General features: G+C 43.0%; 1 protein-coding gene across 1 annotated transcript; it reads right to left on the minus strand.

Moving 5' to 3' along the window:
* Positions 1–55,118: 55,118 nt before the first annotated feature.
* LOC124798931 (cadherin EGF LAG seven-pass G-type receptor 3-like) lies at positions 55,119–114,391 on the minus strand. Its single transcript, XM_047262464.1, has 6 exons — positions 114,047–114,391; positions 94,202–94,211; positions 93,692–93,864; positions 91,228–91,410; positions 76,617–76,727; positions 55,119–55,466 (listed from the first exon to the last, which is right to left on the minus strand). Exons 1-6 carry the CDS (start codon positions 114,389–114,391, stop codon positions 55,119–55,121), a joined length of 1,170 nt encoding a protein of 389 aa, XP_047118420.1.
* Positions 114,392–144,179: the final 29,788 nt, after the last annotated feature.

The raw sequence follows: 144,179 nt of genomic DNA on the forward strand, positions 1-144,179 counted from the left end.
AGGTTTGGTCAGCGCAGATCAGTTCTTTTAGACAATGGTAGTAATCAGTGGAAGGAATTTCTTCAAGAAAAGGAGATTAATGAAAGATCATCCTGAAGCGAACTGTGCAGTAAGAGTATTTAGCGAATTAAACTGTTTCATCAGAACTTACTATCACCATAAAAACAATGCATGGTACCAGTATGTAGATCAGTTCAAAGAAATAAAGCATGATTTACTTCACACATGCGCAAACTGCACACCAAGAGAAATAATGGGAGACTAACCACAAAGAAATGAGTGGTGTTCACCAATTCCTAAATGACTATGTACTGAACCAACATGGGAGGACAAAATTAGGCAAGCAGTAATTATGCATAGACAAGAGAATGCATCATAATCATTATTTTGGCAGCAAGGCATTACATGTGGCACGTAGGTGACAAAGTACTTAAATGCTGCTGGCACCCTAGGTCATTATTGCTAAGTAAATATCATAACAAGCAGTACCTGGTGTGCTCTGGACCATTTATTCTAGCCAGAATACCTAACTCTGCAATCTGTTTATTAATAAATCCAGCACCTTTCAAGATTATGGAATTACAAACTCAGCAGGCTAATAATGAGTGCAGTGGACAGTGTGTGTACCTATACCACTGCATATATTTCACAAAATAGTGTAAAAACCAATTTAATTTTTTTAGTTTAGTATACATTCTTTTGTCAGGATGTACATACCTGTGTGTGTGTGTGTGTGTTTGCACGCTTGTTGTAAGGATATTTTCTTCTATGTGATTCAGTGACTTGCATGACAAAAATTGCAGTTACAGTTTAGTGCAAATAGATGTAGGATCTTAATTCTTGTCACTATGCTCCTTGATGATATTTCACATATGGTTCAGTATAGGTTGATAGATAAATAGATAACGTTTTCGAGAATTTCATTACTTTTCTTTTAAGAGGTCATGTTATGAAACGAGCATACACCAATCACTCTAGTTCCAAATGTCAAGAAATTATTCGTATAACAATATGTATGTGTTCTGACAGATGTAATCCAGATATCTGCAGAAATTACGACGTATTTATGAGAGGAAAAAATGAGTGCTTAATAATTTATTCACCATCCATATTCAATGTACACATATTTTCATTCACCTGTAATGTAGCATGATTGAGTCCACTGAATAGTCTTTTATTAAACAGATATGCACATTTCATAACAGGCAATTTAATAAGTTTTTCGTTTGTTTCTTGTTTGTTCACTTTGTTTTAAGTAAGGTAAGTTGTTAGTTGCGAATTCAATTTCTTCACTTGTGATATCTGGTGGAAAATTGTATGTAAAATGAACATATTGTAAAGTGAGGTTAGAGTAATTTTGAACTGATACAATCTATTGCAACACCAAGGATTGGTGTGCAAGCTAGAAAATAATAGCCAGTACTTACCCCTTTCGAATTCCATACAGTGAAACTCTGGCTGTGTGAAGTCTATGTCAGTGCAGTTATCCAAAATGAGCACTTTATGTGAGGTCTCACACATGTTTCACTTGGATAAATAACAGTTCATCATGTGAAATGATGGAAAACACTAACAGTTCGTGTACTCACATATTGACAAGATTTGAATTCAGCTCACTGAAAGCGCTGTGTTGACAAGCGAATATTGTGGGAACTAATAACGTTGTTTGTAGGAAATAGATGGTGCTGTCATTGTGGCCACAATGTACCATCAATTTATGAATGCTATGAACTGAAAAACAAATACTGTGAACTTTGACTATGTCTTGTGTGACAGATGCATGCTGAAGTTACTTAAGTGTAGATGCCTTTAGTGAACAGCATATTACTTCTCTGAATATTGTGTATTTAAATTGTACTCATTAGAATATATGTACATAAGAGAACTATGTTGCTAACATTTTATTTTATACCTATCGTCCCACATATGTAATTGAGACATTTATATGGTTTTCCTGGGCTAATAATGAATTTCCTTTCAGGAAGATCAGTATATTTAATAAATCTAATCCTCATAGTATAGTTTTATTTATCTATGTAGTGTGTTGCTCAAACATTGCCTTCCAACACTCAGTTGATTAACTTTGATGCTGTTGTCTTGATACGCTTCCTGGCTTGTCTTCCCAGTTCTTTGCCAAAATACCAAAGTAATAAGACGATAAACGACATCCCAGATTGGATCATCCTGTTCACAGATTTGCCATGGGTAAATGGCAAGATGTGATCCAAACCAGTGTAAGTAGGAGGCCACTAATGAAAAAACAGCGACATTGAAATGAAATGTCAAGTGACAATCAAACAAAGTTCGGTGGTAAAATTTATACTTGGGTCTCTGAAAGGTGCAGTGGTAGTCCAGCCCATATATGACAATATTGATAAGGATTTTACCATTTCACTGAAGCTCATTATACATTCCACACACACTTGCACCAACATTGTTTACATATTGTGCAAAGTCATAGACCTGCCAGTAGAACAACTTATGTAATATGAAGACAGTCATTCAGTGTCGATGTTTTTACTGTTCATTTTATTTTCTCCTTTGTCCTTGGAATAATTAGGTAGATTCAATGCAGTAAACACATAGATATTCGTTTTCGATTCTCCTCCTTACCGCTGTAATTCAATCAAGACGGCAAGACTTATTTTGAGATTTAAGTTATGGTAACCAAAGTGACTGCATAAATAACCTTTTGTTGATTCCTGTCGCCATTAGGGGCAATGTATTTCCACATAAATTTATGTAATTTTTGCTTGATTAATTTATCTGCCTTATAATAACTGTAGTCCTTCTTAAAGGTGACGTTAAACTGTTGGTGCGAAACTGTCTCCCATTGCTTGTTTTATACCATTCGATTTCATCTCTCTTCAATTGATGGCATTCCTGTCACGATGTGCTAGCGAGCAGCACTCAAGTTTGGGCGTTCCCATAATCATACACTTTTAATACGTATGTTAATGGTTGGACTGCTGACTCAGAGTCATGCACTATTCAACTAAGATGAATGATTTTGGAGAAATCTAAGTTAATTCATAATCCGTTTTTACTAATTTGTAGCGCACATTAGATCAGCCTTTAGTCATAATGAAACTCTATGTTAAAGCTTCCATAATAGCAAAAAATCTTATTGTGGATCCTACAAATGACTTATAATGTTGTGAAAAAGGTATATTAGAGGTATTGTATATTGTTATCCTCATATATCTGTAGAATTATGCTTAGTGTCAGACCTGTAGCTCGATCGATTCAATTAAACTGAAATTCAAACTTAACATAAATAGTGATAATTTATATAATCTGCTATATTTTATTGGATGGCACCTCCTACAAAACCTGATTTATAATAAATATACATAAAAGCAAAATTAAATAGGTTTGCTAAACGTCCAAACTCAAGGGTCAGTGGCAAGGCATAGGACTGATATCCAGTATTTTATGGGACACTGATTCAAGTAGTTTAACAATGGCATTTGTTTAAATATGTGACTTCATGGAATGCACTTGGTTGTTGTAATGTAACTGTCTGTTAACCAGCACCTGACTATAATCAAGAAGACCGAAACTGTCTGTGCTACAATGGAATAAAAGAATGTTATGCGTATAGTCCATGCTATTTGTTTAGAATGTCTTTCAATAAACTTACAAAGGCTGTTAGCGATTGCTTTTGAAACTCTTAGTGTGTTGTTCTAGTGCTAAGCTCCTTTCTTCCACTGACAGAATGCTCATTAAAGATAAGTTTTCTTACCTCTATTACCATCTGTAAATCTTAACTATTTTGTTATAAATAAGTACATTGACCAGAAAACATAATATCTGGTTAGTATGAAACTAGCGATCTGGTTTTCATAGTGAAACTAAACTGGCTACTTCTCAGGAAATGGTGCAAGAACAGAGTATTATGACCATAGTTCACTCAGATTATCTCACATCATCGACCATTATTAACTTTACTTTCACATAATGTGTAAAGCGAAATTCAGTAACAGGAATGTTTCCATCGTGGTGAAAATTAGATAGCTTCATCAGGAAATTCATTTTCGTAAACTTTCTGTCCTTTGGCTTGAAATTAGTTGCTATGAAAAAATTAAAATTTTAGTGCAGAACTTCCAGCACACAATTACGTCATTTGTGCTTCTACAAACTGAATAGTTTACAAGTCTGAAAAAGTACCATGCAGCATGTTGAATCGGCTCTGATCCTCACCCCTCACCCCCCCCCCCCTCCCCAAGTGTAAATCCCAAAATAACGTTGTACGTCAGATCCAGGTCCAGATATAAATCATAGACGTTACCGATGAGTGTAGCGTGTTTCACGTTAGATATGGTAGGACCTGTATTCAGGCTGTGCCAAGCGAAGCGACATTTTCGACCAGACTGGTTAATGAGGTACTGAGCGTGCATTACAATTCTTTCTGTGTCGCTTAGATTTTGAATAGTATACTAACAATGAATATGTTCCGTGTAATAAGTTTTGCAGAGATGTCACTCCATGGTGCAAATCTTGATTTATCTATGTACTTAAAACACTGCATTTTGCTTATGCATGCGGTATGGGCGTTGCATAAATACAGGAAAAATGGAGCAATTCACTTTTCAGAATGTTCCACAGAAATTTGCAGAGACTTGAGGAAATTTTTAAAGAATAAAAACTATTTCTTGAATTAGTGACTTTTTAATACACTGTTAGCATTGAAACGGTTTCGGAACTGCTGCCTCTCTGTAATTCAGTAGATCTGGCTGTGATTCACAGGAATAAAAAACTCCAGACTGTTAGACGTAGTTCAGATAAGAAAAGTGCAATTTTAACTTGACAGTATGAAAACTTACACAGCTGCTGATTGTACGATACTATAATATTTGCATGTAGTACAGGCAACTAGTTCAACTGCATACACAATCCACCAGAGAAGCTTTCTTGTCAATAATGCTCTTCAGTATTATATAATATCAATACATTTTGTGAATATACCATCAACGCTTATCGACTATTTGACTATAGATTCATCCATCACATATACGAAACTGACGAGGTAAAACGCGATAGTCACCAAAGTTGCGAGAGAAATAAAAGTAAAAGAAGATCTGTACTATCTTTTCGATCCAGTGACTTCTTTGTTGGACTGTGTTAGACGGAGGGCGACCTGTAACGAAAATGGGGGAAGAAGACTGAGGAGCTCTGTTAGATACCTTAGGCTTGAAGTGGGATAACATAGTCAAGGATGGAGAGCAATTGTAAGGATTAGGAGAGATGTGAGGGTAATGTGGAAGAGATGAGTGAGTGGACATCAAGCAACAGCCCATTTCATTCTCCATTTGAGTTTTGCTGTAGGAATAGAGTAGTTTTTAATTGGTAAATGTTCACATGTGCACACACTTATTCACACACACACACACACACACACTGGGTGTTTCAAAGTCTTTGCATAAAACGTCTGAGGTGATAGACCAAAATATCTGCTTATGCTTCCTGGCGACACTAGGCATCCTTTTTTATTGGTTAGGCCCCTGCGAGGTGGCGAGGTACAACTACTCTGCGGTGTGTGTACGCCTTGAGTGTTGTCTGTTTCCAGTCATGTGCTCTCTACGAAATGGAGTAGACCCACCAAAATTAAAGTTGCTGTTTTGGTTCTAAATATCTTTCCCCACTTAAAGATACTCATTCTTAAGATTTCTTTGTTGTAAAACATCATTCTGCTAATTTATTGCGGCAATTAACATGCAGGACACCTGGTTAGTAGATTCTGCATCATGAAGTTTCATTGTCCCATGGCTATCAAATACTGAACCAGTGTCGCGAGGAAGCATCAACGGACGTATTATCTCTAACAAAAATTGTTCCCCAAGACGTGATCTGTCACTCCTACATTTGAGTTTGCAAGAGAAGGTAAAAGGAATAAGTAGAGTGGATGAGTGGTACGTAAGCAAACACATTTATATCTCTTTTTCGACTTTCAAGGAGGGAGATCACAATTTTGCTTCTTTTCGTTTAAGAGAACAATATTTATTACAATTTCAGCAGCAAAAAAGATAGAGTTTGCTATATTATAATAATGAAAACTGGCTCAGACAGAAATATATATGTATATATAGTTTCATTATTTTCCCAAACAGTAGTAGACGAATACAGTAATGCCTGAGTCTTAAGAAAACGAACATTTCTATAACAGATTCAATATTGTTCGTCTAGTAGTACTCTATTTCACAGTATATACATACACTGCTATACGAAATTAAGAAATCACTTTACTTGCTAACGTAGCAGAATAAATCTCCAGAAATACGTATCTCCAAAAGGTTGTTCATAATTTTTGGAACGTATTTTAGTTTTCCAAAAAAACTAAGTACAGTATATTCTTTAAACATCTGCTGCTAAGCATTAAAATGCAGACAACGAGAAATTTCTTATTTGGGAGAATGTAGCAATTTCGACAAGGCTTTCCGGATTTGTAAGGCCCACAGCTCAGCGCTGTATGCCATAGAAAGAAGTTGAAACGAAACCATGCATACTAAAAGGAACAGGTACTTTGTAAACCGCAGACGACGCCGATCTCTGCTGATGCGTGGCACTGTGCAGAGAACACGGCGAGGTCACAGAATGTAGTTTACTGCGTTTTATAAACAAGTTTTTTTTTTTTAGTTACGTGCATTAAAACTCTCTACAGGTCAGACTCGCTTCTTCTGACTTTCGATAAGCCGTGTGCAGGGGGTATCGAAACAACATCGACACTGCTTAGTGTGGTACGGAATACAGCACACTGATCAGATCTTATATGAGTAAAGTCCATCTCGGAACTGGATGACGTATGTGTTGTGTAGCGCAGGGGTTTAACAGAGGTGACGTCCAATGCTTTTTAGCTATTGTTTGGTTGCCTAATTAGTAATGTTGTCCGTATGCGAATGTAAACTGAAGCCACAAAGGAATACTTACGTTACGGGCTGGACTAATTGACGATAAGCGAACGAGCAGGTTCAGTGGTCAATGTCTTTACAAGATAACACTATTATTCTTTTGTAATAAGTACTTTCTTGACAGGTTCTTATATGGCCCTACCATAATTCTTCAAGTGTTTTTGATATAACGTAACGTAGTTTCAGTTCTCTTTGATGCCAGTTTGCGTTGCTACCTGTCCAAATCGATGAGGTTGATGGAGGGAGCTCTTTGACTTACTAGTATTCCATGTGCAGTAGTAAGAAGAACCTTTGTTGTGTCTGTAGCTTCAGGGCAGCATCTGATCACACGAATCCACACAGCGATCGAAATATTGAGCAGACAGTCCTTTTATGACTTTATCCCTAAACTTTAAAATCAAGTTGAAGATAAAAAAATTTGGTCCGTTTGCTGTTCACGTAGCTATTTTCGATCAAATATGGAATGCGTAGCCTTCACAGTACCTGAACCTCTCTCAGTTTTCGACGTTCCACTACATCCAAACCACGCCTTTTCCAAAAGGGGGTTTCTTCATGAAAAATTCCAGTTTGTTGGCACGTAAAACTTGCTAAGTGTTGTGAGGAATGACAGGATCCACTCTCCATGTAGAAAATTATGTAGTTATCAACCAACGGCACTGGATGTCATCCACTAGAAAGTGACTGAAAGATTTGTGTAACGACTTCGCCATGAAGTAGCCAAATTCTGGAAAAATAAAATTGAATCTACGCACTTTGTTATTTCTACACATTAAAAGTTTTTCGTTTCTGCTTTTTATTCAGATTTCGAACCAATAGCTGCAAAATCTGTCTCAGTATTGCGCTCAAAAATCAACAGCTGTTGATTATCCTACTCATACTAAAATACAACTGTTCTTAAAAATGAAATTTGTTGTTTGGTTGTACACGAACTATTCTTTTTGATACGAGCGTGTGATACTATATCCCTCACATTCGTTTCCCGAATCAGGTTTCGGGCCTCAACCACACACCTGCTGTAATATTATCCTGGACAAATGAAACGAATCCCAGAAACTGGCTCCTGACTGTAAACAGAATTCAGGGGTGGGTACAAGGAATTAGTCTACGAGAACCCATGGCTTTATATAGGCATTTCTTGTTGGATCACAGTAAGACTGTTAAAAGTCACAGTTTATTACCTTATCCGTCAGGACGCATTTTAAAAACTTGTGTGTTCATCCTCAAGCAGTGACGTTTTTTCATTCTTACAAGTGAATGTCATCAGTGTTTCATTTTGCTTGTCTACATTAGAGAATCCCTGTTACTACTGATACATTCGCACCAGCAAGCGTCTTTGTAAATAGCGATTAAACGAACAGAAAAACACCAAATGAAAGCGACGTCTTCGTCATATGTCAAGTAAACAGTGACGATAAAGTAAATCATTGATGGTGTGAAAATTAGGTGTTTCCATAATGTGTGAGGATAGTAACTGCTCATAAAATGAACAAGCAGTAAGAAACTAGCTGTCCTTCACAGGTACAAGGATTAGTAGACATCGAAATCTATCCATATGTATTCAAAGTGAATGTTTCTTTTAATAGAACCAAATTTTTCTTTCATTTTTACACATATAAGAAAATGAGGTATTACAGTAAAGTTTGTGTTCCTAAGCTATTACCTCACATGCAGCGTGTTTCGAAAGATATTTTACACTTTTATTATGTTAGAGGTTCGGACATAGACGAGCCATTTCTGGCATATGTGACTCACAAACTCGTAACACATTCTTAGGATGTCCCAAGCGATATCAAGAGTGCATCCCAATGACGACTGTTTCAGAAGAGTGCACAATGCCACCAATGTGCAGTATCGGATGAAGTCACTCCCACGCACATTTGACACAGCCGTGTCATGCAGACAGGCGATGTCAATGTGAAACATCGTACTGCCCAACAACGAGCGAAGCCAGTACAGAGCGCATACCAGTGTCGGTTCCATCACAGAAAAACTTTAGGAAAGTTTAGAATCGTCTAACAACTTCTGAACGTATGCTACGAATCACAACAATAATCACATGGGAACAATATTAGAAAATTCTGTTTGAATCCAAGGAATTATTAATGGAAATATAAAGTAACTGCAATTCGAACTGCACATTCAAGAAAAGAAGGTGAAGAAAAAGAAACATATTAACAAATCAAGAACGGAATATTAGCAAACAAGATCATTAAAAATGCTGTTCTTATGAATGATCCTTGCGGCTTTCATGTGGAATAGGAAACAGACAACACATGCACACACACCTCGGGTAAAATTCAGTATAAAATCTGCTAATGCTGATAATGCGCCAGTAAAGAGGTTACTATCGATTTATTTTACCTACGGCGCATTAACAGTTAGTAAAACCAGGGGTCCTCGTGCTATGCCAATAGTAAAACATTTCTACAAGGAAATAAGTCCCTTTTTAACCAATTAGCAAAGCTTTTATTATCTAACATCCTCGTTTATCAGAGCTATAAACACGATGAGCAATGGGGAAACAAGCCATGGATATGACGGGATCCTGTTTGTTATATAAAACGCAGTAAACTACCTTACTTTAATCAACACGTTAAGAGTGTGCACTGTGGATCTGAACAAATTCATTTGAGCTCAGATATAAATGACGGATCAGACCACATGTCTCATGTATTGGTATCTTACCATGTAACTTTAATTAGACTATTACAAGTGTGCTAGTTCCCTGAAGCCAAAGTACTAGTCGTAAAACTCAGATATCCACAGCTACCACTTTCCTACACGAGGGCTCAAACTACAGGCGGAAGAAAACAAATCTGCGATTGTCACGGTACATACGCGGTGAAGCTGCGAGTACAGGAAGACTGGAAAAGGTACAAAGAGTGCTCCCAGTGAGCAGCGGGATTCTATCCCAGGACACGTGAGTGGGTTTCTGCCACCACACCGGCAGAATAAAGACAAGTACTTTCTGGTCTGCGAATTTATTACTGTCACAACGGCAACCAACATTCTCTGTCAAACCCGTGTAATGGTACGCTATTGTTCGGAATAGTCCTACACTGTACGTAAATCTTCGGTACAAACGTCTTTTTTATTCAGATGAGTCGTCTCGTGGTGCAAAATGTTGCCATTTACTATTGCTTTTACATCTACAAAGCATCTATTTTCGACGGCACAACTTTTCTCTCTATCTACGGAAGGACACTTCAGCAGGTCTAAATATCCTAAACACGTCTATTTCCCATTCACTTCGCAGCATTCCCTGCACAGTAATCATTCATTAAAATGTCGTAATTTCCATTCAGCTTATTTCTCAATAGTGACGAAGCACTCCAATGTTAATTTGAAATATTCGTCTTACCTTCCTAAGAGATTCCGTGTCAGTTTGCGTAACGGATAGTACGGCGAAACGGTTAGCCTCATTATATGACGTGCTTTAGAGTCTTACTCATTATAGTGTCACCGACGTATATTAAAACAGTAACAGTGTCGCAGCGGAATCTGTGCCCAACCACCGTCATCCTCGTACTGCACATTTCAGGAATGAATTATTATTTTGCTACATAAAACTGTTAGTTAAAACGTTGTAGGCATTTATCGGTTTTGGGCATTCACATTGTGGTCGCAGGGAGGATACAATTTCAGCTTTGTACTAGTTTAAACATCTCCTTGTAACTACGTTGAAGAGAATTAACGAAATCTGGTTAGAAATTCGAGGCTGGCTCCTAGCTTTTTGTTTCTGATGAGTTATAGAAAGAAGCATTATCACGTAATTCATCTTTGTATTCCATTATTTCTTTGTCCATTGTTTATCTCCTCTCATTTTACCGGACAAAGTCACAACACTCTAGCACCACCTCGATTATTACGATTACAGCAGGCGAATACATCAAGCAATTTTCAGTTGTCCTTGGACAAAGCGTAGAGACCGTAGACAACAGAAAACCGATGCGGTTCATGGTAGCTCGTCGACCACCGCAGGAAGTTTTGTACTGTTTCAAATTTCTATGCATTCCTCAATAAAGAGCAAAGTCTTAGCAGCAGTGAACGGGTTGTGGTGACTTTTTTCCCCACAACTGTGAACCAAACGTTGTCTGTTACTCTATATACTGGTCTTCTTAAATGGAAACATATGGTTTTAAATCGGGTATCGTCACTGTGTTCTCTTTCATCACTTGAGCGATGTCACTAGCGCGAAGCGGTTCATGTGGCCGAGCATCCATGACAATACAGAGGAGTGACACATGTTCGTCTCAGTGACCGTGTTGTACTGATGGCATAAACCTGACTTCCAAATCCTTTTCGAAACGTGCAAAAGGACTGGAGAGCTCCTTCTCAAAACCGCACGGACTAAAGTACTTGGCGACGAGTGTATCTGAAATGAGCAGCGTACCAGTAGCTCTACGAGATGGCACCGATCTAAATTTCAGGTGAAGTTCTTATTGTTATTCTAACAAAAAATAATTTCCCAGACTTTAAAGAGACGTACGTGTCGTGCAATGACAAAATTATAATCTACAGAGTGTCACGCTAAAGGAAAGGGAAGCACCGAAGAGTAATTACTCGGAAGTGCAAATGCCGCTTGATTACGGTATTGTCTAGAGACACGGATATTTACCATTCCAAACGTTCTTTTACAACATTCCATTTATTTTTACAGTTCTACACACATGCGTAGATACACACGGTTTAAATCACCGTAAGGTTTCTGTCGTGTCGATGGAGTGAACAGTCTCTGGAATACTTGAACGCTGAAAAGATACATACGAAGTATTGTTGCTATTTGGTAATCATTTATCGGCTTGCAGAACCAGACCTCCTACAAATATGTGTATCGAAGAAAAGTTCGTAGTACAGAAATATTTTTGGAGACTAATATGCCTCATGTATTAGACAGCAAATCAGAAGAATCAGTAACATTATTTGTATCTAGACTGCGAATAAAACACAGCTTTCTATTGATAAATAAGGTAACAGATACGTGATCAGTACATGAACTTCAATGTTCCACATCTCCCACGCGCTTCGTTTATTTTCCCTTCATCCTGTAATGGGTAAGGATTTTTCCACCTCTGTCAGTCACTCAAACGCTTATGTTACCTACGTTTTGAATGTGAAATCCAAGATTTTGTCAGCGAATCTGGAGTCCAGCATCGCAACATCAAAAGAATATTTATCTTCCAGTAGTGATAATCATTGAAGCAAGCATCGGAAGATAAGCATAGGTAGCAAAAGATTTGCGACAAAAATCACATGAGGAGCTCTCGAATATTTAGAAGGGAATTCAACAAGAGTGAATTCATTGTTGCTTTGAGGATTGGTAACATGTCTAAACTAATTTGCAAATACGAGTTAAAATATTGTTATCTAGGCAGAAAGTCTATTCAGTTTTCACTTGTTCTCGTGGGTGACGTCGAGACACGCTAAATTATAACTCTTTTTTGTTTCTTTTGACTGATAAAAGCGCCGTCTTTTAAAATGTATGTGGTCAGATAGTCTTGGTTCGATAAACCTCAGATGCAATACCTACATTCAGAGTTGAAGTCAGCAGCACAAAACTCTGAATATGTTTCCGCATATGGTGATGAATGTTGTTGATTCGTTGCTGGTGCGGAAATAACGTAGGATTCTGGTCCAGAAAATGGGATACCACCGAACGTCTTTGGTTCTACAAGGAGAGATGGAATACCAAACGAAGAGGAACTCCAATTACTCAACGTCTACAGCCAAATTCATGAAGTCATGATATATCGCCAGAAATAGAAACTGAAGCAGTTACGCACTACTTCCGAAACAAGTAGTCTCGGTGCCTAAGCAGAACTGGCAGGTGGATAAACAGAAGGAAGGACATCTGAAGTTCTCAACATGGACTGATATTTGTAGTAGATAACGATGATTAATCTTGAACAATAGGTTCATTTTACAAACAGGATTTTTTGCGTTTTTTTTAAATTCCTGACCGGCATTTTGATTTTGTGAATTACCGTAGCATTCTGACAGAATGTATACACCTGTTGTATAGCTTAGAAGCATCTTTGGCAGCACATGTATCAGTAACGTCCCAGTATTGTCTTTAAAAAGTCATTTTTCAGGACAACAACAATCTTAGGAAATGAGTGGGACAAGGTAGAGGAGCGTGGGGAATGACTATTAGATGCTTCGTGGATTAAAATGTATCGCTCATTTTCACTCTACCAGTGGTTTTTCAACGAATTTTATTCTGTAATATTATTACATTCGTAATATTTCTCTTGGCAGCACCGAACAAGCTCGAACTGCAGAAAAAGGAACAAAAGACAGCACCAGAGTGAATCATGATTCCACAATACATCGTTCAGTCGGCAGCTGCCTGTTAATTGCTGTGAAGCTACCTAACAGATAAAAGCCGTGTCTCGCGTCCTCGACAGGTACATTGTTTTAATCATCAGGTAGTTTCATGACTAAGTGATATGAATAGCTCATGCCATTTGATCAAATGGAGTTCTCATTTAATGGTTCGCTAAGTCACCCTTAGCAAAGAAAATGACAAAGTAGCAGTTAGAGACTTTCGAACACGAACATGACATCACATTCGCTGACTCCCACTGGACTTAAAAAAGGGCCTATCTTGACCAAGACCAACAAGACTCCCCAGAAATGAAACGGAGACTTTGAAGAACACGGAAGTCGGTACCCTGAGGCATTTGTTCCCTAAAGATGGCTCTAACTTGATTACAAAGGATCCAATTTGCTGGATGATGCAGTGTAGTAGACGTCTGTTACGTACTGATTTTTGCAGCCTTTAGACTATAGTCAATTAATTCTTGCAGTCATCGCTGCCACTATGCCAGGTGCACAAGGTCGTGCAGCTTTTTTTTCCATTCTGTGATTTTGCAATGAGATCATAAGTTCTTTTCAATTGTAGTTTTCTGGATGAAGATATCAGTTTCCACTCAAATTCATCATAACAATGAATCTGCTCTGTGAATAGTGTGCTGTGGAAGGGTAATAAATAATCGATGAATAATGGATGAAAGTAAAACAAAACGACGAAACCGTCTTCAGCCGCCTGAGTCATTAGGAGACAATTCTTTATTAACATCACGGATTAAATAAGAAAAGAAATTCTACCGCTTTCAAGTTGTAATTTGAACTATGCTGATTTTGTATAAGCAAAGATTGCCTTATGTGAAGAAAAAAAGCTGGAAAATTATGTGAATGAATCAAAAATAGTTTCATTTCTCCCTCCGTTAAATTTAGTTTCAACAGTAACTGATTTGCACGCGAGGTAAAACAGTAGAAAGAGTGTAATCAAGTTTTTTGTCTGTTAACTTGTTTTTATATATAATCGTTACGAAGTGTCGTTGCTTATCCTGTCTCTTGACCTGTGATTTCTACAAACAGTGATCTGGTCATGGCTTACATATCCGAAAATGGAATACTGCTGTAGGAAATATAATCATCATGTTGTTCTTAACACCAGCGAAAAATTCAGCTAGCCTTGTATGTGACTTCATTGACGGCTGTTGTTTTCAGATCATCCAAAAAAAAAAAAATGGTTCAAATGGCTCTGAGCAATAGGGGACTTAACATCAATGGTTATCAGTCCCTAGAACTTAGAACTACTTAAACCTAACTAACCTAAGGACAGCACACAACACCCGGCCATCACGAGGCAGAGAAAATCCCTGACCCCGCCAGGAATCGAACCCGGGAACCCGGGCGCGGGAAGCGAGAGCGCTACCGCACGACCACGAGCTGCGGGCTCAGAACATCCCTCTTGTATTCTTGCAGAAAGACCAATTTCTACCTACATCTATCTCATCGCCTAACTAAAATGATGAAACTAATAAATGTAAATGAACTGAGAAATTCGCCTCGGAATTTGTCTAACTGTCGTATTCTTTCGTTAAGTGGTCAAAAGATAGAACTGAAGCCAATAATTACTGAAATCTCTATGCATAAGAGCTTTGTCATAGTATCACAAAGCGGGTGAGTAAACTGAATCGAGAGATGACAGCGTAAGGCATAGTAGGTGACAAAGCCCTTTTTAAAATGATTTAAATACAGCTCATTTTTATTGTCTTTATGGTTATCTCTCTTGTAGCCCTCACGGTCTGATATTGAAACGTTTGGGATGTTTATCACTTTGGAAAATAAACACCCTGTAGTGTGATGTCAATGGCAGTGAGGTGGTCGCGAAATAGTAGCATTCTACACCTACACGCCGAGCAAAGAGGAACACAGTTGCAATTTACTGTCTCTTGACTTCCTATCCTAAATACAAAACGATCTTAGAAACAATAGGTCTCCAACAATTAGCTTTTTTGTGCGCTGACGAATTGTGAGTTGATGTGAATTCTTTAGATCTGCGTTTCAGCACAAGTGGAAGTTGTTTTCTGGCAGTACCAACATTAAGACAAAACAAAGTTACACTTGCGAAGATTGAGTTATTTTGTTGCTTTACGTACGGTATCTGGAAATAAGTTACAAAAATCCTTAGGTCTAATGTTGAATAAAGTAAAGAGAATTTATGATTTAGTGGTTTTGCTGATAGATATTTTGTTTTATCTGATTAATATCGCGTAGATCTCGCGACGAAATGTTGACATTGAAGAATTTTTAAATGAGTATAACAGATTCCGCATGGAGAAATGGCCTCAATTACTACTACTGAAAAGTGCAGACTCAACTGCCGGACCGAGAATAGGCACAGTATTGGTTTACGTTGCACGGATACTTCATGTGCGTCATTATTTGGCAGGTGTTTCACATACCCTGTGAAATGGACTATAGCGCATCGCCCATCGTTATTATACATGAAAGCTCGCACTTACACACGCTGCGCAGATTGGTGTACTAGTTCCTCATAATTGAACTTACGTTCATTTAAAAAATTTCCGGAGAGCTTTCGTCTTGCATGCATAACCGAACCCACAGCTTCGTTTTTTGATCTCCAACAATGCCAACAATCTGCATATTTCATTTTGATATATACCAAAGAAGAAAGATAGCAGTATGCCTAGTTAGTAAACGACACCTAAAGGGCGTCGCCCTACTTCCAGTCAAGCACAGCCACTTCTACAATAAACATTGTGCCTGGTTCACTCCAGTAAAGTTTGTTAGAATTTGAACTTGGTCAGTTGAATCGTCGGTACACCGATCTGCGAAGTCGCGCAGCGATGCGCGGTCGTCAGCGGTCTGCCGCCCGGTTGGCCGGCGGCTTCGGGGGCGGGCAGCGCCTGCCTCTACGCGCTGATGGTGCTGATGCAGTCGAGACTCATCTCGAGCAGCTCGCCCCTGCGCTGCGCGATGCTGGGCCTCTGGGCGGAGGAGGTGGCGCCGGCGCTGGGCCCCGCCGGCCACGCCCCCGGAGGCGGCAGCTCTGCCCCCAGCAGCGGCTGGCAGTCCAGGGACTCCCGGCTCAGCTGCAGCCCGGCTGCCGGCGCCTCGGGGGCGGAAATGACGGTGGCGGGGGCAGTCACGGCCGCTGGCGGGTCTTCACACGGCGTCATCACCGCCGACACACTCATGAACATGTACCAGTTCTGCAACACGGGACACCACCCCAGCCCTAAGACACAAACTTCGCAGGCAGCCAGCAGTCTGAAACTTATACGTAGGGACAAGAGTGAATAAATAAGTGCCAAACGCCAAAATATGCATACCGTTTTAAATCAAGCGCCCGCGTGATTCTAGAATGTGAAAGAGAACGTTTTGTGGTAGACGACGATATTCAATAACAGGGGACACTTTGTCCTGACGTTTTAGAGCACTTTTATTTATGTTTTTTTAGGCCTCGCATTCCCAGGGGGCGGAAGCGTACTTTGTGCCGACCTTCCGAAAATATTGTAAGCAGTTACTTTATGTTTTAAAATATTGAAAAAATATATTGTTTAAACTCGATTTTCTACCAGATTCCAGAAATGTTTTGCCGGACGGTGTGGCCGATCGGTTCTAGGCGCTCAGTCCAGAACGGCGCGACCGCTACGGTCGCAGGTTCGAATCCTGCCTCGAGCATGGATGTGTGTGCTAGCCTTAGGTTAGTTAGGTTTAAGTAGTTCTAAGTTCTAGGGGACTGATGACCTCAGATGTTAAGTCCCATAGTGCTCAGAGCCATCTGAACCATTTTTTTCTGCTGCGTGACAAAGATTGTAACCCCCTGCTGCACATCCTCGTTTGAAAGGAATTGTAGACAGTTCAAAGCCTTTTTTATAACCCGGTGATGTGACAATCGCATGGCAGGAGGGGGGGGGGGGGGGATATCAGGACTATAGGGCAGGTGCTCTCATGACTCCCACTTCGGTTGGCGTAACTTCTGCGTTATCACATTCCTTACATGGGGACGAAAAGGGCTCTGAGCACTATGGGACTTAACATCTGAGGTCATCAGTCCCCTAGAACTTAGAACTACTTAAACGTAACTAACCTAAGGACATCACACACATCCATGCCCGAGGTAGGATTCGAACCTGCGACCATAGCGGTCACGCGGTTCCAGACTGAAGTCGCCGACTCACCTCAGAAGTGGTTGCGCGCAGCCGGCAACGAAACGCCAGGAAGGAGAAGAAGTTTTATATATGGACCACGGCAATTCAGCCCGGAAGTTTTAATTAATGAAGACGCCGGCCGAGAAAGCTTACATGCTATGATGGGACATACTTCAGTTTATGGAATTTACAGGAACTGAAATACACGCAGCGCTTGCTTTGCAGAAGATCCGCTGTGACAATAAAACTTTGACTTACATTCCCAAAGCTGCAGCCCTCCATGTCCGCGCTAATCAGGAACAATCCCAAGGCGAAAAAAAAACTACTGTACATTTTGTGTCTTTTCCGAAGAACGTGACCACTGGGCCCAAGAAGATACTAAAATTCACAGAAAAAAAACAGACACTAAAAAGTATTAACCGGTGTTTTCTATGCCTATACAGAGATTACGGGAAGAAGGATAGAGCATTTTGTACTAACAGTAAAAAACCACATCACAAGTCGATTGTATGTCGAAGACAGGACGTGTAAGAAAACAGCATAGAGCAACGTCACTTCGTAAAACACGCAACTCCACGCAGCTTAACCTTCTTGCAAATTGCTCACGTGTGCATCGTTGGACCAACAGGACTAAGTAAACTCATTCGATGTGTGCTAGACAACAGAAGAAGATCTGACGTTGCCTGCCATAGATCAACGACAACTTAGTGTTTGAACCACACTAGCTCTTCACAGGGGTGTACTCTTGTCAATTTCGAAACGAGCGGAATGTGGAGTAATTCTATAACTAACATCAACGCTTATGAAAGTAACCACTTCTTAACGCCTCAGCTCAGAGTTCCGCAAGATATTAAGAACTTGACACATGTGTGCACACTGCAGTTTGATGATACACAGGCAGGTTCCCAAGAATATATGTCCATCAAGCTTTTAAATGATAGTGATCATTACTGTAAGATTACCAACGATCAATTACCGATTCGTATTTCTAATTCCAATGTTCTGTTTCCCACAGTATTCGGTTGCGTCCTCAGTGGCTTCAGATCTGTCACCTCTGCGACTTTAGCTGTTGTTAACTTTGTATTTCATACTCAAATCCCCACAGAGGACCAATTGAAACGATTCTGGGATCTAGATGCTACTGGCATAACCACACATGATGCGGTAAAGAATGCCCTCCTTTAAGAATTTTAGGCATCTTACCTTGTGCAGGATCATCGAAGAGTCGTTCGTTTCCTAAGAAACAAAATATTATTTTATATTCTACTAACCTACTGAACGCAGAAAGTAGGTTTCCATGTCTACATAAAAGACGTCTCAGCAACGATTCCTTAAAGGACCTTACCGCGTCTTATGTTGGAGTACATTACAAAGAACCATGTAGGGCTCGCTCCTGAAGACCCCAAGTAACACCATATTTCACCTTCCACATCATGCAGCTAGGAAGGAGAAACTTGGTAAAATAAAATGGAGGATCGTTTTTGACGAGTTTTCTTACGAGATGAACGCAAGTTCTCTTAACAACTCTTTAAAGACGGGAACAAATCTTCTGTCAGAAACACTTGCCGTTCTGATACGATTCCGAATACAACCCGTGGCTGTTATTAGCGATATTGCGCAAGTATTTCTGCAACTTATCTTGCACGAAGACAACAGAAACTTAACAAGATTTCTATGCCACAAAGTTTTTCAAGATAGTCATGCGAACTACCATACGATGAACGAAGTAACGACTTACCGTTTCACTAGATTTCCATTCTGCCTAGCGTGCAGTCCATTACAGCTTTCGGCAACGCTGAAAGAACACGCATTTAGACATGAGACCGCATTTCACGTCACCGTACACATAACAGCCAACAATCTTTTCATGGATGACTTCGCGCTTAGTGCAGATGACGACAATAACGCTATAGCTATGTATTACGAAACAACGGACCTTATGAAAACATTGAACTTTCAGTTAGCGAAATGGGCCACTACTTCAGATCATTTACAGGACATATGGAGTACCGAAGGACGAGAGATTACTACAGCTACACAAGTTTTTACATTCCGTCTTCCTTCCGGAAGGTCGTGACGCATATTTGGAGTAGCAGATTGCTAACATTCTTCTAGGTGGCAGGTAGACTGCAGTTTGCAGATCTCACCAGTGAGGAACGACACCCATCACTTCTAGATGATTCACATCGCTTCAAGAGACTCCTCATATTTCAAAAACATATTGATCCTCATCATCTTGGTCCGATTTGTGTTATCCAAACTTCTTCAAGAATTGTGGATGCTTAAAGGTTGTCAAACCATTAAAAGTGTCCTGTATACATGTTTGCTACACAACATCATGAAGACTTCAAGAGGACAACAAATTGAAGCTCTCCCATCCACAGACAGAATGAGATCATCTACGCCTTTTACTGTCACCGGCATAGACTTTGCTAGGCCTTGTTAAGTCAGGACAGGTATGACCATGGAAAAGGCCCATGTAACTCTCTTCACTTGCGCAACAGCACATGCAATACATTTATAGCTCTGCTCCAGTATGGGTATCAACACATCTGTGACGGCATTACAGAGATTTGCCGGTGGGGGTGGACTGCAGCATACCTTCTACACTGACAATGCAAGGACCTTTCACGTCACTAACAGAGAACTATAGGAACTATGGAACCCACTAACCACCTCAGAGACCCAAATCTTACACGCCAAAAACGGAATCGCTTGGAAGTTCATTGCACCACGGGCGTCTTGGTGAGGAAGATGGTGGGAGAGGAAGGTGGGCACCATCAAACGATGCTTACGGAAAGGGTTATGACGATCAAGTCTAACTGCAGAGCGACTATACACCATCTTGGTCAGCATCGAAGCTGCAATAAACTCAAGGCCAATCTCTCCAGATGAAGTAGAACCTCTGACAACATCACGCTTTCTCGATGTTGAAGGCCTTTTAAATGTGCCCACTGGACCACTGGACTTACCGACACACACTCTGAGCAAAGAATTTAAACTACACCAAAAACTAGTACACGACTTACGGAGAAGATGGACCAAGGAGTATCTCTTGGTGCTTAGGAGCTTCCACGAAGTTGCAGGCATATGTGCAAGATGTATTGACTTCCAACCAGGTGATCTTGCTTTGATTCAAAAGGATGGATGATCAAGACACATGTGAAGGCAAGGGAAAGTAGAAAGATGTGTACAGAGAAGAAACAGTAACGTAAGGACGACACTATTGATTACTACAGTAGGACAGCAGATAGCACTTCCGATTCAGCTGGTCACCCCCCTGGAAGTTTAGCAGTGTGGGGAGGATGTTACAAAGTGAAGTCGTCCGGACATTTATTTATATCTCTGATTAGTAATGCTCTTCGTAAGACATAAGATGTTTTAAATTCTTATTATATGTGTGTTCTGTGACTGTTAAATATATTGTATTTCAAATCGCTGCTTACTACTGTGGTTCACGACAAATTGCAACTTTCTCGTAGTAGTGACAACATTGATTTTCGCCTTGTTCACATACATATTGAGCAGGACTTCCTGAATGAAGCTGAGAGTCACTTTTTAGCATTGCTGGTGAAAGTATTACATCCAGAGCTCAGGGAGATATGAAGATGTGGCGGGAATAAATAATATCTTACACTGCCATGTGTATGTGATGTAAACAATAGCCCTACGCGAAGATCGTAGCCTGTGCAGATCGAAATATCAGAGGAGAGGAACAACCGGGCTGCGGCACAGCGGCAAAGAGTCCCCGGCAGTAAAGTTTTACGACTTAGAGGGGTGGCCAGAATCTGAAGACGACCAGCTGACTGTGAAGAGCGCTGCAGTATTCCTTTTGTTCAATAAACTTGTATTGCGACTGTGGAACCATTGTAGTACTGGATCTGACACGATACTGCAATAAAAAAGAACGAAATCTGATAGCCAAGAAACTACCATGATTTGAATAAGAAAGATATTTTAGTGATGACTTGTATTTGGCAAGATCAGAAGAATAATAGGAGTAATTAGTCCAATACAGCATCGTTATGTAAAGAAACCACACGATATGGCTACGACAACAATTATTGTTTTATTCATTACCTTAATATCATTGAAGATGCTTTTAATTAATTTCATTTAATGTTTAATTCGAGTCATTAAATTTTATTTCTAACTGTACGGATTTTTTTTACTTAACTCACAGTTCACCTACAATCAAGCTGCTCCCTTTTGGACGAGCGACGCTCAGGACAGCAGTCCGAGGGTCATACGGTATTACTATTAGCAGGAAGAACGAAACAGTCCCGCATATCATGTGGATGGGATATGTGGGACGAACACTGCGCGAAATATCAGTACGTCTGGTCACAGCCTGACCTCAGGTCGCGAAGATACTGAGATTTAAAAGCGTCACTAAGGCAAGGGTATACCGCGGGTATCTACAGACAGGGAAAACCATCGCGGCTTGGCGGTGTTCGCCACAGTGGCTCTGAGCAACACCAAGTGGCCACAACATAGTGTGCAGCAAGCAGTTTCACTTGCACATTTATTGCAAGCAGTTTCACATGACACTCACCCACTGTAAAGTTTCCTACAAAAACCCAATTTCATTATACAATCTGAATGAAATAATTTTGGGTACTACGTCGCGTCGTTATGAAAACACTAAAATGTGTTTCATTATGATGCGACCTAATATCAAAAATTATGAAGAAAGAAAAAAATTGCAACATCAAAATAATGGAGAGTAATGAAATTTAAGTAAGACGTTTGTCTAGGCAAGATACATAAGTGATTAACATTGCAGGATCACAAGTGAATGCAAGCATGAGATAAGCCATTGCAAATATGATTTAACAGCCAGAATGTTGAATGCAAGCATGCAAAAGTGCTTGCACTGTGTTGTGCAGGTGCCGGATGTCGCTCTGTAGGATGAAGTTCTATGCCTGTTGCACTTGGTCGGTCAATACAAGGACGGTTAATGCTGGTTCAGGATGACGCTGGAGCTGTCGTCCAGCGATGTCCCATATATGCACAATTGGAGACAGATCTGATTATCGAGCAGCCCAGGGCAAAATGTTGTTCAGTAGATCATGTTAGGCTACAGCAGCGGTATGTGGGTGAGCGTTATCCTGTTGGAAAACGCCCATTCGAAGGTCGTTTATTCAAAAATGGTTCAAATGGCTCTAAGCATTAGGGGACTTAACATCTGAGGACATCAGTCCCCTAGACTTAGAACTACTTAAACCTAACTAACCTAAGGACATCACACACATCCATGCCCGAGGCTAGATGCGAACCTGCGACCGTAGCAGCAGCGCGGTTCCGGAGTGAAGCGCCTAGAACCGTTCGGCGAAGGTCGTTTATGAATGGTAGCGAACAGGTCAAATCACCAGACTGACGAACAAGTTTGTAGCGAGGGTGGGTGGGGAAACTACTATCGTGTTCTTGCTGCCATACGTAATCGGACCCCAGATCATGACTCCAGATGCGAGGTGTTGTTTATCTAGCACGTAGACAGGTTGGTTGAAGGACCTTAACTAGCCTCCTTCTAATCAACATACAACCATCACTGGCACCGAAGCAGAAGCATCTCCCATCAAAATACACAACAGACCTCCTCCCTGCCCTGTCTCGCTAGACACCACTGAAATCGCAAATGGCGGTGGTTTGGGGTCAGTGGAAAGCACGCTATAGGGCATCTGGCTCGGAGCTGGCCTTTAAGTAAACAATTTCAAGCAGTTCGTTGTCTCACTGTGGTGCCAAACGCTGCTCAAATGGCTGCTGTAGATGCAGTACGACGTCCCAGAGCCATACACCTAACACGATGGTCGTCCCTCTCAGTACTGCCACGTGCCTGTCGGGAGCCCAGGCTTCTTGCGACCACACATTCTCGTGGCCACCGCTATCAGCAGTCATGTACAGTGGATACATTCCTGCCAAGTCTTTCTGCAATATCTTAGAAGGAATATCCTTATCCTCGTAGCCCTGTTACACGACCTCATTTGAACTCACAAGGAATACCTTGCGTTCGAGGCCGCAAAAGGCTAATAGTGTTTATGGTATTCGACGCCCCCACAATAATGACTGCCCACGGCAACAGGATCAGGCTCGTGTTGGAGGCATCCAATGGTGAGCACTTTATGAAACTACGGAGCACATTTGATATACTTAATCGACAAGTAACCCACAACAGTGTTAGTGATGTTGATACAAAACAGAGCAATAGCAACCATAAAGAAAGCAAACATCGCATCATATCTACAACAGTTGCCGTAGTTGGCATTTCGTCAGAAAGGAACCCAAGGTATTTCGTAGAGTGAGGAAGAATTGGCAGGTGTAATATTAGCGTTTCTGTAAGATAGGCCAGTGAAATGTGTGGTGTCGTATGTGCGCTCGACTGTGCGGACGATGCACATGAGGAGTACAATAATGATGATACGTGCCTAACAAGCGAAAGTTATATTTAAACAGGTGTCGATCCATGTAGTTCATCATCATTGTCGGATAGGGAGGCACAAATACCGTGTTCAGCGAAACGGAGTAAAGGATAATTGTTGTCCAAGGAGCGGGTACTAAACATAATTACGTACGTGGAAGATCATTCGCAGCATAGTAAAAAGGCAATTACGAACAGATTTTGAATAATTTCGGAGCAGTATGACCGTGTAGTGCATAAGAAAAACTACGGGTATTCAAGAGAGGACAAGGTGTGCTTGTTACAAAAACTTATGTTTGTGCGCTTCAAGGATGCTCGGTACAGTTTACAACATGAACATGATAGTGATCTATTTCATTAGGCATATCAATGGCTTAACGCATTCATATACAATTATGCCGACTATCAGTCTGGATGGTAATTTGCCGGAAAGATATTTACTTTGCTGCGAGAAGTTGGAGGTGCTCTTCCCCCTATGATTCTTTCTCGTGTGCGTGATCTTGCAAGGACAGTTGAGAATATTTACGTCACGGCAAACAAGAATGAGAAAATGGGCGTAAGAGAACTATAATTAGGATGTGAACCCTGTTTTTGAACAATATCTGGTCGAAATAACTGTTTTATGCTTGATTCCTGGGATGAGTATAAAAATTATACTCCTTCAGAGCAAGCCATCCGTCCTGAAAAGTGTGTGACATTGCAATTTATACCACCTGGAACCACTGGACAATTTCAGCCTCTGGGTTTATTTTTCCGTGCCTATTGAACCTATTATCACCCTATCTCCAGCAACGCGTTAAAGCATAGACTGTTTCACAATATGCTCCATGATAAACTGTTTCGCATTCGGTTGCACGCCATCACATTCAGTCAGTTCGCATCACTCCGTTATATGCATTCTTTTAGAGTGGATACCTAGCTGGACGTCCTCCACGGTTTGTAACTGTCTTGTTGGTGTGAACCTTTGTGATCTCTATAGCGCGCCATTTGTCATTTAATGTTCGTGTTAGAAGTTACTAGTTTGTTTTGAACACCTCTTGAATGTCAACGATGTCCATTTTATGAAGTGGAATACATACATTCTGTAGAAAGTTGATTTCTATACCTCCCGGACACTGATTTTCTGTCGCCCCCTCATACACATGGTGAGTCAGTAGCAGCTAACATTTTTCCTGTCATAACTGTTAACACAACAACTTCAGATGAGAATTACTAAACACTGAAGTTACTACCTCGCATTCAAGGGTTTCCTTGTCAGTGAATTGTTGATAATGGCATCTTTGTCGCCTTTTAAGGCATTATTGACTATCATCACCTCACTACGTACAATCACAAAGGTAACTAACGATAGCGACATTACAGCGTGTATTTAAAGCAAATCTGATTTCCATCGTCACAGTTTAATAGTGCCACTCCTAAGCGTCTGGCGCGAAATTTGAAAAGACGTCATGTTTCATATGTAGAAACCCGCATTCCAACTTCGTTTATGTCGTACAACCCCTTCTTGGTTATGCGATTTTTTTCCGTCACTGTACTTTAGCCACTTTCATTATTTAGGTAGTTTTCTATATAATCGGAACATTTATTATCTCCGTAGCCTATGATTTTAGGTTGTAAGAAACTTGATAGTAAATGCATGTCATCTGAAACCGGTCGTCACAAGTCAGTTAACTGGAATGTGCAAGTGAGACTGTAATCTACTACATATGAAGTCATCGTCTGAGCCAAATACTGTGGTACAGATATGTAAATCCAGCACGTCAGTTCAACACTCGTCAGCTCCCGAAGTAGGTCAAAATTTTTTGAGGACCTCCAAACGACAACGAAGCTGTTTGTATGACTCACCAGCACTTTAATGACGTTAAGCAAAATTTGTGCGTCTAAGGACGAAAATTAGGGAAACCATTCGTCAAAACATGGAACTGATTAGTGAAACAAGGGTTAAGGGACTGGGAAATATTTTAAAAACACGCTGGATACCTAAGAGTAAAAGAAAAATTGCAAGGTAAATGATGATTAGAAGAGTTAAAACTGGTTGTTTAAGACGTTAGACGTTGTGGATGTGTAGAGACGAAAAGAATAATACAGAATACGACGGAATCTATCGAAATACAAGTAAATTTAAAGGAAAAGAGGATTACAGCTCGTAGTTTGACTGGAAGATGAGTGTCGGCCTTTTGACAGTTCACCTCTCATTTCGCCTGTATTCACTCTATTGTTAAACGGCTGAAGGTACTAGTAAGACTGTGTAGGAAGAAGGGGTAAATGCATGGAATAAATTAATTAAGTGGTGACACTAGAGGCTTAACTGGGTTAACGAGTGCCCTGGGGAAACTTTGTGTAGGCGCTTTCCCCTCACCCCGCCTCTTCCTGTCCGAAACGCCATCCGATTTTCTTTATAATTCTCATCGTTTATTTGCCTAATAACTCCTCTCCTGCAATGAAAACGACTCTGTAATGCAAAAGGGTTCAGTAATTTCTTTTTATGATACGGTATAAAACATGGAACAACATAGACTCAAAACTCACAATAACTGCAACAGTGATACTATTAAATTTTCAGTTTTCCATTGCCAGTCAATACAGAGTGGTTACAAATAGAAAAATAGACGTAAAAAATACTTGTTACATTGTTTCGTTGGTCTTCTGGGCAGTAGAGGAATGATTTCTTTTAGTCGCCGAAACAAGAAGCATGCTTCTCCGTGTTAGGGAGAGGTGATCTTATGAAACTGAACATAGTTAAATACGAATATGCTCATGATTTCCTTTGACACATCTCCACCTCTTTCCCATTTTGCCGCCCTCCAATCATATCATTTTAACTCGTTTTATTAAGTCTGTTTCTTGTCTGTTTGTCTGTTCAGTACAAATTTTGCAGTTGATTTTAAACTAACATTCTGATGAGCTAAAGACTTGAAATTTTAAAATAGCTCAGAACCGTGTGACAGTGCAATGTTAACTCGCTTTCTTGTTGGCCTGTACGGAAGGGGAGGGGGTTGAGGTGATAAAGTCGATAACACCTGACATCTCAGCTGTCCTGCAGGACTAGCATGTTCTGCAGGTTGTATGTAAGAGGATGGGCACAGCTGAGCAGAAAGGGGTAAGAGGACATGGACAGAGAGCTGGGAGAAGGAGATGGGTTCAGTACATGTGATGTACACATATGCAGGCAAGGCTGTAGTTATTATATAAATAATTACTTTAAAAATGTAGTCACATCAAATTGTCTAAATTACATTGAGAAATTTCAGACACGCAAGACTAAAAATGAGAAAATTATTTATGTAAATATAAATTTTTAATATAAAACATTTTTTAAATGGGAGTAATAATTGTAATATAATTTCTTGTAGCTCCATGCACGTTCCAAGCCCCATACAAATATACCTGAAAAATTTTGGTTGCGAATTTTTAGTAGCTATTGCAATACTTGTAAGATTTGTAACGAAAAACGCCAGGCACATAAAATATTCAGTAGTTAGTAGGTGAACTATCCAGGCATCTATTAAGTAGTGCATGTGCCTTACGTTTTTGGCTATAAATTTAAAAAGTGTTATCATAATTATTGAAGTTCTCAAGCAGAAAGTTTCAGGACTCCCTATACGGAGTTAAGAATCTGTATAGGGCAAGGAGAAATTATTTTGTACTTTTTAGTCCAATTTAACAACGTGTTATATTAAAAATTTATTTTTCTTTAAATAATTGGTTCTTCTTTCCTTTTTCCCTTTTCCCTTCCACTTCTGTTTTGCCCTTCCTCATTTTTATCATTTTCCACATATCAGGTTTAGTTACTAAATGAATAAAATGATTAACTATTCCCCCAAGGAAACGGCAGCCAAGGTATGGACCATGGCTGCCACGTCCAATTTACACAACTGGCCGACACAGACTCATACTGGGATTTTCTATAAACGAGTGACTTTTGTTTTATATAAATTAGTATATGCTTCAATTATTACTGAAAGATGTAGAAAAGTGTAACTAATGGCATGGAATTTACTTCTGTTGTAACACAATATCGTATAACAGTAACTTACGATAAGAATATAAATTATGGTAAGTAAATTTTGGTGGAAGGCGAATGTACCACACAAACTCCAATAACGAAGGGTGTGCCTAAAAGATGCGTAATAGGACCTTTAATGTTATTAGTATAAGTAAACTTATCAGATAGAAACAGCACCACTATAATATCATTCGCTGATGATGCTGTGGTGAACTAGTTGCTACTGATGTCAGAAGTCCGTACGAAATGGCGGAAATGCTCTGGTGTCCGAAATGTAAGGGCGAAAGAAACTTCCACATGATGTTTCGCTGAGTTGCAATAATGACTGTGTGGACGATGTGGCCTATTCTACACCTTACATCTGCTGATTATATTTATATGTTTTGACGATGCCATTATCGCCTTATCACTTTAGGGCATGATGTAGAAAAGATATGAGGATGGTCATTACGGACTGGTTCAAAAATGGTTCAAATGGCTCTGAGCACTATGGGACTTAACATCTGTGGTCATCAGTCCCCTAGAACTTAGAACTACTTAAACCTAACTAACCTAAGGACAGCACACACATCCATGCCCGAGGCAGGATTCGAACCTGCGACCGTAGCAGTCGCGCGGTTCCGCACTGCGCGCCTAGAACCGCGAGACCACCACGGCCGGCATTACGGACTGAAATCGGTCATTGTCAATAGAATTGATATTGTGATCAAAGACTGGAATAAAAAACATCCTTATGGTTTAGCAACACGGACAGAATGGCAGATTGACTGAAAGTGTCTTTGAGCTCCGAAAGCTTCATTACTTAAAATGCCGAGCACGTCCCTTTGACGCATTGGCTCTTTGTGTATGAGTTCGTTTGTCCTCGGTTATCGGTCTTGTCAGTGTTCCGGTCCTCACTGTGATAATTCAGTAATTATCCTGTGTCGTCGAACCTACCTTTGAATCTGCAGTATGTAGTGTTACCTCACAGTACCTTGTTACGTAGCATGGCAAAGTTTGCGTTTCTTCCCACCTCGCTCTGAGGCTGTTTGCAACCGCTCGCCTCTGGCCCTGCTGTGTTTTACATTGGCATTACGCCTTATTGACATTCCAATTGCCCCAAAGCTAATCTTCTCTGTTCTGAATTCACCTTGCAGAACTTCAAAAAATTTGAACAATAAAATTATTCTGCTGCTCAGCAGCACTATCACAGTAACACTGAGCGGCGAGTGTACCGTATTCAAAGGTTTGACGGTCAGTAGACCGATACAACATCATGCCCCCAACACCATAACACCTGGACCACCGAAATGATCGTGTTCGCCGCGCGGGATTAGCCGAGCGGTCTGGGGCGCTGCAGTCATGGACTGTGCGGCTGGTCCCGGCGGAGGTTCGAGACCTCCCTCGGGTATGGGTGTGTGTGTTTGTCCTTAGGATAATTTAGGTTAAGCAGTGTGTAAGCTTAGGGACTGATCACCTTAGCAGTTAAATCCCATAATATTTCACAAATTTTTGATCGCGTTCAACAATGCTGGAAACACCATCATATAGCGAGAGATAGAAACGTTGACGAATATGGTCGTTTCGATGGTTTATGGTGGGGGAGACAATGTTGCATGGGCGTACTAACCTCCATATCTTTGAACACGGCACGCTAACAAGTCAACGTTATTGTGACACTGTGCTCCTTCACCGTGTTCGTCTTTTCATGTGTGCATTGAACTCTGCGTTCATTTTTATGGCTGACAGTGTGTGACAACATCAAACAGCTCAGGTGGAGGCTCCTGAGAGGAGACGGTGGTCGGAGAATGGACTTAACTTCCCGTTTCCCTGACTTAAATCCCTCAGAGCACGTGTGAAATACGTTTGAGAGAGGTGTTGTAGCATGTCCACATGTACGAATGTCTATCAAGCAGTTGCAAATACGGCGGTAGAGGAATGGAACGCCCTTCGGCAAGATCTCCTTACCAACCTTGGCCAGCATTCACTGCCGTACTTGGTGACCACACTATCTATTAAGAACCATGTTCCGCCTCTTTTAAGTTCCAGGTGACTATCACGAGTCACGAATACGTCAGTGTATTTACAGCGTTTGAATAAAAGTGTCGTTTCTGTTCGTCTCATTATGCATTTCTTCCAGTTAACTTCTTTTCTTTACTGTAGCAGTTATTTTTACGTATAGTCCAAATTTCACCGAGCTGTGTTTAAAGTGACACGTCATGCGAAATTTACTTTAATCCTTTAGTTTTGCACCCCACTCTCAGCGATCGCGACTGTAAATAACAGATTAGGCCGCATGCAACACATAGACACTCATTTCTCCCTCGTTTAGTACGCTAAATTAACAGGAGAGGAAAAACGATATTTTTGGTATAAACTGTACACTGGCTTGCGGAGTATATGTGTAGGTATAGATGTAGATGTAGAACAATGTAAGGAAAGAGAAACGAGGAGAAACAATAAAATAATTTTGTGGGTCGCAAACGTTTTTTTAGCATTCTAAACACGTGACAAAAGCCTTTGCAAACATCAGCATGTATCTATACGCGAAAAGCAACCTTTAAATCTGCATTTAAGATTCTTGAATCGGCTTCCCTGCTGAGAAAGTGGTTAAAAAGCTCTGAAATTTCGCTTCCGCACTAACAGACGTTCCATGAACCTGGGAAGTGTGTGTACTGGTAGGAAACAGCTCTCAGCTTTAGAGAAAGTCGCGAGGCACGGCGTGGCTGGTGAAACGCAGGGTGCGCTCTGCGGAGGCGGCGGGCTGGCTGCCAGGCAGGCAGACGTAATTACCGACGAGTAATTAAGCGCGCGCTCCGCCTTTGTGCTCCGGAATTTGCTTTGCCCTGCCCCGCCACTAGTATTTGACGATAAGTCGGATGGAATGGATTCGGTGCGAGATGAGGGCTGAGAGCAAAGCTGCCGCTAGTGGTATCGGGTGAAGCCACTCCGCGATTCCTTCGAGGCGCAGCTGGGAGGAGATACAAACAGCAAGCATACTTACACAGTAACGTTTCGGAAAAATGAGAGAATAAATGCAGCGAGTGAAATCATGCTCTCAGAATCCGTACAGTAACGTAACAGTATCGTAAGTGCTGAAGATTGCAGAGGGGTACAGTGTACACTCTTCAACATAAATCCTGGCCGGAATTAACTGTCGCAGATAGATGAGTCGTTAATTTAATGTACCAATAAAACTGGCCCCCCTCAGAATCCTACGTCCAGCGAGATGTATGACCTGGCAAGACTATAGAATGCAAAAGTTTCTGGAAGAAGCGTAGCCTTCCTCACGAGCTGATACAGTACTCTATTTGCTCTTAGTCTAATGGCTAAACATCGCACAATGTAAACACAAAGAACAGAATGAGTCCACTGCTTCATTTATTTTTTAAAACATATTCCGTGTGTCTGCTATATGTTTCCTCCTACTGGAACTACAAAGATAATTTGCTTCACTTTCTAAACATCCAGAAAAAATGTCTGCTGAATAGCTCATGCTTATGCTCAACAGTTTCCTGGTCATACAGCCAGATGGCATCTACCTAGATGATTGCGACATGGCAACCCTTGCACACGGTTCTGCTCTCGAACTGACTACGCTAAAATTGCTTACTATTGTTGCTTAAATTTGTACATAAGAAACTTTGGTACACGAATCATGAAGCATACTGTTTGCCTCCCCATTAAATTGTTCGCATCAAGCAAAATATGTGCGCCTAGGATCTACGCCTGTGCTTATACACTCCTGGAAATGGAAAAAAGAACACATTGACACCGGTGTGTCAGACCCACCATACTTGCTCCGGACACTGCGAGAGGGGTGTACAAGCAATGATCACACGCACGGCACAGCGGACACACCAGGAACCGCGGTGTTGGCCGTCGAATGGCGCTAGCTGCGTAGCATTTGTGCACCGCCGCCGTCAGTGTCAGCCAGTTTGCCGTGGCATACGGAGCTCCATCGCAGTCTTTAACACTGGTAGCATGCCGCGACAGCGTGGACGTGAACCGTATGTGCAGTTGACGGACTTTGAGCGAGGGCGTATAGTGGGCATGCGGGAGGCCGGGTGGACGTACCGCCGAATTGCTCAACACGTGGGGCGTGAGGTCTCCACAGTACATCGATGTTGTCGCCAGTGGTCGGCGGAAGGTGCACGTGCCCGTCGACCTGGGACCGGACCGCAGCGACGCACGGATGCACGCCAAGACCGTAGGATCCTACGCAGTGCCGTAGGGGACCGCACCGCCACTTCCCAGCAAATTAGGGACACTGTTGCTCCTGGGGTATCGGCGAGGACCATTCGCAACCGTCTCCATGAAGCTGGGCTACGGTCCCGCACACCGTTAGGCCGTCTTCCGCTCACGCCCCAACATCGTGCAGCCCGCCTCCAGTGGTGTCGCGACAGGCGTGAATGGAGGGACGAATGGAGACGTGTCGTCTTCAGCGATGAGAGTCGCTTCTGCCTTGGTGCCAATGATGGTCGTATGCGTGTTTGGCGCCGTGCAGGTGAGCGCCACAATCATGACTGCATACGACCGAGGCACACAGGGCCAACACCCGGCATCATGGTGTGGGGAGCGATCTCCTACACTGGCCGTACACCACTGGTGATCGTCGAGGGGACACTGAATAGTGCACGGTACATCCAAACCGTCATCGAACCCATCGTTCTACCATTCCTAGACCGGCAAGGGAACTTGCTGTTCCAGCAGGACAATGCACGTCCGCATGTATCCCGTGCCACCCAACGTGCTCTAGAAGGTGTAAGTCAACTACCCTGGCCAGCAAGATCTCCGGATCTGTCCCCCATTGAGCATGTTTGGGACTGGATGAAGCGTCGTCTCACGCGGTCTGCACGTCCAGCACGAACGCTGGTCCAACTGAGGCGCCAGGTGGAAATGGCATGGCAAGCCGTTCCACAGGACTACATCCAGCATCTCTACGATCGTCTCCATGGGAGAATAGCAGCCTGCATTGCTGCGAAAGGTGGATATACACTGTACTAGTGCCGACATTGTGCATGCTCTGTTGCCTGTGTCTATGTGCCTGTGGTTCTGTCAGTGTGATCATGTGATGTATCTGACCCCAGGAATGTGTTAATAAAGTTTCCCCTTCCTGGGACAATGAATTCACGGTGTTCTTATTTCAATTTCCAGGAGTGTATTACTATGAGTGTATTTATCAACTGTAAACTTTTAAATTCTAGTATTTGTATCGCAGTTACGTATTAGATTTTGCACACCTTAATCTTATGAATGCTGTTTCTGCTTTATAAAATAAAGTCGCAAGTAGAAAAAGGTGACATTGTTCGCTTTGCGTTTAGTAGAAGGGTTAACGCAGAGGAACTGGCTCAGAACATCTATATCGTGTGTGGGACGAGTATTATTGCAAAATTCACGAGAGAATTTTCTTGTTCAAGAAAAATCGTTCTCGCGTAAACTATTTTCTACATTCAGGAAATCTCGATTATTGACATGAGTGCTGAAATGCGACAGCAAAGGTTCAGAAGTCAGTTTTAGGAGTACTGCATGCCGTAATTCAAAGCAAAAAAAATGAAAGTGGTGACTGTTACTTCATTTCTGCTTGAACACCGTCAGTTCTCTCATTGAACATTTCTGTCCAGTACTGTGACAATGCTAACTTCTTAAGAAGAAATTAACGGCTGAGCGTAATAAAAGAAATCTCCTCGAGCAAAGAGCAGTGTGAAAATATAATATTTCGCATCTGGTGGCACAAAAAGGATGTTGTGCGTTTCTAACTGCTCCGTAGAGCAGTGACTATCGAAGATGGCGTTTGTTGCCAACTCGAAAGACACGTTTTGGTCGCAGTGTAAGAAAAACGACCAAAAAGATCTCTTCAGGTGTTGCTACTGCACGATAACACCCGTCTGCGTTCTGCTGATTTTAAAAAAAAATTTAAAAAAAAAAAATAAAAAAAATAAAAAAAAGCTATCCAAAAGTGTTTCTATCCTTCACATACATATTATTGTTAACTTGCGCCCTCAAATTTTTACCCTTACCATTCCTTATTGAACAGTCCTTTTTCTGATGAAAATGCAATTCAAATCTGGCTTGACGATGTCTTTAACTCCGAACCAGTAGGTTTTATTTCTCCGTGAACTTTTCTAACAGCATAATACTATTTTGCGATTTTGTGCACTTTATCCCGATTGTAGCTCCTGTGTGAACCACTACCTACACCTCACACGATGCGCTTCTTAGCGAAATCTTAAAACAACTGACAAAAGTTGATATTTCGGATACCATCCATGTTTTATAATATTAGTCAAAAGCCAAAGCTGTCATTCGAGTCTTAATAGCGCATTATAAAACTTTTACACAAGATCTTTCATGATACAAATATACGGGGTGAAAATTATTGAACTATATGAAAATATACGCAAATTAGTTACAAACTACGGCGTGCACACACTTTATGCAACATGTAAACGTCACTAAAGATATTCAGATTTAGGCTAAGATATGTTCGATATGCCTGCCATAATTGGCGATGATGTGGCGCAGACGGATAGCGAAATTCTGCATGACCCACCGAACTGTAGGAATATCAATGCTGTCGATGATCTCCTGAATGACTGTTTTCAGCTCAGCAATGGTTTTGGGGTTATTGCTGCAGACCTTGTCTTCAATATAGCCTCACAAAAACGACTCACATGTGCTCAGATCCGGAGAATATGGCGGCCATTCGAGGGCCAGGCCAGTGACCTCTGGGTACCCCAAAGCCAGAATGCGGTCCCCGAAGTGCTCCTCCACGACATCGAACACTCTCCTGCTTCGATGGGGTCGAACTCCATCTTTCAAGAACCACATCTTCTCGAAATTAGGGCCGCTTTGGATAATGGGGATGAAATCATCTTCCAAAACCTTCACGTACTGTGCCATCAAGGAATAACGCACAGATTATTCCGTGACTGGACATTGCACACTACAGAGTCCCCCGATTAGGGCGAAAAGACTTCTCGATCGCGAAATGCGTACTATCAGTCCCACAAATCCGCTCAGTACCGTGACATTTTCACGCGCAAATGGCCGACAACAACAAGGCACGTGCTTTTGCGGATACTAATTCTCATCATGCCACGCGGCCAACCGTGCAGTTTGAACGTCCTAAAGGAAACCGTTCAGAAGTTATGACGATTTTATTTCATATGGTTCTATAACTGTCACCCAGTATATTCATTACAGAATTATACAGATAAACATATAGTAATGTCAGCCCATAAATCGAATTTGGTTGTATGTATTTCCAATGTTTCTAAAGTATTTTACATATCTAGATAGCGTTATCAAGTAGAGTCGGTGTATTCTGTAGGTGCGCTGAATGAGGCTTGTCCTCAAGTCAGCACAGCATCTGGTGGAGAAAGCAGCTGGTGGAAGTTCTATAGAGATACGTTGAGAGCCTTTGAAAAAGGTGATACGGCTGATGGAATAGTTGAGATTTGACAATATCTCGGAAAACATATTGTAATTTGGTGACAGTCGTCTTACTTCCAGATCTGGAGCTGAATTATCCTACTAAGTTAACTAGATATTTTCTTATAATTTTGATGAAATATTCTGAGCTATTCTTATGTATTAAGTGACAGTGAGGTGGAAAATTTAATTTTTTGGCTGAAAGAAGGTTTTTGTAACAATAAATTACAATTTCTTTCAACTTTTATTTTGTGAGAAATCTGTCTCTTTCTCCGTTAGCCAATACTACAGCTATTAGTTGTGTGTTACTGCAGTTATGTTATTTTAAGAGTAAATCTGCCTTAGCCACTACTTCAGCAACTAGTCGTATGCTATTGCACTGCAGCCATAAATTCACATCACATTTGACATGTATATTTCAAGTCAGCTGTTTCTTCCCCCTCTAATGTACCTCGAAATGAGCACAATGACAGGCGTTACGGAGTCCTAAGAAATCCTTGATTTCGTTCTGGAGGGCTGTGTAGCCTAAAAAAGCAGCTTTTCATAATCATGAGATGACTGACGGAATTTTCCAAATGTTATTAATAGTACATCCGCATCTATATGTTTACTCTGCAATTCACAATCAAGTGTTTGGCAAAGGGGTCATCGAACCACCTTGAAGCTATTTCTCTACCATTCCACTCTCGATCAGCGCGTGGGGAAAATGAACATAGAAACTCTGATTTCACTCACATCATTACGACGATCATTTGTTCATACGTGGTTGGCGTCAGTAAAAATTTCGCCTTCAGAGGAGAAAGTTGGTGATTTAACTTTAGTGAAAAGATCTTGCCGCAACGAAAAAGGCATTTCTTTTAATTTTTGCCACCTCAACTCACTTACCATATATGTGATACACTCTCCCCTATTTCGCGGGTTATAAAATACGAGGTGCCCTTGTTTGAGCTTCTTCGATGTCTTCCACCAGTCGTGTCTGGTAAGGATCCCATACTACACAACAATAGTCTAGCAGGGGACGGACAAGCATTGTGTAGGCAGTCAATTTAGTAGACCTCTTGCATCTTTCAACTGTTCGGCCGTAATTGCTAGGTATTTAGTTGAATTGGCAACCTTTAGATTTGTGTGATTTATCGTATAACCGAAAATTAACGGATTTCCCTTAATCCTCGTGTGGATCACTTCACATTTTCCTTATTTTGCATCAACTCCGCTTTTCGCACCATAAAAACACCGTGTCTAAGTCGTTTTGCAATTGGTTTTCATCTTCTGATGACTCATCTGCAAACAAACTGATAGGGCTGCTCATATTTTGCCCAAAATTATGTAGAACAATAACAGAGGTCCTATAACACTTCGATAGGGAACATCAGATATCATTCTTAATAGCCATCTTACTTCCAGGTCTGGAGCTTAAATATCCTACTTAGCTCTTTAGATATTTGCTTATAATTTTGATGAAATATTCTGTACAACTCTTACTTATTAAGTGACAGTGAGTTAGGAAATTATTATTATTATTATTATTATTATTGCCACCACTTTTTAAGTGGTGGAGGTGGAAGAACGGAAACGTGGGATATTCATCTCTCACAATATTCGTAGTTACCATAAGTACTCATCTTCAGAGCAACAGCAAATATCCAGTCAGAAAAGGTACTGTAGGTAGTGTCGTTATTTAGGAGACATTCACAGTGACTGTGACAGTGTGAGGAGCAGGTGGGAGTGAACGAAGGTGTGATAAACCGTATCTCCTGTTTATTGCTTCCACAACGTGACAGTTTGCTGCAAAAGAAATTTTGTCCAGGGAGACTGAATGATAGTTATGGTTAAGAATGACTCATTCTAGACATTACTATCAGCGTTTTGTGTTCCTTGTTCCATGTTATGATGACAACTGCGTCTACTTTTATTTTGGCAGAAAATGGAATCGAAGTAGTACTGCACACATTAACTGGTTTCATTTTCTTCGCGGCATTTTGAGCCCACTATTTTGGCAATTTGAAATGTTTCCCTGCACAGTAGAACTTCTTTATTTAGGAATTTATGTTCTATTTTTACTAAAACTCTCTTTGGATGCTAGTTTGCACTTTGTTGTCTTTTCTTTTGTATTCCCCTGTTTTAGGGATAGAACCGACGAGATAATTCTTAAGAAAAATGTTTTATAAGTCTCTAATGGTCAAATGGCCTACTCACAATCTTTATAGACTAACTACTAGAGATAATCCAAGAAACTAAAACGTATCTGGTGAACGAGCTTTTCCGTTTTCAGTATGGTTAAGACAAAAAAATAATTATAATTGTGATAGTTATTGGATTATAATATTTAATTTGCAGTCATTGCAGCTGAGTATTTCTATCAACTACGCTCTAGTTCATAAACCTAGTTATAGAAATGGAAATAAAACTCAATGCTTATATATTTGGTTTTCCCTCCCTCGACAGCAGTGTCTTTGGGACACAATCTATACTCACATCTAAGCCTACTCAAGAAATGCGTCAGGTGTGTTGGCAGTATAAACGAAACTTGGTAACAAGGCATAATATGTTTTTCAAGTCTGTAAAATGGCTTGCTTCCTTGATGGAACTGAATTATACTGCTAAATCCGCCTGATATTTTCTTGTCACTTCCATTGCAAAACCCGAGTGATATTAGTTTAACGTGTGACTTCGAGTTAACAGCTATGGTCATCAGACTAAGAATATCATTTCACACAGGAACTACAACTAATCTCATCTTTTACATTGTGAGTTATGACGTCCAGCCACGAATAGGGACAATAAGAGAGAGTTGTCTAAATCTGAGGCTATGTGATCGCGCTTTATGAAGGCTGCGTTGGCTCTCAATTCCAACCTCGACGAAAGCCTACTATTTAGCTGTTTTGTGACAGCTCGAAAATCAATAAGAAAATATTTAAAAACTCCACCAGCCAAATCTTTACTTTAAGTACCCCGTTGTCTAAGGGTGGAAAACGTAACGAAACCATGTATTTGAAAACGTACCGATACCATATATTTGAAAAATGTTTTTTAACACAATTTCATTTATTAAATTGTGGCACTGAATAATTTATTAATTTGGTTTCCATAAACAACTACTCCAACGACCACATTTTCATACCACATGAGTATGACTCAGGGCAGGACCTAAACCGTTTTCTAGTCCAAAGTATGTAATAGCTTGCTGCTTCATGCCAGTTTAGGCCCAGTTTATGTTTTATTAAAATAGACTTTCATTGCAAGGCGAACATTGTAAGTTGTAATTTCTCTATGTTAGTACAGTGCATATATCAACAGCTCTTTTCTGTTAGTTTGTGGAACACAAAAGTAAACATAAGACAGGAATTAAACATTGCCAATAGATTCTGTCACATTATCTAAAACTGTTTGACAATGCTCAGGTGGTTTACCGATTCTACGCCAGTAAAAACCTTGCGGTTCGGAGTCATCATTAAGCCATGTTTGAACTGCATTTTCGTCCAGAAATGTATCTTCTTGACGGCTGTTCGATAAGGGATGGGAAGGCTAAGCGCTTGGAGACACAAGGTCAGAATATAAATGCATGAGCGACGAAATTCCAAAAAAAAGCCCTGGATAGGGTTTTTTGTGAAATCTGACCCAGTTTTGTTGGTCGTTTTTCTTAAACTGCCACCGAAATGTGGCACACCTGCTGCTTAGAAAAAGCCAGCTGCGATAGACACTGCTCTCTGGAGCAGTTCATAATGTACAACACTTTTTGAACCTCCAGATGCGAAATATTACCTGTTCACACTGCCCCTTATTCGGAGATATGTCATTTGTTGGAATTCATCCATTAATTTTTTCTTAATAAGTTAACATTAGGGCAATATAACTCGTCACCAGCAATAATACTGAATAGCAATCTTCAGTGAGCTAAATGACGACGTTCAAGCATAAATCAAGTAATGTTATGTTAACCTGGGACCTAGAAACGACGGAGAGGCTCCGTCCCCGCCGCAGCTCCAGTGGTCCGCAACCTCACGACGACTACCGCAGTCCACTTCACCCCTCCGTCGCCCCACACCGAATCCAGGGTTATTGTGCGGTTCAGCCCCCGGTGGACCCCCCAGGGAACGTCTCACACCAGACGGGTGTAACCCCTACGTTTGCGTGGTTGAGTAATGGTGGTGTACGCGTACGTGGAGAACTTGTTTGCGCAGCAATCGCCGACATAGTGTAGCTGAGGCGGAATAAGGGGAACCAGCGTGCATTTTCCGAGGCAGATGGAAAACCGCCTAAACCCCCCCCCCCCCCCCCCCCCCCACAGACTGACCGGCTCATCGGACTTCGACACAAATCCGCCGGGTGGATTCGTGCCGGGGACCGTCGCTCCTTCCCACCCGGAAAGCTGTGCGTTAGACCGCACGGCCAACCGGGCGGGCTAACAAAGTTATAGTCATCCATTTGATATGTCTTGCTTCGAATCCAGGGTGCAGTAGTCCTACAACAGACTTCTGAACCTTCCCATTCAATTCTAATGTACAACAAAGGTTAAGGTGGCCACAGTTCATCACAAATGTCAATAATCGAGACACTTGCGTACGGAAAATAATCGGTGCCAGAATGATCTTTCCTGAAACAAGAAAATTCTTTTCTGACGTAATTTTTCCAATAACTTTCGTCCCACACACGTACAAATGTTCTGCGCTACCTTTGCCTTCAGCCCTCAATTAAACTCAAAGTTTACAATATATTACAAATGTTAAATCTTTTTCCACTTGCGACTCTATTTTAGAACGCTCAAGTATGAGAAATCCAATACATAACTCCAAGACAAATACTATAACTTCAAATAAAAAAAGACAACTGTGAAATAAACTCATAACAGCTAACGCACTTTGTGTTACTGCACAATATTTAGGCCTACTTGTTTTATTGATTTCACACAGAAAATCAGACTACAACAATAACCAATTTATCCTTGGCAGTGCAAGAGCAAAACCGTGCCCGAGGGACACCGCGACGCTAGCAACTGTTTGTCTTTGCTTAGCTGCCATCTCTGGAATCAGTTGTGTACTTGAAGATGGGCTTATAACTCGAAACCTATATCACATAAGAACAACAAAGCTTTGTGAAACGAGGTAAAAAGGTGTTTCGTTTCGTTAATATAAAGAGGGGTCATACCATCGAATCAAGTGTCCAGAGGCCATTTAGGAAAGTATTTGGAGTGTACCCTTACATAGAAGCAATACGGAAACAAGAAGACAATAGAAGCTTTTGAAATGTGGTGTTACAGAATAATGCTGAATATTAGATGGACATGTCGGATAACCAATTATAAAAGTATCGGAGAGACAAGAGCATAATGCAGAACTTGAGTAAAAGAAGAAGAGATAATTTGAAAGGCTTCAAGGAACAGTTAAGTTCATAACCGGAAGAAGTTTGTAGAAATTGTAAACGGAGACTAAGGCTTTAATATAGGAATAAGATTCAGAAGTCTACAGAATGCAGTGGTTAGAAACGTATGAAAGGACTCGCTCAATGCATCAAACCAGTCATCAGACCGATCACTACAACAGCAGTAACATAACGACAGACGGTGTAAGGTCCCAAAATTGAATACTGTGAGATAAAAGATTTAAGTTTGCAAATGGCTTAGTGTTTTATGGCTTTAAGCAACTCACACCTTACAGCAACAAGTTAAACTCGTATAAACTATTGAAAATCCCTACTTCAAGTCACGGTGCATGCTTTAGAAGATAATGCACTAATATAAGTTCAAATCATTTAGCTAGCTCCAGTACTTGCACACATTATTTATCATCAACTTCATCGTCATCATAAGCTACTTCTGTCATTAACTGATGTGGCGTCTCCAAGTACTGAACTCAGGGATATCTGCACCTCCTTCTGTGAGAAACGGTGTCGGTGATATTTACCCACTTGATTTCAACAATCTTCCTCAGGTTTTTTGTCCCGTGGGCCTGGTCGTCTCTCTCGTGGTCTGTCTTCGTCTCTTTAGCTCCATTTCAGTACCATACTGCCTTTGTACATCGGTCATCATTTCTTCTGGGAATATGGCTGACCCGCTAACGTTTCATAGTTTCTGTTCTCTTCTGGATACACTTGACGTCGGTAATTGATCTGATGTCTCCTAACCTTTTTGTGTTTGCTTTTAAATCTCGACATAGACCGTTCCATGCCCCGCGGTACAGTTCCAAGTTTCCGCCCTGTATATGCATGAAGTGTCCTGGTCTCACAAAAACTGGGAGGATACACTGATCAAAAACAGGTTTTTCACTGCCATATTCCACACGAATTAGGTTAATCTCTTCCAAATGGTTGTTAGAGTATTTTGATGCGTCGAACGATTTCCAGTCTTACGTCTCCTGTCATATTTACAAGCTGCCCAAGACAGATCTATTCTCTGACAGTGTCGAGCTGTATGTTCTTGAGTTTTACGTTTCCTACTGCGCTCCATTTACTAGACATATTTTAAAGGAAAATGTTTATGTTGAGTCCCACTGCGTGATACACCGAGGCGAGATCCGACAGCAAAGTCTGCAGTTCTGCAAATCATGTACCAATACTACAATGTCATCTGCACATCGCAGGTTATTGAGCCTGTTCTCTTTAATTCTAATTCCTTCCCTATGCAGTTGATGCGCAGTCAGTAGACGAAGTAAAGATTTTTGAAAAGTGCTCTGAAGTTTCCTCGCCAGTAAACTTCAGAAGACAAAGAGAGAACTCATCACAACTATGAATAGTATCAACTTTCGAGTAATCAGTAGCATATTTGGATTCCGAAAGCAGTATAACCGGAACATTGGTGCGAAGAGAGGTCAGTTAATGTTGTAGTTAGCTTTTGTTTTGCACGCAGACGACCATAAAAATTACCGGTGAAATTTGGAAAACTCATTTTCATTGGTAAGTCGCTCTATTGTTGTAGTCTACTTCCGGCCGATCATTAGCCGTCTCTTAGCTTATAAATCTTGTTTTGTTGTCTTAAAGGGATGTTAAAATAGTCTCATTGATTTTCATTTCTTTTCGTAATATTTTACATAATTCGGAATACTCTATCATATAAGGATGATATCCAGTTTTGTCTTTAATTTTAAGTTTAAGTAAATTTCTAGTTTTAACACGAAATTTTTCTAAATTGATATTTAGTCATACTTGAACCTCCAACTTCCTGTGCACTTGTCAGTGGTTTCTCCCAGATCTTCTTCCACTGTATTCTGAGGACTTGCTAGAAGTTTTCTTTGTTTTGCCTGTCGCAGTCTTTACAACCCGCAGGAAGGCAGGCAAGCGAGCTACCCATGACATCCTACTGCCGGAACTTGAATGTTGCAGGCACTGTACAGCGCCAGACCCCTGTCGGCTGCAGTGGCGAACTGAATGGCCCAACGCTGAGCTGCCTTGGTCATCTACGTCATCGAAGGTGGAGTCCTGTCGCAACAAAGCTGAATAGGGCAACAATAAATACTAGTCATTCAAACTATAATAGTACCATGTCTTCGACTACTGTCGCCACCGAGACGAATTCGATGCCACCCTTCGGTCCCATGTGTGCCCATCAGCTTTGACTACGTGTAGCTGCACGATCCAGTAGCTGACGGTCTACAAGCCAGTGCTAGACCTGATGGCAGAGCTTCTCAAGCCAGTGTCACTAAGAAAGTACCACCTCGACGGGCTAACTGCTTCTCCATCACTACTCTCCACTATGATGCATCTTGATAAATCTCCACTCACACAATTCAGCACCACCTCCTCAAAGCGCGAACAACTCTTATGGAGAGAACTTTGGCCAGTTCAATGTGATTTGAATAAGCCAGTTTCTCCTAAGTCTGACAACCAAACAACTGCTTCCAGTTAGCCTGAAGCCTGTTGCGAAACTTTTTCCAGTATATTTGTTCTCCTTTCTGTATATTACATTCTGCTGCAGCAAACATTAAAGGCATATCTGCAAGTCCATGTTATGAATAATGCTCCATTTTCTACGAACAGGTCACAGATACATCACAAACTTTTTTTTTCACCAACTTCGATGCAGAAACAATGGTAGTTTACAAATAAGTGCGCCTTAAGCATTGCTCATTCAAAGTACATTAATACTGAAAATATTCATCTTCGACCATTGGTTCCTGATCTCAAAATATTCCCTTTAAGGTAGTGAGACTTCTGTGTGATTTTGAGCCTAATGTTTTGAGACAAACTGAATACAACGGTATCCCACAAGTATCTGGCTAATCTATTGGTAGTGGTATTATTCTATCTGAGTGGGTTGTAACAATATGCAACGTGATCCGAGACTTCATAATACTTGTTCCAAACTAAGCTAACCTCCTTATTTGAACATCTCTATCCAGCAGCAGGATTTGAGTTCTGAGTCAACTCGCCTATGTTGGTAGCTGCTGAAATCTAAACGTAAGTATCATTTTATAAAAATTCTGTCCTCATATTCATATATGTTTTGGTCATTGCATTTAATGAGCCTGCACGAACTGACTAAACAACAGTCATGACACCAGCTTCTTGCATCCGTCAATTCTGTGTGGTGCAGACTACAGCTTTATGGTTTGGTGTTGCCTCTGTTTATCCACACACTTTCACCTTTTTAATTTTTGATACTTTCAAAACGTTGCTTGTAATGTTCTCAGTCGATTCGTCCGATAAAAACGACAATTTCTACTCCATCAAAAAAGCTCTGAAATGGAATTATTCTTGACGTATAAGCGACATCGCGGTGACCACGATGGCAACTTGAACTAATAATGGTAAAAAACAAATGTACATTTGAGGAGTCAGTTACGAATAGGTCAATGCCGTTGAGTCACAAATCGCAATGGAGCCACATCTCTAAATCACGTGTTCAGGACATTCTCCAGAATGTTTTGAACAAGAGAAAAGTGTGTGCTAATTTCGTCCCACACCCTGACATGCGAATAAAAATAACGAAGCACGGACGCCTGGCACGACTTGACTGAAAAACAAAACGCAGATAATTCTTTTCTGGGAAAAAATCATCATGGGTGACGAGACTTCGTGTCATCAACATGAACCCACAAAAAATAACAAACTGCAGAAATTCACTTGAAGGGTCAACGCTTTGGCGACATGTGTGACTTTCAACCATTCTGAGAGACGAGTTGAACAGCTTCCAAAAAAAGGAACTTTTCTGAGAGTTTCACGTGGTTGTAGGATCGTTCTGCGCCTTGGACTCAAGTGCGTGTGTGTGTGTGTGTGTGTGTGTGTGTGTGTGTGGAGTGGGAGGGGGTTATGTAGAACGCTTGAAACATTAAAACATCCATATTAACTTTTCTGTATTTTTTTATTCACTCAGCACCAAGCTCTTTACGGGATATTCTGGATTGCTCGTCACCTTCCATGGCCACCATGTTGGCATTACCTCGTATAAACGATACGCAGATTGTACCAAAACATCATATGTTTGACTCGAGAAGCTTAAAAGGAGTTATTATGGCGTGAAATCCTCAAACAACACATTTCGAAAACGATGTTGACAAGCGACGTTGTAGTGGCTGATTGTTCTCGAATGAAAAACCATAAAGTCAAGTTTTGTGATCGAGTTTTTGTATTAATATCTGCAAGAAACGCTTCACTCACCGGTTCCAGTAGCAGAATAGGTCAATTATATTGCCTACTATATAAGCCTCTCTACTCGCCTCGTACGTTTAGTGTGACTGCAATAGGTGGTATTGTTTACCGCCGAACGTGCATGATATCTATCAGTCGTAAATTCACGAACATCGTGTGAGACTAGTGCACTTTCCTAGCCGGTGAGAAATCGTCCATTAGCGACGAGCTGTTGTGTTTGTGGCTGAAATTGCACTTGAGCAGTGAGCAGCAGCTGAGCTATGACATGGGATTGCCAGTCAATGTACTCGGCATACACTGTGCAAACATTGGCGCTGCAGCGTAATCACCCCGAGGTAATGGGCGTGCCCGGCGCGTGTGACGCTGACGCCGTTCCTGCTGTCAGCATCCACTGCGTGTCACAGCGGAGAGTTTGAATGAACCTCGTTAAATGCCTCTCATAATTCTCCCACTGCCAGCAGAGGCTCATCTCCCTACCAGTAAAGTTTGTTCATTACGGCGATGTCCAGTTTCACATCTGCTACGAGTTTCACACCTGCGGCGAAATCCATGTCGCCGTGAATTGCTTCAGAATGGATTTGATGGTACGTTATCGTTTCCATTACGTCTGTCGATCAGAGAGTCATTACTTCCTTTTTAACAGTTTTCGCATGTGTCCTTAAGCATATTGTCCAGGTAGTTGTGTAGCATTCGTAACCTTTGATATTTTCAAATTGAGATTAATCATCTGGCACATTCAGATGTAGTGATGATTATTCTTGATGTGAAGCCGTATTCGAGTGCATTAAATCCCCGCCATGCCATCCAGAATTAGCTTCGCTGTGGATAATTTAATTACATGTAATAATATAATTTAGGTGAATGCTAGGGTAGCTTCTTTGAGTCCACACCCGATTTCTTCCGCATAGTTGTTTAACGAGATCGTGCATCTTCTCGATGGTGCAACAGAGACAAAGTCATCGTCAGGAATGACCCAGGGAAGTGAGAGAGAACAGTCTTCTTCTCCGTACAGACTGTTCAGAAAGTATTCGTTCAAGTTAATACAAGTGGTAGAGAACATCAAAACATATATACTTATAACATTACACAAAATACTTTACGGTATAGGCTGCAGTGTTCTCTAACCAAAATGAATAAATATATTTAGTTATAGTACATATGTGCCTGACGGCACTTTCGGACCCTGGGGGACGATTTGCACAAAAGATAGTTTAGTATGTTAATTACAGCCGTGGCATTCACAAGAACTGCTCGAATGCGCGACCATCTGCCTGTATGCACGCAGTATATCGTCGGACCATTGACTGTCATGTCTGTTCGACGATTCCTGGCATGTCCGCACATGGTACCAGAAGAGACGGCAGTTCTTAGCGACGAAATGGTCTTCTGTTTCCACAACGATTTCATACACCAACTGTTTCATACGCTACGAGAGCGAGAAATCCAGACACATGAGATCAGGCTATCTCGTTGCCCAGGCCACAGGGCGAACTCAGCCGATCCATCGATTCCTGAAGGTGGCTCTCAGATGATTCCTCACAGCAATGCTGAAATGGGAGGCAGTTCTCTTTCAGAGGTACACTATGTAATCAAAAGTATCCGGACACCCCCAAAAACATAAGTTTTTCATATTAGGTGCATTGTGGTGCCACCTACTGCCAGGTACTCCACATCAGCGACCTCAATAGTCATTAGACACCGTGAGAGAGCAGAATGGGGTGCTCCGCGAAACTCACGGACTTCGAACATTGTCAGGTGATTGGGTGTCGCTTGTCATCCGTCTATACGTGACATTTCCACACTCCTAAACGTCCATAGGTCCTCTGTTTCCGACGTGATAATGAAATGTAAACGTGAGAGGAGACGTTCAGCACAAAAGCGTACAGGCCTACCTCGTCTGTTGACTGACAGAGGCCGCCGACAGTTGAAATGGGTCGTAACGTGTAATGGGCAGACGTCTATCCAGACCATCACACAGGAATTCCAAACTGTATCAGGATCCACTGAAAGTACTATGATAGTTAGGCGGGAGGTGAGAAAACTTGGATTTAATGGTCGACCGGCTGCTCATAAGCCTCATATCACGCCGGTAAATGCCAAACGACGCCTCGATTGGTGTTAGGAGCGTAAAAATTAGACGATTGAACAATGCAAACACGTTGTGTGGAGTGACGAATCACGGTACACTATGTGGCGATCCGATGGCAGGGTGTGGGGATGGTGAAAGCTCGGTGAACGTCATCTGCCAGCGTGTGTAGTGCCAACAGTAAAATTCGGAGGCAGTGGTATTAAGGTGTGGTCGTGTTTTTCATGGAGGGGGCTTCCACCCCGTGTTGTTTAGCATGGCACAACGACAGCACGGGCCTACATTGATGTTTTAAGCACGTTCTTACTTGCCACTGTTGAAGAGCAATTCGGAGATGGCGATTGCATCTTTCAACACGCTCGAGCACCTGTTCATAATGCACGGCCTGTGTCGTCGTGATTACACTATAAAGACATCCCTGTAATGGACTCGCCTGCACAGATTCCTGGCCTTAATCCTCTAGAACACCTTTGGGATGTTTTGGAACGCCGACTTCGTGCCAGACCTCACCGACCGACATCGATACCTCTCCTCCGCGCAGCACTCCGTGAAGAATGGGTTGCGATTCCCCAATAAACCTTCCAGCACTTGACTGAATGTATGCCTGCGGGAGTAGAAGCTGCCATCAAGGCTAAGGGTTGGGCCAACACCGTATTGAATTCCTGCATTAGCTACGGAGGACGCCAAGACGTTGTAAGTCACTTTCAGCCTGGTGTTCGGATGTTTTTGATCACATAGTGTACATCCTCGAGCTGTTCTGGCAACATACAGTAAGTTCCACAGTTTTGGATGTCAGCACACATTCCCAGTAAGCGACGTCAACACAAGATCTTACGTCAGCACCACTAACATAAGGTTCCCTAACATTACAAGTTGACTTCAGAGACCATAGTTTCCTTTTCGAGATATGTTTGTTTTGATGTTCTGTTTTTCCTGTATTAATTTGAACGAATATTTTCAGATCACGGTGTATTCATTATCGATCTGTTGGTTAGAGTGAGCAACAATCTGCTACTGTTTATTGATAACTCTGTAGCGACAGGAAAGTGTCGTCGCTGAATGACTGTAGGAGGATACATGGTGACTTAAATGGAATGAGTCTCAGGTGTGATGAATGGAAGATTACTCTAAATGCGGAAAAATCTATGTTAATGAAGATGACTAGGAAAGCGAATGCCGTAACATATGAATACAGTAATAGTGGTGTCCCGCTTCACACAATCACGTCCTTTACATACGTCAGCATTACTTTTCAAAGCGACATGAAATCGAATGACTGGTTAATGTACCCTACTGGCCATTAAAATTGCTACACCACGAAGATGTTACAGACGCGAAATTTAGCCGACAGGAAGAAGATGCTGTGATATGCAAATGATTAGCTTTTCAGATCATTCACACAAGGTTGGCGCCGGTGGCAACACCTACAACGTGCTGACATGAGGAAAGTTTCCAACCGATTTCTCATACACAAACAGCAGTTGACCGGCGTTGCCTGGTGCAACGTTGTTGTGATGCCTCGTGTAAGGAGGAGAAATGTGTACCATCACGTTTCCGACTATGATAAAGGTCGGATTGTAGCCTATTGCGATAGCGGTTTATCGTATCGCGACATTGCTGCTCGCGTTCGTCGAGATCCAATGACTGTTAGCAGGACATGGAATCGTTGGGTTCAGGAGGGTAGTACGGAACGCCGTGCTGGATTCCAACGGCCTCGTATCACAAGCAGTCGACATGACAGGCATCTTATCCTCATGGCTGTAACGGATCGTGCAGCCGCGTCTCGATCCCTGAGTCAACAGATGGGGACGTTTGCAACACAATAACCATCTGAACGAACAGTTCGACGGCGTTTGCAGCAGCATGGACTATCAGCTCGGAGACCATGGCTTCGGTTACCCTTGGCGCTGCATCACAGACAGGAGCGCCAGCGATGGTGTACTCAACGACGAACCTGGGTGCACGAATGGAGAAACGTCATTTTTTCGGATGAATCCAGGTTCCGTTTACAGCATCATGATGGTCGCATCCGCGTTTGGCGACATTACGGTGAACGCACATTGGGAGCTTGTATTCGTCATCGCCATACTGGCGTATCACCCGGCGTGATGGTATGGGGTGCCATTGGTTACACGTCTCGGTCACCTCTTGTTCGCATTGTCGGCACTTTGAACAATGGTCGTTACATTTGAGGTGTGTTACGACCCGTGGCTCTACCCTACATTTCCGGAGGATAATGCATGACCGCATGTTGCAGGTCCTGTACGGGCCTTTCTGGATACAGAAAACGTTCGACTGCTGCCCTGGCCATCACATTCTCCAGATCTCTCAACAATTGAAAACGTCTGGTCAATGGTGGCCTAGCAACTGGTTCGTCACAATACCCTAGTCACTACTCTTGATAAGCTGTGATATCGTGTTGGAGCTGCATGGGCAGCTGTACCTGTACACGCCATCCAAGCTCTGCTTGGCTCAATGCCCAGGCGTATCAAGGCCGTTATTACGGGCAGAGGTGGTTGATCTGGATACTGATTTCTCCGTATCTATGCAGCCAAATTGCGTGAAAATGTAACCACATGTCAGTTCTAGTATAATATATTCGTCCAATGAATACCCATTTATCATCTGCATTTCTTCTTGGTGTAGCAATTTTAATGGCCAGTAGTATAGTTATACGGAAGGTGAATAGTTGATCACGATTTATTGGTAGAATTATAGGGAAGACTAAGGGTGCGACTCATTTGTAGCGTCAGCACATTTGCACCAGCTTTGTCGAACTGTGGCAAGGCAGGTCAGAAAACTGCCTGGGCGGGAATACCATCTACGCTGCATGGTGCAAGGGCTACGTCGCTGCACTGGTGAACTGGATTGGCACATGTCAAGTTCTGTTTCTGCATCACCTGGGTCCCGACGCGTTGGAATGACAGAGACGAGGTGAGTGATTACAGATCCTGGCAGTTCCAGCCTAGCAATATGTGTCTGTATCAGTTACTCGCACCGAGAATTTCTCCACACCAGTCAGTCTCTCCTACAGCTAGCTGTTGCCACCGCTGTTCTACAGGCAACTGCTAGGCCTCATACTACTTGTGCTTGCACGCACACCATCCATCTTGGGTCTCCTGCAGGCTGACATCCAGGCTCCAAGAATTTCTGGGTTCACACTCTGCAAGTGAGGGCAACTCGTTCCTATCCTGCTGCTGCTGTCTTTTGGCATTCAGCGCTTCCGCACCCGGCTGTCGGTGGTACGCTGAAGCGGCCACACGCCACAAGGTGACTGACCGGGTTACTCTGCCTGCCAAAGTACAAGCACCGCTAGCACACTACCGGTATTATGCTGACACAGACGCTGCCGCTTGAGGCCATCGCAAGACACTTGTGACGTCATCTTTGATGTTGTATGAGGTTGTGTTAGATGAAGAGAAGTTTTGATTTAGTAAAGGCAAAGGCACCAGATAGGCAATTCTCACGTTGCCGTTGATAATGGAAGCAAAACTAAAGAAAAATCAAGACACGTCTAATAGGATTTGACCTGGAAAAAGTGCTCGATAGTGTAAAATGGTGTAACATGTTAGAAATTCCAAGAACAATAAGGGTAAGCTATGGGGTGAGACGTGTAATATACAATATGACAAGAGCCAAGAGGGAATAACAAGAGTGGGACGACCAAGAACAACGTGCTCAGATTAAGAAGGGTGTAAGGCAAGGATGTAGTCTTTCTCTGCTACTCTCCATCCGTACATCGTGGAAGCAATGATGAAAAATAAAGAAAGGTTCACGAAACGGATAAAATTTCGAGGTGAAAGGAAATCAATGATACGATTCCATGACGACATTGCTATCCTTAATCAAAGTGAAGTATTACATGATCTACTGGATGGAATGAATAGTCTGATGAGTACAGAATATGAATTGAGAGTGAATCAAAGAAAGACGAAGGTAATGAGAAGTAGCAGAAATAGGAAATCAGTAGTTCAGTATTGATAGTCGTGAAGTGGGTGAAGTTAAGGAATTTTGCAACCAAGGCAGCAAAGAAACAAAGGACGGAGCTAGGCGTGCTGCTAGCAGACTAACACTGGCAGAAAGGGCATTACTGGCCAAGAGACGTCTCCTAGCATCAAACATAGACCTTAATTTGAGGAAGAAATGTCTGAGAATGTTCGTTTGGAACAAAGCATTGTATTGTAGTGAAACAGAACAGAATCGAAGCATTTGGGTTGTGGTGCTACAGGCGAATTTTTAAAATAAGGTGGACTGATGAGGTAAGGAATGAGGAGGTCCTGCGCAGAAACGGAGAGGAAAGGAATATATGAAAAACACTGAAAAAGATAGGACATCTGTTAAGACATCAGGGAATGACTTGCATGGTACTAGAGGGAGGCTATAGAGGGGATAGAGGGGAAAACTGTACAGAAAGAGAGAGCTTGGAATACACCCAGCAGAATACTCGTAGTTGAGTATGTAGGTTGCAAGTGCTGCTCTGAGCTGAAGAGGTTGGTATGGTGGTATGGAGAGGAATTCGTAGCGGGCTGCATCGGACTAAAAAAAAATTTCTCTTGAAGAATAAAAGTATGATGCTAACTTTTCTGCATTTCAGATTACAAGGCCATCAAGGAAATGATCCTCGAATACAGTGCCTTGCTCAACCATTCCAAGAAAATCATCCTGATGATTGTGAGGCTACCAGCTCGTAATACATGCTCGAACAGTGTTAGAACATTTGGGATTCCACCAGCTCGTTTTAAAAGAAGACGTCGAAGTTTTCAGAGGCGTGTTGCTAGATTTATTACCTGCAGGTTTGAACAGCGCGTGAGTAATACGGAGATGCTTCATGAACTCAAACGGCAATCCTTGGAGCGAAGAAGATGATCTATTAACGAAATACTATTGAGAAAGTTTGGAGCACAGCTATTCGTGATATACTGCATAACGATTCTAGTGCCACCAACATACATCTTGCATCAATATTGTAAACACAAAATAAAGGTAAACAGGGTTCGTATAGAAGATTATACATAGTTACTGAAGTTAAAATCTTCTCGGTTATTAGGCTACGTCCTATTTCTACTAAAATGATAGATGTTTCGACCGCTCTGCTGGGATCTTCCTCAGTATCTTCTGGGGTCCACTACAGCTAGAAGACTGTCAGAGACGAATGTCACGTCCTCTTATAAAGGGGAGTTTTCTCACGTTCGTGCTGGAGAAGTGATAGTATTGGTTAAAATTCATATGGCTACCATTGGTGGGCCATAGTCATAGGCTAAAATTCCCGCCCTGATGCAGAAGAAGAGGCGTGGTTGGCTAATCTCCTGTGGATACCATTTGCGGCCCACCGTCGTTTGATAGAAAGGCACTATTCCATACTTACACTGGAGAAGGGTTATTGACTGAAATTCCTGTTACTGCTATCGGTTGGTCGTCATCATTGGCTAGATTCGAAACGGACAGAGCTAGAGAGGGGGAATGTTTACCCAAAATATTATCGTCCGCCGAGGTGACTTGTAGCATTAAGTAACACGAACGGCACATGCGGCTAAAACAAAGTGCAAAATCGGCAGTAGCGGAACATCATGACAACTGTAGCTCTGACATCTATTTTAACAACGTGCGTGTGCTGGCTAAGGAAATAAACATCCATAGAAGGAAGGTCCCAGAAGCGGTTGAAATTTCCAAGAATGAATTAATTCAATAGAGAGGGCGGCTATAGCCTTCCGGCATCGTAGCTCCCCGCCATCAAGGATGCGAATAAAACGGTTCAAATGGCTCTGAGCACTATGGGACTTAACATCTATGGTCATCAATCCCCTAGAACTTACAACTACTTAAACCTAACTAACCTAAAGACAGCACACAACATCCAGTCATCACGAGGCAGAGAAAATCTCTGACCCCGCCGGGAATCGAACCCGGGAACCCAGGCGCGGGAAGGAAGCGAATACGCGGCCGTGGTTCGCGAGCGACATAAACAACGCGCTGCAGGTCACCTCGGCGGACAATAATATTTTTGCAAACATTCCCTCTGTCCTGCTCTCTCCGTCTCGCATCTAGCCAATGATGACGACCAACCAATAGCAGTAGCAGAAATTTCAACCAATAACCCTTCTCCAGTGTGGGTGTGGAATACAGCCTTTCTATCCAATGACGGTGGGCCGCCATTGGTATCCACAGGAGATTAGCCAACAACGACCCTTCTTCTGCATCGGAGCGGGAATATTAGCCTATGACTATGGCCTACCAATGGTAGCCACATTAATTTTAAACAATACTATCACTTCTCCAGCACGAACGCGAGAAAATTCCCTTTATAAGAGGACGCGACACTTGTCACTGACAGTGTTCTAGCAGTAGTGGACACCAGATGACCCTGAGGAACATCCCAAATGGTTCATATAGGTCCTAGCACAATGGGACTTAACATCTATGGTCATCAGCCCCGTAGAACTTAGAACTACTTAAACCTAACTAACCTAAGGACATCACACACATCCACGCCTGAGGCAGGATTCGAACCTGCGACCGTAGCGGTCAAGCGGTTCCAGACTGAAGCGCCTAGAACCGCACGGCCACACCGGCCGGATAGGAACATCCCAGCACAGGGGTACAAATGTCGATCATAAATGTCTATCATTTTAGTAGAAATACGACGCGGCCTAATACTCCAGAAAATTTTACACTACTTGCCATCGAAATTTCTACACCAAGAAGAAATGCAAATTATAAATCGGAATTCATTGGACAAATATATTATAATAGAACTGTCATGTGATTACATTTTCACGCAATTTGGATGCATAGATCCTGAGAAATCAGTACCCATAATAACCACCTCTGGCCGTAATAACGGCCTTGATACCCCTGGGCATTGAGTCAAACAGAGCTCGGATGACGTGTACAGGTATAGGTGCCCGTGCAGCTTCAACACGATACCACAGTTCATCAAGAGTAGTGACTGGCGTATTCTGACGAGCCAGTTGCTCAGCCACCATTGACCAGACGTTTCAATTCGCGAGAGATCTGGGGAATGTGCTGCCAGGGCAGAAGTCGAACAAGTTCTGTATCCAGAAATGCCCGCACAGGACCTTCAACATGCGGTCGTGCATTATCCTGCTTAAATGTAGGGTTTCGCAGGGATCGAATGAAGGGTAGAGCCTCGGGTCGTAACACATCTGAAATGTAACGTCCACTGTTCAAAGTGCCGTGAATGCGAACAAGAGGTGACCGAGACGTGTAACGAATGGCACCCCATACCATTAGACCGGGTGGTACGCCAGTATGGCGATGACGAATACAAGCTCCCAATGTGCGTTCACCGCGATGTCGCCAAACACGGATGCGACCATCGTGATGCTGTAAACGGAACCTGGATTCATCCGAAAAAATGACGTTTCTCCATTCGTGCACCCAGGTTCGTCGTTGAGTACACCATCGCTGGCGCTCCTGTCTGTGATGCAGCGCCAAGGGTAACCGAAGCCATGGTCTCCGAGCTGATAGTCCATGCTGCTGCAAACGTCGTCGAATTGTTCGTTCAGATGGTTATTGTGTTGCAATCGTCCCCATCTGTTGACTCAGGGATCGAGACGCGGCTGCACGATCCGTTACAGCCATGCGGATAAGATGCCTGTCATGTCGACTGCTTGTGATACGAGGCCGTTGGAATCCAGCACGGCGTTCCGTACTACCCTCCTGAACCCAACGATTCCATGTCCTGCTAACAGTCGTTGGATCTCGACGAACGCGAGCAGCAATGTTGCGATACGATAAACCGCTATCGGAATAGGCTACAATCCGACCTTTATCAAAGTCGGAAACGTGATGGTACACATTTCTCCTCCTTACACGAGGCATCACAACAACGTTTCACCAGGCAACGCCGGTCAACTGCTGTTTGTGTATGAGAAATCGGGTGGAAACTTTCCTCATGTCAGCACGTTGTAGGTGTCGCTACCGGCGCCAACCCTGTGTAAATGCTCTGAAAAGCTAATGATTTGCATATCACAGCATCTTCTTCCTGTCGGTTAAATTTCGCGTCTGTAGCACGTCATCTTCGTGGTGCAGCAATTTTAATGGCCTGTAGTATAACTTCAGTGGCAACGGCCACGAAAGCCTGCAGACTTACATATAGATAGTTTTTGTCTCAGTCCATTTTCGTGTAGGAGGGTAAGAGTATGACTAGCAGTAGTATGCGCTACCCTCCCCTATGCACGTTGTGGTAGTTTGGGGGGTTTGCTTGTAGACTTAAATGTTAATTGAGGAGGACAATGGCTCTGCTGGTCGGACTCACGAGTATGCCGGTGGTGAGTCCGTGCAGGAAGGAGAGCGTGAGCGCGTGCGGGTTCTCGAGCGCGACGACGCTGAGGAACCAGGCGACGGCGAACAGCGGCAGCAGCCAGGCGCAGCGGCGCAGCACGCGCTGGCCCAGCTGCGGGCCGCCGCCCTCCGGCTCGTCGGCGCCGCCGGCCAGGCACAGCGCGGAGTCGGCCGGCTCGCCGCCCTCGCCGCACCAGCACTCGTCCGCGCACGGCGCCGCCTTCTCCAGCAGCTCGCGGCGCGCCAGCTCGCGCACGCACGCCACCGTCACCACCGTGTTCGCCTGCGGCAGGACACGCGGCTGTCGTAACACTCAGCTTCCACGAACATTCCAGCTATGGCTTAAGGTCGCTTCACACTGCGTGTCAGGTTAACTTCCAGTAACGTAACACAAGGCAACAGGAGGAGACGTAAGTAACGGGAGTAAACGTAACGTAACAAAACAGAACGCAAGGGAACAGAACATAACGGAACGGAACGGAAGGAAACGTAATGTAACATGAAACATATTGTAAAGAAATGGGAAAAAACGTAGCGGAAGGGAAGGGAGGAAACTTAAACAATGGAACACATCGGAAGGAAATATAACGTAATGTAACATGTAGCATAACGTAACAAAATGAAATAAAACGTTACCTAATGGAACGAAATGGAAGGAAATGTAACGTAACATGACGTAACGCAAAGAAACGGGAGGAAACGTTACGTAATGTAGTAAAACGAAATGAAAGGAAAGATAACATAATTAAACTGAATGGAGGGAAATATAACAAAACATGTAACATATTGGAAAGAAACGAAACAAAACGAAGAAAATGTAATGTAATGGAAGGGATGGGGTAATAGGAGGAAATGCAAGGAAAAGGAAAGCATCAGAAGGAAATGTAATGTAATGTAACATAACGTAACGAAATGTAACATTGCAAGCTCCCTTATGACGACACTTAACACGTCTTTTCAACCAGAGCCAGGAACCGGGAAAGAGGAGGACGCGCCAGGCAAGTCCTTAGCATTTCTTCCCTTTGTCGGAAATATCTCCTTCAAGATAACGACGATTCTTAATCATTTTCATGTGAAAGTGGTTTTTCATCCGCCTTCTAAGATTTCGGATTTGCTGGGATCTGTGAAGCATGATTTGTTTCTGCGGAAGGCGGGAATTTACAAAATACCGTGTCAATGTGGTATGGCCTATGTAGGACAGACAACGCGTACAGAACATCAGCTTTGCACTCGCCTACTGCAACCCAGTAAGTCTGCAGTTGCGGAACATTGTATTTCTAACGGACATTCAATCTACACTCCTGGAAATGGAAAAAAGAACACATTGACACCAGTGTGTCAGACCCACCATACTTGCTCCGGACACTGCGAGAGGGCTGTACAAGCAATGATCACACGCACGGCACAGCGGACACACCAGGAACCGCGGTGTTGGCCGTCGAATGGCGCTAGCTGCGCAGCATTTGTGCACCGCCGCCGTCAGTGTCAGCCAGTTTGCCGTGGCATACGGAGCTCCATCGCAGTCTTTAACACTGGTAGCATGCCGCGACAGCGTGGACGTGAACCGTATGTGCAGTTGACGGACTTTGAGCGAGGGCGTATAGTGGGCATGCGGGAGGCCGGGTGGACGTACGGCCGAATTGCTCAACACGTGGGGCGTGAGGTCTCCATAGTACATCGATGTTGTCGCCAGTGGTCGGCGGAAGGTGCACGTGCCCGTCGACCTGGGACCGGACCGCAGCGACGCACGGATGCACGCCAAGACCGTAGGATCCTACGCAGTGCCGTAGGGGACCGCACCGCCACTTCCCAGCAAATTAGGGACACTGTTGCTCCTGGGGTATCGGCGAGGACCATTCGCAACCGTCTCCATGAAGCTGGGCTACGGTCCCGCACACCGTTAGGCCGTCTTCCGCTCACGCCCCAACATCGTGCAGCCCGCCTCCAGTTGTGTCGCGACAGGCGTGAATGGAGGGACGAATGGAGACGTGTCGTCTTCAGCGATGAGAGTCGCTTCTGCCTTGGTGCCAGTGATGGTCGTATGCGTGTTTGGCGCCGTGCAGGTGAGCGCCACAATCAGGACTGCATACGACCGAGGCACACAGGGCCAACACCGGGCATCATGGTGTGGGGAGCGATCTCCTACACTGGCCGTACACCACTGGTGATCGTCGAGGGGACACTGAATAGTGCACGGTACATCCAAACCGTCATCGAACCCATCGTTCTACCATTCCTAGACCGGCAAGGGAACTTGCTGTTCCAACAGGACAATGCACTTCCGCATGTATCCTGTGCCACCCAACGTGCTCTAGAAGGTGTAAGTCAACTACCCTGGCCAGCAAGATCTCCGGATCTGTCCCCCATTGAGCATGTTTGGGACTGGATGAAGCGTCGTCTCACGCGGTCTGCACGTCCAGCACGAACGCTGGTCCAACTGAGGCGCCAGGTAGAAATGGCATGGCAAGCCGTTCCACAGGACTACATCCAGCATCTCTACGATCGTCTCCATGGGAGAATAGCAGCCTGCATTGCTGCGAAAGGTGGATATACACTGTACTAGTGCCGACATTGTGCATGCTCTGTTGCCTGTGTCTATGTGCCTGTGGTTCTGTCAGTGTGATCATGTGATGTATCTGACCCCAGGAATGTGTCAATAAAGTTTCCCCTTCCTGGGACAATGAATTCACGGTGTTCTTATTTCAATTTCCAGGAGTGTATTTTGACCACTGCAACAACTTCTTGCGACGCCATTATCAAAGAAACAGTTGATATACGCACTGCGGGAAATCTAATGAATCGTGACAGTGGTTACCAATTGAATAACACGTGGAATCCCGTCATCTCCGAAATTTGCTCGAGATGAAGACGCCAGAATACTTTGATAGCTGCCGCCAGCGACAATACCGACGGCAGCTGAGTACTGCAGTTCCGCCAGCGAGGGCTCTGCCGCTGGGCGGTGTGGCCCTTCTGTCTCCGCGATTGCAACGCATGCGCGGCAGTACTATCAGCGCACTATATAAGATGGAGCGGAGAACGTCTTCGTCAGTCCTCGTTTGGCTCACCTGAAGATGGCTGGCAGTTGTCCAGCCGAAATATCGTGCAATGAAGTTTAAGACAACCGGCTGCAAGCCCGAAATCTTTTTGGACACTACTCGTTTTTTTGCATTACGTTAAATATGCCTTTCGGTTCTATATGTACTGGTTATTATTCAATTTATAATGGCAGGCTAAGAAGGGAGACGCTTACTTTTGATAGCAGGAATTTCTTTTATTCTTTTTATATGCCCTGCTGTGATAAAATATCTTGAAAGATTATTATCACCGATGTAACCTTCCCTGACTCTCATGCCCGTTAATAGACTAAGGTTTTGGCCCCCTAAATTTGGAGAACAATCCATCATCGATTGAACTTTACTCCCGGGTGATCTTTTGCACCTACGGATATTTTTATAAGGTCGCAACAGATAACGCAATAAGAATTTGGGGTTTGTCAGAGAAAACTAAGTGCTGCCCTCAGCTAATCTTGTGCCAAGAACTTAACACTGGGATAGCCTAATCATAAATGCTATTAACGTGACTCTCTTTTCAGACATGGTAGAAATAAGGTAGCGATATACGAAAGTTGCTTTCAAATTACAAGTTACACTACTGGCCATTAAAATTGCTACACCAAGAAGAAATGTAGATGATAAACGGGTATCCATTGGACAAATACATTATACTAGAAGTGACATGTGAATACATTTTCACGCAATTTGGGTGCATAGATCCTGAGAAATCAGTACCCAGAACAACCACCTCTGGCCGTAATAACGACCTTGATACGCCTGGGCATTGAGTCAAACACAGCTTGGACGGTGTGTACAGGTACAGCTGCCCATGCAGCTTCAACACGATACCACAGTTCATCATGAGTAGTGACTGGCGTATTGTGAAGAGCCAGTTGCTCGGCCACCATTGACCAGACGTTTTCAGTTGGTGAGAGATCTGGAGAATGTGCTGACCAGAGCAGCAGTCGAACATTTTCTATATCCAGAAAGGCCCGTACCGGACCTGCAACATGCGATCGTGCATTATCCAGCTTAAATGTAGGGTTTCGCAGGGATCGAATGAAGGGTAGAGTCACGGGTCGTAACACATCTGAAATGTAACGTCCACTGTTCAAAGTGCCGTCAATGCGAGCAAGAGGTCACCGAGACGGTAACCAATGGCACCACGCCGGGTGATACGCCAGTATGGCGATGACGAATACACGCTTCCAATGTGCGTTCACCGCGATGTCGCCAAACACGGAAGCGATCATCATGATGCTGTAAACAGAACCTGGATTCATCCGAAAAAAGAACGTTTTGCCATTCGTGCACCCAGGTTCGTCGTTGAGTACACCATCGCAGGCGCTCCTGTCTGTGACGCAGCGTCAAGGGTAACCGCACCCATGCACTCCGAGCTGATAGTCCATGCTGCTATAAACGTCCTCGAACTGTTCGTGCAGATGGTTGTTGTCTTGAAAACATCCCATCTGTTGACTCAGGGAACGAGACGTGGCTGCACGATCCGTTACAGCCTTGGGAATAAGATGCCTGACATCTCGACTGCTAGTGATACGAGGCCGATGGGATCCAGCACGGCGTTCCTTATAACCCTCCTGAACCCACCGATTCCGTATTCTGCTGACAGTCATTAGATGTCGACCAACGCCAGCAACAGTGTCGCGATACGATAAACCGCAATCGTGATGGGCTACATCCGACCTTTATCAAAGTCGGAAACGTGATGGTACGCGTTTCTCCTCCTTACACGAGGCATCACAACAACGTTTCACCAGGAAAGACGGACAACTGCTGTTTGTGTGTGAGAAACTGATTGGAAAATTTCCTCATGTCAGCACGTTGTAGGTGTCGCCACCGGCGCCAACCTTGTGTGAATGCTCTGAAAAGCTAACCATTTGCATATCACAGCATGTTCTTCCTGTCAGTTAAATTTCGTGTCTGTAGCACGTCATCTTCGTGGTGTAGCAATTTTAATGGCCAGTAGTTTATTTTTATTTTTGATTTATCCTTTTGCATTAAACAGTTTGACAAACATTCATGATATTAGTTACTGGGGATCAGATACCTTTCGAAATTCTATTTCACAATATCTCATCTGAGAATTACAAGCCGTGTTGGTTTCAGTTTGCATAGTCATGTGGGGAAGGGAAAGTTTTGGAGAGCACGTGGCCACTCTTCTGTTTTAACGACAGACATTCACATGCACTAAATAAACCATACGGGCAGGCAAATATCGACAGCTTTTTGGTGAGAAGATCTTTAAACTTCATGGCTGGCAACGAGCAGGACTTTTTGGTGGCGTATTGCTAGCGTGAAACGCTTTGAAAGAAAAGGACTCGTCTCAGAAAACGCGCACTCGGTATAAATTTTGAATAAAACATTCCGACTTCGACACAAGATAATTTAAAAATGTTCATCAATAATAAAAGGCAAGCTGTAACATTTCTTACTAAGTTTTACGGAGATTTAGATTTGAATTTATTCATCGCGTGGTCGCACCTAACGGAAATCACAGTCTCAGATTACTCTGTATCCGATTAATTCCACTAAAAATCATAACCGGTCCCTCAATAATCTATCAAAACAGAATTGTTGAGTTGAACAAATAAGCAAATTCAAATACAGTACCTTTGTGCCGTATTCGACACAACCGTTCTGAGTGAACGTCCGGTCGCAAACGATCTCCGCTACCAACGGCCGCGCGTAGCCCTCTCATAGCAGCGCGAGGTGGTGAGGGAGGCCCATGACCAACCTCGGCTAGGAAAACTTTTTAAATGTTACACATCTTTAGCCAAACCCTCCTGTTCTTGCTCTTTGCCTTCCACTGACAGTATTTAAGTTGGTAGAAGATTCAGAAACCCACCACTTCTCTGGTTAGTCTGCTACCACATTTAAAACATTCATACATGACCATACACTATAAGGAGGGGTGAAAAAGTCAACGAAGGACACAGTACGTGCACACTGGAATCAAAAGAAAATACGTCGACCCATAATTATTCCACAGGCATGCGGTAGTTGGGGCTAAGATTACTCCACAGTTGATTAATTATGTAAAATATCAATGTATGTTGGTTTTGTGTATCAGATAGTACGAACATATATTGGAGCACAAATTTTAATCATGGAACGGCACCTATCGCGACGTTACAACATAATGGAACGAAATGGAAGGAAACTTAATGTAACGTACACTTAACATGGCGTAATGAAACGAACCGAAAGGAAACATTACGTAACGTAATAAAACGAAATGGAAGGAGGCGTAACATAACGGAACAGAACGGAAGGAAACGAACTTAACATGTAACGTACCGTAACGAAATGGAAGGAAAAGTAACATAACTTGAAACGTGACGGAACGGGACGGTAGAAAACGTAATGGAACGAAATGGAAGGAAATGTAACGTAACGAAATGAAACAGAATGAAACATAACTTAACGGAACGAAATGAAGTGAGATGAAACAGAGGGAAGTGTAATGTTACGGAAGGGACCCTTCTAAAAGAGGTTATAATTGAACTGGGAATCATGCATTGCCTATTCAAAGTAGATATCTAGAATATGGTAAAGTCATAATGGTTGACAAATTATTTTCATGGAGGTTATAGAACTGTAATTGCAGAGTGCAGTGGCACATATTGTTCTCGGTTTTTACGAAAGATTATTATTACTATATTACAAATTACTAATCTTGGACCAAAATAATACTGACATATTTTTCATCTCGTATATTTCAACGAAACTCGTTCTTTATGCAATGATTTATATATTACACTGCAACGTTTCATACAATGAACCAAAAAATTATGACCAGTGCCGAAAATGAGACTTAATGCTGCTCTTCGGCGTTGCGAGCACATTATACGGTAAGTAAAGTACATAAGCAAGTTTGTTGACGTTTTTAACCGAGAAGTACATGATCCGTTTTAATTTTTTTAAAGTATGTTAGGGATCCTCCCCCCATGAACCATGGACCTTGCCGTTGGTGGGGAGGCTTGCGTGCCTCAGCGATACAGATAGCCGTACCGTAGGTACAACCACAACGGAGGGGTATCTGTTGAGAGGCCAGACAAACTTGTGGTTCCTGAAGAGGGGCAGCAGCCTTTTCAGTAGTTACAAGGGCAACAGTCTGGATGATTGACTGATATGGCCTTGTAACAATAACCAAAACGGCCTTGCTGTTCTGGTACTGCGAACGGCTGAAAGCAAGGGGAAACTACGGCCGTAATTTTTCCCGAGGGCATGCAGCTTTACTGTATGATTAAATGATGATGGCGTCCTCTTGGGTAAAATATTCCGGAGGTAAAATAGTTCCCCATTCGGATCTCCGGGCGGGGACTACTCAAGAGGATGTCGTTATCAGGAGAAAGAAAACTGGCGTTCTATGGATCGGAGCGTGGAATGTCAGATCCCTTAATCGGGCAGGTAGGTTAGAAAATTTAAAAATGGAAATGGATAGGTTGAAGTTAGATATAGTGGGAATTAGTGAAGTTCGGTGGCAGGAGGAACAAGACTTTTGGTCAGGTGACTACAGGGTTATAAACACAAAGTCAAATAGGGGTAATGCAGGAGTAGGTTTAATAATGAATAGGAAAATAGGAATGCGGGTAAGCTACTACAAACAGCATAGTGAACGCATTATTGTGGCCAAGATAGAAACGAAGCCCACGGCTACTACAGTAGTACAAGTTTATATGCAAACTAGCTCTGCAGATGACGAAGAAATTGAAGAAATGTATGCTGAAATAAAAGAAATTATAAAGATAGTGAAGAGAGACGAAAATTTAATAGTCATGGGTGACTGGAATTCGAGTGTAGGAAAAGGGAGAGAAGGAAACGTAGTAGGTGAATATGGATTGGGGCTAAGAAATGAAAGAGAAAGCCGCCTGGTAGAATTTTGAACAGAGCATAACTAAATCATAGCTAACACTTGGTTTAAGAATCATGATAGAAGGTTGTATACATGGAAGAACCCTGGAGATACTAAAAGGTATCAGATAGATTATATAATGGTAAGACAGAGATTTAGGAACCAGGTTTTAAATTGTAAGACATTTCCAGGGGCAGATGTGGACTCTGACCACAATCTATTGGTTATGACCTGTAGATTAAAACTGAAGAAACTGCAAAAAGGTGGGAATTTAAGGAGATGGGACCTGGATAAACTGAAAGAACCAGAGGTTGTACAGAGTCTCAGGGAGAGCATAAGAGAATAATTGACAGAAATGGGGGAAAGAAATACAATAGAAGAAGAATGGGTAGCTTTGAGAGATGAAGTAGTGAAGGCATCAGAGGATCAAGTAGGTAAAAAGACGAGGGCTGGTAGAAATCCTTGGGTAACAGAAGAGATATTGAATTTAATTGATGAAAGGAGAAAATATAAAAATGCAGTAAATGAAGCAGGCAAAAAGGAATACAAACATCTCAAAAATGAGATCGACAGGAAGTGCAAAATGGCTAAGCAGGGATGGCTAGAGGACAAATGTAAGGATGTAGAGGCTTATCTCACTAGGGGTAAGATAGATACTGCCTACAGGAAAATTAAAGAGACCTTTGGAGATAAGAGAAACACTTATATGAACATCAAGAGCTCAGATGGAAACCCAGTTCTAAGCAAAGAAGGGAAAGCAGAAAGGTGGAAGGAGTATATAGAGGGTCTATACAAGGGCGATGTACTTGAGGACAATATTATGGAAATGGAAGAGGATGTAGATGAAGATGAAATGGGAGATACGATACTGCGTGAAGAGTTAGACAGAGCACTGAAAGACCTGAGTCGAAACAAGGCCCCCGGAGTAGACAACATTCCATTGGAACTACTAACGGCCTTGGGAGAGCCAGTCCTGACAAAACTCTACCATCTAGTGAGCAAGATGTATGAAACAGGCGAAATACCCTCAGACTTCAAGAAGAATATAATAATTCCAATCCCAAAGAAAGCAGGTGTTGACGGATGTGAAAATTACCGAACAATCAGTTTAATAAGCCACAGCTGCAAAATACTAACACGAATTCTTTACAGACGAATGGAAAAACTGGTAGAAGCCGACCTCGGGGAAGATCAGTTTTGATTCCGTAGAAATACTGGAACACGTGTGGCAATACTGACCTTACGACTTATCTTACAAGAAAGACTAAGGAAAGGCAAACCTACATTTCTAGCATTTGTAGACTTAGAGAAAGCTTTTGACAATGTTGACTGGAACACTCTCTTTCAAATTCTAAAGGTGGCAGGGGTAAAATACAGGGAGCGAAAGGTTATTTACAATTTGTACAGAAACCAGATGGCAGTTATAAGAGTCGAGGGACATGAAAGGGAAGCAGTGGTTGGGAAGGGAGTAAGACAGGGTTGTAGCCTCTCCCCGATGTTATTCAATCTGTATATTGAACAAGCAGTAAAGGAAACAAAAGAAAAATTCGGAGTAGGTATTAAAATCCATGGAGAAGAAATAAAAACTTTGAGGTTCGCTGATGACATTGTAATTCTGTCAGAGACAGCAAAGGACTTGGAACAGCAATTGAACGGAATGGATGGTGTCTTGAGGGGAGGATATAAGATGAACATCAACAAAAGCAAAACGAGGATAATGGAATGTAGTCGAATTAAGTCGGGTGATGTTGGGGGTATTAGATTAGGAAATGAGACACTTAAAGTAGTGAAGGAGTTTTGCTATGTGGGGAGCAAAATAACTGATGATGGTCGAAGTAGAGAGGATATAAAATGTAGACTGGCAATGGCAAGGAAAGCGTTTCTGAAGAAGACAAATTTGTTAACATCGAGTATAGATTTAAGTGTCAGGAAGTCATTTCTGAAAGTATTTGTATGGAGTGTAGCCATGTATGGAAGTGAAACATGGACGGTTAATAGTTTGGACAAGAAGAGAATAGAAGCTTTCGAAATGTGGTGCTACAGAAGAATGCTGAAGATTAGATGGGTAGATCACATAACTAATGAGGAAGTATTAAATAGGATTGGGGAGAAGAGAAGTTTGTAGCACAACTTGACGAGAAGAAGGGATTGGTTGATAGGACATGTTCTGAGGCATCAAGGGATAACGAATTTAGTATTAGAGGGCAGCGTGGAGGGTAAAAATCGTAGGGGGAGACCAAGAGATGAATACACTAAGCAGATTCAGAAGGATGTAGGTTGCAGTAGGTACTGGGAGATGAAGAAGCTTGCACAGGATAGAGTAGCATGGAGAGCTGCATCAAACCAGTCTCGGGACTGAAGACCACAACAACAACATGTTAGGGATTGAAAACTCATTAAGTCAAGATCGTACATGAAGTCTTCTTTACTTCGATTGATGTTGGGTAACAATCTGGCCATCTTCAGATTATAAAACATTTTTCTTTATTTCTATTACGAAATGATGCAAATACTGATTGTGTCAATTGTTAAGTTGTAATTGCGTCGTTCAATTACACTGGCCACAAACCATGAAAAGCTGTTTTTAATTATCTCATGTATGCATGTCGTCTTTTTAAGAAACAGTTTGCCGCGCGGGATTAGCCGAGTGGTCTCGGGCGCTGCAGTAATGGACTGTGCGGCTGGTCCCGGTGGAGGTTCGAGTCCTCCCTCGGGCATGGGTGTGTGTGTGTTTGTCCTTAGGATAATTTAGGTTAAGTCATGTGTAAGCTTAGGGACTGATGACCTTAGCTGTTAAGTTCCGTAAGATTTCACAAACATTTGAACATTTTCTTAAGAAACAGTTTAACGATGTGTGAAGCCATAATGGCACTAATCGAGAACGTTTTATGATCTGAAGATGGCTAGATTGTTAGCCGAAACTAGTAATAAATCCAAATATAGAAGATTTCATGTGCGATGTCGACTTCATGATTCTTCAGTCCCTAATATAAACAAGAAAAGAATATAAGCGAAGTAGAGATGAATGGGGAATCATTCTAGCGAAGATAAAGATCGCAAATGGGGAAAACAACTGTCCTAAACGATAAAGGGCGGATTGTTATGCCGCAGCCTCTGTGAAAGAGCATCCCTGCCAGGACAAATCTGGCCGGCTGTTCGCGTGTTAGTGTACTGAGCAGCTGTCGAAAGTGACTGAAGGACGGCGAAACCACGAGTACGTAACAAGACACACGACAGAGTGGGTGGGACCAAAAACAGCTGAAGCGGTTATTAATACATAAGACAACTGCACTGAAGTCAACAATACAATTATCAACGACGTTGAAATACCTTAACATAAACCATATACTCCAACCTTATACTTCACATAAACTTTATACTCCAGAAAAACTAAATTCAAAGTTAATAGATATAAATACAATTCTTTCTAGTTTTAACTTGATTCAACTTATTTACATGATTTTCAGGCTTCTTATAATCAAGAGCATAACAGTGGTATAATCACTATATTTTTGTGTGAAGTGGCTTTATTTTCAATAAGATTCCATTAATTTACGTCTATGGTCACAAACTTTTTGTTAACAGATTACCGGTTTCGGTCTACAATGACCATCATCAGACCTGCAGCAAAAATGGGAAAAAACATAAATACACTCGCAGATTGTCTACAGCTTAAAAACAATACATAGTCCATAATGAAAAGCACTACTGATAAATATATTCATTTGTGCGCTTTTAACTATGAAGAGGCATACCTGTTCTATAAAAACAGAATCCTAACGTACTGCACCCATAGTGGCATCGTCAAATAAAAGCGCACAAATGCATAAATTTGTCAGTAGTGCTTTTCATTATGGTCCATACATTGTTTTCAGGCTGTAGACAATCTGCAGGTGTATTTGTTTTTTTCCCATTTTTTGCTGCAGATCTGATGATGGTCGTTGCAGACCGAAACCGGTATTCTGTTAACAAAACGTTTGTGACCATAGACGTGAATTAAAGAAACCTTATGGTATATACGGGTCACTGTGTTATTCGCGACAATAACGCAGCTTGTGGCTTCATTTTGTTACCAGCATGCAAAAATTGTTATGGTACTTACATTTCTTTTGAAATTAAACATACTTTGATGGGGTATTATGAGACCAGACAGGGAGTATGTTCGTAGCAGACATAACGTCAACAAAACGTCGGTTAGCCTATTCTAGCATTGTACGTTGATAATGTGTTGACATCTTGTGGTACAAAATATCGTAACATAGTATCACAATTAAGTAACTAATAATGATAGTAGAATTTCTTCATTAATGGCAAAAGAAGAATTCAAAACGAAGGTTATTGACGATGGTCGTATGGTAAATTTCCCATGTGGATAGCTAAAAAAAATATCGACATTTGCAGGACAAAAAATATTTAGAAGAGCATACGTATCGTTCTTTTACTTGGTACCTTGTTTTCTCCCTCGACACATGTACCATCAAAAAATACTTTTTCATCGTCAAAAATTTAATGAAGATTGTTACATCTGTTTATGTTCTTACTTATGTACAGGTGAAGCTTATCTTTGTGCTGGTACTATAAAGCTTAAATCACTTTTCGCTTTCATATCTTTTGCCTCATTTGTTGGGAAATAACTCATCGGAAAAATATTCAAACCCTTATGAAATCTTCACAATCTTCACAACAAAACAGACAATAAATGAAGGAATAAGTTAATTTCCAATGTAAGCAGGTGACACCACTGCCACCTCTCCCTTCCCCCCTCCCACAACCAACTTCAAAACATTCTTATCGAGATTCCTTGACGTTGACGTTCCGTTGCACGACGTCCAGAGTGAATTGAGCTTTAGACAGCAAAAATACACGAAGTCGCCAAAACTGTAACGGGCAGTCAAATAAAAACGAGACAGATGGAAAAAAGTAAGCAAACAGTTTATTATATGAAACTAACTGGCAGATTAAAAATGTGTGCCGGACCGAGACTCGAACTCGGGATCTTTGCCTTTCGCGGGCAAGTGCAAGTCTCCGCAATATCCTTTCTTTCGGGAGTGCTAGTTCTGCAGGTTCACAGGAGATCTTCTGTAAAGTTTGGAAGGTAGGAGACGAGGTACTGGCAGAAGTAAAGCTGTGAGGACGGGGCATGAGTCGTGCTTGAATAGCTCAGTTGGTTAGAGCACTTGCCAGCGAAAGGCATAGGTCCCGAGTTCGAGTCTAGGTCCGGAACACAGTTTTAATCTGAAAGGAAGTTTCATATCAGCGCACACTCCGATGCAGAGTGAAAAATCTCATTCTGGAAACATCCCCCAGGCTGTGTCTAAGCCATGTCTCCGCAGTATCCTTTCTTTCGGGAGTGCTAGTTCTGCAGGTTCGCAGGAGAGCTTCTGTAAAGTTTGGAAGGTAGGAGACGAAGTACTGGCAGAAGTAAAGCTGTGAGGACGGGGCGTGAGTCGTGATTGGGTAGCTCAGTTGGTAGAGCACTTACCCGCAAAAGGCAAAGGTTCCGAGTTCGAGTCTCGGTCCGGCACACAGTTTTAATCTGCCAGGTTCAAATGGCTCTGAGCACTATGGGACTTAACTGCTAAGGTCATCAGTCCCCTAGAACTAAACCTAACTAAACCTAACTAACCTAAGGACATCACACACATCCAAGCCCGAGGCAGGATTCGAACCTGCGACCGTAGCGGTCGCGCGGTCCCAGACTGTAGCGCCTAGAACCGCTCAGCCACTCCGGCCGGCAATCTGCCAGGAAGTTTCATATCAGCGCACACTGCGCTACAGAGTGAAAAATCTCATTCTGGAGTTTATTATATAAAAACAATCGCCATAACTCTTAATACATTGATCCCACTATGAAACAAGATGGTCAGTGCCTTCGTGAAAAATTGTCTCCGGTTGCCTATGGAAGAATGATGCTATTCAGGCATGCACATTTTCGTCCGGAGCAATCAGCCGTCGCGAATGTCTTTCTCCAGGGTTCCAAAACTATCGAAATCGCATGGGCAGAGATCGGGGTTGCGTGGAAGAAGTGTGAGGGCTTCCCAGCGAATCTCCTGTGGCATACTCGAAACAACCTTGGTTACAAGTCAGTGGATTATACACTCTCGGTATTTGTGATTTTTCACGCTCTTCTTTAGAAGACTACCCACATCGATTAAACGAGCGCGGTGGCGCACTGGGGAACCAAGATGGTTAAAATTCTCGCCCGGCCGTCCACATTTAAGCTTCCGGGTTTTACTATGCGTTTCAAGTCAAATGCCGTGAGAGCTGCTTCGAAATGAATAAGATCAATTTATTTAGCCACGCTGCCCGAATCCAAGCTATTTTTCCTCTGCAATTTTCTCGTCGTCGACGAGATGTTGAACCATGACCGTCTTCCTTTATCAGATAATGTCCCCAGTTGTTACAAATTGCGTACCCGATTCAATCATCATTTATACTGAGGTGACAAAAGTCGTGGGGCAGCGGTATGCACATTTACAGATGGCGGTGGTACCGGGTACACAGAGAATAGAAGGTGAGTGCACTGGCAGGGGCGATTCACGTGGAACGGTTTCCGACGTGATTATGGCAAGGCGACGGGAATTAACGTAATTTGAACGCGGAGTGGAAGTTGGAGCTAGACGTATAGGACATTCTATTTCGGAAATCGTTATGGAATTCAGTATTACAAGATCCACAATGTCAAGAGTGTGACGAAAATACCAAATTTCGGGCATCATCCAGGACAACGCAGTATCCGAAAGCTTTCAGTTAACGTCCGAGAACAGAAGCGTTTGCGTGCAGATGTCAATACTAACAGACAAGCAACACTGCGTGAAGTCGCCGTAGAAATAAATGTGGGACATACGACAGAGGGATAGAAAAACAATTAAAATCTCTCAAAAGAGGGAAGGCCGCTGGACTTCATGGGATACCAGTTTGATCTTACAGAGTACGCGAAGGAATTTGCCCCCCTTTTTGCAGTGGTGTACCGTAGGTCTCTAGAAGAGCGTAGCGTTCCAAAGGATTGAAAAGGCCACAGGTCATCCCCGTTTTGAAGAAGGGACGTCGAGCAGATGTGCAGAACTGTAAACCTGTATCTCTAACGTCGATCAGTTGTAGAATTTTTGGACACGTATTATGTTCGAGTATAATGATTTTCTGGAGACTAGAAATCTACTCTGTAGAAATCAGCATGGGTTTCGAAAAAGACTATCGAGTGAAACCCAGCTCGCGCTATTCGTCCACGAGACTCAGAGGGCCATAGACACGGGTTCCCAGGTAGATGCCGTGTTTCTTGACTTCCGCAAGGCGTTTGACACAGTTCCCCACAGTCGTTTAATGAACAAAGTAAGAGCATATGGACTATCAGACCAATTGTGTGATTGGATTGAAGAGTTCCTAGATAACAGAACGCAGCATGTCATTCTCAATGAAGTGAAGTCTACCGAAGTAAGAGTGATTTCAGGTGTGCCGCATGGGAGTGTCGCAGGACCGTTGCTATTCACAATATGCATAAATGACCTTGTGGATAACATTGGAAGTTCACTGAGGCTTTTTGCGGATGATGCTGTAGTATATCGAGAGCTTGAGACAATGGAAAATTGTACTGAAATGCAGGAGGATCTGCAACGAATTGACGCATGGTGCAGGGAATGGCAATTGAATCTCAATGTAGACAAGTGTAATGTGCTGCGAATACATAGAAAGAAAGATCGTTTATCATTTAGCTACAATATAGCAGGTCAACAACTTGAAGCAGTTAATTCCATAAATTATCTGGGAGTAGGCATCAGGAGTGATTTAAAATGGAATGACCATATAATATAAATCGTCGGTAAAGCCGATGCCAGACTGAGATTCATTGGAAGAATCCAAAGGAAATGCAATCCGAAAACAAAGGAAGTAGGTTGCAGTACACTTGTTCGCTCACTGCTTGAATACTGCTCACTGGTGTGGGATCCGTACCAGATAGGGTTGATAGAGAAGGTAGAGAAGATCCAACGGAGAGCAGCGCCCTTCGTTACAGAATCATTTAAGCGTTTCAGAGATGATAGATAAACTCCAGTGGAAGACTCTGCAAGAGAGACGCTCAGTAGCTCGGTACGGGCTTTTGTTGAAGTTTCGAGAACATACCTTCACCGAGGAGTCAAGCAGTATATTGCTCCCTCCTACGTATGTCTCGCGAAGAGACCATGAGGATAAAATCAGAGAGATTAGAGCCCACACAGAGGCATACCGACAATCTTTCTTTCCACGAACAATACGAGACTGCAATAGAAGGAAGAACCGATAGAGGTACCCAAACTACCCTCCGCCACACGCCGTCAGGTGGCTTGCAGTGTGTGGATGTAGATGTAGATGTATCCGTTAGAACAGTATGGGGAAATCTGGCGTTAATGGCCATGCTAGCACACTACCGACGTGAGTGCCTTTGCTAACGGCACGACATCGCCTCAGCGCTTCTCCTGGTCTCGTAACCATATGGATTGGATCCTAGAAGACTGTAAGACCTCGGCCATGTCAGATGAGTCCAGATTTCACTGGTAAGAGCTGATAGTAGGGTTCGGGCATGGCACAGACTCAACGAAGCCATGGACCAAAGTTGTCAACAATGCACTGTGCAAGCTAGTGGTGGCTCAATAATGATGTGGAATGGACTGGGTCCTCTGGATTTCAGCTACTTTTGAGACCACCTGCAACCCTTCATGGATATCATGTTCCCAAACAAATAGGACATTTCTATGGATGACGATGCACCATGTCATCGGGCCACAGTTGTTCGCAATAGGTTTGGAGAACATTCTGGACAATTCGAGAGAATGATTTAGCGACCCAGATGGCTGGCATGGATCCCAGCGAACATTTATGGGATATAATACAGGGTTCAGTTGGTGCACAAAATCTTGCACCGGTAACATTTTTGCAATAGAGTCAGCATGGCCCAATACTTCTGCAAGGACTTCCAACGCTTTGTTGAGTCCAAGCCACCTCGAGTTGCTCCACCACGACGGGCAAAGGAGGTCCGAAAAGATATTAGGATGTAGCTCATGATTTTTGTCCCCTCAGTGTACTATTCTGTCTCTAATTAGGTCGTTCAGTCCTGCTTTTAGTGTACCTTTAGTCAATTAATTTGCAGCGATACCTAATGTAATGGGTGAGATGCTCAATGCCTGTATCGGCAGTGTTTTCAGCCTTGTTCTGTACCATCCCATACAGTTCTGCCAAAGATAAACAATGGCCGCGGAGAACAGGGAAGATCACAACCAAAAGAGAAACTGCCGTCCTCTAAGTTGAAGAGAGTTCCAGCACGGCTGCTGGGGCCACTGCAGATTATTACATCTAGGCGGCACACAGTAACAGATTGGAGGGATGTTTTACAGCTGCAATAGTGAAGACACTTCCCGATGAAGCACCTTTCAGGAGGAATGTTGTTTCCAGCATTGAAAAACCCGTATATAGGATGATGTAAACCATCACGCTGTCAATTTCCCTTGTTCTTCTAGACCTTCAGTATCAGTGAAAGGGACGAAATCAAAAATGGTGGTTTGTTGGACAGACATCATTTCCCTCCGACTAAGTAGTTAGCAATACGTAATTTTCTTGCAAGAAACACAGGTAGAATACTTAGAAGATTTGTTGAAAGATCTGCTAGTGGCCAGTCGTAAAGAAATATGGTTTCAATTATTGTATCGAGACGATAGACCAACACATCGAAATAATTATCACATTCATTTTCTGTCCGTGATCGTAACGACGCAATATTCGGAGAAGGTGAACAGATTACACCGTTTACGAAAGAGGCAAAACTACTTCAGTGTATATGTACTGTTACTGTCCAAGTGTGCCAGAATTCATTTCGCTAACATAATTCAATGAACTTATCAAACAGTTTTTATTCTTAAAAACGCAGAAAGTGTAGTAACTACAATCGTCAGTCTATTTTATTATGTTTGTAAGAGGGCAACGGGTCGTTTCCGGCCATATCACATTGAATCATGTTTCGTTCCTACAACTATGTACATTCACAGTAAAATCTCGTTATTTGTAATCATTCATTGTTTTGCAGTTTTAATGACCAGCGGAGTATGTTCTTCATCTCAGAACGTTACTCAAGTTTTTAACCGCCGTACTTCAGCAGCATGTCGAAAAAACAGCATTCAAAAGCCACCCTATTTTTTCCTCCTATTCATGAGCATTATGTTACATATAGGCATTCTGTCATTAATTAACCACTTCTACTTTCTAAATCAATTTGGTTTCCCTTGCAGGCACCCAGGCAAACATTTTTTTTCTGAATTTGCCACTCACACTTTCAGGTATATGTTGCTTCTAAAGAGCATTCGTCATTTAGTGGCTGCGTCCTCCTTAGATACGAGACAAAAGTCATTCACAGCAGAGTTCCGAGCCACCTGAAGATCAGACAAAATTGACATGGAGCTAGCGTCTTCAGAGGGCGCCACACAGCAAGGACCATTTTATTCTTCTTGCGGACGTTACCCAAATAGTTCGCAAGATGGCATCAGTCCACCAGGCGCGGATTTAACCGGATACACGGCTTCCCTCATGTCAGCATCATCACACTATGAGCAGTACCTCAAGACAGCATCAGAACCGTGTCTAAGAGCACTGCCGAAATGAGCCAAACTGGACATTCTGAAACTAATCGTAGTTATGATTCACTGGACTCGGGACTACACCAGAGGTAAGCTCAAGTGAATGTCAAACTATTTCTACCCACCAGCTTCCTATCAAAGTTAAGTAATTTGAGCCGCAGCTGGCACTAAAGTGACACAACGAACTGTTACAAACCGGTTACTTCAAGGACAGCTCAGAACCAGACGCTCTGTAGTGTGCATTCTAGTGAGCCCAAACAATGGTCATTTGGAATTCCAGTGGTGTGAACCGAGAGCTCATTGGAGGGTAGATTGGAGGTTCGTTGCATTCTCTGATGAACGTTGGTTCTACCTCGGTGCCAATGACGGCAGTGTGTTGATTAGAAGTAGGCCAGTTGAGGGCCTGCAACCAACATGTCTACGTGCTACACACACTGGACGTTCACCTTTAGTTATGGTCTTATGTCCGACTTTGTACGACAGCAGAAGCACTCACGTGGCTAACCCACGCATCCTGACTCCACATTTGTACGTCAGTCTGGTGATTCTACCCCGTGCTGTCACTTGTAACGCCGGAAATGCATATCCTCCTATTTCCATCTATTGTACTATAAAATATTTTCTTTATTTTGTCACCTGAAGATAGGACATTTCTGTGTCTTTATATATTGTAATTGTTTTGCTATTTGTATATATATATATATATATATATATATCGTAGTATGCATTTATGTCGATGTATAATTGGTTTGTTTTGTAAATATTATTTGTATTTTTACGCTGGGTCTGGCCTAGGGAAAACTATGCTATCGAATGATTACATCGATAGGTCGTGTGGAGAACCAAAGTGTTTAGGATCTTTGGTAGTGTTAACTCTGCCGCGTGGAGTCTGGCTGGAGTAGGGTGGTGGAGCAGGTGTGTCGTGTGACGCTCCCGCGAGTTGCCGCGCTTTCGGGGTTTGGCAGCATGTAATTGCGCTCGACTTGCTATGATAGTTTCTGACACGGTGTCGCGGATGGGCAGCAATAGCTGGCGTACATCAAGAGCCCGTTTCGCCTGGTGACCGTGTCGAGTAGATGGCGCGCCAACTTCCAGCTTCTGCAACAGCGACGGCCGACAATGACTGACTGTCGCCACCTCTTCGATCGACGACTGCAAACCTTCAATCAACCAACAAAGAAGACTAAACGCACGTAAAGTTTTAGAACTGTATGGCAGACGTCAGCTTTTCAAACTGTTGCATCACAAAAATACAGCAACTTGGCATGAACCTTTGTTGCTCATTGTCCCAATTGCATTACCAAGCAGGGTCCCTTCCTTTTCTGAAATAAACCCGAGTGTCGTTGAAATTCATGCGCCAGCATTAAAGTAATATCATTCCATTTCACTGCTTTAATTTCAAAGTTCAGTTAAAGTATTCATAGCTGGCTATAATATTTAGATTACACAAGCAGAAATTAAGAGTGCGAGTTTTGTTACCATTTTTTAGCTTACCTGTGACTGCAGCTCAGCTTGGTACGTATTAAATTTTACTATTGTTAATTGTTCAGAATCATTTAATTCAAGTTCAAAGTTAAATCCATTATTTCTAAATTGCATAGATTCAAGTAGCTTTTGAAATGATTGTTGAGGTAGCCCAAGACTAACCTTATTTTATTGAATTTCGTAGTGCTTCAGAAACAAAGTTCACTATTAATTTCAGTCACTAAATTAGCTTTCAGTTTTCCGGTTTTATTAATTCTTTTGCTAAATTAAGTCAGAGTGTAGTGAAATTACTTCTGACAAACATTCAGTTTTCACACAACACGTGTCAACCTTCAGTTGCCACGCTTTTAGTGCTAATTATATGTGCATTAATCTTTCATTTTCAGTTATTATAGTAGCTGTCCATAGGACTGACGACCGTAATTTTCCCCAAATCTCAAATATCTAATTAACGCCAATTAATTGTTAACGTAACGACCGCACATTTACTTTTTTTATTAATTTTGCCTTTTTCTCAAAATTAATTTCGACCAATTTCATTTGCATTTTTCCTTTCATTTAGATGTAACCCTTTCCTCCCTCTTTACCGACAAATTAACTTCGGTGACGATTGCTTTTCTCAAATTTCCATTAGGTGCACACGGTTTAATTTTTCACTGTCATTAAGGTTGATAAGTGAGGGGGAGGTTACACACCCATGAACAGCATTCCGGGGAGGGTTTTCCAACAGGATAACGCGCGTCCACATACCGCTGTTGTAATCCAACATGTTCTACAGTGTCGACATGTTGCCTTGGCCTGCACTATCAGAGCTGTCTCCAATCGAGTACGTGTCGGACATCATTGGATGACAACTCCAGCGTCAAGCATAAACAGCGTTAACTATCCCTTTGTTGACCGACCAAGTTCAACAAGCATGGAACTCTATCCCACACCTGTACAACACAATACGTGCATTTTTGCACGTTTGCATTCAATATTCTGGTAGTTACATTGGTTATTACTGTACGAGGATTTCACATTTGTAGTGTCTTGTCTCGAACTTACATCAATCTCTGTTGTTGCCATGTTAATCACTTAAATGTGTTATATAGACATGTTTTTCCGAAATTCCATTACAATGCATTACATTTTTTTGCGATTTTTTCCGTCAGTGTATTTTCGTTTAGCTATTGCCTAATCCCGTTCGGTCCTCCGACGAGCCGGAACGGGAAGCAAGCCATCCAATAAGAGCGACTACTTTCAGTAGTAAGGGATATTTTTTCCTGTCGAGCTTGTTACATTTGACACCAAGAAAATTTGGTGAATATAACGCAAGATAATGCATCAGATATGTTAAGCTTGTCTGACGTGTGTACACAGAGGAGTGAGTCAATGAATGTGCGCTCTTGTGTGTGTGTGTGTGTGTGTGTGTGTGTGCAGCTTACAAAGATGAGCGAGGCGACGGGCACCAGGTAGGAGAACATCATGCCTCGCTCCACAGACATCCAGCAGAAACGGCGCGTCTCGTAGCTGTGCGGGTTGAACAGGTAGCAGCCCTGCAACAGTCACACACACAACCTTGCTCAGCATTCGGCCCACATAAGATGGTAGTTAAAGGAAAAAGACACTTAAAAGTCGTACATCCAAGAAAATCTGCAAGAAACTGCATATTGAAATGAAATGTCGTGTGGTGATTGCCTCGCTGGAACTTATGAAATAATCGTGAAATGATGAAAAATAAATTGGATTTCCGAAAGGAATGCTCAACATTATCTTCAAGAAGGCTTTAGAACAAAGTACATCACGCTCCCCTTAGTTCCATCCACGCTGTTCGCTGTGATACTTCAGCGACCAGTCCGTTTGAGAACATTCAGTCTATATTAGCACAAGAACGTAAAAGAGGAAATAAATTCGTGGACTTTGAGGTCTACAGAACTGTCAACGGCAAAATGGGACACAAAGTCTACCACAGACCAACTGAACCAACCAGTACATACACGACGAGTCCCACCATCAACCTGCTCTAAAGCGACCTGTCGAGAGCTACAAAACTACCGTGGGCTACCATAGACTATCATAGCATATCCTATGGTAATTTTTTTAAAAGCACTGATCAGTTAATATCGTAAAAGCGTTACCTGTACGTTACGTGTGTTGTGTACCTGTTCGGGGTTATCTCATTTCGATAGTATTTTATGAGCATGCGATCAGTGTCTTAATTTCTCCTAGAAATTCCAAGCGCTGAACCGTTTCGAAAATGACTGAGGATATACAAAGGGCCGCATAACCTACGGAACATTGTTATTCTGCATAGTTATCCTCCTGTCTGTTACTTAAAAATAAGCAATACCGCATTCGTAGCAATTTTCTATATTCAATTCAACTTTAATTTCAAAACTGCTGATTCGTAACATGAAACAAAAGGATATTGTGGTAAAAATAAAAGATAATAAAGATTTATCATCTAGCACTTGAAAACGAAATTTCTTCAAAAAGAGTTAAAATTTTAAAAAAAACGCAAAACAAAAACATATCAATCATCGCTTCAATATTTCATAGAGCCTACATAAAACATGATTCTGTTATTCGTAAACAAGTTTCACACTTATTAATAACTACAGGAAACACTTTCTTTTTGGCATTATGAAGAACATTCTATTGAGTTCAAAATAACGACAGTATTTGTACGGATTTTTTATGTTCGTGCGCGTAACCTGTACATGTATCAAAAGTTGCTTTGTTGACTTAAAAATGCAGTAGTTACACGATCAGCTAATTTTTATTATTTATAAAATGCAGTTTATATTTTGTATGGATTAACATATACGCGGGACAAACCCTGAATGGTGAGAGGTTCTAATAATTATTACGATGAAGATAACATCGGCCGCATAACAGCGGTATTTGAATATACGTCCCCACAGGGTGATCGCTGACAATCGACTTTGCAGGCCACAGAGAAATGGTTCTCGTGCAATATCCCTGAAAGGGGACAGCCCTCTCGGACTGACCGTGCGCCCGTTATTTGTTCAATAGCCCATTGACCATCACCCTCGACGAAACGTCATGAATTAGGCACATGAGTGTGAGGACGAAAGCAATTGGGGAATCCTTCGGAGGAAGGTGTGATTCATGCAGTCGAAAGCCTGAGCGAAGTCGATGGTCATCTTGGACTCTGCAGTCGACAAAGTGCTGCATTGGTGATGGCGACCCTGTAATCACACAGCGTTGATTGCAGTATTGTGTCTCCACCCAAGGACGTCTGCACGGGTAGCAGGACTCGTCTCAGATGCATCGTGAGGAGGCGTTTGAAACTCTAAAACTCTGAGTTGAGTAAAGTGATCGGCTGTCAGGTCGCATGCTTCCAGAGGGTATGGGTATACGAATAATTAGACCTTAAAGAAAGTCCTGTGAAGGTGGCGTCGTAGGGGCAGTAGCTCCTGGTACATTTCTTTCAATCCCGATAGTATCAAGTCTTTGAAAGCCCTATAAAGTTCTAACAGCAGCCCTTGTAGTCCTGATATCAGTTGAGAGCACACTTAGCGATCCAATGAGTCATGTCTTCCATGATGGCCATCAAGGCTACGATGGACCCTATGTGGTACGTATCTAAGTACCGCAACGATAGTGTCTTTCTCACTGTAGAAATGACCATAGTCAACTTCGAAGGCTATTGCGATGTCCGTCTATGATACCAGCCGTCGGCTGTCAGGTAAATCTAGAGAATGAATCAGTGCTTGCAGACGGCATTGAGATCTGCGATGACATGGCGCATTGAGAACGTTTCTCCGTTGATGATGTCTCCACATCGCGCTCGAACAACTACGCCTTCCAGTCGGCACCGAGTAGTATTTTGACGTCGGAGAGTGGTCATGCACACAAAAATTCTATGGTCCGCATTCAGGACACCCGAAGCGAGTGAGAATATCACGTAGATGCAATCCGATCGACTGGCTGAGTGGCTCATGATGCTTGTATATCCCGGGCGATTGCCGTGCACGGCTTCCCAGGTGTCTATGAGATTTAGTCGATGTACTAAGTAACGGAGCTCAGTACAATTGCTAAAATTTGGATACTGCTCTGGTTGAAATTTCGGCCGACAATGATGTGTTGATATTGCGCCATAACAAGCGGCGTGATTGTTTCAGAATAAAACTGTGAGCGCTCTCATCGGTCGTTGGTCTCTGTCAGATGGTCTGATTTTGTGTACTGTTAGTGCTTGCACCCGCGCTGACGGCAGGTAAGTAACGTCTTCTACTGCTATGCCATCGCGCATGATAATCACTGCTCCACATCTCTGTTTGCGGCTGGGATGACATGCCATATACCCATAAAAATCTGGCCAAGTCTCCGTCCTTGTTCTCGGAACAGGGCAGTGTCAGCGTCCGCTGCTCGTAACCTGTCATGTAACAACTGAAGTTTAAACAGATGGTGGCAATTCTGTACGATTGCACCGGCAGCACGTTGCCGTACATGCTCATATTGGGAAGAACGAATATCGTCGGTCTTAAGCAATGTATGTCTCCTGATCATGCCCGTATCGCCAGGCAGCCTGTGGCATTTCTTCGTCTGGTGGTGGCTTAGTAACTACGTCGTCAGTCCACGAACCGGGGTCTTCAGGGAGATGCTGTGTTCCAGTGCCACTCGATAAATTATCCTGGCCATGATGGGGTTGGGTACAGCCAACTACGCGTGATACCTCTTCCTGGGAATCACTTAGTGGTCGCGGAACGGATTCATCCTAGAAGCACGACTCCGACTAAGCAGCCTTGTCATCCTCCTTTTCTTGCATCGTTTTAGTGACCTCTGTTTACGGGAATTTGGTTCCGAGTTGACGGAGGGATGGAGTCGCAACGTTCAGGAACGAAGGCGATTGTAGGTTCAAATGGCTCTCAGCACTATGGGACTTACCATCTGAGGTCATCAGTCCCCTAGACTTAGAACTACTTAAACCTAACTAACCTAAGGATATCACACACATCCATGCCCGAGGCAGGATTCGAAACTGCGACCGTAGCAACAGCGCGGTTCCGGACTGATACGCCTAGAACTTCACGGCCACAGCGGCCGGCCGTGACTGTTGGCACAACCATGGCATCGAGATCCATATCACCTTCATCCCATAGTGGGATCTCCGGGTGAGGGCCCAGTTGCTGCTTTAGACTGTCGGCCTCATCTCGTCCGATCACTGCAGATCGTGAAAGATCGCGTGGAAGTTGCTGTGCAGCCGTCTGAAGCCAGAAGTGTAATTCTGCGTTTGAGGCATTTGTTTCGTATTGTTCTTCTTTACCACATCCAGGACTGGTCTTTCGCTGTCTATCGTATATGACATGGCCCAGAAACGGCCACTAAAGAAGTAGTACAGGACATGTTTCTGTAGCTCACAGCAGACTTGTCAGATGCCGTTCAAAACTGAGTATGTAGTGAAGTGTGTGCATTTCTCTGCTAGATGCCCGTGGACTGTTCCACAAGGGCGCAGTGCTAATATCACGTCTTCCGCCAGCCTTTCGAACGGAGGTTCGAAGATACAAACTGTACATAACCCCAGTTCAACAACTGCTGGGACGATATGTCCAACGAATGCTGGAATTTGAAGCCTTGTTTCGTCCATGCTAAGATCCCGTCACTTTGTCAGTAGGGTATAAACCAAGCAACTAAAACTGGACAGGTGTACTCCAATCATGTCCTCCCAAAGGGGATCTTCATTTAGCCACATAGGAAAAGTTCGGCGAGGAGTGCTGTCGGTCGCGTATATTCGTTAAAGAAGGTGAATTTAAACGTGGTTTTACTCTAGGAGGTTGCCATTCTATTGATGATCGTAAACACGCGAATATCGTTGTAAAAGTAAAAAGCCGCGAGACACACTCCACCGCGAGGACGTCAACACCATCATCCGCACCGCTTCCTGCCGAAGGGAGACTGTCCTGTCCATTCGGATACGGAGGAGGTCCTCTGTACCAAGCACAACAAGTGAAAGCCAGTTTCCTCTATGCACACATTCCCACCCAATATGCAGTGGAAAACTGACTTGGTTTACTTTGGCAAAATACTACATATGGCAAAATCGTGTGAAATTCTCAGTACTGACGCGCAAGGTGACGGATCTTTATATCATCACCTCGTTTACTTCCTTCTCTATGGGTTTCGAGATGTGTGATACTTTTACTAATTTTAGTTAATTTGTGTTAATATTTACGGTGTCTTTCTCTGTTATTGGTCGGCAATCGAACTCCGATAAAATTATGCATCCGTCTACTCTGTTGCAATTATGTTTTTCATGATATGCGAAAACTGGAGAGATTGGGGGCATCAAATAATTTCTCTGATGTGATAGAAGAAGAAACAGGAGTCGATTTAGAAGAGGTAGGCGATGCAGTATTAGAATCAGAATATAAAAGAGCTTTCGAGGACTTAATGTCAAATAAGGCAGAAGGGATAGATAACATTTCATCAGAATTTCTAAAATCAATGGGGGAAGTGGCAACAAAACGCCTATTCACGTTGGCGTGTAGGATATATGAGTCTGGAGACAAGCCATTTGACTTTCGAAAAAGCATCATCCACACAGTTCCGAACACGGCAAGAGCTGACATGTGCGAGAATTATCGCAGTATCAGCTTAACAGCTCATGCATCCAAGTTGATTACAAGAATAATATACAGAATAATGGAAAAGAAAATTGACGATGCGCTAGCTGACGGTCAGTTTGGCTTTAGGAAAAGTAAAGGCACCAGAGAGGCGATTCTGACGTTGCGGTTAATAAAGGCTAAAGAAAAATCAAGACACGTTCATAGGATTTGTCAACTTGGAAAAAGCGTTCGACAGTGTAAAATGGTGCAAGATGTTCAAAATTCCGAAAAAAGTAGGGGTAAGCTATAGGTAGAGACGGGTCATACACATGTGTACAACAGCCAAGAGGGAATAATAAGAGTGGATGACCAAGAGCGAAGTGCTCATATTAAAAAGAGTGTAAGACATGGGTGTAGCCTTTCGCCCCTACTGTTCAATCTGTACATCGAGGAAGCAATGATAGAAATAAAAGAAAGGTTCAGGGATGAAATTAAAATTCAAGGTGAAAGGATATCAATGATACGATTTGGTGATCACATTGCTATCCTGAGTGAAAGTGAAGTAGAATTACATGATCTGCTGAACAGAATGAACAATCTAATGAGTACACAGTATGGACTGTAAGTAAATAGAAGAAAGACGAAGGTAATGAGAAGCAGTAGAAATGAGAACAGCGAGAAAGTTAACGTAAGGACTGATGATCACGAAGTAGACGAAGTTAAGAAATTCTTCTACCTAGGCATTAAAATAACCTCTGACGGACGAAGGAAGAAGGACATCAAAAGCAAAATGGCAAAAAAAAGGCATTCCTGGCCAAGAGAAGTCTATTAATATCAAATATCAGCCTTAATTTGAGGAAGAAATTTCTGAGAATGTACGTCTGGAGTACTGCACTGTATGGTAGTGAAACATGGACTCTGGTAAAACCGGAACAGGAGACAATCGAAGCATTTGAGATGTGGTGCTACAGACGAATTTTGAAAATTAGGTGGACTGATAAGGTAAGGAATGAGGAGGTTCTCCGCAGAATCGGAGAGGAAAGAAAAATGTTGAAAGCAGTGACAAGGAGAAGGGACAGGATGATAGGACATCTGTTAAGACATGAGGGAATGAAATCCATGGTACTAGAGGGAGCTGTAGGCAAAATCTGTAGAGGAAGACAGAGATTGGAATACTTCCAGCAAATAATTGAGGACGTAGGTTGAAAGTGGTACTCTGAGATGAAGAGGTTAGCACAGGAGAGGAATTCGGGCCGTATCAAACCGGTCAGAAGACTGATGACCCAAAAAAAAAATCTAAATTATATATGCTAGTCAGCATTGATTGTTTACCTGTCCACATCGTAATTGAACCTGGTGGAAATAGCAGCCAGGTTTTGAGCAACATCACCTAGGTTCCAAACCAAAACCAGCCAAGTTCGTCATAAAGGGAAGCTTTTAAATGTTTCATTTTTAAAATGGTGAAGTTCTTCATGGTTTCATTATGCTGCCATTAAGCTGTATTTTCAAAACGCCTTTGGTAAACATGGTGTGTAAATAGTTGGTAATCTCTTTAAGCTCTTAAGCTGTAGATTAATTTTGCATGAGACGTTTTCCTTTTTCAGTTATTCTTTCTGTTAATCTTGTCTCAGTTCAGTTAAAGTGAAAGGTATTTGTTCTGATTCTCAATGCAGAAAAGTGATTTTTTACTTTTTTGTAAATATTGACTAAATAAATGAAAAACATTTATTGGGAACTTAACTCAGTCAATCGATCCTTTCACGTTAGTGACCAGTACCACCACGTAGATACTGGCGATGGTGATTGAATATCTGTAGGTTATAGGTGCCTATAGGGTGTCCCAGGAGCAATCGTCAATATTCGGTGATACGACAGGAATGTTCGTTCGTTGTTTTTGTGCTAGTGCGTCAGTCTCTTTGACGTTTTATTCTTGGCCAACCTACCTCACAGCTTTCGTTCTCTTCACTTGTGATGTTTTTCTGGAACTAAATATGGAACTGGATTATGGAACTGATGGTTTTACAGACAGTTGGTCTGAATCATACTTAAACAACAAAATCCAAAATGTAGTGCTGAATAAATCATTTCAGAGATGGGGTCTGACAGGGTTCAGGTTTGGGCCAACTACTATTCCTATGGCAGAAAGACATCCCAAGTAAAGAGACTGAATGCAGGGAGGGTTTCTGGGACTGAACAAAACATCAAAGAGGTTGGATGGGTAAAACGAGAATGTACTCAAAAGCGAAAAATATTTTATTGGATCTTCATTTACTATATGATAATGTAATTTCAGTTCCTGAATATTACATTCCAATTCCACTTCTAAGTGTGGAAAAATTAATAATTAGCAAAAGCTTACACCGGGCCTCGCCCACTTGTTGTTCTGTATTTCCTCTCATTATTTATTCCTGCGGTGTTTCCTTACAGTTTTATGTAGTCACAATGTGGTGAATATTTTGGTGTTGTTTAGCAGATCCAGAACTTATGCAAAAATGTGTGTGCGTGGTAAAACTAATAAAAGTTGCAATTTTCTGACAGGAAAACCATGCCAAAAGACAGTATTTGTTTCCAAAATTGCTGATGCAGTTGCAGCGTATGATGCTTCTTTAGTTTCAATTGTGCTAATCTTGGCAGACTACGGACCCTACCGAGGGTAGGATTTGATCCAGGAGCTTTTACACGGTCGACACTGAAGGAAATAGTTAACAGGAGAATTGATGCAGGTGACATTATTGTTATTCATTTTGATAATCAGGCTAACCTAGGAGGACACTAAAGAAAAAACTGCTTGAGGATGAAGAGGAGAATGCATACAGTTTGCCTTAGTTCACCCAGGTAAGGTTAGGCCTAATAAAAGCAGTAGGAAACCTTTGAGTCAGGTTTGCTGTAACTTAACATTTTGGCAGCTGTATATACTTGTTCCTCATAAACCATTTATAATATAATATTCAAATTTAGCATGCAATTACTCATTACAGTAGTGGAACATTCTTTGAAAGGAATTTTCATTTACTGCTATAGTAAGGCATTTATCTAAGAGGAAAGTCCTTAGATTCGGTTTTTTTTCACAGAAATTTGGAGAGCTGTAAAAATCTAGCAAAATAAGGTATCATTATTCTATTCCACAAATATTTGTAATAATGGCGTATCAAACATTGTGCAAAAATACTTTAATTTCGTTCTGGCGGATTTTTAAAAAAAGGAACATTTGTACTCACCCTGTTGAAAAAAATTCAGTTGTTATAATTAAAACATATAACGTCAATAAGCATTAAAACGTATGTAAGTATCTATATAACTGTGCCAAATTTATTACATTGTCTTGAAAACTTTGGATTTTATAAAATTTTTCTTTTTGCAATATACTGCAACTTCGCATACGTCCCCCCTTACCCAGCCAACCTCTCGAACGTTTTATTCTAGTACAGCCTATCTCGCTGCTTTCAGTCTCTTTGCTTGGGATGCCTTTCTGCCATAGGAATTGGAGTGGACCCAAAATTGAATCCACTGAGACTCCGTTTCTGATTTAATTATTCGGGACAACATTTTGCACTCTGTTTTGTAAATATGACTCAAACAAGCTGTGCATAAAGCCATCAGTCTGCTAAATGTGTTCTATTTTGAAAACCATTCGGTATGAAGTTTTTTGTCTCAAATGAGTGTTCGATTCATAACTCTGAATACTGGCCATTCTTCCTGAGACACACTGGCACGCCTGTGCGAGGGGCGTTCAGTAAGTAACGCAACTCATTTTTTTCTCTGTCGGTTGAAAATATGTGGGATTTGCTGTGGAAAATCGTGAAATATTCTCGCTGCAGCCGGAGATATTTCCAAGCAGAGAGCTCTCATGGACTTACTTTTGGCACTAAACCAAGTTATCCCAGACATTCATAGGCGCTCGCAGAGTGCCTACGGAGACCTGGAAGTGAACCGACAGGAGTGGCCGTGCTCCGGTCGCAGGTTCGAATCCTGCCTCGGGCATGGATATGTGTGATGTCCTTAGGTTAGTTAGGTTTAATTAGTTCTAAGTTCTAGGTAACTGATGACCTCAGAAGTTAAGTCGCGTAGTGCTCAGAGCCATTTGAACCATTTTGAACCTGGAAGTGAACAAAAGTACGGTGAGTCGTTGGGCGAGGCGTCTGTCATCGTCGCAATAAGGTCGCACAAACCTCTCCAGCCTCCTGTGTGCCGGCTGACAGCACACAGTTGTGACTCCTGCAGTGTTTCAACGTGCAACACTGCAGAAGGCGATCGACGAATCACAATCAAACACCTCACTGCTCAACTGCACGACTCTGTTGATAGCGCTGATACACTCGTTCACCAGTTGGCGTACCGAAAGGTTTGTGCCCGCTGGATTCTTCGCTGCCATAAAGAGCATGAGTTTGGTCCACCGCAGGAAGCTGAAAGTGGCTGATGTGGAGGCCATTAATGCAGCAAGAGTTTGGCTCCAACGTCGACCAGTGGAGTGGTAGCATGCCGTCATGTAGGACCACCCAGTAAGGTAACGTAAAGCCGTCGCACTGATCGGAGATTATGTTGAAAAGTAGAGTTTTGTAGCCAAACGAGCGGGGAACAATATGGTTAATTCGAATCCTGAATAAAACCAACATGCGTTCGGAGAAAATGTGTCGCCTCTCGTACACCGGAGTGATTTGCAACTGTAGAGTATCGGTCGTTCCATCAGAATCTTAAGGCTCTATTTTGGCACACCAGCACTGTCGCGTAGATGAGAGCTACCTGGTGTGACGCTAGAGTGGGTAGCGCACTGTCAGATTCCGCAGTCGCGCACAGCGCGTCGCGGCCTAACAAGGACAGTACGGAGGCGCGCTGTGTTTGCTGGCGCCATCATTAGCAGCGGCGCTGTTTGTGCTGCACTCGTCACTGGCGAGGCCCGGCCCTGCCCGGGGCTCGCATTACGCCAGCTGGAGCCCTCCACACAACAACAGCGGCTCATTTTTCCAGAGCCAGTGCAAGCCCCGGCCTAACGAGCGCGCAAAGGCACGGTGCAATTAGCGCGCGCGTTAAGCTGTTACTGCGACGAGCGGCCGGTTCAGCCCGTCTGGAGCAGCCATCAGCCGCTAGCCGGCAGCGGCCAGCAGACAGGCAATTACGCGGCCCAGGCCAGGGCTTCTGTATGAGCCACCCCCGTCTGCCGCTGCACTCTTTACCAGCAGTCCCCTCGTACTGCCCCCACTGTCCCTGGAGACTAATTTTGTTTTCACCGTGACAGAGATTCCACTCAATCCACAGCCTCTGTTGCAGCTTAGTAGCTGTGCGATGCCAGTTAGTCCAAAAAAATACTTTTTCAGTGCTGAAGGCGTCTATACATTGGTTCTCTGCTACTTTCCACCACGGTCATACACAAGCTGTTAAACATAAACACAAGCCAAAAACTTTACCGACTACTGCTTGCCTGGTTCTCTCCATCCCGAGTCCTCACCTCTCACCTCTTATACGTTATTCGTTTCTCTGACTCATTAGTCTTCTGAATGGTTGATACGACCACCCACTAATTCCTTTCCTGTGTCACCCTCTTCATCTCGTGATAGTACTTGCTCCCGTCGTTTTCAGTTATTTGCTGAATACTCCAATCTCGGTCTTGCTCTACAAATTTTACCCTCTACATCCCCCTCCAGTTATTCCTTGATGTCATTGGGTCTCTCTTTCTTCTCAATGTTTTCTCCTCGCCAATTCTGCGGAGAGTCTTCTTATGTTTTATGTAATCAGTTCACTTAATTTTCAAAATCCTTCCGTAGCATCGTATTTCAAACCACTTAATTCTCTTCTTTCCCACAGTCCAATATTTACTTCCGTATGTAGTGTGCTCCAGGCATACATGTCAAGAAATTTCTTGCTCAGTTTAAGGCTGATGATTGATACTAGTAGACTTCTCCTGGCCAGGAATGTCCTCTGTCTGTGCTACTCACCCTGTTATGCACTTATTGCTTACTCTGTCTTGTGTATATTTTGCTTACAAGGTACGAGAATTCCTTAACTTCACATTTAGATGTTATGTTTACTGCTGTTCTCATTTCCGTTACTTTTCATTACTCTCATCTTTCTTCGATTTATTCTTAGTCCAAACTCCGTCCTCATTAGAGTGATCATTCCATTCAACAGATCCTGTAAATCTTCTTTACTTTGCCGGCCGTTGTGAACGAGCGGTTCTAGGCGCTTCAGTCAGGAGCCGCGCGACTGCTACGGTCGCAGGTTCAAATCCTGCCTCGGGCATGGATGTGTGTGATGTCCTTAGGTTAGTTGGGTTTAAGTAGTTCTAAGTTCTGGGGGACTAATGACCTCAAATGGTAAGTTCCATAGTGCTCAGAGCCATTTGAACCATTCTTTACTTTCACTCAGGATAGCAATGTCATTAGCGAATTTTAGCCCACTCTTGAACTTTTCTTTTATTTCCGTCATCGCTTCTTCGATATATAGATTGAATAGGAGAGGTGAAAGACTTTATCCCTGTCTTACACATTTCTTAATCCGAGAACTTCATTCTTGGTCTTCACCTCTTAATGTTCCCTCTTGGCTCTTGTACATATTGCATATTACCCGCCTTTCTCTATAGGTTGCCCCTATTTTCCTGTTGCACCTTTTGACATTGTCGAACGTTTTTTATATGTCGACAAATCCAGTGGACATGTTTTGTTTTTTCTTAAGTCTTTCACCCATTTCCATGAGCAGCGTCTGAACTGCCGCTGATGGTTTTCCCTTTCCTGAAGTCAAATTTACTATCATCTGACAGATTACCAATTTTTCTTTTCCATTCTTCGGTATACTTTTCATGTCGGCACCTTCGATGAATGAGTTGTTAAACCGATTATTCGATAGTTCTCGCATTTAACTGACCTTCATGCCTGTGTGGATGATACTTTTCCAGAAGCCTCGTGATATGTCTCCAGGCTCATAGATTCTCCAAAGCAACTCCAGTAATTTTAGAAATTCCGAAGGAACATTATCTATGGCTTCTGCTTTACCGCAAGTCTTTCTAAGCTCCGTTTGATACTGGATACCCTACGTCTTCCATTTCGACTCCCATTTCTTCAGACTGTTATCCATTCTCAATATCGCAATTTCCTGTCCCTAAAAGAGGGTACCAAGGATCCTTCCAACCCTTTAGCTGCCGGCCTTTCTCGTCCCAATATAACCACGACCCAGCTGTCTCTGCCAATCCAGACAATCACACTACCCAATGGTGCCTCAGCTTCACCTTGAAAGTTTCACCTCCGGGATTAATTTCAAATATGTTATAAACAACTGTACCAAAACCCAAACAATTGATATACGATGAACTCTCCATGGATTACACCACTCTGACTTCCACCCTATTACATAAAAGCAAGGTATGTCACATCCCAACATTTTTATCCAACCTCCTAGAAAATTCTGTAAATCTCATGCATTACACGAAATGGAGCAATATCGTGTTTCTAGTCATCGTTCAACCACTACTGCTGCTGCCACTATGTACCTTCATCTCTTCATTTCCACACAAGCCAGATTCAGTCTCAAGATACGTTTAGCAGACTTCCTCATCCTAATTCTCAAGTCTGTGTGAAAGTGTATCTTTCCTATTCTCTGTCAACAAAGGTACTTACCATTTTGTAAAATATAGTCCCTCATGACACTCACAACTCCCAGAAAAACTGTAGAACAAATCGATCCACCCTTCAATATACTTCAATCATGTGTAGACCTTGTGTTAACGCGAAGAACTAAAACGCTTCATCGTGCGTTCATCTGCTAATTTTTTTGTCTGCAGTACCTAGCAAAGGATGGGGCAATTAGACACTGCGGGGAATCTGACACATCGATTTCCAAGCTATTATGCACCTGTTGTGTGCTGCGCTGTACTGGTTTTTGATACAATTCACATGGTTGGATGATGAAACCATCAGTTGCCGCTAAGTTCATACAGTTAAATTATATATGTTTCGTCGTAGTTTGCTGTAATTTTTCTACTGTGAATTTTAAGAGTTAGGATCAACTGTGTAATTTGTTATTTAACGCACATATAGTAGGGATAATTTTCTTATGTTTCTGCGTCCACATATAGAATATTTTACACACTACGTTTGAGAGTTATTTTTGCAACGTATTTATTAAACCAATTACTCGGAGGTATTTTATGGCATGTAATGGCTGGGTACCCCAATAGTATTAACTGTTATTTTCAATTACAAATCTACCGTTGCAAATGTAGTACAGGTGTATAAACTCAGAAAAAAGTAATACTCCAGTATTTTGACGGCTATCAGGAGACAGAGATGTTGAAAATTAAAGAAGAGAAACGGGATATGAAAGACGATGCGAAGGTCAGAAACAACAAAAATTACTGAGATGAAAGAAGGTCATACTAAGACAAAACGACAGATTCGTAGGAGAAATCTTGAATTTTCATCATCTGAATCAGGTTGGGAGGTAGCCTTGACCAACTTGTGTGACGGACATGAAGCAGATGGTATTGATACTGATTCAAAACAAGAAGTTTGTTCAGTGTGTGATGAATTTGAAAAAGAAAGAAAAATTTGGCTGAGATACATGTCCTGCTTGTATTGGAGTCATTCAGAGTCCAGTGAATGGCCCATCCAGATAATTATTTTTGTGATATATGTTTAAGCAGACAGTAAATTTACCACGTTTTGATTAATCTTGTTCAACACTGGACTTCATGCTTTACTCCTATGGTTGATACCGGCGTGTTCTGTTTTCGTATTAAATTTAATTTGCATCGTTTACCAAGTTATCTGAGAGTTAAATCATAGAAGGAACTGCATAAAACAGGAAATAAAAAATTTTACAATCCATTATTTGACTCTTCTTTTCCCTGATATATTCGGTCCAATAATGCAATGCAGAAATTATGATAGGTATGGCATCAAACAAAAATTAATCACTCGAATGTTATATTAGCTTAATATTTAGTTGTTGACATAAGGATAAAAATTTAAGGATCGACAATAAAATCCCCTTAGATGTGCTCAATTCACCCACACTCCCCTAGTAGCCGAAATTGGCCAATAATGGCAAATAAACAATAATTAAATAGAAAATAATTTGAGTAAATGAAACAAAAATTATTTATAGTCCTGGAACTTCTATTTACAGAAGAAACAAGTCCCATTACTTACATACCTTGGAAAGAAGCTGTAGTGCCAATATAGGGCAAGGAATTGTAGTTACTAGAATGAAATTTTCACTCTACAGTGGCGTGTGCGCTGATATGAAACTTCCTGGCGGATTAAAACTGTGTGCCGGACCGAGACTCGAACTTAGGGCCTTTGCCTTTAGCGGGCAAGTGCTCTACCAACTGAGCTACCCAAGCACGACTCACGCCCCGTCCTCACAGCTTTAATTCCGCCAGTATCTCGCCTCCTTCCTTCCAAACTTCACAGAAGCTCTTGTGAGAAGTGATTGATATACTATCAAACGTAACGGAACACAGCAGTGGTTGGTTGTGCGCCAGTGCAAAATTACTCACCAATACAACGAGGGCGGGCAGCAGCCAAGCGAGTGGGCAGGCGAGCGACAGTAGTTGCCGACAGCGGCTTCGCAGGCGATGGAGCACATGCACACTGATGGTGAAGAGCCAGCACGCGGCCGCCAGGTGCACGTAATGCAGCAGCAGCGACACGGCCTCACACAGCTGCCGGGACCGCGTCGCCTGTGCAGCAAAACACGTCAGCACACTTCATCACATGGAATGTCAGCATGCTGATGGTGAAGAGTGAGGACATGGCAGCCAGGTGCACGTAGTGCAGCACCAGCGATACTGCGGGTGAATGTATCAAGTAAAATTGCCTGACACGGCTGTCCAGATAGAAGCAAGTGAGTATTCTCCGCCACACAGGACTTCAACATACTGATGGTGAAGAGCCAATACTCAGTCGCTAGTCATGGTGCAGCATCAGTGATATTGCCTTGCACAGCTGCTATTAACGTGCCACCTGCAAAACAAATAATATCGGCACTCTCTGCCAACCTGCACATCAGTTCATTGTTGGTAAAGAGTTAGTATGTCCATAAGGTACACACAGTGCTGCACCTCACACGATTGTCCCAACTCAATGTCTATGTAACAGCATACTCCAATAGTCAACTCAGCTCATGGTATGCACTCTACAAGAGAATCTACCAAATAAGCCAAATTGCAAACAAGCGAATTTAATGTTTAAATTGTCACTTAAAATACCAGACTTATTATGATATAATGTACCATTAGGTGCCCTTCATCGTTATTTGTTGTGCCACTACTACTATTTCGATAAACAAAGTGTATATTAAAAATTTTTATCGTATTTCTCAGCGTCAGTTTACTCAAATAATATCAACACCAGTTTCGACTTTTAAGAAAGTCATCAGTACATAATGTGAATCATCTACTATCAATCATCCAAATATAGTATGGGCTTAAAATCACTGTTATTAGAGTCTCCTTTGATATAGGAATACATACCTATATAGAAACTTTAAGATAGCTACTTGCTTCAGAAATAAGTAATTCCACAAGTAAGATTAATGTTTTCAAGCAATCATCACAAGGAGTTAAGATATTTGGACACTATCTTTAAATAGTAACTAATATACTTACGCTTGAGGCTAATTTAGTCTGCAGAATCTATAAATATTACGGCGAAAGAATTTATAAGGAACTGATTGCCATATTTACAGCATATTTCGTAAGCAGAGCAGTTCATATTATGGCTTGATGAGGTCAGGGGGCAGGAAGCATTGTAACACACTCAAAAAATGTTCTGTTTTGTATCATTATGCTAACAACTTGAATATTCAGTGTAGCAAAGCTTTGTATAAGATCGAGGAATTTAACTGCAGCAAAAGGGAGTTTTAGTTGTATGGCTGGTATTACTGACAGAATTGGATGAGTTTTGACCAATGTCTTTCTTGTAACTGGCCAGCAGCATTCTCTGGCAGTTAGTAACAGCGAATTGAGGACTTTGAGAGGATAAAAGTGGCAAAAAATGCCGCTCTTATTGGACTTCAGGGACATTGAAACACTTTCCATTCAATTCACAGTGGCATAACAAACTACAGGTTTCTTCATGCTGGCTTGGACACACTGGTCTGAAACTACAGCCATTTAGTTATATCACTGTTACTCAAAGATAGTATCAAACCGATCGGTTTTCAGAAAATCAACAGATACTGCAGCAATTCTGACCAGCATTCATTTACCAGCATTCATGGATCTGTAGTTGGAGATTGTAATGCAAAGATACCTACAGTATCCATGAAAGACTGAGCTAACGCATTGCGTCTTTCTAAGCATAGACCTTAGTCCATTTGGCCAGATGGAGAACAGAACCGGGCTCAGACACAAGTGTGTGGAGTTAAGTCCAAGTACTTCAACAACTTGAATGCCAAAAATCACAGGAAAGACCAGCAGAAATAGCACCCCCTCCGCCGTCCTGGCTGTAACGTAACATGCATCTCACTCACACACATTAGACCTCTACGAACCTCCCCCAAGCGATACAGAATTACATGGACGTATGTCCATCAGAGGGAGGACAGTGGGTAGGGAAAAGAAGGAGGGGGAAGATAGCATTGGCAAATAGCTACAAGTGCAGCTCCCTTCCCTGTCCTCTATGTTAATAAGATTCTGTGGCAGGTCGGGATTGACTAGGCTACCAAATATGAGACTGGGTAGTCAGAGGATAGGTCTGGAGTTGAATGTCGTGGAGCACGCCCCATGACTTCATTATGGCGTTGAGAAGGCCACTCGGATTTTACTGAGTCGTATGGTGTGTGCGGCTAAACATCTGCAGTGACTGACCCATTTCTGCCTGTAAGACATCGAGCGAGCTGTGTGTCTAAGTTCTGATGATCAGATACATGTTGACATATTTATGGTTAGTTTTCCCAGCTGCATAGGTGCTTAATATTAGACAGTGAGCATCAGTGCTGTAGGAGGAGGGGGGACTCACCTGTACGCCGGACAGGAAGACGAGGCTGGCAGTGGCGAGGGCGGCCTCGGTGTTGAGAAGTATGGCGGCCGAGCAGTCCCTGGGCCGCTCGCGCAGCCTCCGTGCCGCCGCCAGCAGCGTCAGCACCTGCGCCACCATGGCGGCCACTGTGCCCGCCACCAGCACCTGCAATGCCACACCCTCAACAGTCGCAGCGGCAGGAGGGACCACGGCGAAGTAGCGCCAAAGTCAAAAGAGGGGTGGCTGGGATCAAAGCACCACTAACAGAGAGTTCATTACACATGGAGCATGAGCTCAGTATAAAAATGACTGGTTAGATGAGTTCAGTTCAGAGTCGGTAGCAACTGAGTCTGTAGACTGCTTCCGACTGATGGTAGTTGCCAGTAGAATCGGCTTTGATGCAGGTATACAGACAGAACATCTAATGACTACATTCTAAGTGATGGTATAATCACCACATGTATTATTACTGGCACACGTTATGCACTCCAGCCAAAAACTCTGTTGGCCAGTGTGGCCTAGCGGTTCTAGGTGCTTCAGTCTGGAACCGTGCGACCGCTACGGTCGCAGGTTCGAATCCTGCCTCGGGCATGGATGTGTGTGATGTCCTTAGGTTAGTTAGGTTTAAGTAGTTCTAAGTTCTAGGGGACTGATGACCTCAGATGTTAAGTCCCATAGTGCTCAGAGCCATTGGAACCATTTGAACCAAAAACTCTGTCACATCCAAGAGCCATTACACAAATACTGAATGACTTGATGAAGAACCTCATTTCGGCAAAACAGAAATTCCATATTGTGTGTGTCTGTGTGTGTGTGTGTGTGTGTGTGTGTTTGTGTGATATCTAGATGATGCCACTCATTGATGTGGAAACGCGTTTACAATAAAGCGTCTGATTTCAGCGTCTAAAGCCAGGCACTACAAAGTTCTAATTCCTGTCAATAAATTGCCATTAAGATCTGCAGATCGTATGTAGCAAATGCACTACTGGCCATTAAATTTGCTACACCAAGAAGAAATGCAGATGATTAACGGGTATTCAATGGGCAAATATGTTATACCAGAACTGACATGTGATTACATTTTCACGCAATTTGGGTGCATAGATCCTGGGGAATCAGTACCGAGAACAACCGCCTCTCGCCGTAATAGTGGCCTAGATACGCCTGGGCATTGAGTCAAACAAAGCTTGGATGGCGTGTACAGGTACAGCTGTCCATGCAGCTTAAACACGATACCATAGTTCATCAAGAGTAGTGACTGGCGTATTGTGACGAGCCAGTTGCTCGACCACCATTGACCAGACATTATCAGTTGGTGAGAGATCTGGAGAATGTGCTCGCCAGGGCAGCAGTCGAACATTTTCTGTATCCAGAAAGGCCCGTACAGGACCTGCAACATGCGGTCGTGCATTATCCTGCTGAAATCTAGGGTTTCGCAGGGGTCAATTGAATGGTAGAGCCACGGGTCGTAACTCATCTGAAATGTAACGTCCACTGTTCAAAGTGCCGTCAATGCAAACAAGAGGTGACCGAGGTGTGTAACCAATAGCACCCCATATCATCAGGCCGGGTGATACGCCAGTATGGCGATGACGAATACACGCTTCCAATGTGTGTTCACCGCGAAGTCGCCAAACACGGATGCGACCATCATGATGCTGTAAACAGAACCTGGATTCATCCGAAAAATTGACATTTTGCCATTCGTGCACCCAGGTTCGTCGATGAGTACACCATCGCAGGCGCTCCTCTCTGTGATGCAGCATCAAGGGTAACCGCGGCCGTGGTCTCCGAGCTGATAGTCCATGCTGCTGCAAACGTCGTTGAACTGTTCGTGCAGATAGTTGTTGTCTTGCAAACGTCCCCATCTGTTGACTCAGGGATCGAGACGTGGCATCACGATCCGTTACATCCATGCGGATAAGGTGCCTGTCATCTCGACTGCTAGTGATACGAGGCCGTTGGGATCCAGCACGGCGCTCCGTATTATCCTCCTGAACCCACCGATTCCATATTCTGCTAACAGTCATTGGATCTCGGCCAACGCGAGCAGCAATGTCGCGATACGATAAACCGCAATCGCGATAGGCTACAATCCGACCTATAAGCAAAGAGAGCTTCACTCCAAGTTTAAACGCAGCCAAAACCTCACAGACAAACAGAAGCTAAACGATGTCAAAGTTAGCGTAAGGAGTGAATTCGAAAGTAAAATTCTATGTACCGACTTGACAGAAAATCCTTGGAAGTTCTGGTCTTACGTTAAATCAGTAAGTGGCTCGAAACAGCATATCCACACACTCCGGGATGATGATGGCATTGTAACAGAGGATGACATGCGTAAAGCTGCAATACTAAACACCTTTTTCCAAAGCTGTTTCACAGAGGAAGACCGCACTACAGTTCCTTCTCTAAATCCTCGCACAAACGAAAAAATGGCTGACATCGAACTAAGTGTCCAAGTAATAGAAAAGCAACTGGAATCACTCAACAGAGGAAAGTCTGCTGGACCTGACGGGATACCAATTCGATTCTGCACAGAGTACGCGAAAGAACTTGCCCCCCTTCTAACAGCCGTGTACCGCAAGTCTCTAGAGGAACGGAAGGTTCCAAATGATTGGAGAAGAGCGCAGGTAGTCCCAGTCTTCAAGAAGGGTCGTCGAGCAGATGCGCAAAATTATAGACCTATATCTCTGGCGTCGATCTGTTGTAGAATTTTAGAACATGTTTTCTGCTCGAGTATCATATCGTTTTTGGAAACCCAGAATCTACTCTGTATGAATCAACATGGATTCCGGAAACAGCGATCGTGTGAGACCCAACTCGCTTTATTTGTTCATGAGACCCAGAAAATATTAGATACAGGCTCCCAGGTAGATGCTATTTTCCTTGACTTTCGGAAGGCGTTCGATACAGTTCCGCACTGTCGCCTGATAAACAAAGTAAGAGCCTACGGAATATCAGACCAGTTGTGTGGCTGGATTGAAGAGTTTTTAGCAAACAGAACACAGCACGTTGTTATCAATGGAGAGACGTCTACAGACGTTAAAGTAACCTCTGGCGTGCCACAGGGGAGTGTTATGGGACCATTGCTTTTTACAATATATATAAATGACCTAGTAGATAGTGTCAGAAGTTCGATGCGACTTTTCGCGGATGATGCTGTAGTACACAGAGAAGTTGCAGCATTAGAAAATTGTAGTGAAATGCAGGAAGATCTGCAGCGGATAGGCACTTGGTGCAGGGAGTGGCAACTGACCCTTAACATAGACAATTGTAATGTATTGCGAATACATAGAAAGAAGGATCCTTTATTGTATGATTATATGATAGCGGAACAAACACTGGTAGCAGTTACTTCTGTAAAATATCTGGGAGTATGCGTGCGGAACGATTTGAAGTGGAATGATCATATAAAATTAATTGTTGGTAAGGCGGGTACCAGGTTGAGATTCATTGGGTGAGTCCTTAGAAAATGTAGTCCATCAACAAAGGAGGTGGCTTACAAAACACTCGTTCGACCTATACTTGGGTATTGCTCATCAGTGTGGGATCCGTACCAGATCGGGTTGACGGAGGAGATAGAGAAGATCCAAAGAAGAGCGGCGCGTTTCGTCACAGGGTTATTTGGTAACCGTGATAGCGTTACGGAAATGTTTAGCAAACTCAAGTGGCAGACTCTGCAAGAGAGGCGCTCTGCATCGCGGTGTAGCTTGCTCGCCAGGTTTCGAGAGGGTGCGTTTCTGGATGAGGTATCGAATATATTGCTTCCCCCTACTTATACCTCCCGAGGAGATCACGAATGTAAAATTAGAGGGATTCGAGCGCGCACGGAGGCTTTCAGACAGTCGCTCTTCCCGCGAACCATACGCGACTGGAACAGAAAAGGGAGGTAATGACAGTGGCACGTAAAGTGCCCTCCGCCACACACCGTTGGATGGCTTGCGGAGTATAAATGTAGATGTAAATGTAGATATAGATGTAGATGTAGATATCAAAGTCGGAAACGTGATGGTACACATTTCTCCTCCTTACACGAGGCATCACAACAACGTTTCACCAGGCAACGCCGCTCAACTGCTGTTTGTGTATGAGAAACCGGTTGGAAACTTTCCTCATGTCAGCACGTTGTAGGTGTCGCCACCGGCGCCAACCATGTGTGAATGCTCTGAAAAGCTAATCATTTGCCTATCACAGCATCTTCCTCCTGTTGGTTAAATTTCGCGTCTGTAGCACGTCATCTTCGTCGTGTAGCAATTTTAGTGGCCAGTAGCGTATGTTATCCAAATTTTATTTTACCTAGCTCAAGAAATAAACTAAAATCGCAGTGTCGGATTGTTATATATACTATGCACCACTCGCTTTCAGTGAAGCATTGTTTGCATTTATCCATGTTTTCATCTATCGAAACACTACGCCAGTTAACTATTTTCTTATGCTTAGTGCGACGTGTTTTGGGAATTTATTCTCATTGTGAAGTGTACTCCATTACATAAATATTTTGTGTGATATCTGCATGTGTGTTTTTCTGCCATTCTTGCACTGTAGTCGTTTTTTGAGTTACATTTCAGTCAGAAGACTGCACAAAATAAATCTTGGAACCTTTCTTTTTTTGCTAACATCAGGAATAATATTTTTGTCGGTCTCTGTACAGGTTTTGTTGTGCTCCTTCCTTTAGGGCGGAATACCACACACACGCAAATCACCGCTCACAATGTTTGTCTTTGAATCGAAAAAAGTTACATAGGTATAATGACACTATGCTTTCACAAAAAGTCTACACTGACTGAGGTAGCAAGTTTAAGTTCATATAACCAGCCTGTACGAAAGTCTTTAAACGATTGCTGTACAACACAAAGAGTAGCTGTGTACAATGGCTACCAGACTACTATATTCAGCATAATGTTGCGGAGAAAGAAATTAAACCAAGTAAGGGCAAAAGTGTGCCCCACAATAGTTTCTCTAGCTACTGTTAAGGAAACACAGCAGGTACCAATCTTTGGCAAACGCAGTATGCAACCTCTCGAAAGCAAAAAATTGTTCCAGCGCCTACTACATCACGGAAATAATAGACAAGAACCTTTTAAACTACAGCTACATGCAGTCAAACACGAATGAAAGTGGAGTGCATAAAATCACTTGGTAAGAGCATAGCTTGCGCTACGCAGGAAAAACGGGGAGTTCTCTCTTTATGCTGTAAACTGCAGAGAACAGACACGGCTGCATGGCGTTGTTTCGAAGCTAACCAAAAATATTTCATTTGCGACACCAAGAACACATAGTTTCAGGGTTTGAAACTTTAGGACGAGTGAATACTATATATGTTAGAACAGAACTGATATATGTCAATGCTCCGAAACCTCAATTTTAAACAGCTGAAAGTCGTTTACGAATTTAGTGTTACGTCGAAAAAATATATGGCTGTTATGTTGTGATGAAATAAAGAACGAGTTATTCGCTAGTGTAGGGCATGTTAGCATGTTATAGCACGTGTTAAACATACGCCAGTTCAGAATTACTAACAACAAAGAGATATTCCATTATATCTCGAAATCATGCTGAAACTGTGATAAACAACTTTTTTAAGCAGATTCTGCCACTTACTGGGGACATGCATAAATTTAAATTCATTCACTACATTCGATGTTTGTGGAACGCCTGCAGCTGTAAGAGACATGATTTCAATAATAAAACACTGCGCCAGCTACGTATTTCTTCCTGCTTAGCACGATCGCGTTTCGAGAATTTATTTTCATTGTCAAGTGCATTTTATTACAGCAGTATCTTGTACGAAGTTTGCATGTGTATATCTCTGCCGCTATTGCTTTATAGTCATATTTCTGAGGCTATACTGTAAACGTAACATCGGAGGAAATGAATTTTGATGTTTTCTCTATGCTAATGTTAAAAGTAGTATCTTTGTTTGTCTACTTACGGGTTCTGTACCTCCTCCATTACGCAGAATACAACACACACGCAAACCATCACTTGCAATGTCTTTTGAAATGAAAATACGAGTATGTTTACAGCAAAGTGTGTTACAGGTATATCAACACAGTACGTTTTCACAGAAGGTTTGGATATTGTAAGGGGTGTTACTTTGCTGTAGATTACATGTAGTTGTCAAATATAAATTTATTTTACCGTTACTATAACAGACATTTAAATTATCAACTATGCTTTATATTTCATTTTGTTGTAACTGTTGGTTAGCTTCTATGAAGGAATGAACATATTTATGGAATTTACCACAGTTATTATGTACAAGAGAAACGTTTGAAAAATTTAACTGATTCACTATCTAGTCTGTCACTGGGTACTCAACTACATAGGAATGGTGTTCAGACTGTGTGCTGCAGGACATTAGTTCTTAGTAGCGTTAGTGTCATAAATTGCCGTTAGACGCCGGTACTGGTGGTGGATCATTACAGTGTGCATTACATTTAGAGAGAGTAAAAATGGGTCTAGACAAGATGAGCAGGGCTTTACTCGTAAACCCATTTTTTATCAAAACAACAGCAATGGAAGTGATGTCCTTCGCGAGTGCTGACACCTTGAAGGAATACGGAGAGGTTCTCTTTCCACACCGGGGCTGAAGAACATGATTCGGAAATTCGTATTAAATGGCTATTTGGGAACTGCTCATGAGAAAGGCTGAGGGCCAATTGCGGCACAGGTTGTTGTAGAAGTTACTGTTGCCGTGGCTGAGAATGCTAGATGCAATTTGTGACCTTCAAGCAGTGCACAGATGAACATTCCAAGGACTACCGTTGGAAAAGTGGTGCGAACAGTTGTGAAATAGTATCTCTGGTGCGGTTCCAGGCCATCGTGGATGCAGATAGTAGTCGTATTGAGCAGCGTTTAGAAGAGGACCGTAAACATGCGTGTAATTAACAATGTTCCAATGTCATATGAAAATTTAAATTTGTTTGTTTCAATGGTTCATTCGATGTTTCTATTCCCCAGGTCACTACAAACGTTTGCACATAGTTTCATTGTTCTACGATCACTTGTTTCTCGTAGAGACCCTATCAAGTAGTGAAAGTTTAATTATAACCATCCTGTAGATGTAATGACCGATAGAAAATTGTGTATCATCAAATGAACTGCTAAGTTTCCAGGGTGAACTGGTTGTTTCGAAGGAAGGAAGAAAGATTAGGTTTAACGTCCCGTAGACATCTAGGTCGTTGGAGGCAGAGCACAAGCTCGGATTCTGTCAAGGATGTGGAAGGATATCGACAGTGCCCATTCAAAGTGGAGGCCTCGAGGTATGTGGAATAAAAATGATTGTGAATGTGTTGATCCTTTAAAGAATGCGGACCCGAAATTACAAAAAATATTGCAGTAAATATACAGGGATATTTTATGGGTATTTTGGGATAAGGGACTCGTGACTTGTGGTGGACCATTACAAAGTAGCTGGAACTCTTTGTATCTGGATTGTACTGAAAATACCTGGGTAACAGTGCAAATTGCGAGAGTATGCGCTGTCACGTGTTTGAGAACAAACTTGTTCCCGTCAGTCAGGGTGCTTGCTGTTGACAAGAGTAACGTCCACTTTACTCATCGCTCTCACGCTTGCGTTCAGTCCTGTTCGCTTCTCTTCCGGGTTTGTTTTCTCGCAAGATTAGTTGTTCGTTACCTGTGATACACAGCAGTGTGGATAGGTTTACTAATGAAGCGTTGGCCGGTATGCACTTCGTGTATGGGTTCACTGAATCCAATGCAAGAGCGACACAACGACGTTATGTTGGACTTCTCCTGCAGCGACGGCAACCTTCTCGCAGTACTTTCGCACTTGTACATAGGCACTTACGAAAAAACTAGATCATCATGGTCGACGTTTTCATCAATATGTGTAAGGAAACAGCATCTGCTGCACTGTACACAAACTGATCTGATAGAGAAAATAGTGATAAAAGTGTACGTGTTTCATCAGATGGTTTATTTACTGCGTGTTTTGTGTTGTACGTTTTGGTTACTATATGCTATAGGTTTTTTCCTCTGTTGCGAAGGTAGTTTCACAAAAACAAAGATAAGTTGATGTAAAAAAAAAACCATAATTACATCCGTTCCGTGGATCGAGCCACCAGAGGCCAAGGGAAACTTGAGCCAAAGTACTCATAATATCCCCTGAACTATCTCCGATGTTTTCTTCTGGTTCACTCTGTATTTCTCCTTAAAAAATAACTGAACTTAAGTCCAGGCAGCAAACTATGTGCCGTGGCGTCTTAGACTTCAGGCGCCGACGGCATTATGCAGAGTTTATATTCGTCATGCGGGTTGCAGCAAGCTCGGCTCCTACAGTGCATACGACACACAATTTCACAACCCCGGAACTTTTCGGCGTGACCAGCAGGGGGCGTCAACAACACTCCGGCCCGGTCACAGCGCGCTGTATACGCCGAAGCTAGAGGTTGAACGTCTTCAAGCATTCGCTATGCCATATGCCGAATATAACCCACACGTATCTGTACACGAGGCGGCTATTTATGCCAGCGCACGAGCTCCGGAGAGCAGTTTCGTCGCAGCCTCAAACCTGAATATTTCCACTGTGCTGCGCCAAGAAGTGTGCCATCGATCTGTTGGCAGTCCGTGACCTCCTCAGGTGGGACTCTTAAATGATCGACGGTGTGCTAGTGGAGACTTGGTGTAACTGCACTGCTGTTCTTCTAGCCGACAACATAATGTCAGACTGGAAATTTCTATTCTCGTTGGAATTAAATATTTCATTACTGTTGGCTCTCAGTACTTCTTCACCGAATCACACCATAAGAGTTGTTTAGTATTTATTTTTCTTGACTGCAGTTGAATTTCAAATTTGGTTTAGAACCTAACTGTGAGGAACTTATTTTTCACATTGTCTTCAAGTTATTAGGACTTCAAGACAGTGTTCGTTGTAGGAAGTGTGACTGCAGAACTTTAATTGACCGATTTTAACGTAAAACTCTTAGGACTTTAAGACATGGTCACAGACGTGTGTGCAACTCTTTCAAGTATCATAGAAATTTTTTTTATTTACTTCGTGATTCAGGAATTTAATTGCCTCAGTCATTTACGAACCATCGTTTACTTTGTTTCATTAAGTGAAAGGCTAGCATCCATTTTGTTTCACGTATTGAAGAAACATCCTTTCCTTGGTTTTATTGTGGAGACTATTTTTGTCGAAACTGAGTTCAGAGGCTCACAGCACTATGGGACTTAACATCCGAGGTCATCAGTCCCCTAGAACTTAGAACTACTTAAACCTAACTAACCTAAGGACATCACACCCAACCATGCCCGAGACAGGATTCGAACCTGCGGCCGTAGCGGTCGCGCGGTTCCAGACTGAAACTGAGTTCAGTAAACTGTTATTTGTTTCCTATACCTCGAATATATCAATGTAAGCCCGTCCAAGCAATAGCAGCGTCACCTGGCTAGGAATGACTGCTAGTCAGACACACGCACGGTGCATGTAGTTCCAGTGAGCGTGCTGTCGGTGTGAAAGGCGCGCGATGCATCTCAGACTGCGCGACTTTTCGGGTGTTCGAGGACTGTTGTTGTGCCTCCATCTCGTAGCGAAACCAATGTAAAACCACTTTCAGACGTCCTTGGACGCCTATTCCTTATTACAGATGTCACACGTCGTAGGCTGGGCACATTGGTAAAACAGGGCAGTCGGCGAACTGTGGCGAAACTAACAGCAGACTTTAATGCTGGGTAGAGTACAAGTTTGTCTGAACACACAGTGCACCGAACACTCTTAACTATGGGCCTCTGCAACCGACTACCCACGTATGTGCCAATGTTAGCACTATGACAGCAGCAAATGTGACTGAAATGGGATCTCGACCATCGGGCTGGAAGCTGGCGCAGTGGCATACCGTTGCATGGTCTGAAGACTCCAAATACCTTCTTCATCATGCCGTTGGAAGGGCGCGAATCCGTCGTCTTCCACGGGAACAACTCATTGACACCTGCACAGCGGGATGGAGATAAGCTGGCGGTAGCTCCATTATTCTCTGTGGAACATTCAGGTGGATATCAAGGCGTCCATTGGAGCTCTGCAAGGCACCATGATGGCCAAGGAGTACCGCACACTGGCTGCAGACCAAGTACATCCCTTCATGACTATCATGTTCAAATGTGTGTGAAATCTTATGGGACTTAACTGCTAAGGTCATCAGTCACTAAGCGTACACACTAATTAACCTAAATTATCCTAAGGACAAACACACACAACCCTGCGCGAGGGAGGACTCGAACCTCCGCCGGGACCAGCCGCACAGTCCATGACTGCAGCGCCTTAGACCGCTCGGCTAATCCCACGCGGAAACTATCATGTTTCTCGACGGCGGTGACATTTTTCAGCAATATAATGCGCCCTGTCACAAGGCGAATAGTGTGATGGAGTGGTTCGAGGAACACAGTGGCGACTTGCAATTGATGTGCTGGCTCCCCAATTTGCCAGATGTGAACACATCTGGGATGTGATTGAAGTGGCGTCAGAGCTCATCATTATGTACCATAAAGTGAATTTCAGCATGTTTTGGCAAATCGATGCTTTGAAATGGTGGAAATCAAGATATCTGTGAACTTCTCGTTCAAGCATGTCCCCGTAGTTAACGGGAATTATGTGACTGGTGTGTGCAGATGTGTTGCCAACTGCCTCCAGCGACCTGCCGTGGGCTCATTTCTTCCACGCCTCTGTTATCCGTCCCAAAGGGGAACATACCGGCTGTTATACTCCGCAAGCCACCGTACAGTACGTGGCGGAGGGTACCCTCTATCACTATTAGTCGTTTCTCTTACTGTTCCATTCGCAGTCAGCGCGAGGGAAAAACGACTGTCTATATGCCTCCGTATGAGCCTTGATTTTCTCGTATCTTATCTTCGTGGTCCTTACGCGAAATCAAATGTATGTCAGTGCAGTAGGATAGTTCTGCCGTCAGCTTCAAATGCCGTTTCTCAAAATTTTCCCAGTAGTGTCCCTCGAAAAGAACTTCGCTCCATGCAATTCCATTTGAGTTCCAGAAGCATCTCCGAAACGCTTGCGTGTTGTTCGAACCTACAGTTAACAAATTTGGCAGCCAGGCTCTGAATTGTTTCGATGTCTTCTTTTAATTCTATCTGGTGCGGATCACAAACACTCGAGCAGTACTCAAGAATAGATCATACTAGCGTCCTATATGCATTCTCATTTACAGATGAACCAGACTGTCCTAGAATTCTCCTAATAAATAGAAGCCGACAACTTCCCTTCTCTACCACAATTGTCACATGCTCGTTCCTTATGCTAACGCTTGGCAGTGTTAAGACCAGATATTTGAACGCCATAACTGCGTCAAGCAGGGCACTAACAGTGCTGTAGCCGAACTTCACGGCTGTACTTGTGACCGCCAGCGGTGAACACATCGTTATGTACCATAAAGGGAATTTCAGCATGTTTTTGCAAATCGATGCTTTGAAGAGGGGAAATCAAGAAATCTGTGAACTTGTCGTTCCTGTTTCTAAACTCTAGCAGATGAGCCATATCCTTACACACACTGCCCATCGCGAGATTGCATGCTGCGTGGTATCGTTGCGGGTATGTGACCCGTTAATGAAAGTATACAAGGAGAGCAGAAACGAATAGGGAATGATTCTAGTGACGATGCAGGTCGAAAATTGGGATCCCCACTTTTAACAAAGGATGGATTGTTATCGCCTGTCTTCTGGAAACGCGTATCTTGCAGTTGGTCGGCTATTAACGTGCTACTGTCGTGAGCGCCTATGGAAAGTCGTTGAAGGACGGTGAAACAAAAATAAGCGATAAGGAGATGGATGTCCACGTCGCGTCACATAAATTTGAGGTCGGAGGCTTGCCCGCTCTGTAAAGCAACACAGACGGCAATCTGCGACAATACTAGTGCACTTACACGTTTTTCGGAGCACACTGTTGAACATGGACAGGTGACACTTACGTGTAACCATTTTGCTCCAACAATATCGTCCATGGCGACTGTAGTGGGAACGGGATCATCGAGACTGGAAAGTGGATTAATGGTGACAAGTCAAATGGTCGGGTGAATTACGATTCTTGTTACACCAGAACGATGGTCACATCCAAATGCCCTTATCCAGGCGAAAGGATGCTCGAAACATGCACCACATCGCGGTCGCCATGGGGAAACTCACATAGACTTCCGTGGACCTGTGGTAATAATCGAAGGCACTAAGACAGATTTAAACTAGGTGAACATTACTGAGGTTAGAATAAATGCCTTCATGTTTTATACACTATGTGATCAACAGTATCCGGACACCTGCCTGAAATTGATTTACAAGTTCAAGGTGCCCTCCATCGGTAATGCTGGAATTCAATATGGTGTTGGCCCACACATAGCCTTGAAGACAGCTTCCACTCTCGCAGGCATATGTTCAGTCAGGTGCTCGAAGGTTTCTTGGGGATTGGCAGACCATTCTTCACGGAATGCTGCACTGAGGAGAGGTATCGATGTCGGTCGGTGAAGCCTGGCACGAAGACATCCCAAAGGTGTTCTATAGAATTCAGGTCAGGACTGTGCAGGCCAGTCCATTACATCGGCCGCACATTGTGAGCAGGTATTCGGTCGTGTTGAAAGATGCAAGCCGGCCGCTGTGACCGAGCGGTTCTAGGGGCTTCAGTCTGGAACCGCGCTGCTGCTACGGTCGCAGGTGTGAATCCTGACTCGGGCATGGATGTGTGTGACGTCCTTGGGTTAGATAAGTTTAAGTAGCTCTAAGTCTAGGGGACTACTGACATCAGATTGTAAGTCCCATAGTGCTTAGAGCCATTTGACCACTTTTTGAAAGATGCAATCGCCATCCCCGAATTGCTCTTCAACAGTGGGAAGCAAGAAGATGCTTAAAACATCAATGTAGGCCTGTGCTGTGATAGTCCCACGCAAAACAACAAGAGGTGCAAGCACCCTAAAAGAAAATACGACGACACCATAACACCACCGCCTCCCAGTTTTACTGTTGGCACTACACAGGCTGATAGATTAGGTTCACCTGCCATTCGCCATACCCACACCCTGCCATCGGATCGCCACATTGGGTACCGTGATTCATCACTCCACACAACGTTTTTTCACGGTTCAATCGTCGTTTGGCGTTTACCGGCTTGGTGTGTAGCTTATGAGCAGACGCCCCACAATGAAATCCAAGTTTTCTCACCTCCTGCCTAACTGTCATAGTACTTGCAGTGGATCCTAATGCAGTTTGGAATTCCTGTGTGATGGATGGTCTGGATATAAGTCTGCCTATTACACATTACGACCCTCTTCAACTGTCGGCGGTCACTGTCAGTCAACAGACGAGGTCGGCCTGTACGCTTTTGTGCCGTACGTGCCCCTTCACGTTTCCACTTCACTATCACATCGGAAACAGAGGACCTATGGATGTTTAGGAGTGTGTAAACTTCGCGTACAGACGAATGACACAAGCGACACCCAATCATCTGACCATGTTTGATGTCCGTGAGTGCCGCGGAGCGCCCCATTCTGCTCTCTCACGATGTATAATTACTTCTGAGGTCGTTGAAACGGGTACCTGGCAGTAGGTGGCAGCACAATACACCTAATATGAAAAACGTATGATTTTGGGGGTGTACGGATACCTTTAATCACATAGGGTGTGTCTTGCCGATGGCGATCGTGTCTTCCAGCAGGATAACTGTATCACAAAGTCAGAATCTAGCGATATTGGTTTGAGTAGCATGGTAGTGAATTCAAGTTGATACCTAGGGCAACAAACTCTCCTGATCAGTAGCGTATTGAACACCCATCGGATACTATCGGAAGCCACATCAACGAACTATTGGCTTTTTATATTTGACAGCTATCTGTAAATGGTCTTAAATGGTTAATAATGACATTTTATTCCAAAAGATTCTTTTTTCCTTTTGAATTTCCGTATTATTTTTAATAAACGAAAATGTATTTGAAATAATTTCAAATCCCGCTAAAACGCTGCATTTGAGTCATGTGAGGCCTGTGACGTCACTAGCTAACTCGCTGGTCCTATTGTCGTAAACCTACTTATTTCGGAATTTACGATTCGGAAACTGGGTTACAAATGGTGTGTAGTAACACATTCCACGATTGCATCTATAAAAACTGCTGAAATATTGTTTTGCAGTATTTCAAATTATAAGATGCGAAGTACGAGGTTGCACTGTATTGGCAAAATGCCACGATGTCTTTGCACAAGTTCCCTAACTTAATGATGTCCTGCACTCTGAAGGTAACATAATTTACCTCCGAGATACTTTCTCCCACTGTTTCAAGGCAGAACGGTATCATTCAACGAAATCAAGCTCGCAGTGAAAACTGGGAGAACTGGCTGTCGTTATATCCAAAAATAGACGGAGGCATCGGTGTTTCAGGTGATAGACCGTTCGAGTGTAATGGTTTATAAATATTTCTCTATAAGTCGCTGGTGTAAATCCAGTCCGGAGGCAAATTTTAACTCATTTGTAACGACTCAACAGTCCTTTCACATGAAAATCAGATCATACTTACAAACTTTACAACACCGATCAGAAATGTAGTATTATTATGTTTTTTCCGACGTTTATATGCGTTTGAACTTGCAATAGCTGTTCACACAGGTCACCTTCCGGAAGATTTCTGGTTAATGTGACCACAAACGTTTTATGTAACTGGAAACAATCCTATTTTTTCTTCTTATGTCCGAATAGGATCCTTATTGTTTAAAGTTTCAAGTTCTTACAAAAAAATGAAGTAAGTCTGCTTCGGGTACTGACGTTATTCCACACACTAAACCTCATCACCTTACATCTCGCTATAATGTGGACGTATGGTGATTCCTTTACCACTAGCAACTCTTTCCAAAAAAGTGAATTGTTTAATGGAGACTAAATGCATCAGTCCTCAGTTGTCCGTTTCTCCGACTAAAGATAATGCGAAGCTATTTAATGCGAAGCTATACGCAATACATTCCACCACAGAAACTCTGGTACAATGAGTTCTTGCTAATACTATTATCGCATTTCGTGTAACGCTTTTAAAATTTTACGATCTTAACAGGAATCAAACTTTTAACAATTTAGTATGGGATCATGATTCGAACATGGAACTTTCTGATCTGTAGACATACTCGTCACCCAGTAGATAGAAAAACCAGTCCAACGTTGCAAATTTTTTACTTTTTCATTCACTCGATGACTAGTTTCTGGCAGAGACCCATCTGCAAATCATCGTAACATAGACGAAAATGTCATTTCCGAAGATGCGAAAACTGTGTCATTTAAGTGCAACGAACCGTTACGGCGCATACAGACAACGGCTACTCCAGAATGCTGGAAGTTCGCGTATATACTTGTTACTTATTACGCCACAAAGCCAATCTACACTCCGTTGCCTTTGTTGATTGTGTTGTATACGAGGAAACCACCATTAGGATTTGCCAAGAAATTTATTGTGCTTTGAATCGTAGTAGTTCATGACTGCAGTGACAGTGAACATGGTACGTTTCAGAGATTAAGTTCATGTTAATGTCTGTAAACGTATTTCACATGAATCTGCTAGTGTACTGGTACAATCCAGAAATAAGGTACAGACTCATTCTGAATGAATTTAATGACGTTGCAGGGAGTAGGGAAAAGAGTGCCCCCTCTTGCACATATCGCTCCCCAAAATGGGTGCGTAAGCGTATCAACTTTTGGAAGGTTTCCGCTATCGGCTTTCACAATATTCCTTCCTATTGTTACTTAAAAGTTGTTTTCCATCACTAAATAGTTAATCTGTTGGCATAAAAATTGGGGAAAGCCTAATAATAACACACGTATAGCTTCGTCCTACTCCTAGCCTGCGACATCACCAGAGCGTCAGCCAATAACAGAGAGATTCGATCATTTGACCATTTCTTCATGTTTAATGATTTTTAAGTTTTAATTACATGAAAATAAAAGGATATTTTGTGAGAATATTTACCGAAAATGCTATTTGAATCCTGTAATCACTGAGAATAACAGGAATTCGAAACGTAATTTTAATATAGGAAAATATCCGATTGAAGGGGAATTGCGAGAATTTCGCGTAGACGTCTTGTACCACATACTTCCGGAAAACTACCGACGACTTCTCGTATCCATGCCACTCAGAATCGCTGGTGTATTCGATTCCAAGAGCTCACTAACTCGTTGCTAAGGTGATAATGTTTCCGCCCATAGTGAATTTAGACACAATCAACCGCAGACAGAAGTTGCAGAGACAGCGAAAGTATATCAGAATACTTATCGAGTAATTCAGTAATTGAAGAGAGATGACAACCCAAGTCTTGGGAGACTGAAGTTCAGATATAGGGAAAGGAGTAGAAGAAAAAGGTACAGGAAAATATGGGGTTGGTTGTAGCACTGAGAGAGGAGAATGATTGAACTCTGTAATAAATTTCAGATGGTAATAGCGAATACTTTGTTCAAGAATCACAACAAGAAGAAATATACCTGCAAAAGGCAGGGACATACGACAAGGTTCCAGTAAGATTGAGTCAAGGACAGGCAAGGATTCGGAAATCGGGTACTGGATTGTAAGGCGGTCCCTGGGACAGATATAGACTCAGATCACAATTTAGTAGGGTTGAGTAAGAGGCTGAAATTTAAGAGACTAGTCAGGAAGAATCAATGCGAAAAGGAGAGGAATACGGAAGTACAGAGGAATGAACAGATACGCTTGAAGTTCTCTGAGACTATAGATACTACGATAGGGAATAACTCGTTAGGCAGCTCAGTTGAAGAGGAACTGACATCTCTAAAAAGGGGCACACACAGAAAGCTGAGAGAATAAAACATAGATACAAGAAAGATATGTGAGAAGAAACCACGGGTAAAAATACAAGTCACATAGAAATGGAATAAATATGAAATAATAGGAAGGAACTGCGAAATGTTTAAATAAAAAACGTGAAGAAATCGCAAAAGAAATGATTGTCGGAATGACTGACTCAGCGTACAGAAAAGTCAAAACAACCTAAGGTGAAATCAAATGCTAAAATCGTAACACTAAAATTGCAATTGGAATTCCACTGTTAAATGCAGAGGAGAGAACGGATAGATGGAAAGAGTACATTGAGGGCCTCTGTTAGTGGAAGAATTGTCTGATCACGTGATAGAAGAGAAAACACGAGTCGATTGGGAAGAGACAGAGGATCCAGTATGAGAGTCAGAATGTATAAGAGCTTAAGGCTTAAAATAAGACGGAAGGGATGGATAATATCGGAATTTCTAAAATCAGTGGGTTAAGTGGCAACAAAACAACTACTCACGTTGATGTGTAGAATGTGTGAGACCGGCGATATACCATCAAACTTTCGGCAAAACATCATTCACGCATTTCCCAAGATTGTAAGAGTCTACAAGTGTGAGAATTATCCCACAAACAGCTAAATAGCTCATCGAAGTTTTTGACAGGGATAATAGACAGAGGAATGGAAAAGAAAACTGAGGATCTGTTAGATGACAATCAGTTTGGCTTTCAGTTTGGCTTTAGGAAATGTAAAAGCACCAGAGAGGCAGGTCTTACGTTGCAGCTGATAATATAAGGGACACTGAAGAAAAATCAAGACTAGTTCATAGGATCTGTCCATCTGGAAAAAGCATTCGACAATGTCAAATGGATCAAGATATTCGAAATCCTGAGACAAATAGGGGTAAGCTATAGGGAAAGACCTTTAATATGCAATAAGCGCAAGAGTAAAGAGGGAACAATAAGAATGGAAGATCAAGAACGAAATACATGGATTAAAAAAGGTTGTAAGATTTTGATGTAGTTTTTGGCCCTACTTTTCAATCTATAGGTCAAAGAAGCAGTGATGGAAATAAAAGAAAAGTTCGAAAGTGGATTAAAATTCAGTGTGAAATTATGTAAATGTTACGATTCGCCAATGATACTGCTATCCTCAGTGTAAGTGAAGAAGAATTGCAGGAGCTGTTATATGGAATGAACAGTCTAATGAGTTCATTTAGAGTAATAAGTATATTTAGAATAGAGTAAATCGAAGAAAGACGAAAATAATGAGAAGTTGCAGTAATGAGAACAGAGAAAATCTTGACATTATAATTGGTGATCACGAAGTAGACGATGTGAAGGAATTCTGCTACCCAGGCAGCTAAATAATCCATGGCGGACAGAGCAAGGAGGACATCAAAAGCAGACTATCATTGACAAATAGGGCATTCCTGACCAAGAGAAGTCTCCTAGTGTTAAACACACGTCTTAATTGGAGGAAGAAATCTCTGAGAACATTCGTTTGGAGTACAGCTCTGGCAGTGAGATACCGGAATGGAGGAGAATAGAAGCGTTTGAGACGTGGTGATGCTGAATAATGTTGCAGATTAGATGGACTGGTTAGGCAAGGAATGAGAAGATTCTCCATAGAATCGGCGAGTCTATTAAGACATCGGGGAATAATCTCCTTGGTAGCAGAGGGAGCTGCAGAATGTAAAAGCTGCAGAGAAAGACAGAGGTTGGGATATATCCAGCAAATATTGGAGGAGGCTAGATGCAAGTGCTACTCTGACACAGGAGAGGACTTCGTGGCAGCCCACGTCAAAGCAGTCAGATGACTGATGACTCAAAAAAAAAGAAAAAAACTTTTTCTTGTTTTCTGATGAACCATTACTTGTTAACGAACAGTAATTGACGTACAAGTGAGTACTCATTTCACCTAAGTGAAGTGAGCCTGGCTCTCATACTACAGCCAATAGTCATTTACTATCGTTAAACAAATGCAACACCCACAAGAATTTTGTTCAGTGGCAGCAGCGTACCAGGATATAATATGTCCATACTGAAGGGCTGTAGTGATTCATTTGGCACGGTCACCGATGATCAGAAGGCACTCGGGAGACCTTTCTGTGCACCCTCTGCACAGTAGGTGCAACTTGGACGCAGATTTCGTCATTGGATGATGTCTGCCACCACTGCTCAGAAGGGGTTCAACCATACCCCACCAAGGAGTACGTACTCCTGTTGAACAGTTTCAGAGGTTTGAACGAGGTCGCTATGTGGGCCTGCCGAAAGCTGGATGGACGTGACGAAGGACACTTGCACATGCTGGGCACAATGTATCAGTGGTGTATCGCTGCTTTCAACAGTGGTCCGTTGAACATTCCCACATCTGCACACTAGGTATTGGACTCTGTGTAGTACAGATGCCGGTCGGAGTAGCCGAGCGGTTCTAGGCGCTACAGTCTGGAACCGCGGGACCGCTACGGTCGCAGGTTCGAATCCTGCCTCGGGCATGGATATGTGAGATGTCCTTAGGTTAGTTAGGTTTAAGTAGTTCTAAGTTCTTGGACTGATAACCTCAGCAGTTAAGTTCCATAGTACTGAGAGCCATTTCAAACATTTGTGGTACAGATGCACGTCAACATTGCATTGTGCGAACAATGGTGTCCTACCAAACATCATCTAGGGTAGAAATATGGGCACATGTTGCACCTGCTGCGTCATCAGGGACCATCAGGAACCGTCTGCTTTTGCAGTAAAACTGAAAGCACGTGTGCCTCTGGCCAGGATACCATTTGACACGAGGACATCGCCAAGCATGGCAGCTCTGGTGCCTTGGAAGAGTTCACTGAAGATTTGAATGGTGCTATGTTGTCTTCAGTGATGAATGTTCTGTCTGTGTACGAGTGATGGACGTATACGCGTCTGGCATAGATCTTGTGAGGTGCCTGTTCCAGAGTGCATTCGCCCATGACACACATGTCCAATCACAAAGGGCCATCAGTTGCAATTCGCGATCACGTTTGGTATTTCTGCTGGTAAAGGAACCAGTGCCCCTACATTGCAAAGGCTGTTATACTCGTGTTGCTGCGTTTCCTCGATAGGAAGGTTATGTGCTTTTTCAGCAGGACAATGCATGTCCACATAAGGTTGCTCCGCCGCAACGTTCTCTTCGTTGTGTGTAATAACTGCCCCAGCCAGAAAATCACGAGACCTCACGCAAACTGAATGGGACACGTTGAGGCAGGAACTTGCCTGTTTTCTGGTACCTACAAAAACCATTGCCGAATTGCAACTAAAGGCGCACTATGCTTTGGACACACTGTTGCAGGATGCCATTCGGTATCTTTATGAACGTTTCATGCAGTGCCACCACTGAAGGGAGAGGAGGGGGGAGGGGGACGACATTGTGTTTTGATGCAACTCTTTGGGCACCCTTTACTGACATCTATGGTTCATTTGGTCTGAATTTGTTATCATATATTCCAACGATGATGAATTACTTCCACTTCAGCTGTCAATAAAATGACCTTGTTGTTGAGAGTGTTGCATCTTTTTTTCCTACTGCGTAATTGGAACGAAGAGCATGAGCGTGACGCACCCGCCAGGAGGTCCTGGTGCGCTGCTCGCGCTCCAGCTGCAGCTGGCGCTGCTGGCCGAAGTAGATGTACATGACGCTGTCGATGACGTCGTGATCGTGCAGGTCGGGGTCTGGCGCGCCGGGCCGCCACTCCCTGCGCGTCGCCCCCGCCCCCGCCGCTGCCGCTGCCGCCCCCGCGCCTCCACCGGCTGCCAGCGACGGCCGCACCGCCTGCCCCCTGACGCCCGGCACCTCGTTGTCGACGTCGTCGTCATCGTCGTCCAGGGTGCTCGGCACCGGGATCACGCCCGGCTCCACGCTCGATAGGTCTGCAGGAACACCACACAGCCACTTCTGTTGCAACATCTGACTGAGAGTCCACGGACTAGCTTAGCACCCACTGATTCTCTCACGTAAATTGCCTGCACAGAGTATTTTGTTTTTCATTAATCTAATTTTTATGTTGTTCACAAACTGCAATACCTTCTTAACTTCTCATGGTAATTAAGGCCATAGAAACATAGTCTCTTCTGAATGTGCTTCTGACCAAACAGTGATTCTAGTAGCTGGAGTTCAAAGTTTTTGTTTATCATGCCTTTTGCGTTCTTGTGGAGATATTTACATGAAAACTTTTATCTCCTAACACATATTTCTTTATATCTAACCGAGAAGTGAAATACCAATTTTTGTAGATTTACTTTTAAGACTTTTTAAAAATAAATAAATATTTTACTAAAAGTTTTCATCCCTTACTTCACCTCCTTAGGGACTGAATTGCCAAAAGCAGTGAAACAAGTAGTTTTTGTTTGTAACAGAGCAGAGAAACACAAATCTTCATAGATTTGGCTTATAAAGCACTTTCTTAATGAAATACTTTCGTAAAACTTTTCATCTCCTGTTTCACATACTCAGGGCGTTGAATTTCCAAAAATATTGAAACTCGTATTTTTTTTATTTCCAACCGAGAAGATAAACACAAAATTTTATAGACGTAGCTTCAAAAATGCTTTAGTAATATCTTCAATAATGATTTATTTTCAAAAAAATCTTTCAACTACTATTTACTCCCTTAGTAGCTAAATTTCAAAAAAATGCTGAAACACGTAGTTTTTTCTGACTAAGAACCCGAATACCAATTTTCGTACGTCTAGCTTTAAAATTGATTTAATATTTACATGTATTCAAAAAGCATCTCATCCCTTATTTCACCTCCTTACGAGTAGGATTTCGAATAATCTCTTCAAAATTCAGGTTTCTATCCTTAGCGGTTTGGGCTGGGCAATGATGAGTCAGTGTAGGAGTCAGTCGAAATATTTCCTGCTACATATAGAGATAAAGAAACATCTGACAGATATAGGTGCATGCGGCAACATTGTTATACCAGATCATTTTGCATTGAGTGTTCAAACTACGAAGATTCTTAGACTCAAATAATGGCATTGAGACACTACGTGACATTGTTAAACAAAAAGTCAAACACTATCTGGTGAACAGGGTAGCATATAAGATACCTGGAAGGAAACTTCGAAAATATTTAGATACTAAGAGAAAGCCAGTTGTAAGTGACAATGTCGAAGCGAAAACTGTGAGTGAATGAATGAATATCACTGAGGAGTCAGCGAAGCCAGAATAGTTTCTATAGTGAGGACGGCCAGAACCAGTGGATATGTGAGCAACAATGTGGCAGCTATGGCAGAACCGGCAGACTGAATGGGAACGTATAGACGACTTATAGGATGACAATTATTGAACTATATGAAAAAGAATGTACGTTAGTTACGAACCACGGTGTTCACGCTCTTAACACAACATTTAATTTCGATATCCCTGCCATCATTGGGGATGATGTGCGGCAGACTAATAGCGAAATTTTGCATGATCCGCTGGAGTGTCGGAACATCGATGCTATTGATGACCTCCTGAATGGGTGTTTTCAGCTCAGCAATGGTTTTGGGGTTATTCTCTACACCTTGTCTTTAATATAGCCCAACAAAATGGAGTCGCTTATGTTCAGATCCGGAGAATATAGTGGCCAATCGAGGCCCATGCCAGTGGCCTCTGGTTACCCCTGAGCCAGAGTGTGGTCCATAAAGTGCTCCTCCAGGATATCAACCACTCTCCTGCTTCGATGGGATCGAGCTCCGTCTTGCACGAACCACATCTTATCTAAATCAGTGTCAATTTGGATAATGGGGATGAGTCATCTTCCAAAACCTTTACGTACCATTCGCTAGTCACCGTGCCATCGAGTAATATCCCACCGAATATTCCGTGACTGGCATTGCGTACCACACAGTCACCCGGTGAGAGTGAAGAGACTTTTCGATCGCGAAACGCGGCTTCTCAGTCCCAAAAATGCGCCAATTTTGCTTATTGACGAACACGTCCAAATGAAAGTGAGCTTCGTCGCTAAACCAAACAATGTATTTGCATAGTAATTCCCATCACGTCCCGCGGCAACCGTGCAGTTTGAACGTCCTACCGCGAACCGTTCAGAATTTATCAGTTCAATAATTGTCACCCAGTATGTCCGCTTCGCAGCAAATCCAGACTGCGGGGGATTGATGTGGTTAATCCGCCATTCCATTGCTTGAGTCCGCTGGGACTGTGGATGATGGCGCTAGCTCACCTATGGATCCATGTCAGGGCTGACACGCGGTGGGTTCACGACTGTTTGGGGAAGTTTGGCGATTCCTGGAGCTCTAGAGATTTGGCATGCAGCCACTGGCAATAGTGGACTCACTCTCATTGAGGTAAGTAACTGTAGCATGAGTCAAGGATGCAGAAATCTACACCAACAGCTTCCTTAGGAATATGACTTCCCTAATCCTGAAGTTTCTCAGTAGCTGAGATCAGGAACTGCCAGTAGGCCACCTTCTAGATTGCAGTGTCAATGATTAACAAATTTAGTATCGTGAATTGAGGGTTTTCGGTGTTCTTCCCCTTCCATTCAACATTTTTAAAATTTTCTATTTCCCTTATGATTAATTTCATTAATTATTAAAAATGGTTAAATTACAAATGTTGGAGCGAATGTTAATACAGCTTCATTCAACTTTCTGTAGCTATGTGGAACAAAGACCCTCATTGGATTCCAGGTGGCGGGTATCAAAACTGTGAGCAATAATAAATAAATAAGGGTGCAATTCTTCAGTTCCTCCTGGCATATTTGTTGATCGAATAGTCCACGAGTGTTGAACACTATGAACCGCAGTACACTCGTGGACTGTTCAAACAGATAAATAAGGAGACCGTAAGAGTGCTGAAATCTTTTTCCTGCGGTCAGACGCATTTCGTCCACAGCAGACAGTTTTATTTATTGGGAAACTTGAATTTAGTGTTCATTTTTTTTTCATCACCAGTAAGTTTTATGTCAGTAACAACTTTCAAATGTAGATGTATTATCAAGCTGGAGAGATCCGAATGACCACGCTTGTTAAATAGGCTTCCTTCCGAAATGGCTCAATACAGCTGATTTTTCAAAATATTTTCCTTATGTTCAAAAATGGTTCAAATGGCTCTGAGTACTATGGGACTTAACTTCTGAGGTCATCAGTCACCTAGAACTTAGAACTACTTAAACCTAACTAACCTAAGGATTCACACACATCCATGCTCGAGGCAGGATTCGAACCTGCGACCGTAGCGGTCGCGTGGTTCCAGACTGAAGCGCCCAGAACCGCTCGGCCACTTCGGCCGGCCTTCCTTATGTTTGAGCAACTTTTGAAGGTCTACAGGAATTCGATGGGGCAGCTGTTTAAGCTCTTGTCATCTAGTCCTCATTCTCAACCCCAAGAACTGTTTCCATGACTCCAAAGTGTGTCTGATAGGTACAAGAAGGTGAAAGTCGGCCTTTCTCGCCAGCAACACCATTAGATAAACACTGCACATAGGGGAAATCATTATGCATCTCCTCCTGCAGTTCTGTGGAGAACGTACGTCCCATTCAGTCCAACGCACTGCATAGCATTACAACTGGGAATCATCGGACATGTTCGACTCTGATGCCATCTGAGCTACGCCATGGCATCGTATTGTCACGCTCCCGGATTCCTTATGGCTCCAAAATTCAGATGTCGTGCTGCACCAAGGCAAAACAGTTAATCAGTTAATGCCGGCAGTAACGATATTACTGTAGTACAATGTCAGAGACAGTACACCGACGATCAACAGCTACATTCAATTAAGAATGAAATCGCAAACTGCGATTATGGTTCCGCATCAGCTGGAAAATATTTCAGAACAAATGAAAAACTGTGCCAGATAGAGAGTCGTAATATTCTACAGCTGATGCGGAACCATACTCGCAGTTTGCGAGTTCATCCTCAATACCCATATTATTGTCTACCATCTGGATCTGAGATACAACACCGGAGCTGTCTAAGCCATTTTTTTACTTGGAAAATGTTAAGAGAAGAGTCGTAGCTGCCCCTTGTCTGTTAGAGGGCCCGCACAACAGACAAGCAAGGTGGGCTGCCAGCCTCCCTTCAAGAGCTCAGATCGAAACATCGCCAGTGGATGAAAACAACAACGCATTTTTCGCATAGACACGCAACTACTTCGTGAAAAGCCATGTGACAGAGATTCACCAGTTGGAACTAATGTAGCTCTCCGCCGAGTTGGCGTTAGAAGCACGCCAGCTGAGTCAGACTGGCAGTGTATACCTACATCTAGGACAGCTCCAGCCAATACCTATGCCGGGTCTAGCATAGTAGACACTCGCCATAACCTTTAGTAAGAAGTTGAATCTTTGTAATTGTGTAGAGTAGTATTTTGGTTATTCTTTTTCTTTTCATTGTCTTGTACTCTTATTTAGTTTTTGCCACCACAAGAATTGTTGTGCTTCTTGTTGTTCTTGCGTTTGGAAATTAGTGTACGCCAAGAAGGAGCTTTAGTTATAATAAAACGCGTTCAGACTTGATCGTTAGTTCTTTCGTGCCGATCACAGGACCCTACAAAAAGCCTAGTTTAATGGCGATGGGCAATACAGTCGCTAGCTATTCTTAAATATCTTCAACATTTCGCGTCCCTGTCAGCAACTGTGTAAATATTAATTTAAATTTTAATAATTAACAGCCTCATTTGCAGTGTTTACCTAGTATTTACCTATGTTTCAGTCGGGATAATCCAACCTTCTTCAGAATAACAGTAACTACCGTTTGTCCACAGTGTACTGGAACAATACAGCACTCGTGGCTGCCACATCGCAGTCGCGAAATGGGGCCGAGGCAGTTCCAGATAAGTTTTACAGTCTGAGGATTTGTAGTATTAGCTTGATGATGGCCACTATGGACAAACGGTAGTTACTGTTATTCTGAAGAAGGTTGGGGTATCCCGACTGAAACCTTGCTAAATTCTAGGTAAACGAGGCAACTGAGGTTGTTAATTATTAAAATTAAAATTAATACTATCTATTCCGCCAGATAAAGCGGCGCCGGAGGTAGAACACCCTTACCGTCTTGCGAGTAGTTGGCTAGGTCGGGGTAGTCGTAGCCGGAGTAGTAATCCACGGAGTCGGGGTCCTCCGAGTCTGCAGTGCTGCTGCCGTTGCCGGTTGCGTGGGCGGCGCTGTCGCCAGGAGTCGGCGTCGGCGTCGGCGTCGTCAGGGCTGTCGGCGCTTCCGGCGAGGCCGTCGCCGTCAGGTTGGCTCTCTCCGTGTGCGCCCCTGCTGTTGACACAGAGACACCTCGTCACTCTCACCAACACTGTACTACAGGTGATCACACCAAAGAGTGCAGGCTTCGTTAATAGGCACGCCTGGAAGAAGTACAGACACTGCAGAAAACCAAATTTTGTATAACTGCTGACCATTAAAACTGAAATGTCAAGAAAGTTGCAAATAACGCTGTTTTACTTATTTTTGTATGCATTATGCTAGGAAGCGTACAAGAGTGAATTTGTGCAGTACAGGATTCGAAATTTAACACGCAGGGCTTCCGCCTCTGTCAACATCACGATTGAGCATCGGGTCTAACTCATCTACGATGCCAGATACATGTACGCCAGATGCTTCCTCAAGTCTTCATCAGACTATCAATCTTAGTGGCTGATATTTGTTGATTTATCAGTATCTCGGCAGTAACAAATAAGTACGAAAAGGACGCACGCAGAATCGCTGTTTTGGGGAGTCTTGGAGCCCGGTTCTTATTTCAGCTTGGAGCATGGGACAAAAAGTTTTTGGTGTAGCCAGGACCAGCGGCCATTAGTAGAGCCCTTTTAACGTCTGTCTAACTGTAGCTATGTTCCAGTATATTGAACAAGGTTTGAACGTCAAACCAGAGCTGGCACCGAAGCAAATTGTGTGAATCGACTAATTCCTTCTGAAAAAAAGATTTTAATCTAACTGAAATTAATATCAGCTAATGGCACCACTTGCATATGCATCGTTCAGATTTCACCTGTAAAAGCAATCACACTCGATCGATTTTACGTGCAAAAAGGTCACCCTTAAATAACTCCAGACTGTAGTGACACTAATGGTCTGAAAAGTGTGAGAAACGGGCGGGAGAGCGGCGTGTTGACCACATGCCCCTCCATACCGAATCCACATGACACCTCAAGACGCAGAACTACAAGGCAGCCTTAACGACCGGGCCAGGAGTTCGTTTTTCAATTGTGTGTCTACAAATGTTATTTTCACTTACTTCGAACGTCGATTTCGTGTGACGTTTGCGGTTTTTACCTATTCTTACAAATTTTGCATAGAATGATCCGCTGTTAATAACTAGAATGACATATATTACGCACAGTGTGGCCCCAGCATATTTAATTCACGCCGTTTTAGATTCAGTGGTTGATGTCTACCACCCCAGAAATCCAAGGGAGGGTAGTTTCATCGCCAGCACGTTCGTCCGATATGTCGTTTGACAATTATCTGTTAGAGCACTTAAAGGAATTAATTGTTGCAATGCGTATACCATATGCGTATTACGTAAGAATGGATCACGCATGCAGTGTAAGAACTACCGAGGAATATCTCTGCTGAGCATCGTTTACAAAATCCTTTCTACTGCTATAACAAAGAGAGTAAGTAGAAGAGCGGCAAGGATTCTGGGCGAGTACCAGGCAGGCTTCAGATCTGGAAGTTCTACAGCTGACCATGTCTTTACAGTAGGTATGATGCTGGGGAAGACCTGCGAATATAATATACGATTAGAACATCTCTTTGTAGAGTTTCAACAGACCTATGACAGAGTTAAAAGATCAGCACTGTAGGAAACAATTGAGACATTCAAATTTCCTAAGAAGTTAATAAAATTAACTAAGATGACCCTGGAAAACAGAAGACGCCAGGTTAAAGTTCAGGGATGTCTTTCGAGATCGTTTCCAACGCAAGAAGTCCTAAGACAGGGAGACCCATTATCCCCACTACTATTCAACCTGATATTAGAGAATGCAGTAGCATCAATAACCTCAAACCAAGGAGGTAATATTTACAATAGACTTCTTCAAATATTAGCCTAAGCAGATGATGTGGTAATAAGTGCAAGTACAGAGGCGCTTAGATCAGCTTTCAAAGAGTTTGAAGACGCTGCCAAGAACCTTGGTCTAGAAATTAGTTAGACAAAATCTACGTACATTGTAACTGAGGGAGTTAGAAGAAACATAGATGATCTCCAGTTAGAATGGTACAGCTTCGAAAAAGTAGACAGTTTTAAATATCTTGGCTCAATAATAATATCAGAAAACAAAGTGGAGGCAGGTATAGCAAACCGACTTAAAGCTGCCAACAGACCATGTAAACCACTCCATGCTCAAAAGTAAAAACGTAAGTAGGAAATTAAAGCTGACACTTTAAAAAACAATCATCAGACCAATTCTTATCTACGGCAGTGAGGCATGGGTACTGACGGAGGCTTTGGAGAAGAAGCTAAATATCTGGGAAAGGGAATTGCTGAGGAAGAGAATCAGGAGTAATGAAGAAATAGGGTCTCTGTACAAAGAAACTGGTTTGGTAACCTCAGTCAAAGTGGGAAGGCTAAGATGGTTAGGACATATCCAGCGGATGACAGAAGAAAGGCTCCTAAAGAAGCTAATGATGGTACATTCTGGAGGTAGAAGAAGGAGAGGACGACCACGTCTGAAATGCCTGAAAGATCTGGAAGCCGACCTGAGAGCAGTGGGAGTGAGGAGGTGGCGCAGGCGTGCTGAAGACGGAGACGACTGGAAATCTGGGATTGAGGAGGCAAAGGCCCTCACAGGACCGTAGTGCCATGGAGTAAGTAAGTAAGTAAATGCGTATTCCAAAGGTAAATGCTCATCTTCAGAAAACTTTACAGGTCCTTTCGCAGCCTCTGATAGGATACGACAGTCTATGATCGCTTTATACCACGTGCATGTAGACACAAGTGGAGGAAATTCAAAAATTTTTATTAGTTGATCAAATTATGAACATTCCTATGAACTTACTGTTGTAGCAGGCATAAAATGTGTCGTCGTATAGCTTAAAAAGGAAGCATTTCCCTACCTACAGTCAGTTCCACAAGAAAGCTTACGCCGTAGCTTTAAAATAACGTCCGCAGTGACATCTCTGGCAGTGGTCTCGAATTCGCAATCAATGCGCTTTTGCGCAATTTATAGATAAACCAGTGTGAAAGTTTAATGTTTTGTTTTGTCGGTGGCAGTTTAAAAGGAGTGCAAAATATCTTAAGCGTCACGAGGAACTGTTCATTATAAATCATACAAAGGGACCAAAGCATACATATGGAGCTGCTGCTAAATCTCTTAGAAAATCAAAGACACTGGTAGCGAAGAGGTGCAGACGATATTTAGAGGTTGGAAACGTGGATGATTTCTCGGAGAGAGAGCTAAGGTGCCAAGCTGTTACCGATAATGGCGACGATTGGATTAACTATTAATTAATTGTCAATTAGTACTAATAATAAGACGCATTTTCGTGTAAACATACCCTATGTAATCAAAAGTATCCGGACACCCCTCAAAACATACGTTTTTCACATTACGTGCATTGTGCTGCCACCTACTGCCACGTGCATGGCCAGGTGATTGGGTGCCACTTGTGTCGTACGTCTGTACGCGAAATTTCCACATCCCTAAACATCTCTAGGTCCACTGTTTCCGATGTGATAATGAAGTGGAAACACGAAGGGACACCTACAGCACAAAAGCGTACAGGCCTACCTCGTCTGTTGACTGACAGAGACTGCCGACAGTTGAAGAGGGTCGTAACTTGTAATAGGCGGACATCTATCCAGACCATCACACAGGAATTCCAAACTGCATCAGGATCCACTGCAAGTACTATGACAGCTAGGCAGGATGTAGGAAAACTTGGATATCATGGTCGAGCGGCTGGTGGCGCCCCTCACTAAGTTATACAATGAGTGTCCACGGCTCAAAAATTTCCCCTCTATATGGAAAAAGTCAAATGTAGTAATAATCCAGAAAGGTCCAGATAAAGACCCAAAAGAAGCAAAGTCATACTGGCCTGTCTGCTTACTGTACCTGCTGGGGAAACTTTTTGAGAGTCTGTTAGCAGACAGACTGGCAGCACACCGCGTATCGTGTGGGATGCGTGACAGACAGTTCGGTTTTCGGAAGGGGAGATCGGCATCTGACGCCATCGCCCTGGCAGCAGAGGTCTGTCACTCTGCCCCGCACAAGTACATTGTCGGCATCATGGTGGACATCAGTGGCGCCTTCGACAACCTGTGGTGGCCTTCGCTCTTCTCCTGCTTGTGGGAGAATGAGTGTCCAGGGCCGCTATATGGCTGTCTTAGGAGCTATTGTGAGGAGAGGGGCCGGCCGAAGTGGCCGTGCGGTTAAAGGCGCTGCAGTCTGGAACCGCAAGACCGCTACGGTCGCGGGTTCGAATCCTGCCTCGGGCATGGATGTTTGTGATGTCCTTAGGTTAGTTAGGTTTAACTAGTTCTAAGTTCTAGGGGACTAATGACCTCAGCAGTTGAGTCCCATAGTGCTCAGAGCCATTTTGAGGAGAGGGAGGTCTGGCTATCGTCCCCTAGCGGGAAAATCAGCAAAAAGATAACAAAAGGGTGTCCACAGGGCTCTGTCCTGGGCCACTCTTTTGGGACATAAATATGATGTGATGTGCTAGAGATCAAAGCCTACGCAGACGACCTCCTCCTGCTAGTTGGTGGTCGTAGCCGCGAGGACATAGAACCGAAAGTCGAAAGGGCTACATCCATCTTGACTGCTTGGGGCAGCGCTACAAAAATGACAATATCACCTAGCAAATCTACGCATTTACTTCTTAAGGGACAACTCTTAAGGAACCCGACAGTAAGAATAGACGGCTCACCAGTTCTTCGGCGCCGCAAGGTAAGGTGGAACTATACATCACACATTGACACTGTATCACAAAGAACCCCGGAAACACCTAATAACTTGATTGGGATTGGAAATAAGCGTTTCCACTTGCCACCAGACAATAAAATTATACCATAATAGTATTCTAACATCAATCGTAGGTTACTGGTCAGGAGTCTGGGCACATAGGCTCACGAGGGTCATGTCTGCCATCGCCGTAAGAAGAGTGCAGCGAAATATGCTCCTGCGTTCCGTAAGGGCATACAGGACAAGGCCTGGGGGAGCACTGCTAGTACTAATGGGACTTTGTCCTCTTAACATAAAAATCAGAGAACAAGCGGCATGGTACTGGGTCAAAAAGGATAAAAGGGACAAAATAATTAAAATAATGGGGATTCACATAGGGGGCAAACATGGAATTAAACGCAGGGGGGAGGAGTTATGGCAGGAACAGTGGGATAACGACGATAGAGGTCGTAGAACACACGAGCTGCTGCCCGACATCAAGGAGTCCTTTACAGCTCAGACACTTAAAACCATCAAGGGGACTGCTGCACTTCCTTACTGGACATGGACCATACCCGGCATAACAATACCGGTTTCGGAAGCGGGCTACACCAACGTGTGACTGTGGGGCCGAACAGGGTACACCAGACCATGTGGTGTACGAGTGCCCCCTCTTCGAGGACATAGAAGATCAGCTAAGACAACAACTACCAAATCACGACACATACCACCGGCTCAGGCAAGATGACCATTTTCAAATCTTAAATAAACATGCTAATGAAATATCGGGCAAAGTTTTAAAGGACTTTCTAAGGAACAACCAACGATAAATAAAACCCGATTTACGGCAAGGCGTGAACTTGGCCAGCCGCTTCGCGGCTGGAATCCGCCACGTCTCGGACTAGAGGGAGGGTGCACATTCCAACAGATCAAGATATGCACTGGAAATGACAGTAGGAATTAGAATTAGATGCAGGATAACACAGGAATACCTTACTAGCTTAGAATTGCAGCGATTCAAATATTATGGGCCAGCCTGGTGACAAGGGCAGACCCACTTGGATTAGCTCGGTGGGTGCGGCCGATAACGTAGATTTATAATACTCTGGCACACTTGTAACGCTGCAGGAAGTGTAGATTGGTGTAGTGTACAAATGGCTCTGAGCACTATGGGACTTAACATCTGAGGCCATCAGTCCCCTGGAACTTAGAACTACTTAAACCTAACTAACCTAAGGACATCCACACATCCATGCCGGAGGCAGGATTCGAACCTGCGACCGTAGTGGTCGCGCGGTTCCAGACTGAAGCGCCTAGAACTGCTCCGCCACCCCGGCCGACAGTGTAGTGTAGATTTATTAGTAGCGAAAGTACCAGATATAGGAAAATACCAGCAGTGATGTAACTCTAGTAACATAGCAATAAAAAGAAACATGTAGAATAAGATACCAGTAGAATTAGCAATGCCCATAGTGGAATTAGAAATAGCACTAACACTCCTGTAGCAACAAAATAAGATGATCTGCAATATTTGTAACGTAAGTATAAACTAGGACACACTAATGTATTAGGTGGTGAGTTACACATGTATCATGTTGTTGATGAATAAAGGAATTAAAAAAAATAGGGTGGGCAAACTTCATAAAGAGTTCCAGCATTACCGATGGAGGGCGCCACGAACTCGTAAGACATTTTCAGCCAGGTGTCCCGATACTTTTGCTCACGTAGTGTATATCTATAGTAGTGTCTTTAATTTCGTGCAGATAAAGGCGTACACTTTCTTGTGGAATAATTTTCTCTAGTTTCTTTGTGACGACCTACCTCTTAAATTTGATTGTGTATTTTTGTTCAACTTGTATGAGCCATTTTTTATTCGGTGATAGACGGGACGAGGACAACCATTAACTGCACACTAGCAGATGGACACTGAAACCATCTTACCTCTCCAAGGCGGCCCTGTTATCGAAAAATTCCGGATTTCATTCAAGCTACAATTTGCAGTTGTTGTGGGGAGAGCCGCAGCTGCGCGGAAGAGCATTGTGCGCCACAAGACCGCGAAGCCTTACATTTCGCTACCAAAGGCATGCAATTTCAGCCCGCTGCCGCCGGACCCTCAGCAATTTAAGCAGGCACGCCAGAGGAAGAGAAGGAGACTACTGCAGGACTCCTGACTTTTCTACATCACTTAAAGTTGAGGGTCCAGATGCAAAACGTCGTCAGACTACAACATCTTAATTACGAGCATTCTGTTATTGAGCCAGCCTAGTACAAACAACGACATTACTGTTAATCTTCACGTTCCCACGCCTTATTATTTGATACATAAGATTGCAGGCATTCACCTGTCACCAGACATTGTCATCTCCTTTGTCTCCTGCTGTAAATCGTCATAATTTTTGGCTTATCAGTGTATAGTGGGAATCAGTGAAGTAAAATGGAAAGAAATCCCGGATTTCTGGTCAGATAAGTAGGGGGTAATAACAACAACAATAGAAAACCGTATAATGGAAGTCGGAGTCGTAATGAACAGGAAGGTGAAGCTACTGTGAATTTTCAGTAGTATGGTTGTTCTAATCAGAATCGATAGGAAACCAGCACAACAACGAGAGTTCAGGTATACATGCCGACGTCGAAAGCCGAGGATGAAGACATAGAGAAAATTGAGGATATTCAGTATGTAAAGGGAGACGAAAATCTTAAAATCATGCGGGACTGGAATGCAGTTTTATGAGAAGGACTAAAAGAAAGGGTCACGGGAGAATATGGGCTTGGTAGTATAAATGAGAGAAGAGAAAGACTAGTAGGGTTCTGCAATACATTTCGGCTAGTAACAGCGAATATTCTGCTCAGTATCATAAGACGAGGAAGTAAACTTGGAAAAGACAGTGAGACACGAGAAGACTTTAGTTACATTACATAATGGTCGGATAGAGATTCCGAAATCAGATACTGCATTGTAAGACGCACGAAGGTGCAGATATAGACTCAAATCACAATACAGCAGTGATGAAGAGTAGGTTGAAGTTTAAGAGACTAGTCAGGAAGATCCAATACGCAAGGAAGTAAGATAGGAAAGTGCTAAGGAACGAAGAGATGAGCTTGAAGTTTTCTAAGGCTATAGGTACTGTGACAAGCAATCGATCAGTGGGCAGTTCAGCTGAACAGGAATGAACCACTCTAAAAAGGGTAATCACAGATGTTGGAAAAAAAACATATGTACAAAGAAGGTAACTGCGGAGAAACCATGAATAATAGAGGAAACAATTCAGTTGATAGATGAAAGAGGGAAGTGCAAAAATGTCAAGGGAAATTCAGGTATACAGAAATACAAGTCGCTCAAGAATGAAACGAATAGGAAATGCAGGGAACCTAAGACGAAATGGCTGCATGAAAAATGTGATGAAATCGGAAAAGAGATGATTGTCGGAAGGACTGACTCAGCATATAGACAATTCAAAACAACCTCCGGTGAAATTAAATTATCGTCGGAAGGACTGACTCAACATATAGTTAATCCGTGACTGGCCGCAACAATGAAGTCAGAAGACATGACTACAAAAGTCCGTAGCTGTCGTGTGGCAAATTGCGTGTTTACTGATGACTCTCAGGAGCGTGGATGTTTGTGCCGTGAGTGAGAGCAATTCAGTTGTTACGTACTCGTTGTGCGCGTGATTAGTTGTATCAATGCTAAAGTGTTACTAAGCCGTGAGTGTGACTGCTGCAAATTCATCCTGTTACTCGTCCTGAGTGAATAATTGATGATTGGTGTTATTGTATAAGAATTTATTAATATACATGCGTAGTTAGTTTGGTACCACGTTGTATGTAAGCTATTGAGGAAGGTATCTGGTGACACAGTATGCTGTTATGAGCTATGATCACAACTGTCTGCCTCCATAACTGAGTGGTCAGCAAGGCAGTCTGCCATGCGAGGGTCCCGGATTTAGTTCCCAGATGGGTCAGAGATTTTCTCCGCTTGGGGACTGAGCATTACGTTTTCTTCAACATCATATCATCCTCATCGATGTGCAAGTCACTGAAGTGGCGTCACCTAAAAAGACTTGAACCAGGCGACCAGTTTACCCTATGGGAGGCTCTAGCCACACAGCATTTCATTCCATGGTCATAATTAAATCCAAAAGTTGTTTTGCCATCTTACGTTGTACTACACATATTGCCTCAGATATAATGACTAGTTATGGAAAGAGTCAGGTGCTGTAAATTGTTAATGTTGTTGCCCGGTTATGTGTATAAGGGCAAAAGTTGGAAGACATTTTTGTTTTGATTGCATCGAGTCCTATTTAAGGATCCTTACGAGTTACACGAATACTTTGTTTTATTGAAAGTGTATCTCTATTATGTTATCGGAAGTATTTTGATGTAACTGAACCTCACACCTGCACAACCCCCGGCCCGAACACCACTCCACCTAAACAATTGGAAACAGAGTGTGGTTGCGCATGATGCCAGCATGGGCATAGCATTGCAGTATTAGAATGTAGATAAGACAATGTGCCTTGCTTTCCTGTGTGCTGTTTCAGTCATTAGTGTGAGGGATGTACCGGCTTACAAAGGAGGAGCTCTATTATGAGTCGACAGTGTGCAGTCATGTTGCTGCAAGTACAGTGGTGGTGCTATCCCTGCAGCTTCGATGGTCTTGGGTGAGTAAGTGCAGTTCGTGGCAAGCGAGTGTTACGGCAGGAATAGTAGTCTTTTTCTTTAATCAACCTTAAGTGGTAGTTGTATTGCTATTTATGTTTTCTGGAAGTTGTGTCTTCTTCGAGGGGCCAGGTGCGTGAGTCACTGGCCTGGGACACGCAGTATTAGTTTTGCTATGATGATGTGTTTGTTGTTTTTGGGGAGTTCAGGTTTGTGCCTTGTATGGTGAACTATAATTCTAGGTTTTGCCTGGCTGGAGTTAATGCGTCTTCTGTGTAGGACAGCCAGAGCAATCTTACCAGGTGTCATTTTGGACAGGACTCCTTTCGCGCAGTGTTGCACAGTATTCAGGGATAGTTTGTCAGGATTCTGGTTGGGTTTTCATTACTGTTGGCGTGGTTCAGGGTGCTGCCCAGTCACGGAATTAGTCAGCAACACAGGACCAAGGGCTGAGCTTTTTAAACTATTTGCTGAGTGTGTATGTCACCAGGGTTGTTTTGGACTTGCTGTGTGGTGTTCGGTTCTGTTTTAAATATTCCTAATTGTACAATGAGTCTGTTTTGAAGGTGCCTGATTGGAAAATGTTATATAATGCGTGACTGCGATTGTCTTACTATTTTCACGTCGTTTTATTGCAGACTTTGTGTGTGTTGTCTTCGTCTGCTGTGGGGTGAAAATGTAAGAATTTCAGGAGGAGGGGAAAGGGAAACACTGTAATGTGCTGAAAGGCCGGTTCTTTTCCTCCCCTCCAGAAAATCTTTTTGAATATAATGTCACACTGGAGCCGTAACAGGGCAGACAGCGTGGGCACTTGGCTGCCGTGAACGCCGCTGTAGCCAGCAGGTTTCAAGCACGGACAGCGGTGATCAGTCATATGTGGTAATTGAAACTAACGGCAACTCCTGGAAGCCTGCGCCATGGCCACAGTAGTAGCAATGGACAAGAATGTGACGAGCCGCCAGTGGCTGACCTGGTGTGGTGGCTGAGGTGTCACTAACAGTGTGCTGATCCTGAAGGTGTCACAGTGAAAACAGTCTGCTGCAGGAAGGGGAACCAGTCACATCTTCCAGAGCCACCGCTATCGCCAATGTGGAAGCAATGGACAAGTCTGCAGCGCATCCCCATAGGTCATTATGCCACAGTGACCAAAATGTCTGTACACTCGGCTGGTCATGAATGTATTGGAGTAGTCGGGCACTGCATGGAGACGAACAGGCAAATTTGGGAAAAACTGTGACAGATAGCCTCAAAAACTGGTGAGCTGCTGTACTTTCGGCGATTTAGTGGGCCATTTGGGAGCTATAGGAACTCTATGTTAACAGGCCTCAGAAGGCCCAACGGTACCGAACGACTGGCGTGCCATTCTCAGAAGACAGGCATCATTCGTTGCAGATATCGTCAGGCATATCGACAGCTCTGTCACCTATTGTCAAGTTCATGACCGGAGCAAAATGGTTCAAATGGCTCTGAGAACTATGGGACTCAACTGCTGTGGTCATCAGTCCCCTAGAACTTAGAACTACTTAAACCTAACTAACCTGAGGACATGACACACACCCACGCCCGAGGCAGGATTCGAACCTGCGACCGTAGCAGCAGCGCGACTCCGGACTGGAGCGCCTAGAACCGCACGGCCACCGCGGCCGGCTGACCGGAGCCATTATATATTAATCAAGTAGCTCCTCAATTGGCCTCGCAAGGGCTGAGTGCACTCCACTCGCGAACAGCTCTCGGCAGACCCGGATGGTCACCCATTCAAGTGAGAGCCAAGCACGACTGAGTTTACCTTCGGAAATCTGACGGGAACTGGCATCATCATTGAGGCAAGGCTGTTGGGACGAGGGGCTATAGGATGCTTGAATATTCGTCAAAGCAGGAATATATAATGTGCAGCATTTTGAACACTGCTTTTGTCGTCTTGGAAGACAGGAGTGTTCACAGCATTGTCATAATACACACATCAAAAAAAGTTTTGAATAAGCCCGGTTACCAGAACTGAAGACAGACGTTGACTGTGGATATTGTATCGCAGACACAGTCGCTTTGACTGTTCATAGATGTCAATAAACCCGCCCAAAGATGTAAACAACCATGTATGAGCAGCGCCTATTAGGCGGAAGGGGTCCGACAGCCGATCAGTTTCAGTCATTCCAACGGGAAGCAGGCACACGTCTCGTGTTGTCTGTAGTTCAACCACGCCTAGAAGGTCAATACCGCGGTTCGATCGCGTCCGCTCTGTTACTTCGTGCCAGGAAGGTCTCTCAACAAGGGAAGGGTCCAGGCGTCTCGAAGTGAACCAAAGCGATGCTGTTCGGACTTGGAGGGGATACGGAGAGAGACAGGAGCTGTTGATGACATGCCGCACTCAGGCCGCCCAAAGGCTACGTAGTGCAGTGGATGACCGCTACCTACGTATTATGGCTCGAAAGAAACCCTGAAAGGAACGCCACCGTGTTGAATAATGCTTTTCCTGCAGCCACAGGACATCGTGTTACGACTCAAATTGTACGCAATAGGCTATATGACGCGCAGCTTCATTCCCGACGTCCATGGCGAGGTCCATCTTTGCAACCACGACACCATACAGTGCGGTACAGATGGGCCCAACAACATGCTGAATGGACCGCTCAGGATTGGCATCACGTTCTCTTCACCGATCAGTGTCACATATGCCTTCAACCAGACAATCGTCGGAGACGTATTTGGAGGCAACCCGGTCAGGCTGAACGCCTTAGACACACTGTCCAGCGAGTGGAAGTTCCCCGCTGTTTTGGGGTGGCATTATGTGGGGCCGACGTACGCCGCTGGTGGTCATGGAATGTGCCGTAACGGCTGTAAGATACGCGAATGCCATCCTCCGACCGATAGTTCAACCATATCGGCAACATATTGATGAGGCATTCGTCTTCATGGACGACAATTCGCGCCCCCATCGTTCACACCTTGTGAATGACTTCTCGCTCGACTAGAGTGGCCAGCATGTTCACCAAACATGAACCCTATCGAACATGCCTGGGATGGATAGAAAAGAGACGACGTGACCCACCAACCACTCTGAGGGATGTACTCCGAATCGCAGTTGAGGATTGGGACTGTCTGGACCAACAGTGCCTTGATAAACTTGCGGATAGTCTGCCACGACGAATATAGGCAAGCATCATTGCAAGAGGACGTGCTACTGGGTATTAGAGGTACCGGTGTGTACAGCAATCTGGACCACCACCTCTGAAGGTCTCACTGTATGGTGGTACAACATGCAGTGTGTGGTTTTCATGAGCAATAAAAATGACGGAAATGATGTTTATGTTGATCTCTATTTCAATTTTCTGTACAGGTTCCGGAACTCTCGGAACCGAGGTGATGCAAAACTTTTTTTTTTTTTTTTTGAAGTGTGAATAAACGTAGAAGAAATGCAATGTTTCGTTACCAAGGAAGTTGTAATAGACATATTTGTTCGTGTTCACAGTGAATGAATGAGCACAAGGCGTTGTACGAAAAACACCACCAAAACATCACAGGACCATCTTGGCTCTGATCTGCACCTTCTGTTTACTACAGGCTACATATCTCATTGGCCCGTCACCTTACGTCATTTGAAAACAAAATCACGATTTGGCGGTTCACACTGCACGCCTCCATTCAGCTACCAACCAGTTCCTATTTTCAATCAAATTATATGGGTCCAGAGACCTCTTCAAGCCTCAGACATCTACGATATATATATACATGCATGTTAAAGTGACGAATGAAAATCTGTTAGAAGGCTGGGATTCGAATGCGGGCTCTTCTGCTCATTAAGGAGATGTGTTAATAACTATGCCACAGTGGCACAGTGACTTTGGACAACTGAACTTTTCGTTCGATGAAGAAATGCTATTCCAATGCCGTTGGGGAGACTTTCGAAAATGGTTCAAATGGCTCTGAGCACTACGGGACTTAACTTCTGAGGTCATCAGTCCCCTAGAACTTAGATCTACTTAAACCTAACTAACCTAAGGACATCACACACATCCATGCCCGAGGCAGGATTCGAACCTGCAATCGTAGCGGTCGCGCGGTTCCAGAATGTAGCGCCTAGAACCGGTCGGTCACCCCGGCCAGCGGGGAGCCTTTGCATTGCTGTTCGAGTTTAGGGGGAATACCAACTGGGCTGAGGAGGGAGGCGTGCGGGTAGTCCGTGCAATTGTTCAAAGTCACTGAGCCAGTGTAGCCTAGTGGTCAGCTCATCTGCCTGGTGAGCAGAAAAAGACACCTAGGTTCGAATCCCGTCCTTGGTACAAATTTTCATTCGTCACTTCAACCTGCATATACAGAGTATAGTTTCTATGTTGTTTGGCGCATTCAAAACGTACAGCTGTCTGTACAAGTGAGAGTTAAGGCCTTTGCCGAGACACTCAAGTGCAAATGTCCATTTTATGTTCGCTTGAAAATTGTTTGAGGTGAGCTTGCTTTCACCAGCAGCATAAATTCCAGTCGAATTGGAATCACTGTCACTTACGTTTTTACAACGACTGTTCTTACGCCGTGTGACTTAGTAGATAAGTTGCAGAGTCCTCTTTGAAGCAACATGAAATCGGGCAACTTCATTTACAGTGAGATCATGTACACGTATAAACAGATAGTTCCTATTGTGCCATTCTGTCAGGTCTCACAGCCAATCCATCTTCCCTTGCTAATTCCTAGCTCACACATATACCACATCACTGCCAAGATTTACCACTTGTACACCATTTACAGCGGACATACCATATACTAGTGTTTTTAGTAAACGTGGGCGAACGCGCCGGCCGGGATGCCCGAGCGGTTCTAGGCGCTGCAGTCTCGAATCGCGCGACCGCTATGGTCGCAGGTTCGAATCCTGCCTCGGACATGGATGTGTGTGATGTCCTTAGGTTATTTAGGTTTAAGAAGTTCTAAGTTCTAGGGGACTGATGACCTCAGAAGTTAAGTCCCATAGTGCTCAGAGCCATTTGAACCATTTTTTTGTACGAACGCCAGAGGTGGAAAATTAATCCCAAAAAGTTTATTTTCTTTAGTTATAAATTGAATACGTCGTCGGCCCAAAAAGTTACGAGACTGATTTTATTCCTGGAGTATAAGCGATATCAGCGCAGTAACTACGGTGAATTGCGGCTGGTCCCGGCGGAGTTTCGAGTCCTCCCTCGGGCATGGGTGTATGTGTTTGTCCTTAGGATAATTTAGGTTAAATAGTGTGTAAGCTTAGCGACTGATGACCTTAGCTGTTAAGTCCCATAAGATTTCACACACATCTGAACATTTATCTTCAACTAGTAAACGTAAACAACAGATGTCGATTCGATCAGTCAGCTGTGAGCAGGCAGTGTTAAGTAGCGGCCGTGCTACCGTAGTGTGTCAACGTTGTTGTGTCACAAATTGTAATGGAGCAATGATCAGAACATATCTAAATCAAGTGTTTAAGATATTCTCCAGGATGGTTCAGAGATAAGAAAATCGTGTGCAAAGTTTGTCAGACAAAGCTCGACTTCCGAACAGAAATAACGGTGTGTGGACGCCTGCCGAGACCTGACTAAAATCGAAAACGCTAACCCGTTCCGGAAGAAATAATTAATAGTGACGAGATCTGATACGAAACTGTCACAAAACGATAAAGTGCAGAATGGATCTCAGATGGTTCGCCAAGACGAAGGTGCGTGCCGCGCGGGATTAGCCGAGCGATCTTAGGCGCTGCAGTCATGGACTGTGCGGCTGACCCCGGCGGAGGTTCGAGTCCTCCCTCGGGCATAGGTGTGTGTGTTTGTCCTTAGGATAATTTAGGTTAAGTAGTGTGTAAGCTTAGTGACTGATGATCTTAGGAGTTAAGTTCCACAAGATTTCACACACATTTTTGAACGAAGGTGCGTATGCGATGTGTGAGTTGAACAGCATCCTCGAGATGGACTTTCCTCACAGTGTCACGTGGTCGTAGGACACCGGAATCGTTAAAACCATCATCTTAAATTCTAAATGATTATGACCACTACATTACTAAATAAGTCCTGGGACAAATACTCATCTGTAAAGTGAATAACATTGTATTCATATTACTATTTCATTTCATATGGCTGTGCTGCGTTTTTACCTCAACCTGTACAGCCTGACGACCAGTAAACACATAAATCATGCTGAAACTATTACAGTTAATACGCGCCCTATCAGAGCAATATTCAAAACATCCAAACATTATGCGTAGCAATCATGAATCGTTTCTGTGTACTAACTCGTCAGTGGTTTCCACTAAATGTACGCTCTAGTGATTTCAGGCAACTAATGACTAAATATGTAATCCACAGTACTTAAACTGCAAAGGATGATTGTATTAATGCAATGAAACGTATCTGCAACATAAATAGCTACGCAAAGGAAGGCGACATCGAAAAATTAATTATCGTGTGATTTAGCCTCTTTGCGAGGGGCTACATTGAATTCTGTTTTCGGCGAAAACAGCTTTTGATATGTGCTTTTGTGTGTGAGTGTGTGTGTGTGTGTGTGTGTGTGTGTGTGTGTGTGTGTGTGTGTGCGCGCGCGCGCGCGCGCGCGCGCGCGCGCGTGTGTCACTGCTAGTCTGTACTGAAAAATAACGACCGGCTTTAAGCAAAGGATCATGTGACTGCATGAGCCGCAATTACTCTGAAAATCCGCATTCGTTGAAAAAGAGCTCGTGTCATAACAAGTGAAATAGTGGCTCTCAGTCGCGGCATGTGAGAGAGGCGGGTCAGAAACGCAGTTTGCGTGCGGGGTCGCCCCGCTAACACGGCCGTCCGGGCTCGGAAATCAGTCCGGCAGTTATCGTTTTATCGGCAAACTGAGTGGAAATTGGAACGCCGTGTCTGCAATATTGGCGCCCCACCATCCGTACTGCCCTGCTGATTCATTTGCTCGTCTCTTCCGGTGCCCGTAGGCGTAATACGAGTTGTGGACTTGTCCCGTGTCAGGGAGTTGGGTGCACAGCGCAGCAGTGGTTATCGTTTCGCCGCTGAAGTGTATCCAAACCTACATCTACGTTACATGTTTACATGTTACGTGTTGGGCGGAGTGTAATTCTGCACTGCCGCATTTCTCTTTTTCTGCACCACTCCGGAATGGTAAGTGGGAAGAACGATGTCGATAAACCTTCACGTAAGTTCTAATTCCTTAGACTTTCTCGTCGTTGTCATTTTGTGAGACATTAGCTGGATATACTGAACTCTACAGGGTGATTTTTTCCACCGTGTACAAACTCTAGGGATTGATCGATGAGAGGATACGGAACAAAAAAAGGTCTAATGAGTTTATGTCCGGAAATGCATGGTCGCTACAGACCATTTATTCAGTCATACTTTGTTACAGAGACTGCGGTCTAATACGCGCTGTACCATGCAGCCACAGTTGCAGTACGCATTTGTTTCCCCTAGAAGATTGTAATGTTCCCACAAGTCATGCCCTAGCACCCCTCCTACAATAGCAATTGGTAATGTTCTGTCCGATTCACTTCTCTTGCTGACTCACCTTGTAGTGGGTGTGATACAGCGTTGTACACAATGGTTCCGTATTCGAATCGAGAGCTTGTCGACATGGTGTTTACTTACGGAAAGGCAAATTGCAACGGGTGACGGGCAGCAATGTTGTTTTAGGAGACCTATTCTCGCCGACGACCAACACACCATTCAATGTTTACAGTAGTGTTTCAAATGGTTCAAATGGCTCTGAGCACAATGGGATTTAACTTCTAAGGTCATCAGTCCCCTAGAACTTAGAACTACTTAAACCTACCTAACCTAAGGACATCACACACATCCATACCCGAGGCAGGATTCGAACCTGCGACCGTAGCGGTCTCAGACTGTAGCGCCTAGAACTGCTCGGCCACCCTGGCCAGCCTCGATCAATCCCTAGAGTTTGTATACAGTAGAAAAATCACCCTGTATATGCAAGAACTTACACCAAAAAAGAGAGGTAAAAATACATTCATCGATAAAAACATAAAACGCTCGGATGCACTTGAATTATATACAAGAAAAATAGTCACAAACTGTTCGGCTGAGAGATTGGTGTCAGTACAATCACTATAATAGTCCAGTAAAGTTTGATACTGCCTGTTGCGATATACAAGGTCATTGATTGATTGACAAAGTTCTATGTGTGGTAGGACCACTGGCTAGGGCGGTTGTCCCAGGACACAACACAGTAGTCCACTGAGGTGAAAAAAGTAGTGGAATACCTCCTTATACTGTGTCTACTCTCCTTTTTCCCGGCGTAGTGCGGAAACTCGACGCGGCAAGGACTCTACAGTCGTTGGAAGTCCACTGGAGAAATATTGACCTATGCTACCAATGTAGCCGTCCATAATTAAGAAAGTGTTGCCGGTGCAGATTTTTGTGCACGAACTGACATATCGATTATGTACTGTAAACGTTTGGTAGGATTTATGTCGAGCGATTTGGGTTACCATGTCATTCGCCTGCCCAGAATGTTCCAAAGGCTACCAATTGTGGCCAAGTAAAACTGCGGATTGTCATCCATAAAAATTCTATAGTTGTTCGGGAACATGAAGACCATAAATTGCTGGAAATGATCACCAAGTAGACTAACATAACCATTTCCAGTCAGTGGTCGCTTCAGTTCCGTGTAAACACAGACCAAAACATTACGGAGACACGAACAGCTTGCGAAGTGCCTTGGTGACAACTTGGTTCCATGGCTTCGTGGGTCTGCACCACATTCTAACCCTACTATCAGCTCTTGCCAACTGAAATCGGGACGCCTCCGATCAGGCCACGGTTTTTCAGTTGTCTGGGGTCCAACAGATATGGTGATGAGCTCAGGATAGGCACTCGGAGCGATGTCGTGGTGTTAGCAAAGGCACTCGCGTCGATTGTCTGTTGCTGTATCCTATTAACCCCACATTTCACCGCACTGCCCTAACGGATGCGTTCGTCGTACGTCCCACATTTATTTATGCGGCTATTTCACGCAGTGTTGCTTGTCTTTTAGCACTGAGAATTCTATGCAAACGCCGCTGCTTTCGGTTGTCAAGTGAAGGGCTTCGGCCACTGCGTCGTCGATGGTGAGAGTAATGCCTGAAATTCGGTATTCTCGGCACGCTCTTGACACTGTGGATCTCGTAATATTGAATTCCCTAACGATTTCCGAAATGGAATGTCCTTTGCGCCTGGCTTCCACTAACATTCCGCGATCAAAGTCTGCTAATTCACGTCCTGCGGCGATAATCACGTCGTAATTCTTTTCACACGAATCACCTGAGTACTGACGACGCTACCGCCAGTGCACCGCCATTTTATAGCTTGTGTATGCGGAACTACCGCCACGTGTGTATATACATGTCGCCATCCCACGACTTTTGTGACCTCAGTGTAGTCTGTAAAACATTTCGGTGCAGTTCTTTAGTTGCAAAACACAATTATCTGTGCATTTTGTAGCGTTATCATTTGCAGCCATTCTTCCCCAGTTGCTTATTCAATACTTTTTATCTTGTAGATAAGAACAGCTATTATTCGATTCGTCATTTTCAACTGAATTTTTTGTTATTGTTGTTTATCCGAACATGTTTATTCTGATTGTTTCAAGCTTCTTCAGTGTATAATATAGTATAGCTGCCCTTCCTCACTTGCTACGGAGTTGGCTACTGTTAATTTGTTTGCAAACGCAATAGCATTTAAATACAGGTCTTCTTTTTCTCCTCCTTTCGCAACAGGGCTTGGGACCGGATATAGCGGAGTTATGATAAGTACGATTTGAAGTGATATACATTTATTTTGTGCTTTAGTCAGCTACAAATAGGAGCGCACTTCTCTATCGTCGTCCCTCAGCTATGATTCTCCCAGAAGAAGTGAGAGAGTAAGCTTTTATTTTTCTTTATTATTCACCATTCGTCGATAACAATTGATAATGGCTCGGCAGTAAATATATAATTTGCTCAAGATAGTGCCTAATAGACTGCAAAGTACAGGGTGCTCGGAAATTCATGTTAAAAACTAATAGGACGTGCTGAGGGGAGTGACTACATAATATTTTGAATAGAAAACCATGTCAGGAAACATCATCCAACTAAGCTACAGAGCCGCGAAGTTAGAAGCCCCGACGCCTGTAAATGTATGTATATACAGGGTGATTCCGTGATGTTACAAACTTTCAAAGATGATGGAATAGATGTTGTTGTTGTTGTTGTTGTTGTTGTGGTCTTCAGTCAAGAGACTGGTTTGATGCAGCTCTCCATACTACTCTATCCTGTGCAAGCTTCTTCATCTCCCAGAACCTAATGCAACCTACATCCTTCTGAATCTGTTTAGTGTGTTCATCTCTTGGTCTCCCTTTACGATTTTTACCCTCCACTTTGCCCTCCAATACTAAACTGGTGATCCCTTGATGCCTCAGAATATGCCCTACCAGCCGATCCCTTCTTCTAGTCAAGTTGTGCCACAAATCCTATTCAATACCTCCTCATTAGTTATGTGATCTACCCATCTAACCATCTGCATTCTTCTGTAGCACCACATTTCGAAAGCTTCTATTCTCTTGTTGTCTAAACTATTTATCGTCCACGTTTCACTTCCATACATGGCTACACTGATGGAATAGATAAATCTATCAATTTAAGGTAGGGGTCTCTGGATCCAAAACGAACGAGTCGAATGTTCAATACAGGAGGTGTATCTCACACTAGCAGAGGTGAACAAGTGTTCTTAGCTCCTCTGGTATGCATTTTAGAGCCCATGTTTAATAGAAATTATTTCTTGTTTGGTCCATAGTACCACCTCTGAAGGTTGTCTACCCAGCAATCTTAGCAGCAGCAGTACCGGAACATGCATTCCACCATCGAAGGTATCAGAACGGTTTTCGCTTATAACTTTCGACTCGTTCATTTCGGAGCCAGAGTCCCTGGAAGTCTGTAAATCACGGAATCACCCTGTATATACATACATTCACAGGCGCCGGCGTTTCCAACTTTGACGCTCTGTAGCGTAGCTGGATGACGTTTACGGACACGATTTTCTATTCTAGAAGTCTGTAACGGAATTTGCGAACACCCTGCGTTTCAGCAAGAAAATAATAATGAACAACCTTCATTTAAAATGACGGAGCTAAACGGAATGGGTTATATCACAGCCGGGGAAGGTGTGTTGTAAAGAATGGCCTAAATAGAAATAAAAGAAATAATTATTTGCTCAAATATTTCGCCACCTTAAGAAGTTGAGGTGACTATGTTTCACTTGTCATCATGTTTATCTTTGGAAATCAGTAATGTACTTCACAATGGGCTTATAACCGAAACACAGGTTGTGCAGTATCATTAATAATAAAATTGTGAAACAAATATTTGGGTTTGAGATATATAGTATACTGTTTCACACTAGCATTTATAGGCTACATTGACACGCTATCCGATCAACGGTATCCGAATACCTCAACGGAATGCTAAATTGACCACTAGATGTAACGAGAGGAAGATCCGCCAGTATAAAAATAGGCGGGGAGTACTGTGCTGTCAGTAGAGAAGCAAACCATGAGTCGGTCAGGAGAGTTTAGGAACTAATCACTGGTTGTCACCTAAGTAACAGATCCGTCAGGGACATTTTAAACCTTCTAAGGCTGCCCGAGTCGACTGTCGTTGATTTGGTTGTGAGGTGGAATCGCGAAGGGACAACGACAGCTAGACCAAGACGAAATAGACGTCCCGTACTTACGAAGAGAGAACATCCAGCATTGCCGGGGATGGTTGAAGAAAATCGCTTAAAATCAGCAGACGAAATCACTCGTGAGTTCCAAAGAGCTACCAGCATCCCGGCTAGCGCAATTAGTGCGCGCAGGGAGATAAAAAGAATGGGCAGAATGGTGAACAGCTTCTCATAAGCCACACACTTTTGCAGTCAATGCTGTATGACACTTGAGGTGATGTAAAGAGAGACACCACTAGACATGAAAGACTGAAAATACGTCATCTGGTGTGATGCATGATGCAGTAGCCAGCCACAATCCGCTGGAAGGTTTTGGATTCCATGACTGCCTGGAGAACGCTACCTGTCATCATACGTAGTGCCAACAGTTAAACACGGTGGTACCTTTTTCTTAGAATGTGGCCCCCTTATTACGCCTAAGAAAATTCTAAATGCGGAATGATAAGACATTGTACAGTAGAGTATCAGTTCGGATGATTGTAACGGCATGAGAATGTACGCTGTGAAAAACCACCATGTGTGACGCCATGGGTTGTGAACAGTAACATTCCTGAGATGGATAGGCCTGTCCAGAGTGCAGACCTGAAACGTGTCTGGAACGAGTTGGAATGTGATAAGTGGAGGAATGATGGGCAGCGTTTGTACATTTGTTTATGCGTCAAAGCTTGTACATAGATCCCCAATGGCCATTTTTATTTAATCTTAAGTTTTTCTGCAGAAGTGGTTTCTATCACTAACCGTGTACCACCAGACACGAGCTGCCAGTAGAGCCTTTTGAAAATTGTGCGAGAGGAACGGGGAAACAGTTGCAATGTCTCACATTTCTCATGACAGTCGATGCCTACAGTTCTGCTGGCCGGGGTGGCCGAGCGGTTCTAGGCGCTACAGCCTGGAACCGCGCGACCGCTAAGGTTCGAATCCTGCCTCAGGCATGGATGTGTGTGATGTCCTTAGGTTAAGTTAGGTTTAAGTAGTTCTAAGTTCTAGAGGACTGATGACCTCAGAAATTAAGTCCTATAGTGCTCAGAGCCATTTGAATCATTGGAACCTACAGTTCTTGCCACGAAAGAATCGTACAGCTAACGTTTATGACCTTTTTTGTATTTTGGAGTAAAATGTCAGATCATTAAATAAAGACGCTGACGATAAGACGTCAACATCCGTTATCATTACACAAAGCTGTACGAATTCTGGCGAGAAGCAAAGTTGTCAGTTTGAGATGAGGTACCCTGATCTGGAAATGACTGACGAGGGAATGGTCCAGTCCGACATGTCGAATCATAGCCTGGAATTCAATACAAAGGAAGAATATATCGAAAGAAATGCAATGTCATATTTTTAGCTGCTAAGATGCACTGCAAGTATTTTAAAAAATGTCGAAGGTACTCATTTTTACACACTTCCAGCATGTTGCAATAATTGTAGGTCAGCAACCTTTGTTAATCAGTACAACGACAAAGCAGCCAAAGTTGCAAATATTCCTTTTTTATTCACTCGCTGATTAACTGCGGGCAGGGACCCATTTTCAAATCGAGGTAACATAGTCAAAATGGTATTTCCGAAAATGCTAATACTATGTCAAAAATGTATACGTATAATGACGTACCTGTACGCGCTGTAATTGATCGTTTTCACTTCATAATACGTAAAAAATTTTGACAGGGATTTCGCATTTCGAAAATACCGTCATCGAGTCAATAAAAAAAGTGAAATTTGCAACTTTGTCGAGTTTTTCGTTATACTGTGCTAATTTTTCTAGCGCTACTCATTTTTTACGCGACAAGGAGACCGGTTTGTACAGCCTTCCTGTCTAGCGTGCGACTCTGAGAAGACCCGAAGCAACCTTGACAAGAGAGCGTAGCGTACCGCAAAAATCTAGTGTGCACACTTGTGAATTTTAAACACCTAAAGTCCTAAACGATACCAAAAAGTGTCACGTATCATAAATTTCTTGAATAACTTGCAGGTCGTGTCAGCATCTAAACTGTTTCAGATGAAATCCTTAGAAAGATTATCAGAGGAAAAAAATCAAGACCGCGTTTGATTTTGCATAACAGATGACTTTAATCAATCGAGACTTTAATTGTGGAAATGAAATATCTGTTAAACATGCAAAATTTTATAACAATTCCTGTAACACAATTCTGATGATAATTTTACAATACCTGTCACAAAAATATGAAGTGTCTATTGCATAATGAAAACAGACATTTTTCTTACACCAGGCACATCAGATAAAAGAAAAATTGATGCATTCAAGCACTTCACAGCAATTACTTCTTTTATTTAGACAGATTGGGGATAGATGCCGTTGTTCTGGATATTGCGCTGCATACCAGACGTAGCTGATCAAATTCGTAAGACCTGGGTGCGCAAATGAAACTGAAGTTTAAGAATACTGTTCCGACGACAAACCTGAAATCATACAGAGCTATTGGATATTATATTACCCGACAATTTCCTGAAAAATATTTTGCGCTACCGAAAAAATTACTTATCGAGAAGTTCAATCACATTAGTTGTTGCGGTTGGAATCCGAATTATGTCAACAGTCTTTTCGTCGTTTTTCTAAAAGCCAGAGTTATCATTATTTCCAGGCGAAACATCCAACGAAAGTGTTGAATTATTTTGAGCATCTGGTTATAAGACGTTTTGAATAAAATGTTTACAACTATTTCTTCCCATTTTCTCGCTTTTGATATGTCCATCAGAAGATTTTTGCAACTCTTTTCTTTTTGTTTATTGTCCTAATTTGCCTGGAGGTTTGCAGAAACAGTAATCAATGACATTACTGTATACGAATGTGTCATAGCATTCATCGATTGCACAACCGACTATGTCTTTTTCTCGTCCCGAAATGGTAAAGTGCGACTTGCATGCAATTCTTTCACGAAATTCGACTGACCGGCTTTATATCCAGCAAATGTGGGGAATAAAAGTAAACATCGTCTTTACGTCAGCTATCAATTTCTCTACAATACTGGCTATTAAAGACATATCCTCTATACGTTGATCTTCGTAATTTCGCGACTTTCTGTTCTGTGTGATTTCTTGAATTTGCTTAATCAGGTCGAAGAAGCTAGTAAATCAATTACTTTTATTTCACTTTGTTCTGAATTACTTCGTACGCAATGGTAAGGGGAAGTGGGCTACAAAGTAATGCAGTAGGTACAGAAATGATTAGTGACGAAGTTAACACAGTAAAGGAAGCTTTACTTAATTTGTCTTTCTACAAACATAAAAAGACCCATTACAGACAGTGCAACATGAAACAGTATCTAGCTATCACAATGTCAACAAGCATTATACACTAACAAAGGCGCCGCAGTGAAGAGGCTGCAAACACAAGTGGGTTGAGCGACTGCGCCAGCCGTCCTATACAGCGGTGGAAGAGGGCGTTCGTGGTACAGAGCCGCTGGAGGTATGGCTTAGCGAGCACGCACCATTGGGTCCTCCTAATCCCGTGCGACCGCTAACAACGTCGAACGGGAACATGCGATTCCGTAACC

The sequence above is a fragment of the Schistocerca piceifrons genome, chromosome 5, assembly GCF_021461385.2.
Source record: "Schistocerca piceifrons isolate TAMUIC-IGC-003096 chromosome 5, iqSchPice1.1, whole genome shotgun sequence".
Taxonomy (NCBI): domain Eukaryota; kingdom Metazoa; phylum Arthropoda; class Insecta; order Orthoptera; family Acrididae; genus Schistocerca; species Schistocerca piceifrons.

Coding starts and splice junctions, on each gene's coding strand:
- LOC124798931 (XM_047262464.1), bottom strand. CDS start 114,391: ATGTTGCAACAGAAGTGGCTGTGTGGTGTTCCTGCAGACCTATCGAGC. Junction 76,728..91,227: donor TGCCCGCCCTCGTTGTATTG/GTGAGTAATTTT, acceptor TGACTGTTGCAG/GGCTGCTACCTGTTCAACCC. Junction 55,467..76,616: donor CCGTCGCCTCGCTCATCTTT/GTAAGCTGCACA, acceptor GTCCTGCCGCAG/GCGAACACGGTGGTGACGGT.